The sequence below is a fragment of the Elephas maximus genome, chromosome 16 (genome assembly GCF_024166365.1).
Source record: "Elephas maximus indicus isolate mEleMax1 chromosome 16, mEleMax1 primary haplotype, whole genome shotgun sequence".
NCBI lineage: Eukaryota > Metazoa > Chordata > Mammalia > Proboscidea > Elephantidae > Elephas > Elephas maximus.
The window spans coordinates 43212175-43356353 of record NC_064834.1 but is presented as its reverse complement, the minus strand read 5'-3'; the positions used below and the strand labels follow the sequence as shown (position 1 = coordinate 43356353).

The following is a 144179-nucleotide window of genomic DNA, read 5'->3' as shown; positions in this document are numbered from 1 at the left end:
CTGCTCACAAGCTTTTAAGACCACAGATGCTACTCATCAAACTAGAATGTGGAACATAAACTTTACGTACTATATTACGCCAATTGACTGAGTTGTTCCACAAGACTGTAGTCAATCAACCAACCAATCCCAAGAGGTGTTTAATAAATATCCATGTTTGTGCCCCATGTGCTTTATTGTGTATATGAATATATATGGATTGAATACATCGAATGTATAGATTGCTTTGGGTAGTGTTGACATCGGAACTATATACCCATGAACAGGGAATATCTTTCCATTTATTTGGGTCTTCTTTCATTTCTTTTAGCAATATTTTATAATTTTCTGTGTATAAGTCTTTCTAACCTTCCTGTTTAAATTTATCCCTACGTACTTTATTTTTTTAGATGTTATTGTAGATGATAATGTTTCCTTAATTTCCTTTTCAGCTTACTTGTATGCATACATACACACGTGTCCATACTCCAATTCTTTAGTTGTTGTTGTACAGTTGTATACATCCTAGCATTTACCAAAAATGTCTTTTTTTCTGCATACTTCTTACTGATATAATTTACCTTGGTCAAGCTGTATACACTTCACCTACATTTGGTGTTACATTTCCCATCCCCAGAATAACAAGTGTCTACTATTTAGAGAGTGATCTTTTCCTACCCACCCCCACCTATCCCTGGTGGCCACAGTGAAGTTGGTTTCAGTTTGTATACTTGTTCTTCTCTTTTTAAAATAGTGAGATCATACAGTATTTGTTCTGTGAAGCAATTAACTTTTTTTTTATTAACTTTTATTGAGCTTCAAGTGAACGTTTACAAATCAAGTCAGACTGTCACATATAAATTTATATACACCTTACTCCGTACTCCCACTTGCTCTCCCCCTAATGAGTCAGCCCTTCCAGTCTCTCCTTTCATGACAATTTTGCCAGCTTCCAACTCTCTCTATCCTCCCATCCCCCCTCCAGACAGGAGATGCCAACACAGTCTCAAGTGACCACTTGATAACAATTAGCTCACTCTTCATCAGCATCTCTCACCTACCCACTGTCCAGTCCCTTTCATGTCTGCTGAGTTGTCTTCGGGAATGGTTCCTGTCCTGTGCCAACAGAAGGTTTGGGGACCATGACAGCCGGGATTCCTCTAGTCTCAGTCAGACCATTAAGTATGGTCTTTTTATGCGAATTTGGAGTCTGCATCCCACTGATCTCCTGCTCCCTCAGGGGTTCTCTGTTGCGCTCCCTGTCAGGGCAGTCATCGATTGTGGCCGGGCACCAACTAGTTCTTCTGGTCTCAGGATGATGTAGGTCTCTGGTTCATGTGGCCCTTTCTGTCTCTTGGGCTCTTAGTTATCGTGTGACCTTGGTGTTCTTCATTCTCCTTTGATCCAGGTGGGTTGAGACCAATTGATGAATCTTAGATGGCCGCTTGTTAGCATTTAAGACCCCAGATGCCACATTTCAAAGTGGGATGCAGAATGTTTTCATAATAGAATTATTTTGCCAATTGACTTAGAAGTCCCCTTAAACCATGGTCCCCAAACCCCCGCCTTTGCTCCGCTGACCTTTGAAGCATTCATTTTATCCCGGAAACTTCTTTGCTTTTGGTCCAGTCCAGTCCAGTTGAGCTGACCTTCCATGTATTGAGTGTTGTCCTTCCCTTCACCTAAAGCAGTTCTTATCTACTAATTAATCAGTAAAAAACCCTCTCCCACTCTCCTTCCCTCCCTCCCTCGTAACCACAGAAGTACGTGTTCTTCTCAGTTTATACTATTTCTCAAGATCTTATAATAGCGGTCTTATACAATATTTGTCCTTTTGCCTCTGACTAATTTCACTCAGCATAATGCCTTCCAGGTTCCTCCATGTTATGAAATGTTTCATAGATTCGTCACTGTCCTTTATCGATGCGTAGTATTCCATTGTGTGAATATACCACAATTTATTTAACCATTCATCCGTTGATGGACACCTTGGTTGCTTCCAGCTTTTTGTTTGTTCTGTGAAGCAATTAACTTTTGTCTTAACCTTGAGTCCTGCAACCTTGCTATAATTTTTCCAGGAATATGAGTTTCGGGAATTTTTTTTTTTTTTTGGTAAATTCTTAGGGATTTTCTGTATAGGCAATCATATTATCTATAAACAAAGTTTTATGTCTTTCTTCCCAATCTGTATACCTTTTGCTTCCTTCTCTTGTCTTATTGCACTGGCTAGAACTTGCAGTACAATGGTGAATAGGAATAGTGAGAGGGAATTTTTGCCTTGTTCTTGATATTAGGATAAAAGCTTCTAGTTTCTCATTATTAAATATGATATTAGTGGTAGCTGTTTGTTGAGTTGAAGAAGTTCTACTTTATACTGAGTTCGCTGAGAGGTTTCTTTTTTTTTTTTTGCATCATGTTTGGATTTGGTGTTGGATTTTGTCAAATGCTTTTTTTGCATCTGTTGATATAACCATATGATTTTTCTTCTTTAGCTTGTTGATGTGATGGATTACGTTAATTGATTTTTGAATGTTGAACCAGCCTTGCATAAAAATAGCTGGGATAAATCCCATTTGGTTGTGGTGTATAATTCTTTTTATAAATTGTTAGATTTGATGTGCTAATATTTTGTTAAGGATTTGTGCATCTATGTTCATGAGAGATAGTGGTCTCTAGTTTTCGTTTCTTTTAATGTCTTTATCTTGTTTTGGTATTATGGTAATGCTGACCCCATAGAATGAGTTAGGGAATATTCTCTCTGCTTCAGCATCTGAAAGAGATTGTAGAAAACTGGTGTCATTTGTCCCTTAAATATTTAGTAGAGTTCATCAGTTAAACCATCTGGGCCTGGTACTTTGCTTTGGAAGGTTATTAATTATTTCAATTTCTTTAATAGATAAGGTTCTATTCAGATTATCTGTTTCTTCTTGTGTGAGTTTTGGTAAACTGTGCCTTTCAAGGAATTGGTTCATTTCATCTAATTTATCAAACTTGTGGGCATAGAGTCATTTATAACATTATTTATTTATTTTGGCTTTAAAGAACAGAAATTTATTTTCTCAGTTACAGAGGCTAGAAGTCTAATTCAGGGTCTCTCCTAATTCCTGGTGTCTGCTGGCAATTGTTGGCATACCTTTGCTTGTAGATGATCATCACATCACATCTGTCTTCCCCTGTGTGTGTGTGTCTGTGTCTATTCTGATTTTTTCCCTTTTTTTTTAATTGTGGTGAAAACATGCTCACCAAAACATTCACCAGCACAACTGCAAAACCTTACACTTCGGTGATATCGATTACATTTTTTATGTTGTGCCATTATTGCTATTCTTTTCCAGAATATTCTACCACCATTAACATAAACTTCATGCCCCTCAAACAAAAACTCACCCCTTCCCGCTCCCTCCTTCTCCTGGTAACCATTAATAATCTTTGATTTCCATATATTTGCTTATTTCATGTAAGTGAGATCATACAGTGTTTGTCCTTTTGCAACTGACTTATTTTGCTCAGCATAATGTTTTCAAGGTTCATCCGTGTTGTGGTGTGCATTAGAACTTCATTTCTCTTTGTGGCTGCATAATAGTCCATTGTATGCATATACCACATTTTGTTTATCTGTTCACGTGTTGATGGACATTTCGGTTTTTTCCATCTTTTGGCTATTGGGAAAAGTGCTGCAGTGAACATTGGTGTGCAGGTCTCTGTTTGCATTCCTTCATTTCTTCTAAGTATATATGTAGGATTGGGTCATGTGGTAATTCTGTGTTCAAGTTTTTGAGGAACTTGGAAACTGTTTTCCACAATGGCTATCCTATTTTACATTCCTACCAGCAATGAATGAGGATTCCAGTTTCTCCACAACCTCACCAACAATTGTTTTCCGTTTTATTGATCACTGCCATTTGAATAGGGGTGAGGTGGTAGCTCATCGTGGTTTTGATTTGCATCTCCCAAATGGCGAAGGATGGCTATGAGTTGGAATCCACTCAACGGCAACGAGTTTTAATAGCTAATAGGGTCACTATGAGTCTGAATCAACTGGACAGCAATGGTTTTGGTTTTTTAGTGGCTAATGAAAGGAGCCCTGGTGGTGCAGTGGTTAAGCGTCAGATGCTACCCAAAAGGTCAGTGGTTCGAACCCACCAGCCACTCCACGGGAGAAAGATGTGGCGGTCTGCTTCCCTAAAGATTTACAACCTTGGAAATCTTATGGGGCAATTATACTCTCTTATAGAGTTGCTATGAGTCAGAATAGACTCAGTGGCACACAACAATCACAGCAACACAACAGTGGCTAGTGATGCTGAGCATCTTTTCATGTGCTTATTGACCATTTGAATATCGTCTTTGGTGAACTGTCCATGCAAGTCCTTTGCCCATTTTTTTGATTGGGTGGTTTGTCTTTTTGTTAAGCGGTAGGAATTTTATATATATATTTCTAATATTAGGCCCTTACCTGATATACAGTTCCCCAAAATTTTCTCCCAATCTGTAGGTTGTCTTTTCACTTTGTTGATAAGTCCTTTGATGTACAAAAGTATTTAGTTTTTATGAGGTGCCCCCTCTATTTTGTCTTCTGCTGCTCAAGCTTTTACTATCATATCTGATAATCTATCATTAAACAGTAGGTTCCACAGCCTCCCCCCTACATTTTCTTCTAAGAATTTCATGGTTTCAGTTTTTGCATTTAGGTCCTTGATCTATTTTGAACAGGTTTTTTTTGTATGGTGTGAGGCATGGATCCTGAGTCATTCTGCATGTGGCAATCCAATTTTCCCAGCACTGTTTATTGAAGAGACTCTTCCTTCACCATTGAAGGGACTTACACCCTTGTTCAGTTTTTCCCAGCATCAGTTATTGAAGAGATTCTTCCTTCCCTGTTGAATGGAGTTACATCCTTGTCCAAAATTAGTTGACCATAATGTATGGATTTATTTCTGGACTTTCAATTCTATTCCATTGGTCTTTATGAGTCATAATCGACTCCATGGCAATGGGTTTGTTTTTGGTTGGTCGCACAATGGTTAAAGCGTTTAGCTGCTAACCGAAGGTCAGCCATCCGAACCCACCAACGGCTCTGTGGGAGAAAAGACATGGCAGTCTGCTCCAGTAAAGATTACAGCCTAGAAAACCCATGTTCTACTCTGTCCTGTAGGGTCACTGTAAGCTGGAATCAACTTGACAGCACACAACAACATATGTCTATTATCATACTGGTACCAGACTCTTTTAAGTACTATAGCTTTGTAGTATGTTTTGAAATCAGGAAGTGTGAGTCCTCCTACTTTATTCTTCTTCAAGTTTGCTTTAGCTATTTGGGGTCCCTTGCTGTTCCATATAAATTTGAGGATTGACCTTTCCATTTCTGCAAAGAAGGTTGTTGGAATTTTATTGTGGATTACATTGACTCTGTAGATCTGCTTTGGGTAGCATTTACATCTTAACTATATTGACATTAAGCCTTCCAAACTGTGAACACGGAATATCCTTTCATTTATTTTGGTTTTCTTTTAGTAATATTTTATGATTTTCTGTGTACAAGTCTTTTTTCCAAAGTACTTTATTCTTTTAGATGCTATTGTAAATGGCAATGTTTTCTTAATTTCCTTTTCATTTTGCTCATCACTGATGTATAGAAACCCAACTGATTTTTGTGTGTTGATCTCGTACGCTATTTTGCTGAATTAATTTATTAGCTCTAATAGCTTTCATGTGGATTTTTTCGGGGGGGGGGATATTTTATATATAGAATCATGTCATTTGTTAAAAGGGAATTTTACTTCCTCTTTCCTGATTTGGATACCTTTTATTTATCTTTCTAGCCTAATTGCTCTGGCTAGGACTTCCAAAACAATGTTGAGTAGCAGTGGTGAGAGCGGCCATCTTTGTTTTGTTCCTGATCTTAGTAAGAGGGCTCTCACTCTGTCTCTATTGAGTATGGTGTTAGCTATGGGTCTTTATTATCCTTTTATTGTCTATGGGATCAGTAGTAATGGCCCCTCTTTCATTTCTGATATTAGTAATTAGTGCCTTCCCCCCCTCCCTTTTTTTTTTTTTTGGTTAGCTTGGCTAGAGGCTTATCAATTTCATTGATCTTTTCAAAGAACTAGCTTTTTTGTTGATTTTCTCTATTGATTTCCTGTTTTCAGTTTGATTTCTGCTCTAATTTTTATTATTTCTTCTGCTTGCTTAGGTTTATCTTGCTCGTCTTTCTCTAGTTTCCTAAGGTGAAAGCTGGTTGTTGTTAGTTGCCATTGAGTCAGTTTCAATTCATGGTAGCCTTATGTATAATAGAGCAAAACGTTGCCTGGTCCTGCGCCATTTTCATGATCATTATGTTTGAGTCCATTGTTGTGGCTATTGTGGTTGTGCCTTCCAACCTAGGGGGATCATCTTCTAGTAATTTATAAGACAATATATTTTTTTCTTTTTATTGTACTTTAGATGAAGATTTACACAGCAAATTATTTTCTCATTAAACAACTAGTACACATATCATTTTGTGACATTAGTTGCCAACCCCACGACATGTCAGCACTCCCCTTCATGACTTTGGGTTCCCCATTACCAGGTTTCCTGTCCTCTCCTGCCTTCTCATCATTGACCCTGGGCTGGTGTGCCCATTTAGTTTCCTTTTGTTTTATGGGCCTGTCTAATCGTTGGCTGAAGGGTAAACTTCAGGAGAGACTTCAGTACTGAGTTAAAAGGGTGTCTTGGGGGGCCATACTCTCAAGGTTTCTCCAGTCCCTGTCAGACCAGTAAGTCTGGTCTTTTTTTGTGTGAGTTAGACTTTTGTTCTACATTTTTCTCCAGCTGTGTCCAGGACCCTCTATTGTGATTCCTGTCAGATCATTTGGTGATGGTAGCTGGGCACCATCTAGCTGTACTGAACTCAGCCTGGCGGAGGCCATGGTAGTTGTGGTCTATTAGTCCTTTGGACTGATCTTTATCAGACAATACATTGTGGTGGTCTGTGAGGTTTTCATTAACTAGTTTTCAGAAGTAGATCACCAGGCCTTTCTTCTTAATCTTAGTCTGAAAGCTCTGCTGAAATCTTAGATTACTGGTTTTAGGTCTTTTTTTTTTTTTTTCCTAATACATGCATTCAGTGCTATACATTTCCCTCTGAGCACTGCTTTTGCTGCATCCCATGAATGTTGATAAGTTTTATTTTAATTTTTAGTTTAAAGTATTTTCTAATTTCTCTTAAGATTTCTTCTTTGACCTGTATGTCATTTACCGGTTGCCATCAAGTCAATTCTAACTTATAATGACCCTATGGGACAGAGTAGAACTGCTCCATGGGGTTTCTAAGGCTGCAAATCTTTACAGAAGCAGACTGTCAGATCTTTCTCTTGTGAAGTGGTTGGTGGGTTTGAAACACCAACCTTCTGGTTAGCCAAGTGCTTAACCACTTAGCCAAGTGCACCATCAGGGCGCCTATGTGTCAGATATTTGGGGATTCTCCAGCTATCTTTCTGTTACTGATTTTTAGTTTAATTCCACTGTGGTCTGAGAATATACTTGGTGTACAACTTCTATTCTTTAACTTTGTCGATGTGTGTTTTATGGCTCAAAGTGATCTATATTGGTGAATGTTCCATGTAAACATGCAAAGAATGTGTATTCTGCTGTTGGGTACTGTTCAGTTCAACTGTATCCCTACTGATTTTCTCTGCTGGCTCTGTCAATTACTCACAGATGTGTCGGGGAGGTCTCCAACTATAATAGTGGATTTGTCTACTTTTCCTTGCAGTTCTGTTAGTTTTTCCCTAGGTATTTTGGTGCTCTGTTAGGCACATACACATTAAGAATTGTTATGTCTTCTTGGAGAAGTGACCCCTTTATCATTATGTAATGACCCTTTTTATCCCTGATAATTTTCCCTGTTTTGAAGTCTGCTTAGTCTGAAATTAACATAGCTACTCGTTTTCTTTTATGTTTACACAGTGTTTCTCCATCTCTTTATTTTTAATCTGTTGACAATTATGGAGTGGGGGGGAGAGCGCAATACCACCCAGCAAGGATTAAAGTTTAAAGGTCTGGTTCCCTTACTTGGCCTTCTCTGATACTTCCCTAGCTCAGAGGGTTAGGGAGCCTCATCCAGCCTGGTGTTGGTGGAAATTCCAGCTGCCCACTTGGTCTCTGCTAATGCAGATGGGGACGGGCCCACGTTTTTTTTCTGTGGTATTTGCCTGGGGTAGAGTGGTTATCTGAGTTTTATGTTTTATTCAGCTGCCCCTTGCTTGATCCTCTGGCTGGAGAGAACAGGCTTTTATTGTTTTATAGGTGCTCGTGGACATTTCTGGTTGCCAGCATCTTTGTTCCAAGTCTGTTTTTTGGGATATATGAGGCAAAAAGAAAACTCTGTTCCTTGGGTCCCGAGGTCCCTAGCAATTCTGCCTTCTCTCTACCTTTCACAGTCTTTGTTTCTTTTATACGTAATGTTTAGTCTTACATGTCTACCCCACTTTCCCAGATGTAGAAATCAGTCTGATTTTTACTCGACATCATTATCATTTTAAAAAGCAAATGTGTGTGCGCACGTACGTGTGCATGCACACATATGTGCAAGCTTTAAAGACTTTCGTTGGATGGATATGTAGGGAAGGCAAGTCCACATCTGATTACCCTCTGTGATGTGTGCCTATATCAAACTGAAGAAGATTCTCAAACAAACAAAAAAAAAAGCAGGCTAGGAGATGGATTTTACACAGTCAGCTTGTGGCTTGGAGTTGCCATTCACCTTCAAAGAAACCAAAATTGAAAGTAAAATGAAAATCAGGGTCTTAGCAGCACTCATCTGCTGAGGTCTGGTGTTCTTCGGATCAGACATATTTGTCATCTGCAATGACTCCAGTTCTGCCCTGCCCTTTCATTAGCTTATTCTCCAGTTTAGGCAAAACAGAAGATGAAGGGTTGAAGGTGGGGCAGGAAGGGGATATCAGAGGTCAAGACTTGTCTCTAATAACCCCAAAAGAAGTCTCTCACTTAACTCACTACATTGTCTTGCAAACTATAAATAGTTAAGGGTAGGGACTGGGTCCTGTTCTTTTCCCCACAAAAAGCGCATAGCACATAATGGTTCAATAAACATTTCTTTAAAAAGAGAAAGAATATTTTCTGCATTTTAAATGTCAGAGTTGAAAGGTAAACTGGATATTATCCAGGGCATTGTTTCTCAAATTCTGTTCAAAAAGACCACCTGCATTAGAATCATTTGGAAGAGCTTTGCCAGTGCACTATAGAACTTCATAAATCAGCATCTCTGGGGCAGGTCCTGATTTTTCCTTCATTCTGAAAAGAGTATAAAATAAATGTACACCCATTGCCATCAAGTCGCTTCCAACTCATAGCGACCGTAGCTCAGTGATTTACCACAAAGCTAACACCTATATAATCATCACATAAGGCAAAAAAGAGAATATTGCCGGTCTGAGAAGCCGCGCCTTGTGCTCTCTTCCTCCCCGCCACCCAGCCCTCAGAGGTAACATTAGCCTGACTTCTATGGTAATCACTTTCTTGATTTGTTTTCTAACTTTGCTACTATACATGTGCTCCTGAACAGTTTCCTGCTTCATAAATGGAATCATAGTGTATGTACTCTTCTGTTTGGCATCTTTCATTCACTGTTGTTTGGGTGATTGACCTATGTTGTAGCATGTACCTGGAGTTGTTTCCATTCCATTCGTGATTACACCACAATTTATCTGTTTTAATGTTGATGGACCTCCCCCCTACCCCCGTTTGTGGGTACTATGATGTTTCTATGAACGTTCTTTTGCATGTTTTTTTCGTGCACATTTGCATCCATTTTTCTTGGGCATATACCTAGCAGTAGAATCGGAAAGTCATAGGGTATGCATGTGCAACTTGCTATTGTTCCACGTGCTCATCACTTTTTTTTTTAATTCATTGTAATTTTGGAGAAAACTTACATAGCAAATTAGGTTCTCATTTAACAATTTGTACACCTAGCATTTGGAAACCTTGGTGGCACAGTGGTTAAGAGCTATGGCTGCTAACCAAAAGGTCAGCAGTTTGTATCCACCAGGTGCTCCTTGGAAACCGTATGGGGTAGTTCTATTCTGTCCTGTAGGGTTGCCCTGAGTTGGAATCAACTCGACAGCAACAGGTTTTTTTTTTTACACATAGTATTTAGTGACACTGGTTACATCTTTCACATTGTGTCAGTATTCTTATTATTTCCATTTTGGTTATTTCTGTTAATCTAGCTTCCTCGTCCCCCTTACCTTCTCATCTTTGGTCTAGGGTAAATGTTGACCATTAGGTCTCATTTAGATGATTGTTTACAGGAGCACAGTACTCACAAGTGATATTATTTATTTTATGAGCCAGTCTGTCTTTTGGCTGATAGATGACCTCTAGAAGTGGGATATACATTTGCCTTCAGAAACACCTAATACATGTGCACCCGTATATTCATTTGTGCTTACCTGTACATACATAGGAAACCCTGGTGGCGTAGTAGTTAAGAGCTACGGCTGCTAACCAAAAGGTTGGCAGTTTAAATCCACCAGGTGGTCCTCGGAAACTCTGTGGGGCAGTTCTACTCTGTCCTATAGGGTGGCTATGAGTCGGAATTGACTCGACAGCAATGGGTTTTGGTTATACATACACAAGCATACATATCTACCTCTGTAACTACACACATTTTTTGGTTGTTATTACTCTTGTTGCAAAATTGTGAGTGTTGTGGCTTTTACCAAAATTATCCCTTATTCTTGTGTACTTCTTAGACCTGTTGCCGTTAAGTCAATTCCGTCTCATAGCAACCCTATAGGACAGAGTAGAACTGCCCCATAGAGTTTCCAAGGAGCACGTGGTGGATTCGAACTGCAGACCTTCTGATAAACAGACGTAGCTCTTAACCACTATGCCACCAGGGTTTCCTGTGTGTACTCCTTAGTGTTTTTTTTTTTTTTTTTACCTTGGTCAAGTGGTGCTGACTTCACCCTTACTCAGTATTGCCTTACCCATCACCAAAACTAACACATATCTAGTATCTAGAATCTCATTGCCTTTCTGGTGGGTGCATGTGGATTTTATTTGTGTTTTTTGTTTGCTTTGACTGTTGCTGTTGATTTTCATTTCCAAACAGAAACCTGAGATTGTTTAATTGCACTTTAAAAATCAAAGTATAGTACATGCCCCATCCCCTCTCCAAAGGTAAGCTATTTAGCCCTTCTGGTGTGTATGTAGTGGTATATCATTGTGGTATTACTTTTCACTTCTCTGATTTCTAATAAGGTTGAGATTTTTTTTTCTTTTGGAAACAATTTATTACCACTTCAGTATATGAAAAGATGAAAACTGAACTTATGGTGAAATACAAAGGCTTTCGCATACATGGAGGCAAAAGTAACTGAAATATAAGATTTACCCTTATTAGTAAATCCACCCTGTTTATTATTGCTTTGAATTTTATAGCTGTAATAACATTAAAGCAGCTTTTAATATTTTTTTAATTTGTTGTTGAGAATATACACAGCAAAACATGTACTACCACTGATCTCAAAGAAAAAGGTTTCAACATTTTATTACTGAAGTTTTTTTTTTTTTTTTGTAGATTCCCCTTTTCAGAGGAAGTAAGTTTTTAAAAGTGGGTGTACCATTTTATGCTCTGACCAGCAAAGTAGGAGGTCCAGTTGCTTCACGTTCTCAACAGTTGGTATTATCATCAGTCTTTCGCCACGCTGACTTCCAATTCTTCACTGCTAGTATATAGAAACACAATTTTTATTTTTTACCTTGTATCCCATGACCATGCTAAACTCACTTATTAATTCTAGTTTCTTTTTGTAGATTCTTTGGGATTTGCTACATACACAATCATGTGGTCTGTAAGTAGAGAGTTTTATTTCTTAAGTTCTAATCTGTATGTCTTTATTTTTTTCTTCCTTATTGCACTGTCTAGAACTTCCAGTACACTGTTGAATAGAAGTGCTGAAAGTAGATGCTGTGTATGGTTTTCTTTTTTTTTTTTTATTGTACTTTAGATGAAGGTTTACAGAACAAACTAGTTTCTCATTAAACAGCACACACATTGTTCTATGATATTGGTTAACAACCCCATGACATGTCAACACTCTTCCTTTTCAACCTTGGGCTCCCGATTAACCAGCATTCCTGTCCCCTCCTGCCTTCTAGTCCTTCCCCTGGACTGGTGTGCCCCTTTAGTCTCATTTTGTTTTATGGGCCTGTCTAATCTTTGGTTGAAGGATGAACCTCAGGAGTGACTACATTACTGAGCTGAAAGGGTGTCCAGGTGCCTTACTCTCAGGGTTTCTCTAGTCTCTGTCAAGCCAGCAAGTCTGGTCTTTCTCTTTGAGTTAAAGTTTTGTTCTACAGTTTTCTCCAGCTCTGTGCAGGACCCTCTATTGTGATCCCTGTCAGAACAGGCAGTGGTGGTAGCCAGGCACGATCTAGTTGTACTGGACTCAGTGTGGTGGAGGCCATGGTAGATGTGGTCCATTAGTGCTTTGGACTAATCTTTCCCTTGTGTCTTATTCATCTAGTTCTGCTATAACAGAAATACCACAAGTGGATGGCTTTAAGAAAGAGAAATTTATTTCCTCACAGTAAAGTAGGCTGAAAGTCCAAATTCAGGGCATCAGCTCCAGGGGAAGGCTCTCTCTGTCAGCCTTCTCATCAATGTTCCACCAGACTAAGAGCTTCTCTGTGCAGGGACCAGGGTCCAAAGGACATGCTCTGCTCCCGGCACTGCTTTCTTGGCGGTATGAGGTTGCCCTGTCTCTCTGCTCACTTCTTTCTTTTACGTATCAAGAGATTGCCTCAAGACACAATCCAATCTTGTAGATTGAGTCCTGCCTCACTAACACAACTGCCACCCACTTTCCCTCATTAACATCAGAGAGGCACGATTCACAACATATAGTAAAATTACACAATACCGGGAATCATGGCCCAGCCAAATTGATACACACATTTTTGGGGGGACATAATTCAATCCATGACATCTTGTATCTTTAGTTTTCTTCATTCTTCTGTGCTCCCGAAGGGGTGAGACCAGTGGGGTATCATAGATGGCCGCTCCCAGGCTTTTAAGACCCCAAACGCTACTAACCAAAGTAGAATGTAGAACATTTTCTTTATAAACTATGCTATGCCAATTTAGCTAGATGTTCCCCAAGACCATGGTCCCCACTGTTCTCAGTCCAGCAATATGGTCCCTCAGGTAATTTGGATATGTCTATGGAGCTTCTATAACCTTGCCTTGTACAAGTTGTGCTGCCTTCCCCGGTATTGTGCACTGTCTTACCCTTCACCAAAGTTACAACTTATCTATTTTCTATTTAGTGTTTTTCCATCCCTACCCCCCTCTTCCTTTTCATGAGTTTTTACAGTAGTGGTCTTATATAATATTTGTCCTTTTGTGATTGACTGATTTTACTCAGCATAATGCCCTCCAGATTCATCCATGTTATGAGATGCTTCACAGATTCATCATTCTTTATTTTTGTGTAATACTCCATTGTGTATATGTACCACAGTTTATCCATTCATCTGTTGTTTCCATCTTTTTGCTATTGTGAACAATGCTGCAATGGAAATGGGTGAGCATATGTCTGTTAGTGTGATGACTCTTACTTCTCTAGGGTATATTCCTAGGAGTAGGTTTGCTGGATCATATGGTATTTCTATTTCTAGTTTTCTAAGGAAGTGCCATTTCCTTTTCCAAAATGGTTGTACCATTCTGCATTCCCACCAGCAGTGCATAAGAGTTCCGATCTCCCCACAGCCTCTCCGACATTTATTATTTCCTATTTTTTTGATTCGTGCCAGTAATGCTGGGATGAGATGATACCTCATTGAGGTTTTGATTTGCATTTCTCTAACGGCTAGTGATCCCAAGCATTTCCTCATGTGCCCATTGGCCACTTGAATGTCTTCTTTGGTGAAGTGTCTGTTCATTTCCTTTGCCCATTTTTTAATTGGATTGTCTTTTTGTTGTAGAGGTGTTGGATTTTCTTATAGATTTTAGAGATTAGACCTTTATCTGATTTGTAATAGCCAATTTTTTTTTCCCAGTCCGTAGGTTCTCTTTTTACTCTTTTGATGAGCATAAGTGTTTAATTTTTAGAAGATCCCAGTTACCTAGTTTATCTTCTGGAGTTTGTGTGTTGTTGGTTGTGGTTTGTATCTTGTTAATGCCATGTATTAGGGCCTCTAGCGTTGGTCCTATTTTTTCTTCTATGAACTTTATAGTTTTTGGCTTTATATCTAGGTTTTTGATCCATTTTGAATTAGTTTTTGTGTATGGTGTGAGGTATGGGTCCTGTTTCTTTTTTCTGCAGATGGACATCCAATTTTGCCAGCACCATTTGTTAGAAAGACTCTTTTCCCCATTTGATGGACTCTGGGCCCTTATAGAAGATCAGGTGACCATAGGTGGATGGATTTACATCTGGGTTCTCAATTTTGTTCCATTGGTCAATGTATCTGTTGTTGTACCAGTACCAGGCTGTTCTGACTACTGTAACTGTATGGCAGGTTCTGAGGTCAGGTAGTGCAAGTCCTCCTACTTCATTCTTCTCCTTCAGTAGTGCTTTACTTATCCAGGGCTTCTTCCCTTTCCATATAAAGTTAATGGGAAGTTTTTCCATCTCTCTAAAGAATGTTGGTATTTGGATCGGGATTACATTGTATTTGTAAATCGCTTTGGGTAGAACTGTCATTTTCACAATGTTTAGTCTACCTATCCACGAGGATGGTATGTTTTTCCATTTATGTGGATCTCGTCTAGTTTCTTACAGTAGTGTTTTGTAGTTTTCTTTGTATAGGTCCTTTACACCCCTGGTTAGATTTATTCCTAAGTATTTTATTTTTTTAGGGGCTATTATAAATGGTATTGTTTTCCTGATTTCCTTTTCATCATTCTCTTTATTGGTGTATAGGAATCCAACTGATTATTGTATGTTGATTTTGTATCCTGCTGCTCTGCTGAATCTATTAGTTCCAGTAGTTTTCTCATGGAGTCTTTTGGGTTTTCTATATATAGTATCATATCATCTGCAAATAGGGACAGTTTACTTCAAAACCAATTTAGATGCCCTTTATTTCTTTTTCTTGCCTTATTGCTCTAGGTAGGACTTCCAGCACAATGTTAAATGGGAGTGGTGATAAAGGGCATCCTTGTCCTGTTCCTGTTCTCAAGGGGAATGGTTTCAGCCTCTCTCTGTTAAGAATGATGTTGGCTATTGGTTTTGCATAGATGCCCTTTATTATGTTGAGAAATTCCCTTCTATACCTATTTTATTCAGCGTTTTTATCAGGAATGGGTGTTGGACTTTGTCGAATGCTTTTCCTGCGTCGATTCAGATGATCATGTGATTCTTTCCTTTTCTTTATGTGGTGGATTGATTTTGTAATGCTGAACCATCCTTGCATACCAGGTATGAATCCTACTTGGTGGTGGTGTATTATTTTTTTGATATGATGCTGAATTCTATTGAGTAGAATTTTGTTGGGAATTTTTGCATCTATATGCATGAGGAATATTGGTCTGTAATTTTCTTTTTTTGTGGTGTCTTTGCCTGGTTTCGGTATCAGGGATATGCTGGCTTCACAGAATGAATTCGGAAGTATTGTGTCTTTTTCTATGTTCTGAAATAGTTTGAGTAGTACTGGCATAAGCTCTTCTCTGAATGTTTGGTAGAATTCTCTAGTGAAGCCCTCTGGGCCAGGGCTTTTTTTGTTGGGAGGTTTTTTTTTTTTTTTAAATTACCTTTTCAATCTCTTCTCGTTACGGGTCTGTTCAGATTTTCAACATCATTTTGTGTTACTTTGGGTAGGTATTGTGTTTCTAGAAATGTGTCCATTTCTTCTAGGTTTCAAAATTGTTGGAGTATAGTTTTTCATAACACTGTTATGACCCTTTTTTATTTCAGTTGGGTCTGTTGTAATGTCCCCCATTTCATTTCTTACTTGGGTTATTTGCATCCTCTCGTGTTTCTCTTTTGTCAGTTTGGCCTGTGGTTTGTCAATTTTGTTGATCCTTTCAAAGAATCAACTTTTGGTTTTGTTGAGTCTATTGTTTTTCTATTCTCTATTTCATTTATTTCTGCTCTGATCTTCATTATTTCCTGTCTTCTGGTCACTGTGGGCTTCTTTTGCTGTTGTCCTTCTATTTGTTCAAGTTGTGTAGCTTCTATTTGTTCAAGTTGATGTGTGCATCTATTCCTATAAATTGACCTCTGAGGACTGCCTATGCTGTGTGCCAAAGGTTTCGGCACGATGTGTTTTCATTCTCATTTGGTTCTAGGAATTTTTTATTCCACCTCTGATTTCTTCTATTACCCAGTAGTTTTTAAGCAGGGTATTATTCAGTTTCCATGTAATTGGTTTTTTTCCTCCTTCTTTTCCTGTTGTTAATTTCTACCTTGATGGCTTTGTGGTCAGAGAAGATACGTTTGTATTATCTCAATGTTTTGGATTTTGTCGAGGGTTGCTCTGTGGCCTCAGATGTAGTCTACTCTGGAAAACATTCCAGATGTGTTGGAAAATAATGTGTACTTTGCCACCGTTGGGTGGAGTAGTATTCTATATATGTCTATGAGGTCAAGTTGGTTGATTGTGCCCTTTAGCTCTTCTGTATCTTTGTTGAGTTTTTTTCTAGATGTTCTGTCCTTTACTGAGAGTGATGTGTTGAAGTCTCCTACTATTATTGTGGGGCTGGCAACTTCTCTTTTCAGTGCTGTTAAGAGTTTATGTATTTTGGAGCCCTGTCATTGGGTGCACAGATGTTTATTATGGTTATATCTACATGGTGGATTGTCCCTTTAATCATAATATAGTGCCCTTCTTTGTCTTTTATGGTGGATTTTGTTTTAAAGTCTATTTTATCTGAGATTAGTATTGCCACTCCTACTATTTTTTGCTGGTTATTTGCCTAATTCCCCCCCCACCCCATCCTTTGAATTTTAATAAATGTACATCTTTGTTTCTAAGGTGTGTCTCTGGTAGACAGCATATTGATAGATCTGGTTTTTTAGTTCATGGGTGCATTTAGGCCTTTTTATCCATCTGTCACTCTCTCTTTATGGGTGTATTTAGGCCATTTACATTCAGTTTAATTATTGAGAGGTGTGAGATTATTGCTGTCATTTTGTAGTACTTTTTTCATGGTGCTGAGACTTTCTTTGTTCCTCTTACTCTCCTGTGCTTAATTCCTTTTGTTTGTGGATTTCTATTGTTTTGTAGATTTTGTTTTGATTGAGACTTTATGTTTTTCTTCTCTCATTTGATGAGAAGGTTTAAGTTTCTTTGTGGTTATCTTGAAATTTACCCTTATCTTCCTAGGTTCATACCAGCCTATTATTACTTGGTATTGCCTTGCTTTCCTCTCCATTAGAAAGTTCTATACGTACACCCCTTCAGGTGTCTGTCAGGTTGCCGTGCTGTGGGGGCTTGCGTGTTGCTGTGATGCTGGAAGCTGTGCCACTGGTATTGAGATATCAGCAGGGTCACCCATGGAGGACAGGTTTCAGCTGAGCTTCTAGACTAAGACAGACTAGGAAGAAGGACCCAGCAATCTACTTCTGAAAAGAATTAACCAGGAAAACCTTATGAATAGCAGCGAAACACTGCCTGATATAGTGCTGGAAGATGAACGCCCCCAGGTTGGAAGGCATTCAAAAGACGACTGGGGAAGAGCTGCCTCCTCAAAGTAGAGTCAACCTTAATGATGTGCATGGAGTAAAGCTTTCCAGACCTTCATTTGCTGATGTGGTATGACTCAAAATGAGAAGAAACAGCTGCAAACATCCATTAATAATCAGAACCTGGAATGTACGAGGTATGAATCTAGGAAAATTGGAAATCATCAAAAATGAAATTGAACATATAAATATCGATATCCTAGGCATCAGTGAGCTAAAATGGACGTATTGGCCATTTTGAATTGGACAAGCATATAGCCGGGAATGACAGCTTGAAGAGGAATGGTGTTGCATCTGTCATCAAAAAGAACATTTCAAGATCTATGCTGAAGTACAGCACTGTCAGTGATAGGTTAATATCCATACACCTACAAGGAAGACCAGTTGATGTGGCTAGTATTCAAATTTATGCACCAACCACTAAGGCCAAAGATGAAGAAATCGAAGATTTTTATTAGCTTCTGCAGTCTAAAATTGATCAAACATGCAGTCAGGATGCACTGATAATTACTGGTGATTGGAATGTGTAAGTTGGAAACAAGGAAGAAGGATCGGTAGTTGGAAAATATGGCCTTGGTAACAGAAACAATGCTGGAGATCGAATGACAGAATTTTGCAAGACCAACGACTTCTTCATTGCAAATACCTTTTTTCACCAACATAAACGGCGACTCTACACATGGACCTCGCCTGATGGAACATACTGGAATCAAATCAACTACATCTGTGGAAAGAGAAGATGGAAAAGCTCAACATTATCAGTCAGAACAAGGCCAGCTGTAGAACAGACCATCAGTTGCTCACATGTAAGTTCAAGCTGAAACTGAAGAAAATCAGAGCAATTCCACGAGAGCCAAAATACAACCTTAAGTATATCCCACCTGGATTTAGAGATCACCTCAAGAACAGATTTGACTCGCTGAACACTGATGACCAAAAACCAGATGAGTTGTGGACTGACATCAAGTATATCATACATGAAGAAAGCAAGAGGTCATTGAAAAGATAGGAAAGAAAAGACCAAGAAGGAAAGATGTCAGAGGAGACTCTGAAACTTACTATCGAACACTGAGCAGCTAAAGCAAAAGGAAGAAATGACAAAATAAAAGAACTGAACAGAAGATTTCAAAGGGCAGCTTGAGAAGACAAAATCAAGTATTATAATGACATGTGCAAAGAGCTGGAGATAGAAAAAACAAAAGGGAAGAACACGCTTGGCGTTTCTCAAGCTGAAAGAATTGAAGAAACAATTCAAGCCTCGAGTTGCAATAGTGAAGAATTCCATAGAGAAAATATTAAATGATGTAGGACGCATCAAAAGAAGATGGAAGGAATACACAAGAGTCATTATACCAAAAAGATTTAGTTGACGTTCAACCATTTCAACCATGAGGTAGCATATGATCAGGAACCGATGGTACTGAAGGAAGAAGACCAAGCTGCAATGAGGGCATCGGCGAAAAAACAAGGCTCCAGGAATTGACAGAATATCAATTGAGATGTTTCAACAAACCAGTGCAGCACTGGAGTGCTCACTTTTCTATGCCAAGAAATATGGAAGGCAGCTTCCTGCCCAACTGGAAGAGATCCATATTTATGTCTATTCCCAAGAAACGTGATCCAACTGGATATGGAAATTATAGAATATTATTAATATCACACATAAGCAAAATTTTGCTGAAGATCATTCAAAAGCAGCTGCAGCAGTATATCGACAGGGAACTGCCAAAAATTCAGGCCAGATTTGGAAGAGGACATGGAACCAGGGATATCGTTGCTGATGTCAGATGGATCCTGGCTGAAAGCAGAGAATACCAGAAGGATGTTTACCTGTGTTTTATTGACTATGCAAAGGCATTCGACTGTGTGGATCATAATAAATTATGGATGACATTGAGAAGACTGGGAATTCCACACTTAATTGTGCTCATGAGGAACCTTTACCTAGGTCGAGAGGCAGTTGTTTGGACAGAACGAGGGGATACTGACTGGTTTAATGCCCGGAAAGGTGTGTGTCAGGGTTGTATCCTTTCACCATACCTATTTAATCTGTATGCTGAGGAAATAATCCAAAAAGTTGGGCTATATGAAGAATGGGGCATCAGAATTGGAGGAAGTCTCATTAACAACCTGTGTTATGCAAATGACACAACCTTGCTTGCTGAAAGTGAAGAGGACTTGAAGCACTTACTGATGAAGATCAAAGACACCACAGCCTTCAGTATGGATTGCACCTCAACATAAAACAAAAATCCTCACAATTGGACCAATTAACGTGATCGCCATAAACGGAGAAAAGATTGAAGTTGTCAAGGATTTCATTTTATTTGGATCCACAATCAACACCTATGGAAGCGGCAGTCAAGAAATCAAAAGACGCATTGCATTGGGCAAATCTGCTGCAAAGGACCTCTTTAAAGTGTTGAAAAGCAAGGATGTCACCATGAAGACTAAGGTGCGCCTAACCCAAGCCATGGTATTTTCAATCACATCATATGCATGTGAAAGCTGCACAATGAATAAGGAAGACCGAAGAAAAATTGACACCTTTGAATTGTGGTGTTGGTGAAGAATATTTAATATACCATGGACTGCCAAAAGAACAAACAAATCTGTCCTGGAAGAAGTACAACCAGAATGCTCCTTAGAAGCAAGGATGGCAAGACTGTGTCTTATATACTTTGGACATGTTGTCAGGAGGAATCAGTCCCTGGAGAAGGACATCATGCTTAGCAGAGTACAGGGTCAGTGGAAAAGAGGAAGACCCTCGACAAGGTGGATTGACACAGTGGCTGTAACAATGCGCTCAAGCATAACGATAGCTGTAAAGATGGCTCTGGACCAGGCAATGTTTTGTTCTGTTGTGCATAGGGTTGCTGTGAGTCAGAACTGACTTGATGGCACATAACAACAATGACAACATATCTACACTGTTTATTCCCTCTCTTATTGTTCTGATGTTGTTGTCATTTACAGATTAACCTCTCTGATTCCCTGTTGTAATTCTTTTGGTTTTGGATAGTCCTTGAGGGTTCATTTCCTAGGCTGTTATCTGGCTGGTACAATCTTGCATCCTAGATTCAGACTGTGGACTCCTTTAATAATACTTGTAAGTTTGGTTTGGTTTTTACATATTCCCTTAATTTGTGTTTATCTGGAAATGTCCTAATTTCACCATCATATGTGAACAAGAGTTTTGCAGGATATATTTTTCTTGGTTGGCAATTTTTTTCTTTGAAGGTTTTATATATGTCACCCCATTGCCTTCTTGCCTGCATGGTTTCTGCCAAATAATCAGAGCTTAGTCTTATTGTTTCTCCTCTCTGTGTGACTTTTTGTTTTTTGTTTTTGAGCTGCTCTCCGGATTTTTTGTCTTCAGTTTTAGCGAGTGTGATTATGATATGCCTTGGTGATTTTCTTTTGGGGTCTATCCTATATGGGGTTTGCTGAGCTTCTTGGATGGTCAGCTTTCCATCTTTCATGATATTAGGGAAGTTTTCTGTCAGCAATTCTTCTATGATCTTCTCTGTGTTTTCTGTTTTCTCCCTGTTCTGGAACTCTGATCACTTGCAAATTTTTGCTTTTGATTGTATCCCACATAATTCTCAGGGTCTCTTCATTTTTCTTCTGTCTTTCTGATTTTTCCTCAGACGGAGTTGTAGCCAAGTGTTTGTCTTCAATTTCTCTGATCCTGTCTTCCATCATTTCAAACCTGCTCCTCAGCCCTTCTATGACACGGTCCATTTCTGAAATCTTGTTTATCTTTTGGATTTCTAATTGTTGTTTTTGTATGATTTCTAGTTGTGAATTTATTTTGGTATATTGCACCTGTATTATTTTCCAGAATTCTTCCATTTTTTGTCTGTATTTTCCATGAGTTTTTCTGCCTTTTCCATGAATTTGTCTATTTTTCCCTCATTTTTGCCTGCTTTTTACTTCAACTGTTAGATAGCTCTGAATATTTTAGATCTGAATTCCCTGCCAGGTAGTTCTAGTGCCTTTTCTTCTACTGTAAAGTCATCTTGTGTTTTCTTTTGGACGCTTACTGGAACCATCCTCTCCTGGTTTTTGCTTTTTTTTTTTTTTTTTATATATAAGTCTTTATATTGTCTGCTGTCTTCAGGACAACCAGCAGTTATCTTCTTCGTTTATTGATTGTAGATCTGTTTGTTTTGTCCTGCTTTATTGTTTTATTTGGTTATGTCTGAGCAGGCGGGCTGTGTGTTCTTTGTTGTTTGCTCATCTGTAGTCACGATACTTTTTACCTCTTTGTTCAATGGGCAGGGCCAGTTGCTCAGCTATGGTGCAGCAGAGCAGGTCCACCTGAAGGGGAGGGGCTGGGATGGGTTGTTTGTGGCATGTACTAGGGCTGACAGGAGAGGCAGGGAATCAGTGCTGGGCAGGTTTCAGTAGGCTGTGCCTGTGTTGCTTGGGGTGTGATGTTCAGCACATGGTGCAGGTAGGCAGGAAGGAAGGGGGAGGTTGCGATGTGTGGAGCTAATATGGGTATGGGAAAGAGGAGAGAGAAACAGGAGCCAAAAACAAACAAAAAGTGTGCTAAGGGAGCTTGCCATTGGAGTGGAGAGATGAGAACCGAGAAACAGAGAAAAAAAAGGAAAAGAAAGAATAGGGGAAAAAGAAAAGAACTAGATAAAAATTTGGAAAAATAAGTCCCCAGGAGTCCCACCGATGTGGCTGCAAAAACTGGGGAAGGGGCTCCCAGGCTGCAGTACAGCCTGGCTGGAGGGGGTACAGATGTCACACAGCACGAGGTATTCAGAAGACAGGAAAAGAAGCTAAATACAGAGAGATGAAAACCGAGAAATGAAGGAAAAAAGAGAAAAAGAAAAATGTCCCCAGGGATCCCACCAACGTGGCTTCGCAGACTAGGGAGTGGCTTCTAAGCCGTGCAATTCAGCCCAACTAGAAGTGGCTCCCAAGCCGTAAAAAGAAAACAAACAAAAAACCCCACAGGGATCCCACCAGCGAGGTCAGGGGAGTGGTTACTCAGTAAAGCAGAACTTCACAGCCTTTCAAGAGGAAGCAAAGATAGCACGTGGAGCCAGGTGTTTGAGAGAAAGGAGGGGAAGCTAGTGGGAGGCACATAAGAAACCAAAAGAAATGGAATAAAAACATTGGCAACAGAGAAATGGCACTCAGGGAGCCGGCCAGTGTTGGCGGGGTGAATCCAAATGGCCCGGGGCTGAAGCAGTTGCCTCTCAGTCAAGAACTGCGGCTGGTGGGGAGCAGAAGAGGTCGGGAAGAAGGGTGGAGGTTAGGAAAGCATGTATCACTGATTACTGGGTGATCTGTCTCCTGCTGGGGACTTCACGAAGCTGCTCTCCCGTACTCCCTCTGCTGATCTCCAATGTGGGCAGGACAAATCTAAGCAGCACGGATGCTGCACTTCCTGGCTGGCCGAGCCACCACTGCCAGCCAGGAAGTGTAGACATAGACCAGTGGGGAAGAGGATGGGGGAGGTGGGAAAGCATGTATTGCTGATTACCAGGTGCTCTGTCTCCTGCTGGGAGCTCCGTGAAGCTGCTTTCCCATGCTCCCTGTCCGCCATCTCTGACAGGAGTCGAAGATGGCGAATTCATGCTGCATTAGCTGATAGGGGACCTCTGTGTGTTATCTCTCCTCGCTCTCTATTCTCTCAGTTTCTTATTCCATTCGGTGCTTGGCTTAGCTCTTTGATACTTCAGGTTCCAGGATTGTTTGTCTGTTTTACTTAGTTTTTCAGGTCTTTGCTGTGGAGGAGAGCATGGTGCTTCTTTGGCACCATGTTGGCTGGAAGTGATTTTAATTTCTGGAAATCTGTTTGGATGTGCATTATTGCTCAGCATATAGCCAGTATTGGTAAAAGTTCCATGTGAACCTCCAAAGGAATATATTCTATAGTTGGGTAGAATGTTATATATATGTTAATTAGGTCAAATTTGTTAATTGTACTATTAAAATCTTCTACATCCTATTACATTTTTCTTCTGGTCTGCTTCTACCGAGAGGTGTGTTAAAATCTCCCACTATGATTAGTGGGCTTGTTTTATAGCTCCTTATAATTTTGTCCATTTTTGCTTTACGTATTTTGAAGTGTACATCAATTTAGAGTTATCTTTCTAACTGAATCTCTTATTATGACATACTCTCTATCATTAGTAATACCTTTTGTCTTGAAAGCTATTTTTTCTGAAATTAATGTAACTATACCAGTTGTTGACTTTGATATCGTACTCTCTCATAGGACTTTGAGCTTCTCTCATTGTATTTAGTAGGAGTTGCTCAGTAAATATTTGTCACTTAAATTTTTATTTTTTTAATTTGTAATATGCATCAAAGTATATAACATACACATAAAAATTAAAAAATAAATAACACCCACATATCCACCCCTACCAGCGTAAGAAGCATAAGAGATAGACCACTGCTTTGATCTGAAACCTCTTGGTGTGCTCATCTCAGTTCACCGTTCTCTGGCATCTTGCTAACCATGCTTCTGAAATGTATGAATTGTTCCCTTGCTTTTATGATGGTGTTTGTATATCCCTAGACAATGCTTTTTGTCTACTCGTGATCTTTATCTAAATGGACTCAAACCATATGTTTTATCCTTTTTTCACTATTGTTTGAGAGATTCATCCATTTTTGATTAACTTACTCATTGATTTGTTTCAATGTTGTATAGTATTCCATAACAGAAATACACCCCAGGAGATTTCATTAGGTCCCACAGCTTAAAAGACTGTCTTCCAAATTTATAATTTCCATCTTGACCCTTTCTCTAGAGCTTCAGACTCTTATATCACCTGCCTACTCAACACCTCAAATTTAGCATAACCAAAAGAGAATTCTTGATTTCCTACCTTCCAACCCCCGAAATTTGTTCCTTGTTCAATATTCCACATCTCTCCCCATGACACCATTCACTCAGCTGTACAAGAACCAAAACCAAGATGGAAACAAATTTGGCTTTGTTGTTGTTGTTGTTAGGTGCGGTCGAGTTGGTTCTGACTCATAGCGACCCCATGCACAACAGAATGAAACACCGCCCAGTCTTGCACCATCCTTACAATTGTTGTTATGCTTGAGCCCATTGTTGCCAGCTCTGTGTCAATCCACCTTGTTGAGGGTCTTCCTCTTTTCCACTGACCCTGTACACTGCCAAGCATGATGTCCTTCTCCAGGGACTGATCCCTCCTGACAACATGTCCAAAGTATGTAAGACGCAGTCTCGCCATCCTTGTCTCTAAGGAGCATTCTGGCCACACTTCTTCCAAGACAGATTTGTTCGTTCTTTTGGCGGTCCACGGTATATTCAATATTCTTCATCAACACCACAATTCAAAGGTGTCAGCTCTTCTTTGGTCTTCCTTATTCATTGTGCAGCTTTCACATGCATAAGATGTGATTGAAAATACCATGGCCTGGGTCGGGCGCACCTTAGTCTTCAGGGCGACATCTTTGCTCTTCAACACTTTGAAGAGGTCCTTTGCAGCAGATTTGCCCAATGCAATGCGTCTTTTGATTTCTTGACTGCTGCTTCCATGGCTGTTGATTGTGGGTCCAGGTAAAATGAAATCCTTGACAACTTCGATCTTTTCTCCGTTTATCGTGATGTTGCTCATTGGTCCAGTTGTGAGGATTTTTGTTTTCTTTATGTTGAGGTGTAATCCATACTGAAGGCTGTGGTCTTTGATCTTCATTAGTGCTTCAAGTCCGCTTCACTTTCAGCAAGCAAGGTTGTGTCATCTGCATAACACAGGTTGTTAATGAGTCTTCTTCCAATCCTGATGCCCTGTTCTTCTTCATATAGTCCAGCTTCTCGGATTACTTGTTCAGCATACAGATTAAATAGGTATGGTGAAAGAATACAACCCTGACACACACCTTTCCTGACTTTAAACCAATCAGTATCCCCTTGTTCTGTCTGAACAACTGCCTCTTGATCTATGTAAAGGTTGCTCATGAGCACAATTGTTCTGGAATTCCCACTCTTCGCAGTGTTATCCATAGTTTGTTATGATCCACACAGTCAAATTTGGCTTTATGTTGATGTATATCAAGGACAGCAGACTGACTTGACTGGGTAAGTATGCTTGAATATGACAAGAGACAAAGTCAGAGAAATAAAGAGAGACCAGAACTTGTAGGATTTGTAGACCATGGTGAGGAGTTCAGATTTGATCAGTGTGTGATAGGAAGCTACCGGAGAATTTGGAAACAGGAAAACCAATTAGAAGACAGTAGTCTAGGAAAGTCATGATGTGGTGGGAATTATAGTTGAGATGGAGAGAGGTGGACAGATTTGGAATGTTTTGGAGCTAGAGAGGTAGAACTTGTTGATGGATTGGATACAGAGGTATGTAAAAAACAGTCAAAAGTAACTTGTCTTTTCTCCCATGACCTCCTTTTTCCTTCTGAACCTCCTATTAAGTATATATTAGATTTTCTATTTTCCATGATTTTCACCTGCTCTTTCATATTTTCTGTCAATTCATCGTTCTGTATCCCATTGTGGTTGATTTTGTAAGATCCAGCTTAGCGTTCACAAAATTTGTCTAATCTGAAGTGATAACCATCAAGTTTTTAATTCCGAGAACTATTTTACAAATTTACCTAACTTTATAGCCTTTTTTTTCCTATTTTTATATCCAATTATTTTAAACGTAACTTATTTTATGACCTCTCAAATTATTAGTAGTTTTGAGATAGCTTATTCTCCTCTTTGCATCCGTTTACTCTTCTTGGTGGCTCATTTCCTCTTACAGATTGTTTTGTTGCTTTGTTTTATGAGCTTAGTTTTTACGGTGGATTTTTCCCTCTCTGGTAATCCCTATGAGACTCTGTCTGAAACTGTGCCTATAGGGCAGTTTTGTTATTTCCTTCTGTTGTAATCTCAGAGTTGATTATTTTTTAATTTGTGGTTCCTATAGTACACGTTTCTAGAGTATACACTTAGTATAAACCCAGATTGTAAACTAATCTGGGGTGCAGGCCTGGAATTCTAATTTCTTATAGATGGTTTTCTGGGTCCACGGGCAGTTTTTCTAGTTCCTTTAGAATACATAAGCTTTTTTTTTTTTTTTACATTTTTTTCTTAGTAATATTTGATACTGGTTACATTTTTCACAATGTGTCATCATTCTCATTTATTCCACTCTGTTTGTACCATTTCTAGCGCTCTAGTTTCCCTGCCCCCTTACCTTCTCTTCTTTGCTTTAATTTTTGACTATTTGGTCTCAAACAGATTTTTTAAAGGAGCCCATTACTCACAGGTGATATTCTTTACGAACCAGTCTGTTATTTAGGTAAAAAGTATCTCAGGATGATAATCTTGGGAGTCCTCTAGTCTTCACTGGTCCAATAACTCTGGACTTTTTAAGAATTTGAGTTCTGTGCCACATCGTTCTCCCATTCTATCAGGAATCATCTATTGTGGCCCTGATCAGAATGGTCAGTAGTGGTAGCTGGGCACCATCTAAATCTTTTGTCTCAGGGTAGATGAGGCCATGGTTTGAGTCGACTATTGGTCCTGTAGGCTATTTTCTTCACTGAGCCTTTGGTTTCCTTCTTTCTCTTTTGTTCTGCATAGGTAGACTGACAGGTATAGTTTAGGTGGCTGCTCTCAATCTTTTAAGACCCCAGACACTACTCACCACACTGGGATATAAAACATGTACTTTATCAACTGTATTATGCCAATTAACTGAGGATTTTTGTCCTCACAAAACTATGGTCCTAAGCCTTCAAACCCAGAAAACCAATCTTCCGAGGTGTTTGCTTATGTCTAAGAAGTATCTATAACCATGTCCACTATGTGGTTTATTATATATGGACATATATGCAAGCACACACATACCTGTATGTATATATGCCTATAGATACATCTATCTGTGCATGCATATATACTCACATATTCACACACACACACGTACCCACATATTCATAGTTTTTGGTTGTTGATGTTATTGCAGAGTTATGTCATATCGTTTACCAAAAATGTCCTTTTCTCTTGTGCACTTCTTAGTGACATCATTTACTTTGGTCAAGCTGTGTGCACTTCACCCACACTCGATGCTTCCCTTCCCATCACCAAAAATAACAAATGTCTATTATCTTGAAGTGCTTCCCCCTCTCCCATCACCATTCCTCCATCCTTGGTAACCACCAATTGAGCACTGGTCTCTGTATATGTATCTAGTCTTGTGTTCTTATAAAAGTGCAGTCAGACATTTATCCTTTTGTGATTGACTTATTTCACTCAGCATAATGTTCTCCAGATTCATCCACATTGTTTTGAGGACTCATCGTTATTGTTGCATACGTTGCATGCATGTATGTACGTTTCTTTATCCATTCATCTGTTGATGGGCACTTAGGTTGTTTCCATTTTTTTTGCTATTGTGAGTACTGCTGCAATGAACATAGGTGTGCATCTGTCTGTTCATGTCTCTTATTAGATGTCAGGGGTATACACCTAGGGATGGGATTGCTGGGTATTTCTAGCTTTTTGAGGAAGTGCCACACCATTTTCCATAGTGGTTATACTATTTTACAATCCCATCAGCGGTGGATAAGGGTTCCAATCTCCACACATCCTCGCCAGCATTTGTTGTTTTCTGTTTATCAGTGCCATTTTTGCAGAGGTGAGTGTGTATCTGATTGTAGTTTCGATTTGCCTCACTCTAATGGCTAATGATTGTTGCCGCTTGAATGTCCTCTTTGGTGAAGTGTCCTTTGCCCATTTTTAAATTGGATTGTCTTTTTGTTGTACCTGATCTCTTTGGGGCTTTATAGATAGGACTAAGTTGTAGTTCATCTTCTCCTGTAGGCCTGAAGCCATGTCTCTCTGTCCCTACGTGCACATTAGGATCAACTCCTATATTCCTCAGCAGAACTCTCATTGGTCTAAGTGAATTTATCTTAGGGACTCTTTCTTGTGGCAGGAAGCCATTTTTATCTTCTTAGAGATGGAGGCTGACACTACATGTGTGAATGGCAGACATCTTCTAGTAACTGCCATAACTCAAGTTTTTATTTTATTGATTCACATTGAGTACTCTGGCACTTGGTAACAGATGTTCCTACAATCAATTTAACTTTAGAGTCCACAAATGCCAGCATATCTTCTGGGAAATTGAGATGGTCTGTATTTAACCAGGAGGTGGAAGACTGCATTGGAATTAAATATTTGGAGCAGACAAATACATGATGGAATGCTTGTTACTTTTCTATGATTTCTATATGCTCTTATAGTTCCCCCACTTTTGCCTTGAAGTGGTTACATTCTCCACAGCTTCACTGGAGAATTCACTTTGGAGTAAGTTCATATAAGCCATTCAGAAGGTATACCAGTTCAACTAGTCTCAACATCAAAGAGTTTCAACTATATTACCAGATATAACAAGTTCTTGTTGAAAGACATTTTTTTGAGAAGTGTATGCGGAGATATATACACACACACACACACACCAAACCTGTTGCCATTGATTCTGACTCATGGAGACTATGAGAAACCCAAATTTTAATATTTCTTTAGTGCTAAAAACTTAATTTCCTGTAGGGAAGCAATAATAGGCTCTGATATAATCTCAATCTGTAATTCTGCAATTATTTTTAAATTATTTAAAGTTTTCTATAATAAATTTTTTTTAAAGGGAGAGCATATACAATGAATCACTATAACCATTAACCAGCTGAAAATATTTATCAACATTCTATTATACTTGTTTATTCTCCAGTCAAACGTCTTTATTTTGTGGATGCAGTCACATTTTTAAACATATCTTTAATATCATTCATCACTCAGTTCAATTTTCCCCATGTATCCATTATTTTTAAACTGTACTGCTATGACCTTAAATGAGTCACTTAACTGAGTATACTTCTTACCTGTGTACATGTTTTTCTTTATTTGGAAATTTAGAATATGATTTAATTTTTCAAAGTTCACAAGGTTATTTTTTAATTATAGTCACACTAAGTTGTCCTCTCATCCTGAGCCCTGTTTTCCTCTATGAGGAACCACTATTACTGTTTTCTTGTTTGTCTAGAAATAGTTTACTAAACACACCCATACATTTTCGGATGAAATTCTTTTAAAATTTATACTTCCTAAATATCCGACTTCCAGCTCTTTATCTAATCTTACGAATCGGTGGGGGGCGGGGGGGGGGCACCTTAGCCTTTTTACAGTATGAATTCTCTGCCCGCTTCTCTCTCTTTAATGACATATTGTTCCTTAAATATTCTTATAGCTACTTCACATACATACAGTAGATACTGTACTCCTACCAACTGGTCTACATAGAGTACTGACAAGAATTGGGGATTATGGCAACTTACTATCCCAAATGTAGAGAATTTTCCTAGAAAAAAACCGCAAAGTTTTGGCAGCCACAGAAGATAAGACAACCAGTGTCTCTTTGGTCATTAGAAAACGATAATTATACATCTGACAAGCACCCTCCCCCAATCTAAAGTCTGTCTTATATTGAAGATCAAGGGAAAACAACTACAGTACATTAATGATTAGGAAATGTCAATTACTGTGAGCTATGCTATAAATAACTGGCTTGTGAAAATAATAAATGGTTAATAAAAAAACATTCAACTTAGCTCAGGTATCTAATGCTGTGTACAATGGATCCCAGAAAAAAAAAAAAACCAAGTGCACTGGCTCAGGTATCTAATGCTGTATACAATGGCTACTCTACACAAAGTCAAGAATTTCCATTTGGTTTTCTATAATTTGAATATAAACCCTAAACAGTGAAGAAATAACCATTTAATTAGTAAGAAAAAAGTGATAAACCTCAGAACCTTTGTATCAGAACTAATTCTAATCTTTTGCTTTTTCTAGTGACCATTTCCTACAAATAACACACAGTTGCATATACTTTACAGTTTCAATTTGATATTTTATTCTTTTATGGAATGCTAGGTTTAATGTTACAGTATGGTTGTCAAAGTACTGAAATATGACAAATGTCTGTGTCATCTAAATGCTGGAGAACAATATAACTTTAATGATTTTAAACGACATATTTTACAGCTGAGGTCTGACGGTTTTTAAACTGATGCCTGTGTATATGGCCAGCCACAAACCTTGGGGATGTTTATTAATGAATCTGTATGTGTGTGTGTATATATATATATATATACACATATATATATATACACACACGTACACACAACACATACACACACACACACACACAAATATAGCCCATATATGTGTGTACACAGGCAATGTATTAATTTATGAGTGTTATGAGTGTGAAATTTATAAAATATATACATACATATACTCACCCTCACCATTGAGCTCACTTTTCTAACACTAGTTAATCAGCTTCATGCCCAATTATTATTGCTGCCCAGAATAACTACATGATTTTAGTGCCAATACTAGGCACCTTTCTGGATGTGGGATAGGTACATCTGTGCATATGTGTATTTATGTATGTTTGTGTATAAGGGAATTATTTTTCCCTTTTATGCTTCAGTCATGCATTACTACAATAAACAGTCTTCAGCATAGGTTTTAGAATTCTAAACAGTGTAAAATCTACTTCTGGAAAACTGCATATGTTCATAGTTACAAAAAATATATTATATATATATATAAGACTGAAACCTATTGAATACATACGTTCTTTGAATTTGGCTATATCCTAGCCTTTAGATAAATTAAAAAAACACCCTCTTAATAGGATGTTATGGTAGCCTTAAATAGACCATTACCTGTATTTAGAATAGCTGATATCATATTTTAAAAGTTGACAAAATGATGTAAAGATTTGAAAAACACTGTGCATTAAATATATAAAGGTTTTCACCACGTACTTGGTTCAATTCATTGTCTAACATTCTGTCATGTTCCAAGACTGACCAATAATTTCTTAAAATTATGGCTCATTAAGGCTTTTATACAAAAAAAAAGCCCTCTTTTTAATCAGTTATAAAAACAAGTTCCATTTAAAATAAAAAAATGTACATGAACACTAAAGTACTCATGGATATTATCCTGTACAAAGTCACTATGTAAAGATAGGAGGCTTGTTCCCAGTAAGAACACCTCCTGGTAGCACATGTAAACCTGGTTTGGTTCCTCTGCTCTGCAGCTATTCAGCATGTAAAATTTAAACCATTTCACATTAACATTTCAATTTAATACAGTGCAAATATTTGAGAATAACTTGTTCCCCCCAGTGAAACAAGTGCCAGCGTATGCTGAATATTCTTCAGATCTATTTACACATTGAGCTAAAAGTTCGCCATAAACTTTGAAATTTGCTGAATATCAGCAGAAATGTAACTGAACTAGCAGCAATTGCATTTACAATATTTGATAGTTACTTGAGAGAATGCATAAAATTTTCCAGGCTGTACTCTGAATCGTATTGCTCTTGATCCCAAAGATCACTCAGGTTTTCGAGAATTGATTTCATACTTGCTTTTCCAGAAGCAGAGGCGTCAGCTTTTTCTGCTTTACCATCCTTAAGGAAGATTGAAAAGAGAAAATGAAAGGTTCTTAACTTCAAAAATTATATCTTCTTTTAAAATACCACACTTGCCTTTAACACTGTGCTTACTGAGTGAGAAGTTCATGGTCTCACAGGATAGCCCATTCTCTTTCCCACAGCTCTAAAATTTACTGTTTTTAGTTTTTTATTTGGAAAGAATTTCAAAATTATAAGAACATAAAAACACTACAAACTTGTTAATTCCGTCACATTTGCTTTGCTGTTCTCTTTCTCATGCAGCCTTTCTTCCCCTAGATTATACTTCCCTAGTTCTTTCAACCTTACCTTATATGACATGATTGAACTCTGGCTATCTTTTGGGGGCTAACTCATTTGTCAAGTGTGTAAGATGTGGCACCCAGACACATATTCCTAATGTGGTTTAGTACATACAGAGTACAACAGAACCAATTAAAATTTATAGCTAATTTAATTTCACTATCTAAGGCAAATTTCTCACCATAATTTACACTGAATGTGGAGTTGATTTTCTAAACCTATGCAGGGCTTTACATCCAACCCTATAATAGTTTTACATTTTAGATTGATATTTCCAGCTGGTGCATGCTTTTGATTATGGCTTGTTGTTGGAAGACATCTGCGATAACAACGGCTAGCTACAGGGAAAAAGGCCTGGTGCTCTACCTCTGGAAATCAGCCAACAAAAACCCTATGGATCACACCGGTCCAATCCACAACCGATTATGGGGATGGCACTGAACCGGGCAGCATTTTGTTCTGTTATGCACGAGGTCACCATGAGCGGGGGCTCACTTGATAGCAGCTAACAACAACAAAAACAACTAGTGCTTACATATATTATTTCATTTTATCCTCATAATCATGTAGTAAAATAGGCATTGTTAGCTTCACAAGGGCTTTGATGCTCAGAGAAGTTATTTTGCCTGAAGTCACCAGTTTATATGAGGCAGGGCCACAAACCCCGACCCAGTTCTATCAGTAGTCCTTTAGCAGGAGAAGACTAAGACACCTTGGAGTAAGAAACTGAAGATACTTCAAACATCCCCTAGTATCCTCAAGATTTTTATCTGGGCACCAAAAATTCCCTCAAAGGGATATTTAGATGGTATTAAAGTAAATACTTTTTGCTGCTCCCTTGAACAATTTTACTAAGGCGAACGAGGATATCTGTGAACTCATTAAAGACACAACAAATTGTACAAATTCTTTACCTTATCGAGAGTAAACAGATCAAGAAGTTGATCCGTCCCCATACTCTGCAAACTAGAATTCTCTTGGCTAATAACGGTATTCGCTATGTTCATCTTGAATTTCTGCAAACCCATTATTTTCTCTTCCAACGTTCCTCTGGTTATCAATCGGTACACATTAACCACACGTTTCTGAATGAGAAAAACAGTTAAGCTACTGTAGCACAAATGAATTGGTATGTTTTGATGCTTAGTCAGAGGACATGCATACTCATACTAAATACATACTACTACCTAATTAAGGTTAGATTTTATTTATTTATCTGGCCTCATAGGGGAGTCCTGGTGGTGCAGTGGTTAAGAGCTACGGCTGCTAACCAAAAGGTCTGCAGTTTGAATCCACCAGTCACTTCTTGGAAACCCTATACGGCAGTTCTACTCTGTTCTACAGGGTCGCTATGAGTCAGAATTGACTCAATAGCAACAGGGGTTTGGTTTTTTTTTTTGGTTTGTCCCATAAACTCAAAATGTTTGCAGAGAATCACAGAATATTAGAGATGGACTCTGTTTCAGGTTTTCTTAACCCAAGCACTTCATTTAATGCTTCATGAGGAAGTGGTACCTTGATCAAGGCCATAACACTTGTTAACATCAGATCAGGGACTTGAACCAAGGCTCCCTGACTTTTTTTAGCAGTATTCTTCCCAGTGCAGAGGTTAACACCTGTGAGGCTGAATCTTACCTGTCCAATACGATGGGCCCGGTCCATGGCTTGTAGATCTCGCATGGGATTCCAGTCGTGCTCCACAAATACCACTGTGTCAGCACCTGTTAAGTTAAGCCCCAGGCCACCAACGTGAGTTGTAAGTAAGAGGACGTCTATGGATGGATCGTTGTTAAACCTGAGTATAGATATTAAAAAGTAAAGTTAATACATTTCTTTCTAAGGCTCCTATAACGTAAACTGAGCTGTTTAATAAAAATTAAAGTGCACAAATGAGAACAGTGCTTTAAAAATCCATGAGTAGGCATTTCTGTGACCATTTCAGATGGAAATATCCTTTTTTAATATACCTAACATCTTCACTGGCGCCCTGGTGGCACAGTGGTTAAGAGCTCAGGCTGGTAACCAAAAGACCCGCAGTTCGAGTCCACCAGCCACCCCTCTGACACCGTGTGGGGCAGTTCTACTCTGTCTATAGGGTCACTATGAGTTGGAATCAACTCGACAGCAACGGGTTTGGTACTGATTTTTCAAAATCTTCACTAGTGGAGAGAATGTGTTTTAAAACTTGTCAGAAATTTCATGAACAGAAATAATAAAGACAACTGGGGTATATTTTAGGATATGAGACAAAGACTAAATTGCAAAAATATAATAATAATTATAGTTACGACAAAACCCAACTATGAACCTTTAAAGTATGGAGACAGAAAGTGAGGTTGGGAAACAGACTAGATCATTCAGAAAAGGTAGAAGATGAAGGTGTTGAGCGTTGCTACTATTGTACTAGTCATAAAGGTGTTGATAAGGGATATCCAGTAGCTTCCAGCAGGTAGGAAAACTAATATTATTATAAACATTAATAATACCCGTAACCATTGCCATTGAGACGATTTCAACTTATAGTGACCCCATAGATCAGAGCAGAACTGCCCCATAAGGTTTCCAAGGAGCAGCTGGTAGATCAGAACTGCTGACTTTTTGGTCAGCAGCTGTAGCTCTTAACCACTGTGCCACCAGAGCTCCATAATCATCAATAATAGCAGCTATTATTTATTACATTCTTACTATGAGTGCATTATCTTATTTAATTGGTACAACAGCTCTATGAGGGTATTATCATCATCCTTATTTAAGAGAGACTGAGGCTATGTGGATGATAAACCAGACTAAGAGAACACTGCTTAAATAGTAGAGTCAGAAATCAAACCTGGGTCTGTCTGCCTCCAAAGTCCCTTCGTGTGTCTCCAACTGTACAGTGGATAAAAACCTCCTATCGATGCTTGTTAAAAATGCCCACTCTTGAAGTCAGCAGGTCTAGCATGGAACCTAAGAATCTGCATTTTAAAAAAAACCAGTTCCGCAGATTTCTAAAGAGGGTGCAGACCACATCTGAACACTGCACAACTGATTCTGCTTCCTAGCTGGGTCAGTTTCCAACTTGGTCCCTGAACAGGAATCAGGAGAAAGATTTTAGCCAAGCCGTTTCTTACTTTCTCCAATTCCAAAAAAAAAAAGGTAAGGGGAAAAGTAGTTATCTCTATTGTTTACTGATACCTTAAGTTTCTTTCACGTCCTTTAGATTACTTTCCTAATATGGTTATGCCTGCCTAATATGATTACACTTTTTCACTTACTAAACAACTATATTTCTGTAGTTCTATATTTAAAAATGGATTATGTTAGGCTGAATTATATAAAAAAAAGAATTTGCAAGTATCTTATTTAGAGGTAGAAAATATTTTTTCTTTTTATTGTGCTTTAAGTGAAAGTTTACAAATCAAGTCAGTCTCTCATACAAAAACATATAGACACCTTGCTATGTACTCCTAGCTGCTCTTCCCCTAATGAGATAGCACACTCCTCCTCTCCACCCTGTATTCCCTGTGTCCGTTCAACCAGCTCCTGTCCCCCCTCTGGCTTCTCATCTCGCCTCCAGACAGGAGCTGCCCACATAGTCTCATGTGTCTACTTTAGCTAAGAAGTTCACTCCTCACCAGTATCATTTTGTCTTATAGTCCAGTCCAATCCCTGTCTGAAGAGCTGACTTCAGGAATGGTTCCAGTCTTGGGCTGACAAATGGACTGGGGACCGTGACCTCCGGGGTCCCTCTAGTCTCAGTCAGACCATTAAGTCTGGTCCTTTTATGACAATTTGAGATCTGCATTGCACGGTTCTTCTGCTCCATGGGGATTTTCTGTTGTGTTCCCCATCAGGGCAGTCATCAGTAGTAGCCAGGCACCATCTAGTTCTTCTGGTCTCAAGCTGATGTAGTCTCTGATATATGTGGCCCTTTCTGTCTCTTGGGCTCATCTTTACCTTATGCCTTTGGTGTTTTTCATTTTCCTTTGCTCTATATAGGTTGAGACCAATTGATGCATCTTAGATGGCTGCTTGGTAGCATTTAAGACCCCAGACACCACTCACCAAAGTGGGATGCTGAATGTTTTCTTAATAATTTTGTTATGCCAATTGACTTAGATGTCCCCTGAAACCATGTTCCCCAAACCCCCGTCCCTGCTACTCTGAAGTAGAAAATATTTTGAGGCAAATTTCTATGTAAGTAATAATACATGTACTATAGCTTGATTTAGAACAGAATTTTAGAAGCCACTTACCGTGAAACAATGGAATGCCGCTGACCAGGAGGTATGCTGCCATCTAATCTCAAATAAGTGACAGAGGGCAAGTGAGGTTTAAGGAGATCATGTTCTACTATATCAAGCATGCTTTTAAGCTGACAGAAGATCAGTATCCTGTGCTGGGCCACAACAGACTCTGTGCCACCCTCTGAAGTACTGCCATTTCCCAAGCCACAATCCAACAGCAACTTGAAGGAAAACAGCAATTGTTACAAAGATGCAGTAAAAGCAGACAACCAATCTCACTGTGACAAATATTTTTCTCTGTGGTGAGAACAGGTTAAATTTACCTATTATGTGGAAACCAGATTAGCATTTTTGCCTGCAAAGCTTAGTGGCCCTTAAAATTTGCTGGTCATCTCTTCAGAAGGCTATCTAACAAGGCTTTCTCCCCTTTCCTCAATTCCTTGAGGCTCTCTAGAGGAATAGGTGCTCGATGAATGTTTGCTGAAAGTGATGACAATGAAGACAGCCCAGGCAAAGTAGTTCGTAAAAGGTTGGAGCACCTAAATTTGGCAAGGATCCAAAATACAAAAAAGAAAGAGAACCAAAGCATCTAGCTAGATCTGGCTACCTGACGAAAGAGCTTACTACTGAAGACCAAGATCTTAAATGGCAGGAACCACACTGCTACAGATCTTTTGTATTTCTTGCTACATAAGTACAAGTGTCTGGCAAGTAAAATGAATAAATGAGTAAATAAAATCCAAGAAAATGTTTATTTAGATCAGTTTGGGAAACTAGTGTACAAATAGTACCTTCATATCTAGAATCTTAGATACTGAACTCTGCTCAAAATGTAAGATCTTTCTCCCCTCTGCTAATGAGGCTACTTAGAAAGCTGAAATCTCAGACGAGAAAGATACCAAAAGGCCAAGCAGGCAAACTCCAAATTCAGTCTACAACTCTCAGGGTATTGTGCAGAAAAGTTACCATAGCAGGACTGAGCATGTTGTCCTTAGAAAGGCCTGAACGCGAGGGTGGCCATTTACTTAAATCTGGGAATTTGGATTTCAGGAGTGAGCCTACCATTTCCTAATTGATAAGGGAGGTTTACTGTGCCAAAACTATTTGTACAAACAGTATGATTTATGCTGATATGTGCTTTCCTTCTGGGAGTCTGGAATTTTGTTATGTGCTAGGCAGAGGGTGCCTACGTGACCAGCCCCCAATCAAACCTTGGACACTGAGTCTCTAATGAGCTTCCCTGGTAGACAACACCTCACACATGTTGTCACAATTTGACACCGGACTAGAGGAATTGAGTGTGTCCTACGTGATTCCACTGGGAGAGGACTCTTGGAAGCTTGCACCTGGTTTCCTTTGGATTTTGCTTGTACTCTTTCACAGTAATAAGTCATAACCATGTGTATGACTGACTGTATGTTGGGTCCTGTTAGCCCTCCTAGAGAATCAGGAAACCTGGGGTGCCCCTGGGGACTCTCTGATATAGGTATCCTTTACAGTGACCACTCTGTTTCTGGGTGAACACTTACAGTGGCAGAGGTCCTTCTTTATATTCTGAAACAGCTCAAACATACCTCTTTGTTGTCCATCTGGAACAACAAAGAGCAAAGTTTCTCTTTTCCACCTATCAGCCCATAAAATTCAAATTTTTACTAGAGTACCCTAGGCTTTTTTCCCCCTCCTCCTAGATAGTTGAGTAAGGCATATGGTGTAAAAGAGAGCTACTCTCCAAAGGGAATAAAGAAATCTGATCATGTAATTATCCCCAACTCCCCCCACCCACCCCCGCCCCAAATCTGTAATCAGATTACTATCCAAACTAGGTGGTTTGTATTTTTTTTTTTAAAGTCTCACCTAGGGTATCTCTGGAGAGTATGACTGAATTAAGTCCCCACTCTGTTGTACCCAATATAATGAATATGATATCAGTGGGACATTCTGCATGGGTTCTATAGAAAGGGAGTTTTAGAGAATGAGAATTTATTAGAACGTCTGTGTATGCACTCAATTTTCTCAATCCCATCAGTAGCAAGATCACAAACCTTGAAGAAAATCAGTCATTAGGATCATCCAACTATGACTTATTCTCCAAATTCATACGTACCAATTTTCCTAATACAATGTACTTTCAGTGTAGCTATCCTACTGGGTATGTGCACAGATCATCTGACATGAGTATTCCTGTGTGCCAGTAGAACTAACATTCTGGTTTTCCTCATAATCTCTTATAACCTGAGTCTGCTCTGAGAGACTAATGAACTCCAGTTATCCTGACAAATCTAGTTTGGAGCCATGAAAAGCTGATCACTAGATTCTATAAAATAGTTACCTAGGCCACCTTATACGGGTATCTAAGAGGCCAGCAGCCCCCACAGATACCGTTTATATTTTATCTTGCCCTAACTTCAGCGTAAGAAGTCCCTGGGTGGTCCAACGGTTAAATACTTGACTACTAGCCAAAAGGTTGGCTGTTCAAACCCACCCAGAGGCACCTGGAAGACAGGCCTGGCGATCTGTATCCACAAGGTCACAGCCTTGAAAACCCTATGGAGCAGTTCTGCCCTGCACACGTGGAGTCACCACGAGTCATAATCAACCTGACGACAACCAAGAGCAACAACTTCAGCATTACCCCAGATTTTTCAATCACCTCTCACGTGAAATGGCTTCTATATCTTTTGCCATTCTGATCTTCACTTAGTATACCCAGAACTATCAATGATACTAAAAAACTGACCTGACAAAGAATACAGTGAAAACTATGGTGTCCTCATGTGGCCGTTCCACTATTATAAATCCCACTCACGGTCACATAGCTTTATTTATTGGCAATTAATTCATACAGTAGGCTTATAGTGAACTTGCCCTCCAGTCAAACTCAACTTTCCCTCACATGAAATATGTACCTAAATGTTTTCTCTTCAAGGAGCCTTGGTGGTGCAGTGGTTAAAACCACAGGCTGCTAACTGAAAGGTTGGCTGTTCGAACCCACCAGCCGCTCTGTGGGAGAAAGATGCGGCAGACTGCTTCTGTAAAGATTTCAGCCTTGAAAGAAAACGTTATGGAGCAGTTCTACTCTGTCCTATGGAGTTGCTCTGAGTCGGAATTGATGGCAATGGGTTTTTTATGAGTTTCTTTTAAAAATGACTCTGCTTATTTCCATTAAATTTGACCTTGGGTTTCAGTTCATCATTCAAGCCTCCTGAAATTTTTGAATTCTCACTCTGGCAATATTAGACACTTCTTGTTTAACTATTACTTGCTGACAAACAGGTTTCTATATTTCTAGGGGCAAATTTTTAGAAAACAAGTAAAACTTCTCCCCTACTTCAGAGAATAGACAAAGAATTTTATCTCTCAAGACAGAGCCTTCGCTCTGAAAGGCTGAAAGAACTGAGAAAACAGAATAGAAGGCTGCTACTAGAAAAGCCCTCCCTGAGAACAGCCAGAAGCAAGCAGACCTCTTTTAAACTGCAGAGTTCCTAAATACCACCAGACGCTACAGAGTAACAATGAGCACCCTAAAATGAGAGTACAGTTTCAGTACTAACTACTGGAAAAAAGTAATTTGCAAAAAGATAAACTCTAAAAATAAATTAAAGCTTATAGTATAATTAAAAGGTGGGTGAAATTTAATTTTTATTTGAAAATAGATCTAATTAACTGATTCCTTGACTAGGTATACATTATAGCTTTATTTAATGTATTAGCTATGTTAAGAAAATCATTAAAATTTTATATATACACCTATAGCAAAGAAAACGTGGTCAAATAAGAAACTCATTCCGAATATAATCCAATCTAAAGGTAATAGTCATTCTCTAATTTTTTGGTGAAAGTTTATGTTTAGTGATTACTAGGGATGCATAACAGGATATCATATATGTCAGATGTACCATTATATAACATTGTCTATACTGAACTGTGCCAAGTCTAAAATCTTCATTAGTTATTCTCAATGTACTTTAAGCTAGAATGACTACTGAAAGCTTAAGCAATTACTAAAGTTCAGTAAGATATTAATTTTTAAAACTAGTTAGAACTAAATGATTATTACTGCTAATATTTTGGTTCTTGAAATTAGCTTAATTTAACCTTTTGAAATTTTAGAATTTTTTAATTCCATTTTAAAAAGCTATACCGAAAATTTAACAAACCAATTTAAAAAGTAAAATAATTGGTGAAACACACTGGTAATCTTTTGGAAAAGCAAATTTACCTAGTGTTACCTATCAAGAACGTGCAACACACATCTGACACCTAAAAGATACACTTACTTGTTTCAAAGCTGAGAGTTTAGGGGCATGCTGAATATCATGAAGAGAAGAATTCTGAGCTGCCAGTTTTTCAGTAGTGCTCTTGAACTCTGGATGTTGAGGTGTTAAGACTAACGCTGGATGGTTGCACAGTTTACGTAAGTACTGTAATGCCTTTAAAAGGGAAAAAAGTATATACAAGTCCACTTCACATACCACAAATACTCTTATCTCTGTAGCTTTTCCTATGCTATTCCATTTTCCCCCCTCTTATTTGGCAAACTTGTATCCATTAGGAACCAGAACAAATGTCACATGTGTGATGCCTTCACTAACGTCCCTCTGTGCTTCTTGAGCAGTTTGTATATATTTCTATGATGGCATTTATTATTTATATAAATTGTATTGTTTATGTCTGTCTCTCCCACTAGACAATGAGTTTCTTTCTCACGGCAGAAAGCATCATATTCCCCGAAGACCTTATAAATCTGCAAATCTCTCTCTACACAATATTCTACTTCAGTAGGGCTAGGGAGGGAGCTAGGGGATTGTACCAAGGGGTTGTATTTGAGAAGCAGATCCCCACAGGTCTCTTCCTTCTTTTCTCTGATTTAGCCATACTCTTTTTCTCCCTTTTACTTGGTTCATGATTTGGATCTTTTCCTTGGCACAAAGTTTTGTATTACTAAACTCCACTGATAATGCTCAAAAGACTGCTGCCGACCACTACAGCAAAAACAGTGGGAGGATGTAAGTCTTCACAACCACACTTTCCCTTTTATTTTTAAAAATGCCACAGTTTTTAATTTTATTAGTAGTAAGCAGGTTTTGGAAGTTTTCTCTTGTGGACTATTTCAAGAGGGAAGGAAAAAAATGAGTTGATACTTCCTCTTTTTCATTTGCTGTTCCTTCAAGTACATAGGTATGATCCTGTCTCAGGGCTTCTCTATTTTTTGTATCCTCTGCCTGGAATCCCTTCCTCCGATATCCGCATACCTTGGTGCTCTCCTTTAGATCTTTGCTCAGATGTCACCTTCTCAGTGAGGCTTCCACGACACCTTAAAACCACAACCTACCTCCACCTCTATACCACAAAACCTCCTTTCTCTGTTTATTTTCTCTTACATAATATGTATCTTATTATTTTTCACCTCCACAGGGGAAGGAATCTGTTTTGTTCACTGCTTTAATTAGCCCCAGGGCTTGGAAAAATTACTGCTATGTGCTAAGTGCTCCAGTGTTTTTTGAATGAAAAGCAAAAGATTATTCTAAAACTTTTCTTTTTGTGTAATATACAAACACACATTGCATCGTATAAATGTAATTTTAATATACAAGGTCAACTAACAGCCATTCTAAACAACTTGCAAAGCTGTTTACTTTCTGTACTTTTAAGTATTTTTAAGGATGTAGTTGCCGTGAGTCGCAGTCGACTCAACAGCAACTAACAACATACGCAAATTGAAAAAATTTTTAAATAAACTCGTATTTCAGCGTTCCATGTAAACAAATATTATTCTTCAACAATATTTAAAAAGCAGACTATATATAAAGCATACCTGGAACACATGGCCTGTAGCCTTAAGCTTTGGTTTTTCAGTTTCTTCAGAAAGTGCAGCTGAAGAAACTGTTTCCTCGACATCGCACTTGGCGCGAGACTTAGCGAAATCTTCATAGAGCTGAACCTGTGAAATTGTCCCATAAAAGCAGTAAGTGTATTTTCTTTTATAAATAATATCTTATTGTGTTTTAGGTGAACGTTTACACAGCAAATCAGGTTACCATTTAATAATTTTTATGCACATTGTTCCCTGACATTGGTTACAGTTTTCACACGGTGCCAGCATTCTCATTATTTCCATTCTGTTTGTTCTGTTTCTATTGATCTAGCCTCCCTTCCCCTCCTTTTCTTCTCATCTTTGCTTTTGGGTAATGACTGTTTGGTTTCATATAGTTGATTCCTTAAGGATGCACATTACTCATGGGTGATACTGTTTATTTCCTAAAGCAATCTATTATTTGCAGTAGATTTTCAGTTGTTCAAATCACTAGCTAGCAAAGGTCAATAAGAGTAATTTAAATCAGTTCCCATTAACGGGAATAAATTATGATACATATACTTCACTACTGATGTTACAGATTATCAACTGCTTCTTGGTAAATCCCTTTAAAATTACATTTGGAAAACATGTATAATGCATTAAGTTTAGCTGCTAAGATATCAAATAATCCTAGATCCAATTTTCCACTCTGCTCAGGAAGAAAAAATATATTATCAATAAAAGAGAGCCTAAGCCCTTACAAGCAAATGAGAAAATCTTTTTTAACTGAAATTATATGGCCAAGACCCTGTAAGAACTTTCCAAGAGACCTTTATCTTAAAAGAATGTTACACTGCCAGTTTAAATAGCAACTCATGCCAAGTTTGAAGGACTGCTTTGGGGTCTTGGTTTCTGCCTTGTACATGCTAAAATAACGTGAAAGAAGAATATCTAGAGAGCTAAAGAATGGAAATCAGAAAATAAAAAGCTGTAAATGTAAGCAATGCCAAAAATTCACTGCCCTCCCCAGCTCCCTTCATCCAGTCTACTTAAATGTTTTATGCCTGTGTTATGTAACACCATCACCAGTATATCATCAGATTTTTTTAATATAGCACCTTTTCTTTATTGTACTTACTTTAAAAAGTATTAATCTCATTACTTCTAAAACATTCCTTTCAATAAGAATTAATCCAATTTTTACAAAAGAAGGAATAGAGGCCCAGAGAAATGGCAATACAGATCACTGAACTCTCAGCAAGCATCTGGACTAGTACCCTGCCCATAATATTAAAATAGATTGATACTCACTAACTAGAGATAAACCAAACATTCAAACAGAAAATTCTGACTGGTAGGGTATGTCTTACTAAAACAAGGGACAGTTTCCATTTATGTGCTTAGAAAAGTACAACACAAAGAAAGACACATAATGAATTCCTTTGATAATGATCTCTATGCATAAAATCAGAACTGTGCAGAAGCCAAATTTTATTTTGAACATTCAGTCAGTGCAATAATACTTTAGAAGGGGTGAGGTCTCACTGACCTAGGTTTGAAACTCAGCCCTTTATTAGATGTACGACCCTGGGCAAGTTACTTAACTTTTCTGAGCTTCAACTTTTCTTATTTGCAAAATTGGAGATTAACAATACCTTATATTATTATTATGAGGGTGATATGACATTAATAGGCACATATTTGGCCCTCAGAAACCCTGGTGGCGTACTGGTTAAGTGCTACGGCTGCTAACCAAAGGGTCGGCAGTTCGAATCCGCCAGGTGCTCCTTGGAAACTCTGTGGGGCAGTTCTACTCTGTCCCATAGGGTCACTATGAGTCGGAATCGACTCGATGGCGCTGGGTTTTTTTTATTTGGCCCTTAAAACACAGGTTTATTTCCTCATCAATTATACCCTTTCAAATTTTTCAATTAGCTAGATATAAAAAGGAAGGAACTATGATACAGGATTTCATTTTAATGCTATATTCAAACGCACCTATCTAAATCCATTTAGGTCCTCCTTCTAAAGTCTAGGGAAGTAGAAGCTAGATTAGAGTGATAAAGCTAAAGTCTAAGCCCCTTTACATTTGTTGCCAACCAGTATTACACCACTTGGAGCCCTGGTGGTTAAGATCAGCAGTTGGAATCCACCAGCCACTCCTTGGAAACCCCATGGGGCAGTTCTACTCTGTCCTATAGGGTCGCTGAGAGCAGTAGTCAACGGCAACAGGTTTGAGTTGTTTTTATTAGACTACTTATATGAAACATTCTGCTGACAAACATACCACTAACAACCAAAATCACCATATTCCTAACCTGGAGAGGACTGAGAGTACAATAATAGTCTTGAATAATTTTGGGTGGAAGATCCTGCAAAACATCTTCTTTCATTCTTCTCAAAAGAAATGGCAGGACTTGGCGGTGAAGTGCATCCATTGCAAGAACACCTATTAAAAACAAAAGAAAATGGCTTCGAAAAAGTTACAAATAAACTATATGCACCTACACAGGATTTACAGTTATATCTCTTTGTCTTAGTTATCTAGTGCTGCTGTAACTGAAACCCCAGAAGCGGATGGCTTTAACAAAGAGAAGTCTTATTTCCTCACCGTAAAGTAGGCTAAAAGTCCAAATTCAGGGCGTCAGCTCCAAGGGAAGGCTTTCTCTGTCAGCCTTCTCATCAGTCTTCCCCTAGTCTAGGAGCTTCTCTGAGCAGGAGCCCCAGGCCCAAAGGACACACTCTGCTCCCAGCACTGCTTTCTTGGTGGCATGAGGTCCCCCTGTCTCTCTGCTCACTTCTTTTATATCTCGAGAGATTGCCTCAAGACACAATCCAGTCTTACAGATTGAGTCCTGCCTCATTAACACAACTGCCGCCCATCCCCCCTCATTAACTTCATAGAGGCAGGCTTTTACAACCTATAGGAAAATCACCCAATACCAGGAATCATGGCCTAGCCAAATTGATACACATTTTCACGGTGACATAATTCAATCCATGACACTCTTTCATACCTGCTTCTTGTTCTCGACTGGAGCTTCGAGCATCCCTACTTGCTAATATAGGTTTACCATATCGAGCAGCAAACTGGCGTTCAGTACCCAAAAATCCTGGCATGAGGAAATCAAATAATGACCACAGCTCCAAAACATTGTTCTGATTATAAAAAAAGAACATCAGTTATTTTCTTTTGTACTGGGGTTATCTCCTTACACTTAAAAAAACAGAACATTAATGAAAGCCTCTCATGATGATATTGGTTATCACCACATTTTTAGGTATATGCTATAAGTCTACATGTTAATGTCTAAAATTCAGGTCAGTATCCTTGGAAAAAAGTCTATTTGGGGGAAATTCTCAAGTCCCCTCCACCAGAATAAGCCTTGCTCCATAGTGTTTATACCCTACTACTGGCATCTATTGAATTCCTATCTGGTACAGTTAATGAGCTCGGCTGCTAACCAAAAGTCGTTGGAGATTCAAGTCCATCCAGAGGCACCGAAGAAGAAAGGCCTGGCTGTCTCCTTCCAAAAAATGAGATATTGAAAAACCTATGGAGCACAGTTCCGCTCTGACACACACAGGATCACAATGAGTTGGAAATGACCAGATGGAAACTGGTTTTTGGTTACTGACAGCTATGAAGTAGTAAACAGAAGAGCATACAGATGAATAAAGTTTCTGATTATATATATATTTCTGACACTCTAATAGTGAGATTTAAGGAATCTGACCAACATCACCACTTGTTCAAGAAAAGAAAACCTAATAGAGTGTGGTTATAGGTCAAGTCTACCCAGTGTTTACAGACCACGAGGCAAAGGCGCAAGTGCTTTCCAATTCTATGGTTAAAGTTTCATTTAAAAAAAAAAAAAACAAGGCTTTTTCATTTTGGAGGCTTTCCCAACACAGGTCTAAATCATCAAGCACTGCATCCACTCCTCGGCCTCCCCTAGAAGCCCTCCTCAGGCTCTGGCTCACCATGCTGGGCTGCCCTCCCGTACGGACACCCTTCTAATCTCACTCAGGCTCTGTCCCCCTACCCAGGCCGCCATGGCTCCGCAGTGAAGAAACCTCACCTTACAGTAAGTTTTAGAACTAAACTGTTCAGGTAGGGAAAGGGGGAAAAAATAGGGCATTTAAATAAAATATATATATATATATATTTTTTTAAATTTTTTAGTCAAGTGAAAGTAATTTTTTTTTTTTTAATGTACTTTTTCTTACGTTTGTTAAATTTAGAAAGGCTTGTAATTAAGTTTCCCTCATGGCTATTAAAATCCACAGTGTTCGCTTAATGGACAAAACTCTAATATTAAAATAGTTCATCACCAACAATAAATTTAAAAGAAAAATAACCATCAATTCTCAGAGCTGGAAGGAAGCTTAGTGGTAACTTGCTGTGTACCCTCTCACTAACAGAATGATTAAGGGTGTCTTCCCACTGGAGTTGCTATCCAGGCTAGGTGTGAACATTTCCAGCCAAATTCTGGTTCCTTTGGAGCACAAGAGAATTTCTCAAAAGTATTTCAGACACTGACATAAACCATCTCCTTCTGCTTCCTTTTCCAAGATCAACTTCTACCATCGCTTCCCTTCATCTCCTGACATCAGGTATTCACACCTTTACATGTATGATAATTCACCTCTGAACCAGCTTGAGCTTTTCAATACTAGATCAGATTGTGGTTTGATAGTACGGAAGGGGAATGGCCAGTGCAGAACAGAGTCTGAGTAATCTCTCCCATACTTCGGGCACAAAAATTTATTTACTTAGCCTAAAAGCATACTTTAAGTATGACTTTTAGGACCTGGTTTGGTTCAGATACTGCTACACACCAAATGAACCATTATAAAAAAGAAAAGATAATTACTAGAAAATTATTATCCCACCTATAAGCTAAGAAGAACTGTCAAATACCAAATACTCTCCCCACACAGCAAATATAGAACGCAGGAAAAACAATAAATAATTACTTGGATTGGTGTTCCAGAGAGAATAATCCTGTAATTAGCTGTCAGCTGTTTTACTGCTTTTGACAATTTTGTTTTCCCATTTTTGATGACATGGCCCTCATCAAGAATGCAGTAGTTAAATTTAATATTTCTAAAGGAGAATAAAGAGAAAATTTCAGCATCTTTTACTGTGTATCAGGAAAGATATAAAAATATTAAGCATCTTTAAATTTGATACTATGTCTTTCTAAAGAAAAATTTTAATTCTTACCTAAAGAAATCTATGTCATTCCTCACAACATCATATGAAGCCACAATCAGATTGTGCCTTTTTACTTGATGCTGTAACCTTTATTTAAAAATAAGTAAAATGAAAAAGTGGAAACACACACAGTTTGTAACACAGACAATTTCAAAGGGAAGCTACAGCTACCCATCATATAAGGTGCTTTCAATTTGCCCGCTAAGCCCAACATTCCCTTCTGCTTACTCTATTAACTACGGCCCTGCTACCTGAAGGCGATTCTTTTTGATGACTTGGCCCTGTTGCCCTAGTTCAGTCTGAATAGAAAACAGATGGGCACTTGACTCAAAATGTGGTATCTTTATTTGCCAACATCTCTTCCTTGAGGGCACTATTCCCTCACCACTCCATTATATCCTGCAGGGGCGGGGGGGGGGTCTTATCGATCACATGCTTCCATAATCACCAAAGAGATGAGGCATTTCAACCAGGTTGAGCCATTTACAATATTTTATCCCCCGACCACAAAGGCTGGTTTCGGTGCATGACCATCTCTTGTACTGATACTAGATACCCTAGTATTGACACATAATAGGGGAGAGGAGATCTTCTGTCAATTAAAGTTGCTAAGAAAGAAGGAAGCGGGCCTAGGACTACCGTGATTATCTCTAAAGTTCAGCAAAGTCACATAGAACAAGTTATGCAGAGGAGAGCAAGTAAGAGTAGCTATGTGTGAAGCAAGAATCCATCCATGAAATTACCAATTAAATGAGTTAATATATTTCCTGTTTGCCTAAGTTTGAGTTGAGTTTCTATCACTCACTACAGCTAACTGCTTAAGAATGCAAGCTTTTGAGCTGCCTGGGTTCAAATCCACACTCTGCCCACTTAAATAGCAGAGTGATTTTTGACCAAAGCCCCATGTCTTAGACTCTCATCTGTAAAATGGGAACAATAATAGTACTTGCACCTCATAAGGTTATCGTGAGAATATACAGCACACAATTTTACGTAAATTTAAAAGTACTTGCAGTAGTGCCTGGGCAGTAAGTGCTCGATATATGTTAAATCATTTGCCACTGAGCTGATCCCAACTCATGGCGATCCCATGTATGTCAGAGCAGAACTGTGTTCCATAGGGTTTTCAATGGCTGATTTTTTGGAAGTAGATAGCCAGGTCTTTCTTCCAAGGTGACTCTAGGTGGACTCAAGCTGCCAAACTTTCAGTTAGCAGCCAAGTGTGTTCACCATTTGCACTACCGAGGGACTCCCAAGAGATGTTAGCTAGTATTAATACAGAAAGGCAGCAAATCCATGGACTAGTCAGCAACCTATGACTATCTAAGCTTTAAAAGATAAAATGAAATCAATGAGCTTCAACTTTTAAAATTTTGTATTTGGGAACATAAGAAATGTACCAGTTCATAGGGAGGGAGCAAAGCTTGTTATGCTACAGGGGCAGCCAGACTCGCCACTGTGGACCAAAAGCAGCTGACTTTAGGAGAGAAGAAAGAAAACGGAAAGAGCAAGGGGCAGGGCAAAGGGAAACTCTTAGGGAAGTGGGTAGAGAATGAGAATAGAAGCACTGAGAGAAGCAGAGATGATCGCATGGCTCCCAAAAAGGAGATTCAGAATGTCTCTGTTTCCTGATGGTTTTCCATCTCTAATACTTAGGAAGCCCAACTGATTGTATAATGGCTACAGCCCTTAAATTCTGATGAGCCTCACTGCTTATAACTTTACAATGTATACCCACCTTTCTTAAATAATTTTAGTAAGTTTCTATGTCTTTTAACTCAAAAAAGCTACCTAGAACCTCCATTTCATTTTTTATAAATTTTATTTTATCAAACTACTTAAAACGAGATTAAAAAAGTTTTTGGTTGTATGGCTCTTACCTTATTCTTTCAGTGGGAGGTCCCGTATAGTGCAATGGATTTAGATATTCTCTGGAGCAAAATTTACCTACTTCATCCACCCAATGACCTGTTAATGTTGGTGGGCAAACTACCAAGGAAGGAAGTGGCATACATTCTGCCAATTTTGATCTTGCATATTCCTGGGCCCTTTGCAAGAGCAAAATACAATAAATTACCAGCTTGTTAACATTTTTCAGAATCTGAAAGCCTTATTTTTAAACATTTTAAACTACCTGTGACAATGATCTCCTGCTAAGATGCAAATGGACTGTAAAGTTTTCCCTAAACCCATGTCATCACACAGAATTCCATGAAGTTTGTACTTATTAAGAAATGCTAACCAGTTCACACCATCCTGTAAAGTTGGGGAGAGAAAAATTATAAATGTGAACAGATCATAAAATATTTTTTTCTCATAAAAAACGTGCACAGACCAAAAATATGTACTTTTACAGGCAAAGAGATAAAAATGGGAGTAAGACATTAAACACAAGATTTTACTAACTGAATTTGAAAGCACTTCAAGGTAAACTTGAAAAGTTACTAATCATAAGTATAAAACTTTACCTGCTGATATTTTCTGAGTTCAGCATTGATTGGTACTGGAATTTTATAATTTTCTAATTTTTTCCCATCTAACAATTGCTCCAAAAAGTGACGTTCCTTGGCTTTCAATTGGATTAATTCTTCTGACATGTTTGGAGGGTCTGGAATGCCTGCCTAAAATGATTTTTTTAAAATGTATTAAAACTATTTACTGACAATTTTCTCAGCCTGAGATATACCAAATCATTTCAAGTCTTATCAAAATATAAATGCAGAGAAAGAAGTAACTCAGAAATAGTATAAAGACCTGAATACAAACAAGCAGAACTTAAAAGAATCTGACAGGTGTCAAAGGCACTATAAAGAGACTACTAAGTAAAAACATTTACGGTATTTTAAAGAACCCCGCTACAATTTAATTTTTCCACACAATGCATTATTTGACAAAGAGGTGAATAAAGCTGTATAGTTTATTTCAAACTAAATGCTGTTACTGGAGCTTCTCAGTTTAAGTTTTATGATGTCCAATGTAATCTGCAGACCCCTGGAGGTCCCCCAAGACCTTTTCAAAGGGTCCTTGAGGTCAAAACTATTTCCTAATAAAAAACTAAGAAATCATTTGCTTTTTTCACTGTGTTGACATTTACAATGATGGTGCAAAAGTAATGGTGGGCAAAACTGCTGATGCCTCGGCAAGAGTCAAATGACATCAAAATGTACTAGTAGTTACCGTATTCCTCATAGACATGCACTAGCATTAAAAAAAAGAAAAAAAAAAGCCGGTTTTACCTATGAATATTCTTGATGAAGCAGTAAAAATGATTAATTTCACAAACCTAAGTACACATCTTTTTAACGCTGTGTGATAAAGCACTTCTGCTGCATGTCTAAGTACAATGTCATGAAGAAAAGCACTTGTGAGACTGTTTAAATTGTCAGCTGAACTAGCCATTTTTTATGAAACAAAATTTTACTTGAAAGAACTAATTATGGTTATTCCAACTTAGGTAACTGGCTGACATCTTCTCAAAAATGAACAAAGTGAAACCTGTCACTTAAGGAAAACAACTGACATAACTTACTACCAATGATAAAATTCAAGCTTTCAAGATTTAAAAAAAAAAAAATTTAAGCTTGACAGTTTCCTAATACTTAAAAAGAATTTTCAGCTGGGGATATTAATGAATATGATTTATATTGTGTAACAAAATGTGTCAACCTTTGAAAAATCTACAGAACTTAGTGAACTAGTATTTTCCAAATGGCCAAGGCATATGTTACAAAACACCTATGTTACAAAACCCATTCAAAAGTGCAAGATAAACCAGTGAATAATAATGTAACAGAGTAAGTGAAGTTCACTGGTAGGATTTTAGATTCTACATTGCAAAAAGAATTTGACAGACTTCCTCTTTTCTAGTTTTGGTGTGCTATCACATGAATATCCACACTTATTTAAAAAGGCTGTTATAAGAATCCTTTTTTCAACTACGTATCACTGTGAGGCTGGACTGTAAAATGATGTATTACAACAGACTTACCCTTTTGCACTTTAAAGTCTTTGTCTACTAATTCTGTTATCTGTGTCATTTCAGAGCCTTTTTCTACTGACTGATTTTTCTCCTGGTCATTGGACATATTTTCTTGTCTGGTCATTTTCTGGCTGGATGCCAAACATAATAAATTTTACATTGTTGGGTGCTAGAATTTTTTGTATTCCTTTAAATATCTGGGGACTTTTCTCCTGGGGTGCTCATTTTTTCTTTTTTCTGGAGTCAGATTGACCCTTCCAAGGTTTGCTTATAAAGTTTTGTTAAGGCGGGTTCAGATTAGCCTCTAGTCAAGGGCTAATGTGAACAACAGGACTGCGGCAATCAAGGGGCCCCGGTGGTGCAGTGGTTAAGTGCCTGGCTGCTAACCAAGAGGTTGGCAGTTGGAACCCACCAGCTGCTCTGAAGGAGAATGATGTGGCAGTCTGCTTCTGTAAAGATTACAGCCTTGAAAACCCCATGGCAGTTCTACTCTGTCCTACAGAGTCGGTGAGTCGGAACTGACTCAACAGCAACAGGGTTGGTTTGGTTTCGGTAAAGTTCAAAATCTCTTTTCTTTACCAATTTATTATCAAGTACTGTCATCCTCCCTTAAAAAATAGGCTCCTGAACGCCTATTGTTGCCACTGTAGTTTAGACCCTTTATCACCTCACAGTGTCACTGGGCTGTTTTGGGGTCCTTCCAGTTCTAATGCATGTTCAAACAGTTAACACACTAAAATTTAAATATTTAAAAAAAAAAAGAAAAACTTTATAACCATTACCAAATCAAGAAAAATAAACCTGCTGTCACCCCCAGAAGACCCCGTAATGTTTCTTCCCAATCACAAACCACTCTCCTCTCGCGAAGAGGTAATTACTTCTTTGTTTCTTTATGTCTTTATCACCTAGATATGCATCCTGGTTACTTCTGCCTAGTTTTGAACTTAATAAAAATTGAACTCTATATTAAAGATTCATTGATATTGTTTTATGTGTCCATAGTTCGTTCATCTTTATTGCACAATCCACAATTTATGTATCTATTCTACTGATGAACATCTGACTGGTTCTCAGTTTTAGACTATTAGAAATAAAGCTACAGTAACTATTCCTGAATATGTATCCTAGCATACCTGTATGAATTTCTCTAGGGTATACACTTAGAAGTGGATTTGCTAGGTCATGAGGATGGGTATCTTCAACTTTACTAGATAAAATCAAGCTGTTTTTCCAAAGAAACTATTCAATTTATACTCATACTTTGCTGGTAGGAATGTAACAGCACAGCTACCTTGGAAAAGCAGTTTGACAGTTTCTTAAAAAGTTAAACATAAATGTTACTCAATGACCCAGCAATCCCACTCCTAAATATCTACCCAAATGAAAGAAAAACATGTATCCACACAAAGACTTCTAAGTGCATGTTCATTATAGCATTATTCACAACAGCCAGAAGATGGTAACAATCCAAATGTCCATTGATTGGTGAATGGAGAAACAAAATGTGGTACCTTCATACAACAGAATACTATTCAGCAGTTAAAAAAAAAAAAAAAGTACTGACATATGCTACAAAATGGAAATATCTACTTATTTCCTCAATTACATAAATCCCATCAAAATATTATAAGCAGCTTAGTGGCAGGATCCTGGCTCTTCTTTACTTCAAGCCACTTATTTCCTACATTGGCCTCATATATTATTTCTGCCCCATGAATATACTCGAAATGCTCCAACTTCAGCCTCTGGTCTTAATATTCCACTGCCACACAGACTTCACTTGCTTTTTACAGTTTCCATTACCACCTTTACTCTAAAATTTACCTTTCATATAACCTTCAGCCCAGAACCTTTACCTAGATATTATCAGGGAACCTTAAAAAAAATTCTAATATTTATTCTATTTTTAGAAGAGCATCAATGAATTATTCTTTTAGGAACCATAGTGTCTGATTTCTTTTTTTTATTTAAATAAAAAGCTGTCACAAAGGGTTATATTAAAAAAAGTACATATATAGCTAAAAAAGTGTAAGAATCTCAATGCTTATAATGTAAACATTTTCAAAATAATGCTTTTTTTTTTAACTCAACATGTTTTTTCAAAAGGATTACAATTATTACAAATGAACTTACAGAAAACATGAAGTTCATCAACGAGGTGCCGTCACTTACCTCAAGCGGCATGAGTCTAATTAGTGTTGCAAAGCATTGTGTAGCCATGAATCTTACACTGTCTGTCTGATCACTCATTCTTCCCAATACAGGCACAACTAAAAGGACAATATATGGAACAATACCAACATCCAGTTGTTCCATTACACCTGAGACAGTGATTAAGGAAATTTCCAAATGGTTGTGATACAGACGTCTTCTCAAATGAATTGATACACCAGGATTGTAACTTCCAAAACAGGTTCCTCATTTTCTTGTCTGTATTATGAGGGAGCAGATTGACTGTTCCTCCAGGTCTACATGATTCGATTATAAGAGCATTTATCTATACATTGTTACTCCTTTGTAAACATTATATAACTTTTTCATAATTAAGAATGTAATGTTTTTCATCTGGGGAAGGATGGAGGAAGCCTTACCAATAAGACTTTTTTCACAGAGAAATTCCAATGCCAAAATAAAGTGAGTCATATTGTAAGCAAGGAAACACTCAGTGTCACTCAAAAACTAATTTCAAATTTCCCACCAGGACCTGACAATCACAAAGTGGACATTGTGGGCCAAGTCCTCCTGAAATCTTCTCCATTTTGAACCACAAAGTTTCTGCTGCTTTTATCTTTATCCACCTTTTGTGTTCTTAGAAACTGTCTTTCAAAATACTTGGAGTTAAAGAATATCAGTGCCTGCCATACCCTTGGAAAAGGGGGTACCTGTATATTTCTAATTATCTGGTACTTTTGGTCATTTTCCCACAAGACAATGAACAAACTTTGGAAACATAATATATTTATAATATAGATACCACCTACATAGTACCTAATTAATGTTAATAAAACACTGATTATAAACTAATAGTGAGGCATTGGTGGTTCTGTGGTAGAATTCTCACCTTCCAAGTGGGAGACCGAGGCTTGATTCCTAGCTAATGTACCTTATGCACAGCCACATTGTTAGTGGAGGCTTGCATGCTGCTATGATGCTGAACAGGTTTCAGTAGGGCTTCCAGACTAAGATGAAGTAGGAAGAAAGGCCTGGCTATCTACTTGCAAAAATCAGCCCATGAAAACCCTATGGATCACAATGATCCAATCTGTAACTCATCATAGGGATGGTGCAGGACCAGGCAGTGTTTCTTTTCGCTGAGTATAGGTTGTCGTAAGTTGGGAGCTGACTTGATGACAGTTAACAATAACAGTTCGGTTTATAATATACAATTCATAAAAAACATAAAATTATTTTTGTCCATTAAAAAGATCTCGAATAGTAATTGTATAAAACTTTTCATAATAAAATTTTATAAAAATTAAAAGATTTTTTTTGGGGGGGGGAACAAGGCAGGTTATCTGTATGCTTGCATAACTAAAATCTATTTTAACCATTCTTAAGTAAAATTAATATACTTTCCCAATAGTTTGTCAGAATAAAGGAGGATACAGGCAAGTGCTTCTATTGCACCCTCTTGTTTGATATTGTCATCAATTGCTCCCAGCCAAGGAAGAACTTTCTCCAAAAAGATATTCATTGTTTCCATGGTAGCTATTTTGCTCATGACGCCCACACAACGAGCAGCCATGTGCCTCACTGCAGTGCTGGGATACTGAAGGCACATATAAAGATGAGGCAAATGCTGTACCAACTAAAAACAAAAAGTGGAAAGCAATTAGAATACTCATTAGGCAATCTACTGTTTAAAATGAAACTATAATAGCTCATAATCAGAGAGGTTCTCAATATTCTAAGTGACTCTGAATCCTTGAGTATCTCCAATTACCTCGAACAATTACTGTCAAAATATCCTTAATAGAAAATTAACCTAAATCCAAACTAAGGTACCATAACTCTTTTAAAAAGAAAAGATAGGAAACTATAGAACTTCTCCCCTGTTTAACAGCCTCGCTTGGAACACTCAGTTCTTTCCAAAATTAACAGGGAACGCACCACAAGGCATTTGTAAGATGTTCCTACTGAGGCTGGAAAAATGGTACCACACAATACCAGTCCCCTCCAAATTTGGTACCATTGGCTTAGGCTTCGGTACACACTTTTTATTAAGCGGGTTGAGTGTTCCTGGTTTTGTTCTAGGTACCATACTTTGGTAGATATTTTAATTTCCTGGCCTACCAAAGGTGTTATACCATGACATATCCCATTATTAAACATCTATTGCATGGAACACGAGGATAACTGTTGGTGAGAGCCAGGTATGTGCTTAACAGTCAGGCTAGCCTTACAGTTCAGCTGAATGCTTGTTGCTGACCATGGAGGGTAACAGGATACGGATGGATTTTGCACCTTTTTCACTAGTGATAAATCAGCAAAATTTTAACAAGTAAGGGGACATGCTTTATTTACCACATAAACAGAGTAACTTAATTCCTCTCTATTTTCTTCTAGATTCTCCTTTTATGTTAGATACAAATAGAGATTTGGAGCTAGGAACCTTTACAATGCCATAAATTGCTGAAAGCTTCCAGCTGTATGGAAATACTACTACCACTCTCTGGAAAAATCAGATCATTAATTCTATAATCTATTTCCCCCACTCACTCTGTCCTAACTCTTTTGTAAGAAATATTCTGAGTCAAAAACCACAAACTAGTGTTCTGTTCTCTGCCACTGACTCATCTTGGGCAGGTGACTTTCCTCTACCTTATACTTATCTTGAAAAGAGGTTTATTACCTGTGCTCTCCCTTTCTTGGTGCTGTATTGTTAATATGGTCAGGATGATAAAAACAAAGAGTGCAAATTCTTCCCTGTTCACCCCTGGCTCCTGCGTCATCAGAGCCTTGTTCCTACTGCCCCATATTCTGAGATCCCAGAGTGGGTTGTCTATCATTCATGCGACCAGCTCTGCCTCAAAGCCCACAAAGAGCTGTGCTGTAAAGGAGGGATCTAGTTACCCCATGTAAGGGAACAATGCCATTACTAGGGACGACAGCAAAGTTGCATTTGTCAAGTCTTAGGGTTTTTAATACGAACACCTGTCTTGTCGGAAGAACTGCTACACTTGTGTGAGTTAGTTACCAAGGGATGAAGCTCGGAATCCATTGAAGTTGCTGCTGTTTCGAAAACCTGCAGAGAATTCACCAGTTCTTGGGCAGGGCCATCTCCCTTTTCCAGGAGGGACTTTCCATCTATGAAAATACATTGTTTTAAGTCCATATCCCCTTGCAAATAACGTTTCAAGGTCTAGAGCCTACAAAAATTTTCAGCACCTTTCCACCTAGTGTGAGAGAAGTCTATTTTGCTTTTTAATGTAAAATTAAGTGCCATGCCATTAATTTAAGTGCTGGGGTAGTTTAACAATCCATTTCAAATACTACTAAGTATGTAATAGAAAAAATAAAAAACAAAAAGGATATAGAATGACATGAAAATAAATCAAAATAAATGTTTTTACCAACCTTCCATCTTAAAACTTACCAGTCTCGTCTGGGATAAATAAGTATAGGCTTTTTTTTTTTTTTTTAACTTTGCTTTAGGTGAAAGTTTACAGAGCATATTAGTTTCTCATTAAACAATACACATACTGTTTTGTGACACTGATTGCCAACCATGCAACGTGTCAATTCTCTGCCCTTCTCGACCTTGGGTTCCCCATTTCCATACGTCCAGCTTTCCCGCCTTCTCGTCCTTGCCCCTGGGCTGGTATACACATTTAGTCTCATATAAGTGGTTGAACTACGTGGGTTACTGTTTGTTTTATATGCCTGTCTAATTTTTGGCTGAAGGGTGAACTTCAGGAGTGATTTCAGTACTGAGTTAAAAGGGTGTCCAGGGGCCATACTCTTGGGGTTTCTCCAGTCTCTGTCAGACCAGTAAGTCTGGTCTTTTTTTTGTGAGTTTGAATTTTGTTCTATATTTTTCCCAGCTCTGTCCAGGACTCTCTACTGTGATCCCTGTGGGTATAGGCATTTTTATTTTATATATACTTAGTTTACATAAACTTAAAAAAAAAAAAAAAAAGACTCAGAAAAATATGTACATACCAAAATTATTTATGTCAATTGTATTCCTCAATGGGCCAACCATAGCCTCCCAGAGATGTGGCAACTTCACTGCCATTTCATTACCAAAATGCTTCACTATAGTTGTCAGGGCAAATTCAGCTCCTCTCCGTTGTACTAGATAAGGCTTCTGAGCCTAGAATTAAATTAAATGTTAGTTAAAGGCAGTATTTCAGAAAAAAACATAATGTATTTGAAATTTTATCAAGAGAATTAAAAATTCACCATCTAAGAATTCATACTATTACGATTATCCATTTTAGCAATTATTAGATATATTTATCACGACTATAAACATTTCTCAATAATTAAATTTAAACAGGCATAAAACTCCCGTCTAGGTATTTTTGGCCAAAGTAAAAGACCTTTTTAGGTTCTGGGGCAAGAAATAGAAAGATATGTGCTTACTGACAGAGAGAGATCTAAGTGACAAGTTTTTTTCTTCTCTCTATCCCAAAGACACCAGCTAGAGAGAAGGTAGGGAGATAAAATGGTGTCTTATTTCTCTTCACTTAAGGGATAGAATAAGAGCATCTGCTCAAGATAGCCCCAGTCAATAATTTCTTATTCAGCAGTAATCACAATCCATAAAACTATCCCAAAAGGAAGAGATACATATATATTTTTTAAATACTTCTTAAGTGGGAGAAAAAGTATGCAAACCATAGATGTATAAATATCAAAATCACAGTAAAATTTTGATTAAAATTATTATGTGGAGTTATAGTCAGTGGAAAAGCCTTTATTGACAGAATGTTTTAAAAGAAATACAAATAATAAAGATTTTGATTAAAAAAGAAACTTAATAGGCCTACATTTTATTAAAATGTATTAAACACAGGTCTTTTAGCATTACCTGCTTACTGCTAAATTCAGGTAAGTTCCTATGCCTTTCAACCAAGACAGCTAACTAGAGCTTTCATTTCACTCTTAATAATAAGATTTTAAGATTTTCAAAACCAAACACTTTTTAGATCACTGATTAGTATTCATCTTTAAAGAAGACTGTACTATCACACAAGAACAAGTATACCAATCAATGGAAAAGAACAGAAAGCTAGACTAGACCCTCACATACGTGAAGCACGATATACAACAGAGGTGCTATGAAAAATCGAGAGGTGGGGGAAAGAATTGAATATGTGATAATCGGCTAACTGGCTGTTGATGTAGAAAAGTAAGTTTAAATCCCTAATACCACAAATTTAATAAATTTCAGGTTGCTTAAAAGTCAGGTGGGTAACAATTATTCAACATTTGTAAACTTATCCTCTGATTATCAAGAGGAACTCCTGACACTGACAGGACTGGGAAACGTTAGCCTTCATTGTTATTTAACACCCTCTCTGCTAACTTTTTTTTTTTTTTTTTTGTCTGCTAACTTACATACCCACTATCAACAGAGTTTCTTGTCTAGGAAGATAAAAATGTTAAGCTGGTAAAAATTACGAAAGGCATGGGTAATCTGAAGAAGTTCAGTTTTTCTGGATTATGTTGCTGGAGTGCTCTAAAAGGTTATTAATCCCAGTCCTACCACTTAAAAATGTAAATATACAATTCTAGAATCTGGCATAACAACTTCAGCTCTCAATCTTTGGGACAGATATTTGTTTAAAAACCAGAGTATTTAAAAGAAAAAAAAAAAAGAGAGTATTTACCTCATCAAGTTCAACAAGGATATTTCCACTACTTCCTGCAGGAAGATCTGCTATTTGAGCTTTGACTGCTTTGGGGGTAGGACCTCGCCTACTTGTGATAGCAAAAGCAGCTTTCTGATGCCTATAGAGTGTAATTATACCTCTGTGCTTGGTGACAGTATGGTGCATTCCATCTTTTTCTGAGCTGGAGCCTAATAAGAAAAAAGCTAAATAACTTTCTTTGTATCATAATATAGGTGACCAAATGCTTCCCACTCCAAAAGAGACAACATATTTTAAGACTGTCATTTAATCCTCAATTTTTATAGCACAATGACATTTTCTTTAGATAATGAAATGGTAACAGAACAGTCTATGATGCTTAAGTTAAATGTTTTGATAACTGTACAGAATCATACCCAATATAATCAAAGTTGTAGAATCACGTTATCAAGGAGAAACATCACATGTAAGAATAACTGTGCCTGTTATATTTCATTTAAAGTATATTCATTTTAAAAAAATGAATGGTTTTGCCTAGGCATAACAAGAAACAGTAAGAAGTATTTCATCGGAAAAAATTCACCCACTGGAAAATATTTGCCTCACACAGCATTGACCAAAAACCAAAACCACTGCCGTCAAGTCGATTCTGACTCATAGCGACCCTATAGAACTGCCCCAGAGAGTTTCCAAGGAGCGTCTGGAGGATTCGAACTGCCAATGTCTTGGTCAGCAGCCGTAGCACTTGACCACTATGCCACCAGGGTTTCCCACACAGCATTAGAAGGGAAAAATTACCTATTACATTTTTATGATGTTAACATTCAAAATGTCTTTTTCTTCCAGATTTTTCACATTTTTCTCAAGATATATATTGTGCCAAAGTTGTAAATCCATTACATGTTTTCAATAATTTGCTTTTCCACAGTCTTATTACAAAATGAATCATACAGGATTGAGAATATAGAAAAACACTGGTTCTTAGACCAGGCTACACACAGAAGTTCTTGTTTTCCATATAAATTCTCCAGATGAAAATGGAGAAGCTGGTTAAGTATTATTTGCTAAAGGTAATGGAGTTCACTTACCTCATAATGCATGCACTGAATTTTGTAAAGCAGAGGTTTTATAGGAAGAGCTTTTCATTAATAACATTTGATACAATAAAGTTTTCTAGTCCTAGTTAACGTAAATCCTTTAACGATGGTTTTGAAGGAGAAGGTGAGGATGAACACCTGTCTCACAGATTTCAGTCATCTTAGAAATCAGGTCTCTGATAGTTTAAGGGGGTGTGATTTGATCAGCAGTGTGTTCAAATTCATGGAACAAGAAGTTTTGTTATGCCCAAACTTTTTTTCCCCCCCTCAGAATGGGAAACAGCTCTAACATGAACTGGATCTGTGCTTAAACTATCCCTATAAATAAAGGAAAACAAATTTAAATGGTTAATTCTTTCTCCACCCCAAATGAAGGTTTAGATACGTACCTTTAGAATTCTCCTGGCCACTTTGTGTTGGTACTGGACATGTGACACAAGGTGTTAGATATGGGTCCACACAAAGTGAACTACAGAGGTTTTTAATAATCTTTGAATTGGGACAGGGTGTCCTTGTTGTACACTGCTGAAGTAGTTTAGCTATGCACTGAGCTGCATAGTTTTGCACTAATGTATTTTCTTCTTTTTTAATCGTTTCCATTAATGGTTTTATGACAGGATTTAATTTATCCGGAAGTTGCTGCAAGCTCACAACTGCACATGCTGCAAAAGTATGCACTCTCAGCTGCAACAACTGCCACTCCTGGTTGGTCTCTGTAACAGTCATTTGGACCTGCTGTCGTTTACTATCTAACTGCTGTAACACTTGAGGATTTAAGTCAAAAGATGATGTGACTTCATTAAAAACTGTAGTGACCTATTAAAAAAAGGAAATTAAAAATCATTAATTACATCAACTCCAAGTAGACTGTAAATTTCTAAAGAACAGACAGGAAGCTTTTCTGTTTTGATTGCAAGATCCACAATATCTAGTATGGTTATAACATTCAGTTAGGTTATACCAATGTCTCAAACCTCTTAACTAAACTTTTCTTAATCTCATTTAATTTAGCATTAACATGATACTCTTCAAGAAAGAAATTCTCTTGAGAAGAACAAAATTATCTATCTGTTCAATGTATCTAATGAGTTTGAAAATCACACTCAATGCCCACATAGCACTTTGGTGAACTGAGAATGCTATAAGCAAATATAAACTGTTAATTATGGAATATCAAAATTTACAAACTTCCTTTGAGAAAAAGATTCTCCCCAACTCAAAAACTTCTGGGTAGCTAAACCCCCAAAAAAACCCAGTGCCTAGCTGCTGGTTAAGTGTTGCTAACTGTATTATTTCATTCTCTCTTTGACCTCCCTTCTGGTGGAAATGAAAAAGCAAAGGTGGGGGGAGGGAGGATACAACAGTCATTAACTCTTTAGTCACCAAGAGCAGCCTAAGGTTTCAAGACTATTGCATCAGATCATTTTACAAGCTCCATTAAAAGGCAGTTCAATCCATCTTTTTAAGTAGCTTTGCTGTTGTTGTTAGGTGCCATCGAGTTGGTTCCGGACTCATAGTGACCCTATGCACAACAGAATGGTATTATTCATATACAAATTATCCATTTAAAATGGACAAATCAATGGTTATTTTGCCCAGAGTTGTATAGCTATCACAAAAAGAAAACCCATACCCATTAGCAATCACCCATCATTTCCTCAACCCCCACCCCCACCCAGCCCTAAGCTACATTTATGTACTTCCAGTCTTCATAGATTTAACTAATCTAGACATTTCACATGAATGGAATCATTCAGTATGTGATCTTTTATGACTAGCTTCCTTCATTTAGCGTAATGCTTTCAAAGCTCATCCATATTGTAGCAAGTATTAGTACTTCATTCCTTTCTACTTCTGAATAATACTCCACTGTATGAATATATCACATTTTATTTATGCATCAGTTGATGGATATGACGTTTAGGTTGTTTCCATTGGTTAGCTATTATGAATAATGCTGCTATGACATCTGTGTACAAGTTTTTACTTATCTGTTTTTTAAATTACCATTTAAAGACTGTGTAATGACCTACATAACAAAATAGTCTTGTTTGATAGGTAACTATAAACATAAAGAGGCTCCATAAATAGATCCTGTCTGATTAATACTGGTCAGAAAAGCCTGTAATAATGGAGTAGTACAGTTTTTTTTTAACAGACCGCCTAATTTTTAAGACTTAGAAATTATCAATTCTATTATTAACAACACTGATCAAAAACAAAATAGGCTCAAAAATAAGATCTTCTCTGATCATTATAAAATACCAAAGTCTTTAAGTTATTATCTGCTCGACCTTGTTGATCTGCTCACCATTAAGGAAAAAGATCACAAACCACTTCTAGCTTATACTTTGTTTCTGTCTGCTCTATATATTTGAGTTCTGCACCAGATTTATTTGAAACAAGGTTTCACTGCTAAGTCTGAAAACATCGTCCTGTATGACACATTATGCTTCTGTCAATTTTCAAAGAGTTCAGGCAACTGAGAAAAAGCTACCTCAAAGTAATTCACTCAACAAATACTTATTGAGCACTATCAAAAGATGAGTATGCTCAAAAGCTTAATACATTCAAAAAATGCAGAGATTAATGTGGAAGATAGATGTCTAATAAAACAATTAAGACAATGCAACATAACTGAAGCTAAGTGCCAGGTGCTGTGCTAGTACGTAAGGGCTGCATTACTCTTCTCAGGGGAAGAGATTAGCAGAGGCTGGCCAGAGGAGGTTGTGCTGGGTTTTTAAAGAATGGATAAGTCGAGGGTGGTAGGGATACCTCGGTAAGCAGACAAAGTGAAATAGGCAGTGGAAAGCAGGGCACTGGCACTGTCCAAGGAATCGAAAACAGTTTATCATGGCCTGAGCACAGGCTGCAGATGGAGGAGCGTAAAGTGATGAACTTAGGATGAGGGTAGTTTGAGAGCAGGGAATTCCTGGCAAAGGAAACAGGAACTCAGGCACAGAAGTGAAAGAGTGCAGTATATTTCTGCAAAAGAACAGCTAACTGGTTAGAGTGGAGGAAGTTCGAGAAATAAAGCAAAGAGAAGAGATAGCGAATTTAGAAAAAGTGTTGGAAGTAAGAAAAAAAAACAGTGAGAAAGGAAGAAGATTTTAAGCAGGGGAAGGATGTAGCTGGAGTGGCACTAAAAGACCACTACTAGTCTGGCACAGCATGCAGGATGAAACAGATCAAAGACTGCCTGGAGCTTCAGAGATGAATCAGGCAACGGAAACAGAAAGATAACTACATGAGGCTTTTTCAAAGGAAAAGTTGACCAGATTTGTGACTGTGGATAAAAGGAGCATTTTTCTGTTCAAATACAAAATAATCCAGTTTTGGTTGTGTTGAGTTTGAAGTGATAGTGAGATATTCAAGTAGAATGCCTAATAGATAATAGATAGAAGAATATAAAAGATCAAAAGGATACAGTATAGCAATAGGTAAGAACTAAAAAGTGAGAATGACGAAAGAGAGAACAATACATCTCAGAGAAATATCCAAATTTTGGCAGGAAAGTAGTGGTTCAGTGAAGTACAAAGGGCAGTGGTACCTAGCCAAGGTACCTTTTAAAAACTCTCTTCCCTCAGTACTCTCTCCCAGAGATTCCGGTATTAATGCTCTTCTATCCCAGATCAATGGCACTGGGTGTACTGGGATCCCAGGTCAGTAAACCCTGGTGGTGCAGTGGTTAAGAGCTAAGGCTGCTAACCAAAAGGTCGGCAGTTCAAATTCACCAGGTACTCCTTGGAAACCCTATAGGGCAGTTCTACTCTGACCTATATGGTTGATATGTGTCAGAATTGACTCAACAGCAAAGGGTTTGGGTTTTTGTTTTTTTTTTTTTTGGTATCCCAGGTCAAAACTACTGGATTAATAAAGTTGATGAAACAGAACAGCAGAGCTTCACTGAGGGGTAAGGAGTTTGGACAAGAAAAGCTTAAGGAAAGAGCCATTTAATGAGCTTAAAAAAGAAAAGTTCCCAGAAATAACAGGAAAGGACTCTAGACCATAAAGAAATTTTGAAAGATTTAATTCCAGCCAGGGAAAAAAAGGGGTAGGGTGGGGGGGCAGAAAAGTAACTTTATAAAACTGTGAACTCAGAAAAAATAGCAGCAACTGTAGACTTCTATTATAGGTGAGAACAAAAAAATTTCAACTATATTATTTTTCAATTAGAAAGAGGGATAAGAAATGAAGATTGGAATTTTACTAGAACCAACCCAATTTAAGTGGCTCAGTTTCTGATCCTACTAAATCAGGAAGAAATGACTTACACTACTGAACCTCAAGGGCTTACTACGTACAAAACTGCAGCAATCAAGACATTAGTGCTAACATAAGGAGAGACAAAAAGATTGAACACAACAGAGACCCCAGATATAGACCCACACTTATATTGTCGACTGATTTTTGACAAAGGTGCCAAAGCAATACAATGGGGAAAGGAAAGTCCTTTCAATAAATGTTAGAGAAACTGAGTATCTACATGAAAAACAAAATGTGTAATGACCTATATAACAAAACTAGTCTTGTTTGATCGGTAACTACAAACATAAAGAGCCTTCACAAATAGATCCAGTCTGATTAATATTGGTCAGAAAAGCCTGTAACAATGGACTAATAAAGTTTGTCTTTTTTTTTATGGACTGCCTAATTTTTAAAACTTAGAGTAACTTTTACTTCACACTATACACAAAAACTAATTTAAAATGGATAAATCTAAAAATAAAGTCTAAAACTACAAAGATTTAGAAGAAAACATGTGAATGATTTCCCAACTTGGGGTTAAACAAAAGTTCCTTTAACAGGTCACAGAACACAATAGCCATAAAAGAAAGCAACTGATAAATCAAACTCTTACAACTCAATAAAAAGACAAACAACCTAATTTAAGAAAATATTTGAACAGATACTTCAGAAAGGAAGATGTAAAAATGACAAGGTATGAAAAAGTGTTCAACATTACTAGTCATCAGTAAATGCAAATTACACCACAAAGATACTATGACATACCCAGCAGAGTAGTTAACATTAGAAGGCTAATACCACCAAATGTTGATAATGATGTGGGGCAACCAGAATTCTCACATACTGTCCCTCAGAGGGTAAAATGATACAACCACTTTGGGAAAGGGCCTGTCGTTTTTTATAAAAATAAACATACGACCTAGTAACCCACTGCTATTTATATACCTCAGAGAAATGAAAACACATCTCTACTAAAAGACTTGTACCAACATTTTTATAGCAGCTTTATTCATAATAACCAACAACTGGAAACAGTCCAAGTATCCCCCATCAAGAGAATGGCTTAGACTAATCGTGGTATAGTCATACAATGGAGTAAAGCTTAGCAAAAAAAAAAAAAGAATGAAGGGAAAAATTAGATACCACTACACACCTATTGGAGCCCTGGTGGCACAGCAGTTAAAAGCTATGGCTGCAAACCAAAAGGTTGGCAGTTCAAATCCATCAGCTGCTCCTTGGAAACTTTATGGGGCAGTTCTATTCTGTCCTATAGGGTTGTTACAAGTCGGAATCAACCTCAAGGCAACAGGTTTTGTTTTTCTTGACACACCTATTAGAATGGCTAAAATCCAAAACACTGACAACATGAAATGCTAGTGAGGATATGGAGCAACAGGAACGCCCTTTCATTGCTGCTGGGAATGCAAAATGATACAGCTACTTTGGAAGAGTAGGGCAGTTTCTTACAAAGCTAAACACAGACTTATCATATGATACAGCAATTGTGCTCCTCATTATTTACCCAAATGAAAACATATCCACATAAAAACCTGCACACGAATGTTCAAAGCAGCTTTATTCATAATTGCCAAAATCTGGACACAACCAAGATGTTCTTCAACAGATGAATGGATAAATGAACTGTGGCATACTGATAAAGTGGAGTATTATTCAGCAATAAGAAGTGAGCTATCAAGTCAAGAATACTTGGTGGAATCTTAAATGCATATTGTTAAGTGAAAGAAGCAACTCTGAAAAACCTACATACTGTATGATTCCATGGAAACCCTGGTAGCATAGTGGTTAAGAGCTTCGGCTGCTAACCAAAAGGTCAGCGGTTCGAATCTACCAGGCGCTCCTTGGAAACTGTATGGGGCAGTTCTACTCTGTCCTATAGGGTTGCTATGAGTTGGAATTGACTGGACGGCAACAAGTTTGGGTTTGGGTTCGGGTATGATTCCAACTATAGGACATTCTGGAAAAGGCAAAACGGTAGACAATGAAAACATCAGTAGCCGCCAGGTTTTCAGGAGGAGGTGGAGAGGGATGAACAGGTAAAGCACAGAGCATGGTTACGATAGTAAAACTATATGATACTGTAATGATGGACACATGATATGTATTTGCCAAAACCCACAGGAGTATAAAGCACAAAAAGTGAATCCTAATGTAGACAATGGATTTCAATTAGTAATAAAGGTGTTATAACTGCTTCATCAATTATAACAAATGTACCACAGAAATGCAAGATGTCAGTAACAGGAGAAAGAGTAGGAATACATCGCAACTCTGTGTTTTCTGTAAACCTCAAACTGCTCTAAAAAATAAAGTCTCTAAAAACTAAAAATTCGAAGCTCACTCTTCAAAGATTAGACAAGTCTATAAAACAAAAAATAATACACGTGAGGAATGTGCTTCTCAGTTCAATCAGATACAGGAGACCAAATGGGCAGCTCCTGTCTGGAGGCACAATGAGAAGGCAGGAAGGGACAAGAACGGGTTGAATGGACACAGGGAACCTGGGGTGGAAAGAGAGAGCGTGCTGTCACATTGGGGATTGCAACTAATGTCACAAAACAATATGTGTAAAAATTTTTGAATGAGAAATCAACTTGAGCTGTAAGCTTCCACCTAAAGCACAATAAAAAATAAGAGAAAAAAATTAAAAATTCAGTTCCTCAGTTAAAAAATTGATACTTACAACATTCATGAATCGCAAAAACATCATGCTGAAAAAAATCCTTCACCAAAGAACACATTGTATATGACTCCATATCTATGAAATTCTAGAACAGACAAAACTATTCGATGGTGAAGAAAAATCAGAACAATGGTTATGTGGGGGCAAGGAGAAGCAAGAACTGACTGGGAAAGGGTGACGGTAATGCCTGGTATCTCGATAGGGTTTGGGTTTCACAGATGGATGCAACTGTCAAAACTCATCAAATGGTCCACTCAACATCTGTACAGTTCACACTATATAAATTTTACCTCAAGAAAGAATAAAAAGAAATAACGAACTCTAGTTAATAATATATGTGTTGAAGTATACTAATTCTGCAACTTAGAAATGCATCAAAAAATGAGATGGGCTGATGGTTGGATAAGAGGTAGACATATGAATATATACGTAATAAAGCAGGAAACCCTGGTGGCGTAGTGGGTAAGTGCTACGGCTGCTAACCGAGAGGTCAGCAGTTTGAATCTGCCAGGTACTCCTTGGAAACTCTATGGGGCAGTTCTCTGTCCTATAGGGTCGCTATGAGTTGGAATCAACTCAATGGCAGCGGGTTTGGTTTTTGGTTTGTAATAAAGCAAATTTACTAAAATGTTAACTGCAGAATCTAGCTGGTGGATATGTGAGTGTTCACTGTGTATTTCTTTCACTTTTTCTATACATTTGAATGTTTTCATTATAAACTGTTGGAGGGGAATACTCTGGAACTTGCAGAAGCAGTTTTTCCAATGAAAAGATGTTGAACAGCTTTTCCCAATAAAGGTTCGTTGGCAATGTCAGATTTTGAAATAAAAAAACTTCCTATTACGGATTGAATGGCATCCCCCAAAAGCCTGTGTTAACTTGGCTAGACCATGATTTCCAGTATTGTGTGACTGTCTACCATTTTGTCATCTGATGTGATTTTCCTATACGTTATAAACCCTAACCTTTGTGGTGTTAATGAGGCAGGGTTAGAGGCAGTTATGTTAATGAGGCAGTACTCAATCTACAGGATTAGGTTGTATCTTGAGTCCATCTCTTTTGAGATATAAAAGAGAGAAGCAAGCAGAGAGACATGGGGGATCTCGTACCACCAAGAATGAAGAACCAGAAGAGGAGTGTGTCCTTTGGTCCCAGGGTCCCTGTGCTGAGAAGATTCTAGACCAGAGGAAGATTGATGACGAGAACTTTCCCCCAGAGCTGACAGAGACAGAAAGCCCTCCCCCGGAGCCAGTACCCTGAATTACGATTTTTAGCCTCTGAGATTGTGAGAGAATAAATTTCTCTTTGTTAAAGCCAATCACTTGTGGTATTTCTGTTATTGCAGCACTAGATAAGGAAGACATTTCCCCATTCTCTTATTTTAAGAAAAGTTAATACAATTAAAAGTAACCTTTCTGAAGGACAGGGAAGACAGGCTACCAAGCCATAAAAAGACTCAACAAATTAGTGTGTTTTTCTGGTAAACATGACAGGACAAACTTGTAATCTTTATTTCATGCTCTCTCTAAAATTTTAAAAGTTACCTCTTTACTCACCAGGTCATTAGCTTGATCTATTGTAAAAACACTGTGGTTTACTCTATTACCAACTTCAATATGAGCATCAGCTAATGATGAAATAAGCTGTTTACATTCATTCTGCATTCGTGTGAATGGAACGGCAATTTCATCATAATATAAATGTTCTGAAAGGATATCAAGTAAACGTGGCTGCACAGCTAGGGTAACAGCTTTACACTCCTAAAATATAACAGACAACAAATATTCAGGGAATGTAATACAGAAACGCAGTTTTACAGATGCATAGATCTTTAGTTGCAGACTACCACGTTCTAAATTCCTATTGATCTTGAATTTGTCTGTTATCTCCCAGAACAACATCGTTAGTTGCACAAAAATAAAAAGTATTACACCCAAGCGACTCTAATATTTCAATATGAATGACCACGGAACATGCACATGGAACTATTATAATTCCATTCAATTTTCTACCTAATTATTCTCACTTTACTCAAACAATTTATTCACGGTTTACATACAGACCATAGATTTACGAGTACATAACTGTAAAAAGAAATCAGCCAGAAAAGAATACTCGGCATGCACTAAAACTATTATTTAAAAACTCATTATCAGATTTCTTTACAGTTGAGCCCATAGCTTCACATGCCATACTGTAGAAATGGATATATAATGTAAAAGCTACTTACCTGCCCCCAAATTTAACTAACCCTTCCCTCTCTCTCTGGTTGTTGCCTGCCCCAACCAGAGGGGGAATGGCCTCAGTGGTGAGCCATGAGGGGTTCTGTGGGATCTGGGTGACCAGCCTGGGCTTCACAGAGTAAGTCCAGAGAAGCTCTGTGAGGGTCCAGAAACCGAACTGTCAACACTTGCTGCTGAGTCTGAGAGGCACAAAAACACAGCATCACTGCCTCTCCAGCACACCGAATCCTGCCTAAAAACAGATGAGCCTTGCTTCTTTCCAGAGGCAAAGCTGGGGTCTCAGTTGCAACACAGCATGGCTCAATTACTTTTAGACACAGCTTTGACAAACTGCTAAGAGGCAGTAACAGGCAACTCTCACAGCAAGTGCAGACAGTTAAATTTCCAGAATTCCAGCCAATGGAATAAACAAAGCCTGCAGGAAGTTTCTCTGATTTACAAAAGCAAGTTTTATACAAAATTAAACATCTTAACTAGAAGTTAAAAGCTAAAGAGGCTGCAAGGGAATGGCTTATTTGGAAACATGATTTTGATTTAAATTGGAAGTTTTATTTTTCCTGTGACCAAAAATTCTGCCCTTGCTACTACCCACAGAAATGAATCTCTAGTACTCCAAGTCTCTTTTGCAGTTTTCAGTGATATCTGAGGAAGACTGCCTCCACACATACATGTGTTTCTAATAGGGACTTTTTGCTTAACAGCCTGTAGGATAAAAAACAAGTATTAAGTATGGGTACAACTAGAAGTCTCAGTTACGAGTGTGAGGATTTTATGAAAAAAGTCTAGGATTAAAGGTAAATGGGAGAAAAAGAATGTTCCAATATAATTTGGAACACTTTTCTATAGCTGTTAGCTTTTTATACACAGAAAATTTTCATTTTTCTGTTGCAAAAGATAATGTAAATAATCCTAACAGCTAGTGGAAATCAGTTTACTTAATTTATCCTATTTACTTTTGGGGCAAAATCTTACCTTTTGTAAAGCAGCCCATTCACAGATTACCAAAGCAACACTAATCCTCTGTAAGGCAGACTTGGAGTTCAAATGGAACAGTAGCAACTGACCAAGGGATTCAGCTGGTTTAATTTCTTGGGTTACCATATTTACACCTGGATCACAAATACAGCAACAAAGTGCTCCTAATAACCTAAGAGGGAGAGAAAAGGAGTTGCTATAAAAATTATCTGAAGTAAAATATGCCCCATCGAAGCCATAATGTTTTCCAAAGAAGATGTAACAATTATCTTCATAAAAAGATAAAATTATATTTTAAAACTTAAAAACATTAAGCAAGATGGCACAGCAGGCACCTCCAAGTTCCCATCTCCCCATGGAAACATCAAAAAACAAGCGGAAGCTGCCAGAAACAACTCTGTCAGAACCCTAGAATACTGTCAAAGGTTTATAGCAACCAAGCAAATGCTGAATCAAGAAAAAGGCAACTTAAAAACCATAGTAAAGCTCTGTGACTTTTCTACTTGCTTGTGCCCCCGCCCCACTCCTTGGTTTGACAGCGATCTTGAGGACGGCAGCCTGAGTTCGCAGTGTGGGACACTGTCCCCTGGTTCTGGAGGGAACAGGAAAGACTTTATTTGCAAATTATTGTGTTTGTTTGTTCTAACCTGTCTGGAGGCTACCCCAAGGACTGATGCAAGGTATGTTTCTATGTTTTGTCCATCTTGGAACTCACTCAGGGTAGACGAACAGCCTGGGCACTGCTCAAGAACACCGTAATGCCAATGAGCAACCAGAAGCTGCCTAGGGCAAACGAATAAGGTTGAGACATATAACAGACCAAAGAGGGTCTGAGAAATCAGAGTATCTAAAAGCATCTGGGTATAGGGGAGAATTTAGAAAGCCATGCCATATCCAGGACGAGATGTATGTTCAGAAATGGCCTGAGAAAACCTTAAGCTTTCACCTCGGGCTGATCTCTAGACGCAATGTAAGCCTGGCTAAATGTTGAAGGAGCACCCCAGCACAGAGCCAATCTGCAAAGACTGAGAGAGGTGTTTTTTGTTGTTGTTATTTAGTTTATTTGTCTTTGTCTTGTTTCAGCTACTGGTGTTCAAGGAAATCTCCGTCAAAACACTAGCTGAACACAAGCTAAAGAAACAGAGACTTCATTGACCACAAATGACAAGTAATATAGTCTTTGCAAAAATAGTTTGGAAAAGTCACTAAACCAATGGACTACTATAGCCTTCAACCATAAAAAAAGAAAGAACATATCCTGGGGAAGAAGGAAATTTAATTTCCAGAGCTATGACGTAATATTCAAATGTCCCGTTTTCAACAAAAAAATAACAAGGCATATAAAGGAACAGAAAAGAATGGCCCATTAAAAGGAACAAAGTAACAGAAACCATTCCTGAAGCCTAAACACTGGACTTCCAAAGACTTTCAAACAACAGTCTTAAATGTATGAAAAGAGCTAAAGGAAAATGATACATGAACAAAATGAGGATCAATAAAGGAACATAAAAAGGAACCAAACAAATTCTGCAGCTGAAAAGTACATGAGCAACAAAAGAAAAAATAGATAAATTGGACTTCATCAAAATTAAACTCTTTTGTGCATCAAAGGACATTATCAAGAAAGTGAAGGCAACCTACAGAACGGAAGGAAATATTTGGAAATTATATATCTGGTAAGAGTTTAATATCTAGAAATAAAGAACTTCTACATCTCAACTCAACAACAAAAAGACAAACAACCCAATCAAAAAATGAGCAAAGGACCTGAACGAACATTTCTCTTAAGTCATACAAATGGACGATAGGCACATGAAAAGATGCTCAACATTAAAACAAGTTAACCAGAAATATCGTATTACCCAGCAATTCCACTCCTGGGCAAATACCCAAAAAACTTGAAAGCAGGAACTCAAACAAATACTTGTACACCAAAGTTCATCGCAGCATTATTCACAAAAGTCAAAAGATGGAAACAACCCAAGTGTTCATCAACAAATGCATGGATAAACAAAACTTGGTTTATGTATACAATGAAATATTCAGCCATAAAAAAGAATGAAGTTCTGATACATGCAACAACACAGATGAATCTTAAAAATTATGCTAAGTGAAATAAGCCAGACACAAAAGGACAGATAGTGTATGATTCTACTTATATGAAATATCTACAGCAGGCAAATATATAGAGACAGAAAGTAGATTAGAAGTTACCAGGGGCTGGGGGCAGGGAATGGGGGAGTTACTACTTTCTGTTTGGAGTGATGAAAAAGTTTTAGAAATAGTGGTGATGGTTGCACAATACTGTGTAGTGCAATTAATGCCACTGAAATGTACACTTAAAAATGGTTAAAATGGCCAATTTTTATATGTATTTTACCACAATAAAATTAAAAAATAAAAACAAAAGTTTTTTTAATTAAAAATGTTTTCTTACTCTTTGATTCTTCTTCCGTAATATGATAAAGGTAGGACTGACAGACACATCACAGGAATCACTTGGTTAAGTGACCTTTGAGGGCCAGGTTTGTGAATTTATGACTACCTGGCACTTGGTGTATACTCACTTGGCTGCCATCATTCTGGCCCGCATAACCACAAAATCCCTGGTGGCTGGGTCTTCCATGACAGTGTCTGCACCTGCAATATACTCTTGAAGTACTTCTTTACTCTGGCTTTGGCCTTGGCGCACCTTACCACCGGTTTTTTCCTAAAGGGAAAGAGGAAAAACAAAAAACCCAGTAATTAAAGATTAATCACTAAAAAAGGCAAGACTAAAAATACTACCATTTGTTACAATTCTAGTAAAATACAGTTCTTTTCACAAAATTTTAATGGATAAAAATTACTATGCATTTTGTGAAGGTTCTAATAAAATAACAACTTCTTCTTACTTATGTTAAATAAAATGACACTTATAATAAAGGCATACACAGTCATTATATGGTTAGCATATTAATAATTATGAGCTGAACATATAAATACATTATGTCCCTTTAATCATACCTTGGTTCTAGCTTTTACTTCTAGCAACATATTTAAATCAATAGGTAAATGAGAAGGCTGCATCATTAAGCAAAGCCAAGCACCCATCCATGGACAAGCAGCTGCTACAATGTACTGTACTGAAGCCTTGCTCAACAGTTCCATCCAAACCTACAGAGAAAAAAGGGAAACATGAAAACGCAATTTTTCTAATAAGTGGTAATAAAACCTAATACTTACTGTCTTGGTCATCTAGTGCTGCTATAACAGAAATACCACAAGTGGATGGCTTTAACAAAGAAAATTTATTTCCTCACAGTAAAGCAGGCTAAAAGTCCAAATTCAGGGCATCGGCTCCAGGGGAAGGCTTTCTCTCTCTGTTGGCTCTGGAGAAAGGTCCTTGTCCTTAATCTTTCCCTGGTCTAGGAGCTTCTCAGGCGCAGGGACCCTGTGTCTAAAGGACGCACTCTGCTCCTGGTGCTGCTTTCTTAGTGGTATGAGGGCCCCAATTCTCTGCTTGTTTCCCTTTATCTCGAGAGATAAAAGGTGGTGCACGTCACACCCCAGGGGAACTCCCTCTACCGTGGATCAGGGAGGTGACCTGATTGAGGGCGGTGTTACAACCCACTTTAAACCTCTCAACATAAAATTATAATCACAAAACGGAGGACAACCATACAATACTGGGAATCATGGCCCAACCAAGTTGATACACACATTTTTGGGGGGACATAATTCAATCCACGACACTTACTTTTAAAAAATACTTAATTTTAAAAAAGTAGGAAATAGCACAGAGATTAATTTTAAAATTCAATGTAGAGACTTATTTTCAAATACCGTAATTTTTGATAGGCATATTTACTAAAAAAAAAAAAAGAACTAAAAATACAAAAAGTATCCTTCAATATTTTACGAAAACCATTTAAAATGAAATATGGCGTTTCAAATAATATGGCGTTTCAAATCTCAGTAAGTCACTGAAATCCTCTGCATATATCATAAAGCTCAATATAAAAGCTGTCCTATATTCAACACACATTTCAAAATAAAACAGCTCCTGATACGTATCCTCTGCTAAATAAATTCAGAGGTAGAAATATCCTGGTATAAATTAAGAACAGTACAAGTCTTTATTCACAATCTTACTCCTCCGTGAGGTAACTTTCCTCCTGCCAAATATTAAATGGACTATGGCCGGCATGTAGAAGTAACACTATTGTTAATCCAAGTTTGTTAACAATGAGTCACCTCAGAGGCCAACAATTCAACACTAACTTAACAGATTCTAAAGATACAACTTTGCCATTTTTCCATAAATGCCATTAAATATGTCAAATGGCTCTTTCTTTAAAGATTCCAACACATCATGGCCAACCTTGCTAAGTAAAGGAAAAAAAGTACAAGTCTAAACTATGACAATCAGACTCCATATATCACCAATAGATAGTTTGCAGGATCAATAAGCATACTGATAAATAGCAAAATAAGCGACAAAGAACAGCAGTTTCCATTTTTTTTTGTATTGAGGCTATCAGAAAGTACTTAAAACATTTTCCTCGTAGATCACATAGTAAAAGGAGAAAGAAATATGGCAAATCAGGACTGAAATATTACATTCCATAAGAACCGTTTTTCTCATCTCATCTTGGATGGTTTCTAATTTGTTAAAACTCCTGATCAACAGTATAACAATTACGAAAATCATCTTTTAAAAATCTACAAAGTTACTGGGAAAAGGAGTACAGATAGGCATCTTTATTGTGTACCTTGTGAATGAGGTCCAGAATTTCCTGGCTGCTTTCTAAAACACAAAACTGAAAAATGTGTCGCAGCATATCAGGCAGGATGGGTATGAGCCAACACGAAGAGGTCTGAAAACAAAAACAGAATCAAAGCTATAGCATATCATTTTAGGGTATCAGCTTACATGAAGAGGTGTTAATTAAATAATACAGGTATTACCATGAAAAAGTTACACAACTATCAAAAAGATCAACTGATGGTAAAATTTTATAAGATTTTGGAGCAACAAGTACCATATTTATTATTCCAGTGGTTTGGAGAAATTAAATAGTATGTAATCTGTGAGGAACAGGAGAAAGTCGGACTATGATTAACAACACTGAATTTTTGCCTCAAGTAAGTTGAAACCATCATTCATAAGGAACAAAACTCTAACCAGTAGTATATCCTTGGTTACACCATATATCACTGCTTTTTGTCAAGAAAATCTGACAAATGATCAGATTACTGCTTCTGTGCTGGATGATTAGAGCTTGAACTCTGTGTGCTCACCAGTAATACAAGTAACTAACTATAAAATGACATCCAACCTAGAAGATTCTACTTTGAATTCACTACAAAATTAAAGCAAAGATTCTTAATCTACTTTGGGTCAGGGACCCTTTGAAAATCTGATGAAAGCTATGAACACTCTTAGAAAAACACATACATATACACAAATTTAGGTACAAAATTTTCCTGCCAGTTTCAGGGTTTCAGGGATTTCCTTAATCCCAGGTTAAGAACCTGTCTTAGTGATTTTTCAGTAATTCAAGAGCTAGCCAAATAAAGCAACCAAATAGTACTTAACTAAATATCTACCATGTGCCCAGGATGCTCTGAACAAGGAATCCCACATGCTGCCTATTACTGTTCATATAATTACAAATTCACTGAATAGGACTGACCAACATAAAAATTCCCGTAACTACTAGCTCATAGCACCTGAACTCCCACCATGATTTTTTTAAGCAAAAAATATAGTATCTGGAAGGGGATACAGAGAAATTTGAAATTTTTAACTGAAATGATGAAAGCCAGAAGCTTTAGGGATAATGCACGGGTTAGAAAACCTAAAAAAGCCCACTGCCATGGAGTCGATTCCGACTCATAGCGACCCTACAGGACAGAGCAGAACTGCCCCATAGAGTTTCTAAGGAGCGCCTGGTGAATTCGAACTGCCGACCTTTTGGTTAGCAGCCATAGTAGCACTTAAACACTACACCACCAGGGTTTCCACAGGTTAGAAAGTTACCTATAATTCTTTTTTTAATTGTGCTTTAAGCAGAGTTGCCAATTCAAGTCAGTTTCTCATACAAAAACTTATACACACATTGTTACATGTTAACATTACTAATAAAGACACAGAAATTTAGCAATTTAATTTCACAGATGCCATGGTAGGCGACAGTGAAGTATAATGGAAATAAGATTCATAAGTAACTATAATAACTATGTGCATGCCTGCATATATCCTCATAATGGGATAAATTTTAAGAATAAGGACATCTTCCCTATAAAGTCATCTGGTTTTATAAGGCAAAACAAAAAAATTACTAACGATAATCACAAGGACATTGAACAGAGCCAACAGTTTTTATGAGGTAGTGATATGATGAGCTACAGCCAAGTCTGGCCTCACCAAATGACTCTGGAATTGAGAGGAATAGCTTGAAAAGTTAGAAACTGAAACCAGAACACAGCTACTGGTAATTCAGAGATGAGGTTCATTTTTTCACTTTGTACTTAAGATGACTTCATATTTGGAAGTACAAAAGCTAACTCGGTTAACACTTAATGCATTGTTTCCAGGTATAAATTTAGTTAAAATTTTAAGTCAGCCAAAACTGGGTCTGAATCCGAGCTGAGCCACTTCCTCTGACTGAGCTGTAGAACTATGTGAGCTTGAGAAAGTTTCTTAATCTTTGATCATTAGTTCTCTCATCTGCAAAATAAGAATGGCAATAGCCACCTCATATACAGTGGTTGGCACCGTACCTGGTATAAAGTGAGCCTTAACAGCTCAGATTGTTATCACAATTAAATATCATTTCTATATCCCAGAAAATGAAATTTCCAAGCCATTAGGAGAGAATTCCCAGAACGGGAAGTGCTAATTATTACTCTTACTACCTATACTATTATTTATATTTGTATAGCTTTCGCATTTGCAAAGCATTTTCACATATATGTTATCTCATTTGACCCTTAACTTTGAGAAAGGCTGGGTAGGGGTTATCACCAGAGAAGGTTAAATAAACTTTGCCAAGGTCATAAAGTTTATAAATGGTAGTGCTGAGGTCAGAACCCAGGTCCTCTGTCTAGTTGAGGGATCTTTTCATATCATTGAAGAGGTAACAATGCTAATAAAACTCTAGTAGATTGCTCTTTACATTATGATTTCTTCCATAAAAGAATGCTGACTAATCAGCAGTACCAGGGAGGCATCAAAAGACAAGCAAGCAGGGCAGAAAAAGAAAGGCAAGTTAGAGCAGATTTTATCGCCACAAGTCTATCATCTCTCATCCAAATTCCCTGAGGCTAGATGTGTTTCAGAACTCAAAGTTTTTCAAAATTTTAGAACAGTAATAAGGCTGTATACACGTAACGCTCCCAACAGAGTCTGAGGCAACACCTGAATAAATTACATTAATATTTCTGCAGCAAAATGTGAACAGGCACATTAAGTAGGATAAAAAACAAAAAAAAAAAACAAAAAACCAAAACCCAGGGCCGTCGAGTCAATTCCGACTCATAGTGACCCTATAGTCAGAATTGGCTCAACAGCGACCCTATAGTCGGAATCGACTCAACAGCACTGGGTTTTGATTTTTTTTTTTTGGTTTTCATCCTACTTAACGTGCCTGTTCACATTTTGCTGCAGAAATATTAATGTAATTTATTCAAGTGTTACCTCAGGCCCTGTTGGGAGTATTAAGTGTATACAGTCTTATTACTGTTCTAAAATTTTGAAAAATTTTGAGTTCTGAAACACATCTGGCCTCAGGGAATTTAGATAAGGAGTATAAATAGCCACTCTTCAGACTGGCCAGGTTTTGCCACCATATGGTCATTTTTATAAGTTGACCCAACTTAAAAAAATGTTTGGATTTCAAAATCATAGGTAAGGGATCACGGACCTGTATTACAAGAATGCTATAGTTATGAATCAGTCAATAAGTAACCAGCAGATGAAGAGGAATACAATAATAGATAAATGAATCAGATGTGATTACACCCGGAATACAGGGATAAACTTGGGAAGTTTTGACTCTAGGGTAGATATTAGGAAATAGTAGAGGATACGGTTGACAAGAAGCCCTGGTGGCACAGTGGTTAAAGCAACTGACTGTTAACCAAAAGGTTGATGGTTTGAAACTACCAGAGGCTCTGTGGGAGAAAAATGTGGCAGTTTGCTTTCATAGAGATTTACAGCCTTGGAAACCTTACGGGTCACTACGAATTGGAATCAACTCGATGGCAGTGGGCTTTGGGTTTGAATGTTGACAAGGACCAGATAATAGAAAACCAAGAAAGAGGAATTTAATTCTAATGTAGTAGGTAACGATAAATTACTATTTGTGAGTAACTGAGGCTATGATCCCTAAAATTGTCCTGAGACTTCAATTCCTTCCTTTTAGAAATATTATGACTGCGTAGCACTAAAGATACTAAGCCTGATTCCAAACTTTAAGAAACGAACTAAGAAAAAGAAGATATTAGTTTTAATAAACATATAGAAGGAAAAATGTAGGTGAGTTAAAAAACAGCTTTTTTAAAGCGATTACAAACCTTTTTTTTTTTATTATTATTATTACAAAAGCTTGAAGCAAGTAAGACAAAATCATAACAAATGCCAATAATGGATAGTGGGAACATGAATGTTGTTTTATAATTTCCTGTTCTTTTCTGTTTTGTAAAAATTTCCAAAGAAGGAAACAAGTGATGGTAAGAAAAACCTTCTAATAGAGTTTGGCTTAATATTATTATTTGAAAAGACAGAATGAAAGAACAAACAAAAGTAGTAAGGTTAAATGTAGGCCAAAAGCAGGGGTCAGCACAGTGACAGAGCACAAAGCAATTATGTAGCAACATTAAATTTTATTACTTTCAGTAAAGTGATACCCTGAAGAAAAGGCTAGATAAAAACAATGGGAAGTTTCATTAATGATGCTACTTAAAAAGTTAAAAAGGAAAAGATATTAGAGACACAGATAATCAACACAAAAGAAGAGATAAAGGAAAGACGATAAGCATTAAAGCTCAAAAATTAAAGGAATAATGAATGTATTAGAATAACTGAAAGGAAAATATGGAAGGAGGAAAATTGTATTTAAAAGTCTAAAGGCAGTGGACTGGAAATGCTCTTTTGTTCGAAAACATATTTTGTATACTTGCCTAATTTGAAACTGACATATTACTCAGAAAAGATGTTTTTGAAAGCACATATAGAAGGTACCCAGATATATTAAAAACCAAGTAAAAAAAAAAAAAAAGTACTAGGTATTAAATAGGGAGAGGTAAGGGAAAATTAGTTTTTTGTTTTAATCTCATTACCCTAATACTCCTGACCTTTCAGCACTTACTCTACCCTTCAATACTTCTTGGTATCTCTCATGCTCTGGTGTCATTATTTATCGCTTTGCAGAGTTTATTAAACTTACTTTGTACCAGTCTTATCACACTCACACTATAAACTTTCCCAAGGTAAGAATCATGTTTTATTGCTTGGTTTTGTTTTTTTTAACACAACACCCAGAACTTCACGCTAATTTATTTAGCAAATATGAGGGCCTAATCATAAGTGGTGGCTAACATGTCACAAATTACATACAAAGTCAATAGAGTTCTGATATAAGAGATGATAAAGGGTCACCATCACCAATTCTTCTTATATACGCTAATGCCAAAACCTTCACTCATGAGCCACTAAAGGCAAATTCAAAAGACAAAGAATCTCTGTAATGAAAATCAACATTACAGAACACAGAGAGCCATGTAATTTTAATAGCCAGTATCAACAATCAATGAAGAGCTAAAAATATATAGAAGGGGAACTGGAACAATCTTGGGATCTTATCTGAACTGTAAAAAAAACCTGGCATGGCATAGAGGCGGCAGCAGCGGCGGGACAGAGGTTGAGGGGATGCCGGCCTGGTCAGGCCTCAGTGCAGCCTACACACTTCGCTTACCAGCTCCTGCCTCCTGCCCTGTGCACGGCTATGGCAGAACCCTCACCCACCTGACACCCAGTGCCCCTCACTGAGTCAGAGGTATGCTTTCTCACCACCCAGGACCTATGGGCAAGACACTGTCAGAGAGCAGTCCAGGTTCTGGTGCCGAGCTGGAACAGAACCAGTTGCTGCCGAAGAGGTTGGATTAGGAGGGCAACACGCACAACAGGTGCTACGAAGAACTGGAATATCTACTCTGCCATTGACCACTCAGCTTTCACTTTTCTGTAAAGCTTGTAAAAGTGGCCAAGAACATTCATCTCCTCAGAAGCTGAGGGGAATGACTTAAGCAGGAAGACACCAGATCTTTTATTTTGTATAAAAGGCAGTGTTGTTACTCTTGTGTTTCAATGTACTACACTATTCATTGTGCAGGAGTTATAATATGATATCATAGACAGTTTACTTATAAATTTTCCCACTGCATGATTTCTAGATGTAGTTTAAAGTAATTTAGGGAAAGCTAAAAAAAAAAAAAAAAAATTTTTTTTTTTAAAGGTTAAAGGTAGGTACATATGCAAGAGAGTAAATATTCATTCTAGATCCTTATTAAATTACAACATCCTAAGCTTCATAGAAAAAGTGACTCTGTCCCATAACTTTCTATTAGCCAGGCTATCTAGATCCTACTACCACTACCTGTAACTACTACCCTGGGCTTGATGGGGGGATCATCCTCACCACAGTGTTCTGGAACATAATGACAGTAATACAGTGATTCTAAACCTTTGAGAGACTAATGCTGAATTACAGTGATAGAGAACAAGATAGCAGTGAGCCTGTGGTTTGGATGGACTTAGTTCTTAACTGACTCCTAGTAACCCTGTCTAACTGTCTAATTCACTGAAGTTTCTGATGGGTATTACTGTTACTAATAATCATATCTAGGACTTGAAAATATTGAAGGAACAGTACCTATTGCGTTAACTTGGTCAATATGCTATTTTTAATAATCCAGAGTCATTTTCTCTTATTTTTTTGTCTGTATATGGACTAGAACCACTATCTTTTTTATAGATGTACCTTGTTTTATATAAAAATAGGATAATTTTCTCCCTGAATCTTTGATGATGATGTTAGAATCCTGAGCAATGCAAGAGACTGTAATTCTCTGCTGCATGGAGTCCACGGCCCTAGAACATCTGGGCTTTTCCCTAAGTGTACCTTGTCTATACTGACGTCTCTGACCATTTACTCATTAACGGTTCTTCAATCCAGGCAAAGTCCTCCTTCCAGATCATTTACGTTCAGGACTGGGAAGCAGTCTATTTAACATTTTCATCTGGAGAAACTGTTTATAATCACATCTATCTCCTTCAAAAACAAGTCTCCATTCTCAGACAGGGTTGGTTATATAATACCAAAATTTAAAATAAAGTTTATTAACTCGAAGTTTTCTATCTACTTGGGTGGATACTGGAAATCTCAAAGTACTTTATTAGGTTAGAGAAAAGTTATTTTCCCCTTATAGAAACCATGTTGCCATTTTTCTAAGGCAATTTATCTTAAAAATTTAAACCTTATAGGTATGTTTGTAAGGTTAATCAATGCAATTAATTTAGTGTTGTGTTTTTTTTTCTTCAGATTTCTTTATTGACAAGTTCTTATGGTTTTCTTGGTACTGCTGGAATTACCTTTCTTAGTTCGTCTTATTCCCCCCTACCAACTGTGTAGAAGTGATCATCTACAACAGTTTCTGGATTTTGACATACTGACCCTTTAAAGCACAGAGTGCTAATAATTAGTATTAAGAAACTTTTGAGGTCTATCTCAACTTTGATATATATCTTTTGAATTTTGTGTTGGGATGTCTGCCAGAAGGCAGGGAACGTATCAGATTGAAGATACTCTATCTAGCCTTTTCTGTTACCAGTGGTTACCTAAGCAAAAACTTTACACTGGATCCAGCCAGGCTTATTTCACAGTTGGGTTCATGGCTAAGAACAAAAAATGGGATCTACAGCCGTGTGCGATAAGTTTTCTTTGAGAGTTTCTCAGGGAGTTTGAAATGTGAGGGGCACTGTTGGTTTTGCAGTGGCTGGGAATACTACCAGCATTAATAGTTGGGATCCAAGGATGCTCTATGCCCTAAAATGTGTGGAACAGTCCTGCACAGTAATGTTTTCTCCATCCTCAAAGGCTGGTAGCAGTATGACTGAGAAACCCTAGGGATGTGGCATTTAACTTTATGCCAAAAACATTCATATCAGGAAACACTGGTGTTATTTATGAATTAAACTTATACGGTACCAAAAAATTTTTAAACAAGGGGAGAAGGCATCAAATAATAAGACTAACAAAAGCAAGAAATTACAATTGATAGTCAGAAAGAGAAAAAACTAGGAAAAAGCAACTTGGCGGGGCCAAGATGGCGGACTAGGTAGACGCTACCTCGGATCCCTCTTGAAACAAAGACTCGGAAAAACAAGTGAATCGATCAAGTACATAACAATCTACGAACCCTGAACAACGAACACAGATTCAGAGATGGAAAACGAACAAATACGGGGAAGCAGCGATTGTTTACGGAGCCTGGAGCCAGCGTCCCAGTCAGGTAACCTTTGGCGCCCGATTTAGGGCAGAGCCCAGGGGAACTGATGGCGCAAACAAGGGGCCCAGCCCTACCCCCCAAACTCACCCCGGGAGGGGGCCCAGCCGGTTCGCGCGGGCTGCGTGGCGATGCAGCCGGTGGGAGAAGTCCCCGGGAGGCAGTGACTGGTATTGGAGCTGGGAGAGCAGCATCCCAGCCAGGGAACCGTCCCGCCGGGAATTTGACTAGGCGCTGGCACGGCACAAGCACGGAGAGCTGCTCCACTCCCCTGAACTAACCCGGGAGGGGGCCCAGCAGGTCCGCGAGGGCGGCGCGGCGAATCGGCTGGTGGGACGAGAAGTCCCCGGGAGGCAGCGACTGATTTTGGAGCCAGGAGTAAAGCATCCCAGCAGGGGAACCTTCACGCTAGGACTTAGACTGGCAGCGGGTGGCTTCAGAGGGCCAGACCCCCAGGGGCAATCTCCACACAGCCAGCACACACAGGCAACACGCCCCGTGGAAATCTCAGATATAATAGTCATTCCAAGCAAGACAAGCAACTCTGGCTATATTCTGAGGTGCTACTCTCCTATCTCCCTGATCCCTCCCCCACCCTTCCCAGGCGGCTTCATTAACATTAGAATTGCCTGAGCCAGAGGGAGAACAGCTCCGGCTCCGCGGCGGCTTTGCTCCCCCCCCCTTTTTTTCTTTTGGTCTTTTTCTAACCCACTCTTTCGGCCTGAGAGAAGGAACAAAAAAAAAAAAAACCCAGGGACCAAAAATCCACCCCTAATTGGACTAAAAACACAGAACCAGCTACAGCCAAGCATATATGATCCAAATCTCAGACTTTCATCCTTACAGGGAACAAGGTGGCGGTTATAATCCAAAGGCAATTCTGATAGGGATCTGACTGCATTTTTTCTTTAGCGGATTTTCTGGAAAAACTAGTTTCCCAGTGATGGCTCGGAGACAACAATCCATATCAAACCACTTAAAGAAGCAGACCATGACAGCTTCTCCAACCCCCCAAACAAAAGAATCAAAACCTTTCCCAAATGAAGATACAATCCTGGAATTATCAGACACAGAATATAAAAAACTAATTTACAGAATGCTTCAAGACATCACAAACGAAATAAGGCAAATGGCAGAAAAAGCCAAGGAACACACTGATAAAACTGTTGAAGAACTCAAAAAGATTATTCAAGAACATAGTGGAAAAATTAATACGTTGCAAGAATCCAGAAAGAGACAGCATGTAGAAATCCAAAAGATTAACAATAAAATTACAGAATTAGACAACGCACTAGGAAGTCAGAGGAGCAGACTCAAGCAATTAGAATGCAGACTGGGACATCTGGAGGACCAGGGAATCAACACCAACATAGCTGAAAAAAAAATCAGATAAAAGAATTAAAAAAAATGAAGAAAGCCTAAGAATCATGTGGGACTCTATCAAGAAGGATAACTTGCGTGTGATTGGAGTCCCAGAACAGGGAGGGAAGACAGAAAACATAGAGAAAATAGTTGAAGAACTCCTCACAGAAAACTTCCCTGACATCATGAAAGACGAAAAGATATCTATCCAAGATGCTCATCGAACCCCATTTAAGATTGATCCAAAAAGAAAAACACCAAGACATATTATCATCAAACTCGCCAAAACCAAAGATAAACAGAAAATTTTAAAAGCAGCCAGGGAGAAAAGAAAGGTTTCCTTCAAGGGAGAATCAATAAGAATAAGTTCAGACTACTCAGCAGAAACCATGCAGGCAAGAAGGGAATGGGACGACATATACACAGCACTGAAGGAGAAAAACTGCCAGCCAAGGATCATATATCCAGCAAAACTCTCTCTGAAATATGAAGGCGAGATTAAGATATTTACAGATAAACACAAGTTTAGAGAATTTGCAAAAACCAAACCAAAGCTACAAGAAATACTAAAGGATATTGTTTGGGCAGAAAACCAATAATATCAGATACCAGCACAACACAAGGTCACAAAACAGAACATCCTGATATCAACTCAAATAGGGAAATCACAAAAACAAATTAAGATTAATTAAAAAAAAAAAATACTCATAACAGGGAATCACGGAAGTCAATATGTAAAAGATCACAATAATCAAAAAGAGGGACTAAATACAGGAGGCATAGAACTGCCACATGGAGAGTGATACAAGGCGATATAGAACAATACAAGTTAGGTTTCTACTTAGAAAAATAGGGGTAAATAATAAGGTAACCACAAAGAGGTATAACAACTCCATAACTCAAGATAAAAGCCCCAAAAAACGTAACGACTCAACAAACATAAAGTCAAACACTACGAAAATGAGGATCTCACAATTTAATAAGAAAAACGTCTCAGCACAAAAAAGTATGTGGAAAAATGAAATTGTCAACAACACACATAAAAAGGCATCAAAATGACAACACTAAACACTTATTTATCTATAATTACGCTGAATGTAAATGGAATAATGCACCACTTAAGAGACAGAGAGTCTCGGACTGGATAAAGAAACACGATCCGTCTATATGCTGCCTACAAGAGACACACCATAGACTTAGAGACACAAACAAACTGAAACTCAAAGGATGGAAAAAAATATATCAAGCAAACAATAAGCAAAAAAGAAGAGTAGCAGCAATATTAATTTCTGACAAAATAGACTTTAGACTTAAATCCACCACAAAGGATAAAGAAGGACACTATATAATGATAAAAGGGACAATTGATCAGGAAGAGATAACCATATTAAATATTTATGCACCCAATGACAGGGCTGCAAGATACATAAATCAAATTTTAACAGAATTGAAAAGTGAGATAGACACCTCCACAATTATAGTAGGAGACTTCAACACACCACTTTCGGAGAAGGACAGGACATCCAGTAAGAAGCTCAAGAGAGACACGGAAGACCTAATTACAATAATCAACCAACTTGACCTCATTGACTTATACAGAACTCTCCACCCAACTGGGGCAAAGTATACTTTTTTTGTCTAGCACACATGGAACATTCTCTAGAATAGACCACATATTAGGTCATAAAACAAACCTTTGCAGAGTCCAAAACATCGAAATATTACAAAGCATCTTCTCAGACCACAAGGCAATAAAACTAGAAATCAATAACAGAAAAACTAGGGAAAAGAAATCAAATACTTGGAAACTGAACAATACCCTACTCAAAAAAGACTGGGTTATAGAAGACATTAAGGAGGGAATAAGGAAATTCACAGAATGCAACGAGAATGAAAATACTTCCTATCAAAACCTCTGGGACACAGCAAAAGCAGCACTCAGAGGCCAATTTATATCGATAAATGCACACATACAAAAAGAAGAAAGAGCCAAAAGCAGAGAACTGTCCCTACAACTTGAACAAATAGAAAGTGAGCAACGGAAGAATCCATCAGGCACCAGAAGAAAACAAATAATAAAAATTAGAGCTGAACTAAATGAATTAGAGAACAGAAAAACAATTGAAAGAATTAACAAAGTCAAAAGCTGGTTCTTTGAAAAAATTAACAAAATTGATAAACCACTGGCCAGACTGACTAAAGAAATACAGGAAAGGAAACAAATAACCCGAATAAGAAACAAAAAGGACCACATCACAACAGACCCAACTGAAATTAAAAGAATCATATCAGATTATTACGAAAAATTGTACTCTAACAAATTTGCAAACCTAGAAGAAATGGATGAATTCTTGGAAAAACACTACCTACCTAAACTAACACATTCAGAAGTAGAACAACTAAATAGACCCATAACAAAAAAAGAGATTGAAACGGTAATCAAAAAACTCCCTACAAAAAAAAGCCCTGGCCCGGACGGCTTCACTGCAGAGTTCTACCAAACTTTCAGAGAAGAGTTAACACCACTACTACTGAAGGTATTTCAAAGCATAGAAAAGGAGGGAATACTACCCAACTCATTCTATGAAGCCACCATCTCCCTGATACCAAAACCAGGTAAAGACATTACAAAAAAAGAAAATTACAGACCTATATCCCTCATGAACATAGATGCAAAAATCCTCAACAAAATTCTAGCCAATAGAATTCAACAACATATCAAAAAAATAATTCACCACAATCAAGTGGGATTTATACCAGTTATGCAAGGCTGGTTTAATATCAGAAAAACCAGTAATGTAATCCATCACATAAATAAAACAAAAGACAAAAAACACGTGATCTTATCAATTGATGCAGAAAAGGCATTTGACAAAGTCCAACACCCATTTATGATAAAAACTCTTACCAAAATAGGAATTGAAGGAAAATTCCTCAACATAATAAAGGGCATCTATGCAAAGCCAACAGCCAACATCACTCTAAATGGAGAGAACCTGAAAGCATTTCCCTTGAGAACGGGAACCAGACAAGGATGCCCTTTATCACCGCTCTTATTCAACATCGTGCTAGAAGTCCTAGCCAGGGCAACTAGGCTAGACAAAGAAATAAAAGGTATCCGGATTGGCAAGGAGGAAGTAAAATTATCCCTATTTGCAGATGACATGATCTTATACACAGAAAACCCTAAGGAATCCTCAAGAAAACTACTGAAACTAATAGAAGAGTTTGGCAGAGTCTCAGGTTATAAAATAAACATACAAAAATCACTTGGATTCCTCTACATCAACAAAAAGAACACCGAAGAGGAAATAACCAAATCAATACCATTCACAGTAGCCACCAAGAATATAAAATACTTAGGAATAAATCTTACCAAGGATGTAAAAGACCTATACAAAGAAAACTACAAAGCTCTACTACAAGAAATTCAAAAGGACATACTTAAGTGGAAAAACATACCTTGCTCATGGATAGGAAGACTTAACATAGTAAAAATGTCTATTCTACCAAAAGCGATCTATACATATAATGCACTTCGGATCCAAATTCCAATGTCATTTTTCAAGGTGATAGAGAAACAAATCACCAATTTCATATGGAAGGGAAAGAAGCCTCGGATAAGCAAAGCATTACTGAAAAAGAAGAAGAAAGTGGGAGGCCTCACTCTACCTGGTTTCAGAAGCTATTATACAGCCACAGTAGTCAAAACAGCCTGGTACTGGTACAACAACAGGCACATAGACCAATGGAACAGAATTGAGAACCCAGATATAAATCCATCCACGTATGAGCAGCTGATATTTGACAAAGGACCAGTGTCAGTTAATTGGTGAAAAGATAGTCTTTTTAACAAATGGTGCTGGCATAACTGGATATCCATTTGCAAAAAAAATGACACAGGATCCATACCTCACACCATGCACAAAAACTAACTCCAAGTGGATCAAAGACCTAAACATAAAGACTAAAACGATAAAGATCATGGAAGAAAAAATAGGGACAACTCACAAGGCATAAACAGAATAGAAAACATTACCAAAAATGACGAAGAGAAACCCGATAACTGGGAGCTCCTAAAAATCAAACACCTATGCTCATCTAAAAAAAAAAGACTTCACCAAAAGAGTAAAAAGACCACCTACAGACTGGGAAAGAATTTTCAGCTATGACATCTCCGACCAGCGCCTGATCTCTAAAATCTACATGATTCTGTCAAAACTCAACCACAAAAAGACAAACAACCCAATCAAGAAGTGGGCAAAGGATATGAACACACATTTCACTAAAGAAGATATTCAGGCAGCCAACAGATACATGAGAAAATGCTCTCGATCATTAGCCATTAGAGAAATGCAAATTAAAACTAAGATGAGATTCCATCTCACTCCAACAAGGCTGGCATTAATCCAAAAAACACAAAACAATAAATGTTGGAGAGGCTGCGGAGAGATTGGAACTCTTATACACTGCTGGTGGGAATGTAAAATGGTACAACCACTTTGGAAATCTATCTGGCGTTATCTTAAACAGTTAGAAATAGAACTACCATACAACCCAGAAATCCCACTCCTCGGAACATACCCTAGAGATACAAGAGCCTTCACACAAACAGATATATGCACACCCATGTTTATTGCAGCTCTGTTTACAATAGCAAAAAGTTGGAAGCAACCAAGGTGTCCATCAACGGATGAATGGGTAAATAAACTGTGGTATATTCACACAATGGAATACTGCGCATCGATAAAGAACAGTGACGAATCTGTGAAACATTTCATAACATGGAGGAACCTGGAAGGCATTATGCTGAGCGAAATTAGAGGCAAAAGGACAAATATTGTATAAGACCACTATTATAAGATTTTGAGAAATAGTATAAACTGAGAAGAACACATACTTTTGTGGTTACAAGGGGGGGAGGGAGGGAGGGAGAGGGTTTTTTATTAATTAGTAGATAAGAACTGCTTTAGGTGAAGGGAAAGACAACACTCAATACATGGAAGGTCAGCTCAATTGGACTGGAGCAAAAGCAAAGAAGTTTCCGGGATAAAATGAATGCTTCAAACGTCAGCGGAGCAAGGGCAGGGGTTTGGGGACCATGGTTTAAGGGGACTTCTAAGTCAACTGGCAAAATAATTGTTATGAAAACATTCTGCATCGCACTTTGAAATGTGGCGTCTGGGGTCTTAAATGCTAACAACCGGCCATCTAAGATTCATCAATTGGTCTCAACTCACCTGGAGCAAAGGAGAATGAAGAACACCAAGGTCACACGAGAACTAAGAGCCCAAGAGACAGAAAGGGCCACATGAACCAGAGACCTACATCATCCTGAGACCAGAGGAACTAGTTGGTGCCCGGCCACAATCGACGACTGCCCTGACAGGGAGCACAACAGAGAACCCCTGAGGGAGCAGGAGATCAGTGGGATGCAGACCCCAAATTCTCATAAAAAGACCATACTTAATGGTCTGATTGAGACTAGAGGAATCCCAGCGGCCATGCTCCCCAGAGCTTCTGTTGGCACAGGACAGGAACCATCCCCGAAGACAACTCATCAGACATGAAAGGGACTGGACAGTGGGGTAGGAGAGAGATGCTGATGAAGAGTGAGCTAATTATATCAGGTGGACACTTGAGATTGTGTTGGCATCTCCTGTCTGGAGGGGGGATGGGAGGATAGAGAGAGTGGGAAGCTGGCAAAATTGTCACGAAAAGAGAGACTGGAAGGGCTGACTCATTAGGGGGAGAGCAAGTGGGAGTACGGAGTAAGATGTATGTAAACTTATATGTGACAGACTGACTTGATTTGTAAACGTTCACTTGAAGCTCAATAAAAGTTAATAAAAAAAATAAATAAACTCTGTAATTTAAAAGAGAAAAAAAAAGCAATTGAAAAAGAACAGTTCAATCACTGGAGAACAGTGACTTATATATTTCAATATTCCCACAGTGTATCATAACGAGCACAGTATAAAAACTACTGACCAACAAATAATATTAGTAACTGGGCAAAAAACATTAACTTATAATTTAATATACTTTAAGATGATGATTAGACATGTCAATCATTTAAATGGTTAACTGCCTGGTACCAAAAAGTATGTTTAAATATTCTGGATAATTAATTTATATACGAACACCTTATTTCCCAATAATGTCAAATAAAGTTGATATTAATATATAAACAATAAAAAGCCACAAAAGTTAAAAAGAGCCTGTTGGTTTAATCACCTTACAAGGAACGGAAGCGCTTAAAAGAACAATGTGAAGGGAAGAAATCTGGTAAGTTCATGAGGCCCATCTAAAGTGAATTTAAGAATATACACATCAAAAACATTTAGGCAAAAATAAAAAAAGTAAAACAAAAATGAAATAAAAATTTAGAACAGCCATGCCAGTTTCATCAGATCAGCTCATGCCTAATCAACTGAGAATTATAAAACAGACCTTATAGATTTTTCTCAGAGAAGATTCTGATTAGACAAAACCAAAAGGATAATGCAAAACCAGATTTACAGATGGTGACTTACAGAAGTTCAACACAATACCATGCTGCAGATTAAAGCAAGTCTGCGTGGAATTTCCCTAATTCACACTGAAATGCGTGGTTAGTGAACACACAAAAACATTTATGCATCCCATAATCTACTGTCTAAATAATTCAACTACTGCTTTTTAAAGATAATTGACCAAAACTGCAGTACCTATGCATAACAGCACACTAGAAGAATGGGTTCCTCACTAGTATCCCCCCAACTCTAGGTATTCTGTTTGACTATCAGGTTATGTTAAATAAAGGAATGTGAAGCTTTTTATAGGCAGAATAAAGACTCTAGCTCATCACAGGCTCCATTCACACACTGATATTACCTAAAAAAATCTCTGTAAGCATTTCAGTGTGTGCCCCTGAAGTAAACTATTCTTGAAAATACCATGCTCTCAAGATTGAGTAATCCTTAAGATTACTCAAGTGCCTGCGAATTTCACTGTCAGTCTGTAGGAGTTATACTGCAGAGCTTCAAGTGTAGCGTCTAACCTGGGATGACTTCTGTCAACCACCTTATTATCAACCATTCAAAGTAAAAACTGAATAACAGGTCCCCAGCAGGAAAGGACTATTTATTCAAACATTCATTCAACAAGTATTTATTGAGGGGCTCCTATGTGCTAAGCACTATTCTAGGTATTAGAAATATAACCTAGAACAAAACATCAAAATATTTCTGCCCTCATGGTGATTATATTATCGTGTGACTACATGATCACCATACTTCTACTAGGTGTGTCATTTTCCTGATCTCTGGATATGTAGCAAGTGTAAACTGGTGGTCACATTTATTTTATAAAATTAAATTATATAAATTTCAAGATTGTTATATATAGTTACTAGTTCTTACCTGGTCCTGTGTTGATAATAACGTAAACAGAGTTTCCAATGCTGCTCTTCGAACTGATGATATAGTGTGATGCAAAAAAGGCCAGACACGTGGAACTAAAACTGTGAGTGACTGCTGAATACTAATAAAGAAAATACAAATTAATCTTACTCATTCTCACTTGAAACTCCATTAGTACATTATCTTATATCATTCCCATTTGGACCTCATGATGTCGACATCAAGTATCTTTTTTGATGAATAAATTCCTAAAAGATAATATAATTTTCATATGAACATTCACTTAATACACTCATTCAAAACTACTGTTATATCACCTGAAAAGCCAGGGCAAACATGGTCATAAACAAGGGTAGAAATACTAACTTTAGGGTTCTTCTATGGCATGAGTACCGTGTATTACTTTTATCAAGTTAGAGCTTTCCAAAATAACTGTCCATACTCCCAACCTGTTCTTAAACAAACAAACAAACAAAAAAAACCAAATCCACTGCCGTCGAGTTGATTACGACTCATACCAACCCTACAGGACAAAGTAGATCCGCCCCTTAAGAGTTTCCAAGGAGCACCTCCTGGATTCGAACTGCCAACCTTTTGGTTAGCAGCTGTAGCACTTGACAACTATACCACCAGGGTTTCCAACCTGTTCTTACTCAGTGAAAATGGGACACGAACCCTAGCTGGCAGTCAGCCCAGGAGATCAGCATTGCTAATCCTTATTCCATTCCCATAGCTAACCTCAATGGATAACCACTAATGTGAGTAACTTCCATCCCCTTTTAGAGCAGGGCTTAGAACCAGTTACTTCTGGTTCCAACTCCTGCTGATAATTTTCATTTCTAACAAGTTTACTGCTGAAAATCTGCATTTCCATCTCAGACACACTGAATTAGAACCTACATTTTAACAAGCTCCCCAGGTGATTCTTATGTATAACTTCCTGGGAACCTGTTAAAATGCAAATTCTCAGCAGAGGTTTCAATCAGAACCAGTTTGAAGCCCTGTTTTGGAGCCTTCTCTGCCACATATCAAAAGGGCAAGAAGTGGTATGATGGTAGCTTTGAAATTTGCTATCCTGGTTTAGCATTATCAACTTCAGAAAACTCAAATTTCCTCCCTTTCACAGGTCAGATTTTCAATGCGGAAACAAGGAAAGCCAAGTCTAGGCTAACTTGGATCATAGGATTCCTGTCACATCTATGAAGCATTTATAAAAAAAAAAAAAATTTATAAAAGTTACCTGGAATTATGAAAAGATTCGTAAGTACTATTTGAAGTATACACCTCTGCAGAAAAAGGCACGGACAAATAAGAATGTGCTAATGTAAATAACTACTTACTGTTCTTCTGTGGTTCCTCTCAGGAAGTCTATCTTTTCCCACTAGTTTCATTACTTGCAGGTTTGTATAAATATCATTTCTTATACTTATCTACATGTTTAGTAAATTTACTTATAAAATTGTAATTTGAATACGTGCACACACAGACATCAAACAGACTCAAAGTACATAAAAGCATTATAACAAGTTCTTGTCAACAGTGTAACTGTTCATGCCCCAAATAGCATGCTGCATTTCTTCTTACATAAGCCGAAAAGTATCCACCAAATACCACAACATAGGAAGAAAATTTTCTAATAAGACAATTTTGGGGGAAAAAATGATCAAAAGCTACAGCATTTCACATTGAATTAACGCAATTTTCACTACAATCTTTCATTTTCTTACATTAACTAGCTTTTCTGACACCATGTACTTGATAAAAAAAAAAGTTAAATCCTTTATTTAGTGCAGGTAGCAACAAACTAAGACCTGCAGGCCAAATCCAGCCACCCCTGTTTTTGTAAATAAAGTTTCATTGGAACACAGTCATGTTCATTCCTTTACGTATTATCTGTGGCAGCTTTCATGTTACAACAGTAGAGGTGAGTAGTTCTGACACTCTATGGCAAAGGCCAAAAAATACTATCTAGGCCTTTACAGAAAACATATGCCAACCCCTGATATAGGATCGTTAAAAACCCTGCATTTTGCAGTTGGAGAAGGGCTTTCACATATATTAACTCATTCAATCCCTACAATTTTCATTACTAATGGAAACATCTGAAAACTAGGAAACTCCACAGATATGTACTACCACTTTAGTTTTTCTCTTGTTTTTACACGCAACTGTTTTGCTATCCCAACTTGTAGACTATGCTACCAGTCTAAATTTAGCATTAAAGTACTACCGGCAGGCCAGTATTATTTGAGACATTCTCTACATTTTTCATACATCTATAGTTTTCACCGGAAACAGACTCACTCAGTCAGAAATCACCTATAATCATATGAATATGTGCTGAAGATCTCACTAGGCTAAGATCAGCAATTAATTTTCTCACCTGTGAATTTCTAAAAGTTGCAGAAGAATTTTTTCTTCTGTATCTCCTAGGATACTATTAATATAAATAATAATATTCAGAAGCCACTCCAAAAGATAGAGAATACATTGATTAGCTGAGCTTCTCTTCAAATATCAAAATAGGAAAAGAGGTGATACTTTAAATTTTTGGTATATATTTTTGGCTTTGCCAGAACTTTGCCTTTGGATACTATATCACATTACTGTGTATTCTCTTCCTGATGTAATTACGGAAATCAAGTACAAGAGTTGCAGAAATAAACATCACGAAGAAAAAGCTTACAGAGGAGCAAGTTTTGGAAAACATAAAGTTCACAGTCAATTATAATCCTGTTAACAAAGTGTCACTAAATAAGGCCAAAATTCTATATTCTGGGACTGGAGCTGGAAATAATATACAGTGATTGCATTTCTAAAGTAAACTATTATAGGATGAATAAGAAGAAGAATTACATAACTGAAGTAACCCAAGGAACATGGCTTTTTAAAGCTCTAGCCCCAAATATGCAGGTGGCCAGAAAGCAAAGAAAAGGCATCCTGAAAATAGTGGTCTTTGGCATCCCAAGGAAACCCTGGTGGTATAGTGGTTAAGAGCCACAGCTGCTAAGCAAAAGGTTGGCAGTTCAAATCTACCAGGCACTCCTTGGAGACCCAATGGGGCAGTTCTACTCTGTCCTACAGGGTCACTATGAGTCAGAATCAACTCAGTGGCAACAGGTTTGGTTTTTGGTTGGCATCCCAAACTTGTAATACTGTTCTTAAAAGTACTACAATATAATTTTTTTAGGCGTAATTATCTGGAAATGTTATGTAAAGGTTTTTTTCTTTATTCTACTAAGTAGAAATAATTACCTGCATTGTTGGACCTGAGGATAAGTTAACAAGGATGAAAGAAGGGTCATAATACTATTTGTTGAAGCTGTCAGATCATCTAGTTCCAGAAGAGCATCCCATAATGTATTTATAATGAAGGGTACCTATAAGATCAGTTACCAAGAAAACAATTATCAATTTTATAAATACAAAATATTCATTAGCCTTGCCAAATTGCACGCCAGGGGCCGTTGCTGATTCAGTGACATGCACAATCCCAAAGACCCCCGACAGTGCCAGTTCTGCGCAAAATTAAGGAGGAGGTAGTATTTGTCTCTAACAACTCTCTACCCCTCTTTTTAGTGCTGTTCAACTCTATCTACTCTGATGCTTCCTTTGCTAACCAGGCTCATAGGGAATTCAGAAAATAAAATAGCCAATGCTCTATTCTGTGTAAAAATCCAACTTTGAAAACTATACAGTATAGAAACACAAGATATGGTCCTCTATGTAAAGCAATTTTAATGCATTTAAAATGGCACTAGCCATCATGAAAAGAAATTTAGTTTTTAAGCTTTTAAAATATTTGTACTTCCAAATACATATATTGTTTTTGATAATACAAAGGAAATTCAGTCAGACCTTAAAAAGGCACTTCAGAAAATGAGGCCAGACTAAGAAACCGAAAGCTAGAACCAAATTCTTAACAAACAAAAATCCTGTATGTCTAAAAACCAGGAGTGAAATAAAGGAGAAACGGCTGCTTTCTTCTCAGCGAAGTTCCCTATATATTCCATACACGAAGGGGAAGTAGATTACTGCAATTCTTTCCCAGGACAATGTATAATTGAGACTGCATGCGTCAGAGGGATGTCTGTCACAAGAAAATTTAGGATGAAGGAGAAAAAGGAGCTCATTGTTTTTCCTAATACTCTATACCCCAAATATAAACAAGCTGTATAGGAAGAAAATGCAAAAATATTTACTTTACCTTTTGTGTCTGAAGATAGACAAGACTTTCTACCACAGGCACTAACGATGCTGCCGCAACAGCTCTGACATCATCATCAAGGTCCTGGAGTCCTTCTATTATTCTAGTTAAAACTTTAGGCAATAAAGTATTAATTACATCCTGTAAAACAGTACATCAAAATAGATTAATTTCCTGTTGTACAATTACTGTGCTTAAATATTCTTACCAAACTTTCTATATATGAAAGCATAAAATCCAATATTTGTGCAAAATGAATCACATAAACAGAAAAATAATATCAATATGTAACTATTCTCATCTTTAAAAGTCTACACGGGTATTGAGTGCTATGTAAGCGCAAGTGAATGGTATTATTAAATGTAACCTAAAACACCAAAACATGTTTTCTCGGTAAGAATACAAAAAGCAACTAGAATGCTCTGTGTAAATACATACACAGTAAATATATAACATACATAGTGCTAGAAACTTAGCTTCCATTTCTCATTCTTTTTCAAAGTCACTGGCAACCAAAGAGGGTATGAGAGGAGAGAAGGGAAAGCCATTCCTTCCTGCTTCTCATTATTCCAATCTCCTCTTTCTGCATTCCCCGTAACACAGGAAATCCCAAGAGGTTACTCCTGTGATCAAATACTAGGAGTTTCACTGAAAATTGGTCTTGTTATGAAATAAAGACAGCTTTTCAAAAACCAGTAAGGCACTTACCACTTGCATGTAATTCAACAGTTCTCTACAAAGGCTTGCAGGAGACAGAGAAAAGATGGGTGCATTTATGCAGGAAGGAGGGTTGTCAAGGAGAGAAGGGGCTGATGAGTCAGGTGAAACAAGGAAGGAAGAAGGGGGGAAATGAGTTGGAGAGAGAGCTCAAGCATATGAGCAGAATCAGTAGATAAGGTTTTGTTGTTGGCAGTTTAAAAAAAAAGAGAGAGAGAAAGGCAACTTTAGAAACCTTCAAAAGGCCTATGAGCTTGCCTTTATGAATAGGAAAGAAGATTGCAGGAATGGCTAGACCAATCCCTAAGGCCCTGACAGGGTGCTGGCCCAGTCTGGGAAGTAGTCAGGGGACTTAACTAATAAAAGGTCCTGTTCTCTACCTCCACATTCCTTTTATTTTCACACATCTTCTTTGTCCTCAACACACACATTCTTCTAGCACCATTATCTCTAGGTCAAATCAGCTGCTCAGGACAGTGGAAGTCTCTCATTCTAAAACCAACTGTATGGTGGGAGTTACAGATTGAACTGTGTCCCCCCAAAATATGTGCTGGAGTCCTAGTTCCCATATCTGTGGATGTAATCTCACCTGGGAATTCGGTCGTCTTTGTTATGTTAACGAGGTCATATCAGTATAGTGGGTGCCCTGGTGGCACAGTGGTTAAGAGTTCAGACTGCTAACTAAAAGAACTGCAGTTCGAATCCACCAGTCGCTCCTTGGAAGCCATACACGGCAGTTCTACTCTGTCCTATAGGGTCGCTATGAGTCGGAACCGACTCGACAACAACGTATTTGTTTTTTGCGGTTATCAGTATAGTATGTTGTCGATACCAATTGCTTTTGAGATATAAAAGGGCAGATCAGGCACAGAAGCATGCAAACACATATGGGAGAAGACAGATGCCAAAGCACATGAAGATCGCCAAGGAACCAGGAACAGAAGCTGAAAAGAGACAAAGACCTTCCCCTAAAGCCAACAGAGAAAGAAAGCCTTTCCCCTAGAGCTAGTGCCATGAGTTCAGACTTCTAGCCTTCTAAACTGTGAGAGGAGCCCTGGTGGCACAGTGGTTAAGAGCTACATCTGCTAACCAAAATGTTGGCAGATCGAATCCACCAGTCACTCCTTGGAAACCCTGTGGGGGCAGTTTTACTCTGCTCTATAGGGTCCTAATGAGTCAGAATCGACTTGATGGTAATAGAGCCCTGGACAGGATACTGTGAGAAAAAAAAACTGCTGTTCATTAAAGCCACTCACGTGTGGTATTTCTGTTACAGCAGCACTAGACAACTAAGACAGTGGGCAAGTACAGATAAGGGGAGAGATGTTTTACTGACATTTCACACTGGGATTCCGAGCTAATTTTTCCACAAAAACAATGTTATGCATGTAGCTAAATTATATTGTACTAATGTACAATGATACATTATGTATACACTTCAGATACGTTACAAATGAAGTAGGCTTTTGTGGATCAATCTAGTAACCTAAATCCCAACCATAAGATGAGAAACAGCATGTCAAAGTTCTCAGTATCCTACTAAACAAGCATAAGGGCTTATAAATAGATTATGTACATATGCATGTATTTTATCCTGGATGAAGTGTAACAATACAAAAAAACACTCGACTAGAAGACACACTATCTAACTTCTAGTTCTGGTTCTAACTCTAACAAGTCTTGTGATCTTTAGCAAAGCATCTAACTTTTCAGAACTTGTTTGCCTATATAAAAATGGTAATACTACCTGCATTTGCTTCTTAGAAGACTTGCTATAAAGGATCAAATAAGAAAACATTAACAGTTAACATGCAAAAGTACATGACCATATAGATTGCCTGTTTATGCACTTACTGTAAGTATGTATCCTGCATCACTCAGCAGAATATCTTGTAGCACTCAGAGTATTTAATATTTAAATGAGTTAGAACAGTTAAGCCAAGTAATGATAGGCTCTGAATTAACCGCAGCCATGGATTAAAGGGGGAAAATGATCCTTGACTTTAAAGAGTAAACAACGTACTTCACCATCTTATGATTTATACTTAAATTCTTATTTAATACCACCTATCTCTAAGAAACTGCCTCAAGAAGCCAAATCTTAAGGACCAGCTTATCTGTAGCACTAAGAATCGGGGGTCACTTCAGATAGCCAAAATTAATGAAAATAAAAGAACAGGGGAAAAAAACCTTCCCACAAATGCTTCAGAAATGGAAGTGTCTACCTGACGAACTGCCAAAGCATATTTTATTCCCAGCAGACCACCATGTCTAACTTCCCATTGTTCTTGTGTAAGTAATTTAAGCAGCACATCGACAGTCTTATGAACTCCCGTTTCATTCATGTGTTTCAACACCACACCTAATGTTTGAGCACAAGTTTCACGAACTGGAGCCACAACCTATAGAAGAGAAGGGAAGAAAACTTACATTTGCAAACAAATTTATTTTGTACAATCTGAAATTTGACTGGGCAAAGCCTCCCTTAGGTGATACTTACTTCATCTGAAACAAAGTCTCCAAATCTGTCTAATGCAAAAACACAAAGCAGTCTAATAACCAAATCTTCCAACCACTCTTGATGCTGCTGAATCATCTGTTAAAATATAATCATTTTTCATAACAAAGATCACACTTTGTACTGAGGGAGGAGGAGAGAAATGGGGACACCTTAGATCCCCCCTAAAAAATTGTAGGACAGATTATTTTAGCTGTAAAAACAGAATAGTCCCAATTAATATCCTTAATATTAACCATATCCTCTTTAATGATAAATCTGATTCAGATATACCAAATCAAAATTCTTAAGATTCATGAATTTTATTGTTATTGTACTCTAAGAGAAATTAAGAAACTACTTAAGGTTGCTATTGTATTTGTTACTTATCAACTTGCTTCCCTATTTACCAGTTGTCTCTCCATGCCACATCAATCATGCTCCTCACTGACCTCTCAACTATCCTCTTATCTCATCATATTCATCTCACTCTACTTTTTAATCCATTATATCCTGCTCAAATACCCTTGCCTCCACATACTGTTTTTCCACTCTGTTCCTAAACATCTTTGCCCTTAATTCATTCTTCCTCTGTCCATAGACTTCTTATCTTTACTTTTTTCTCTCTTACTCACCTTTCCACATTTCTTCCTCTTAGTTACCTCTCATTCCTACTTCATGACACATACTCTCTTTGGCTTCCTTATTTTGGAAAAAGAGGCCAACTACTGAAACCTGGTAATAATTGTTGCTTTAAAACACTCACCTCTTCTAAAGTGCTGTCTCCCATTTTACCACCACTTTTCCCATGAGCTTTAAGGATTTCCCTAAGTCCAGTGCCTGCACCATGTCGAACCTAAAAGTGCAAGCACCAAGAAGCCAGTGTTAGGTGTTAAATGCTTAAGAAACTGAGTTTAACTTTCCTCCAATATGAAAAAAGGATATCGTATTTTTAAGAAATTAGAATAAACTAAAGAGTACTTTATAAGAATGTGCTTTTCTTCTACCGTGCAAGAAGAGGAAACCCTGGTGGCATAGTGGTTAAGTGCTACAGCTGCTAACCAAAAGGTCGGCAGTTCGAATCCGCCAAGCGCTCCTCGGGAATTCTACGGGGCAGTCCTAGTCTGTCCTATAGGGTCGCTATGAGTTGGAATTGACTCGATGGCAGTGGGTGGTTTTGATCCAAGAAGAAATACATATGTTAATTTCAAAACTTCTTTTGGTTATGTGGAATTTTTAAAAATAGTAAGAAAACAGCTATTCTAAAATCCTTCTGAGATAAATCTACATTGCTGTTACTACTTTATTCTCTACCTTTCATTCAGCCTTACCCATGGCAAGGGAGGAAAAGGAATGTAGAACATATATTGTTCTCCATTGCCTCCAACACCAATATTTTAGAAATAGATGCATCAAAACTAAGCCCCAAAGTTCCTAGTTGTAACCACCAAAGGAAGGCAATCCAAACAAAATATATCTTGTGATCAATGCTTCGCTGTAGTTCTAGGATAAACTGCCTTCCTTAGATAGATTGAGGATATTTTCTGCAGCACCATCTAGAAGGGAGGAAAACAGGCCAGTAACCCTGCACTCACCTATTCAAGACCCAGTTTGAGATAAGACTTGAATAGCTTTAAATAGAAGAACATCAAGGAATGGAAAGGCTGTGAAAAAGCATTCCAAAGCAGTTTTAAATTACCCAGAGCCCAACAGAAGGGGGACAAAATAGCTTTAGATCATCAACCCCCAACTTAAATGGAAGGTGCTTCACTTTCATCTCTTTTACATATTGGGACTTGTTCAAGATTCCTTTGAAGAAATTATTTCTGAGGTTAAAAAGATGGTTTGAAAACTACTGCTCTTGATCAATAAAAACTGTCTACTTCCAAAGGAAATGAAGGCAATTTCTACCAACTGGGGGAAATATGCCAACCTAGAGACTTTTAGATTATAGCTAAACAAATGAAAAAAAAATTAACAATTCACTAAACAAATACAATAAAAAGGATATGAAAGGTGAAAATTAGTCTAAAATTTTCTGCATAGAAAGTCAATGGTACCAAGTGCCCTGACAAGTGAATACTGAAATGGACAAGGGGAAAATAAAGTAGACAAAGTAGATTGTTCTTGACATTGTTCCCTTCATTGGCACAAAAAATAGAGCTGAGAGAAACTGTAATGAAGAAATCTTACCTCCCAGGAAGGATTAAAAAGGTCATTACAAAGTTCTTCACAAAAGCTTTCCAAAGGCCATTCATTTGTCTGAATAAGAAAAACAGAATTACTACCAGTCCAAAAGGTCTATTTTATGCTAATAATTTAACAAACTGTTTATATATAGGTCTAGTAATAGTTATTGTTGCTGTTAGTTGCCATCAAGTCGATTTCAACCCATGGCGACCCCATTTGTTACAGAGCAGAACTATTCCATAGATTTTCCTGGCTGTGGGATCCACTAGGTGGCCCAAACAGTTAAGTGCCTGACTACTAGCTGAAAGGCCATCAGTTCAAACCCACCTTGAGGCATGTTGGAAGACAGGCCCGGCAATCTGCTTCCAAAAGGTCACAGCCTTGAAAACCCTGTGGTGCAGTGCTACTTTGTACACATGGGTCATCATGCGTCAAAATCGACTTGATGGTAACTAACAACAAAAAAATCTTAATGGAAGGAGATCACCAGCCTTTTCTTCTGTAGTACCACTGAGTGGTTTCAAACTGCCAACCTTCCGGCTAGCAGTCGAGTGCAAACCATCTGCACTACCTAGGTATCTTCCAGTAATAGTAGTCAGGCTTTAAAATTTTTTAACTAAGTAAAAATACATATAAGATTTTTACTAACAAAATTTCTCAATTGCAAGATTACTAAATACTATCTATCGAAATGTTAGAAAAAAACACAATTACGATGGACACTTCAGGGCATTTGAACAGTACCTCCTCAATTAAGGAAGAGTTGTCTGAAATATTATCAATCAAGACTTTGGAATCATTTGCAGACTGATTAATAACAACATTTGCTATTTTCCGTCTCTTTTCTTCTGGCTCCCCGTCAGTGCTATCATTGCTACAAAAGAAAAGTCATCCTTTAAAAAGTGAACAAAAGATAAATGTGAACCACAATGAATGTAAGAGAATCTATCATTTGAACAAATGTTTAACCACATTCTTGCTTACACGGTTTACTTAAAATTTCATGTACCGAATATTTAAGATTACCGGCTTAAATTTTTTTCAACAAAAAATATTCTACTACTTTTGCTGTCAAATACAAAATAGGTTAGCAAATTCTCGCTTTCAAATGGGATCTTAAATTTAACAATGCTTGTTTTTTCTCCCTTGTTAAAAGCAGCTCCCCTTTTTATTTTAAACTCCATTAGTCCAACAACCTACATACAACTGACCCAGCTTAACACTAACTTTTTATTAAGGTTTTGGTACCCTAGAGAAAATGTACCGAGTAATACAGTATAGTCTCACTAATTCTTGAGAAATACGGAAATAAGACAATTGGTCAATGAAAACTGTGTACAGAAAATCCGAGGAAATGTTCTGACTTTAAATAGACCAAAAGGGGAGATAGGAGGGTAGAGAGGGTTAGAAACTGGCAAAATTGTCACGAAAGGAGAGACTGGAAGGGCTGACTCATTAGGGAGAGAGTAAGTGGGAGTATGGAGTAAGGTGTATATAAGCTTATATGTGACAGACTGACTTGATTTGTAAACGTTCACTTAAAGCTCAATAAAAATTATTAAAAAAAAAAAAAAGACCAAAAATATCAAGGCTAGCCTAATAGCAAAATATTACAAAGGTGGGGACAAGCAAAACTACCTTTATTCAGTATTAGCAAGAAAGAACAATTAGCAAACTTTCAGTCAAATACAGTATTATTTTCTATAAATATCCCCCCGCCACTCCGTATCAATTGTGTATTTGACCAATTATTTTTCCTATAAGATGACGAAAGAAATCTGAGCCTCCCTAACCTCATGCCCTATTACTCTTCCCCTAATTCTCTATTACCTAGCCATACTTATCAGTCATCTTACTGTCCTTGAGCTTGGTAGGCATGTTTCCACCTCCAGGCACTTGCCCTTGCTACTCCCTCTGTTTGGAACACTCTTTTCCCAGGTATCTAGCATCCTTATTTGTTTCAGGTCTTTACTCAAAAGTCACTTCTGTGAAGCCCCCTGCTTATCATTCTATCTAAAATTTCAAACCTTCTCCCCATAAGACATTTCATATGTTCTTTCCTTGCTTTATTTTCTTTTTCCTTAGCCCTTATCATTACCATATTATACATTTTACTAACTTATCTTGTTTCTCATCTATCTTTCCCTCTATAATGTAAGCTCCTAAAAAGCAGGAATTTTTCTCTATTTTATTCACTACCGTATCCCCAGGGCCTAAAACAGTGCCTGACACATAAAAGGCATTCAATAAATGTTTGTTTATGGAAGGAAAGACTCATGATTCCTGAAAAATAAGGTCTCATATTTCCAATATTTCATATTTTTGGAAAAAATACTTGCATGAATAAAAGCCAGCAGAAACACTTACTAGGTTACTATATGATTCTAAAGAGCTGTTAATTTAAAAAGCCCTTGTAGTTAAAAAGCTCAATAGAGTTTACGCTCTTTAAAAACACTTAACCCCCAAGTAAAAATTTCTACCAAGTAGATGTATATTTTTATTTATCCTCTTTTGTGCCTTGCTTTTAAATAAACATCCAATCATTTTTTAGCTTTATCTGAATGCAAAGTAAAACATTTTGTCATCTGCAGCAAAATCCTATTTTCATAGGTTTCCTAGTGTTTAATTTGTCATTTATGCAAATATTTCTTCAATACCATTAAAGACTCTGATTTAATACATGGGAGTGGGGCCCACAAATATGGTTTGTTTTTTTAAATAATTTTTATTGTGCTTTAAGTGAAAGTTTACGAATCAAGTCAGTCTGTCGCATATAAGCTTATATACACCTTACTACATACTCCCATTTACTCTCCTAATGAGTCAGCCTGCTCCCTCCTTTCGTGACCGTTTTGCCAGTTTCTAACCCTCTCTACCCATCTCCCCTCCAGACAGGAGATGCCAACACAGTCTCAAGTGTCCACCTGATACAAGTAGCTCACTCTTCATCAGCATCTCTCTCCAACCCATTGTCCAGTCCCTTCCATGTCTGATGAGTTATCTTCAGGAATGGTTCCCGTCCTGGGCCAACAGAAGGTTTCGGGACCATGACCACCGGGATTCTTCTAGTCTCAGTCAGACCATTAAGTCTGGTCTTTTTATGAGAATTTGGGGTCTGCATCCCACTGTTCTCCTGCTCCCTCAGGGGTTCTCTGTTGTGCTCCCTGTCAGGGCAGTCATTGGTTGTGGCCGGGCACCACCTAGTTCTTCTGGTCTCAGGATGATGTAGGTCTCTAGTTCATGTGCCCTTTTCTGTCTCTTGGGCTCATAGTTATCTTGTGACCTTGGTGTTCTTCATTCTCCTTTGATCCAGGTGGGCTGAGACCAATTAATGCACCTTAGACGCTGCTTGTTAGCATTTAAGACCCCAGACGCCACACTTCAAAGTGGGATGCAGAATGTTTTCATAATAGAATTTATTTTGCCAATTGACTTAGAAGTCCCCTTAAGCCATAGTCCCCAAATCCGCACCCTTGCTCCGCTGACCTTCGAAGCATTCAGTTTATCCCGGAAACTTCTTTGCTTTTGGTCCAGTCCAGTTGAGCTGACCTTCCATGTATTGAATATTATCCTTCCCTTCACCTAGGTTTTTTTTCACCTAAAGTAGTTCTTATCTACTAATCAGTAAATAACCCTCTCCCACCCTCCCTCCCTCCCCCTTCTCATAACCACAAAAGAATGTGTTCTTCTCAGTTTGTACTATTTCTCAAGATCTTATAATAGTGGTCTTATACAATATTTGTCCTTTTGCCTCTGACTAATTTCACTCAGCATAATGCCTTCCAGGTTCCTCCATGTTATGAAATGTTTCACAGATTGGTCACTGTTCTTTATCAATGTGTGGTATTCCATTGTGTGAATATACCATAATTTCAAATACGGTGTTTTAAAAAGCTCTCAAAGTGCTTCTAAAGCAAGTAATTTTGAACCACTCTTTGATAAACACTGCTCCAAGCCATGCACAGATCTTACTTTTACTTATTTATTTTATCCACATAATTCTTTCCTACAATAGAAGGTAAGCAAGCCTGGGTTATTACCTGTTATGCGGTATAGCACATGGCCTACAGAATAGGTGACACAACACTATGACAACGGCTTTCACTGTCCTAAGGCAGTGTTCTTAACTTGAGGCTCCAGACCACCTTTCTGAATTCACTCCCTACTATTCTCCCTTCTCTCCACTCATTCCACCCATATTGCCCTTCCTTCTGTTTCTTGAACATTCCATGATTAAGGCATTTGCACGTTTCCTCTGAGTTACTCTCCCCTTTGAAGATCTTCAGCCCTCATTTTGAGCTGATAATAAGAAAAAAAAATTTACATATACGGATTTTTCTGAGGAAGCGGTTCTAGTCCATAGAGATAGCAAATAAGTTTCCCTAACGATTGAGCAAGACAATCTAAATGGTACACCACAACTAAAAACAATGTCAGCAAAATGTTTTTTATAAATTAAAGCAGACACAGATTTAAGCGACACAACATTACTCTTTTAAATGAATAAGCAGAAAAAGATTGCTACCTCTTCTCATTAGTCTCCACTGTATCCCTGGATCTCTGTTTTGCAAATAACTTGGCCATTCTTTTAGCTTTGTTCTTTTGTCTATTGCTCATTCCTGCTCGAAATTCTGAGTCAATCAATTCAGCTGCCTGGAGAGTCTAAAAGAATAAAAAAATACTGAGTTTGAACTTCCAAAGTTAAAATAAGTATTCATGGTCTCAGCCTCAGAAGATGACTAAGGTTATAAATTTCATGATCCTAACCCAGAGGAGGCTTTCAGGAGGTGAAACTTCAAAATAACCACAGTATCACTGAAAGTTACAAGAATAAAGAATGAAAGAAACTGGTGGTGATCATCATCTGTTGAAAAAAAATTTTTTTAATTACAGCCATAAGTGATTGTTCCAGAATCCTGTAGTCACGGCCTATACACCTTGTTGTTCTCAACCAGGCCTACTCCTTTCACTCTCTTTTCCATTCATGTGAGACACTACAAAGACTGTGGCTGTGTGATAAGAAAAGGTTTTTTGCCCAAGCCTAAAAATCTTTTCTGTACCTCACTGTAAGGTTCAACTAAAATTTATACCTCTACAATCAATTACAGTCACTGGTGTGGATGCCCTGCTACAAACCTGGTCCAGGAACCTCTAGCATTTTATACATGGCAGTGCAGCTGAGATGAGCCTATGACAACTACTAATGTTAAAAAAATTCCCTCTCAAAGGTCCATAACATACAAGGCCAACCCAGCCTACGTCTTACAAACCCCCACTGGCTACTGCCCATTGCATCTATCCAACTATCCTGATGCTCCAAGCTCACTTTCTCTAATACACCTGCTCTTTCATTTTCTCGCATGTCCCACACTGTGATCACATTACTGCATTTTTCAGTTCTCTTATTTTTTTCTATTTTCCTCTTTATTTTTTTACTTATATCTTATTCTTCTTCCCTTTTTACCTCATATCCTTCCACTCCTTCCTGGCTGCCATTATATTTTCTGCCTCTTTGTATTCTCTCCCTTTTTCCCCTCACGTATCTGCTATTTATTTCCTATATGCTAAAGTTATGCATCATCACACACACTCCCAGTCCTAAAAAGTATCCTTTACAAAACCCACTGGTTTAGAAGACAACTAGTAAGAAGACAAATAGGACCATTCTCCACTTAAGCAAAGGTAAAGGCCAAGGGAATGAGAAGAGCAGGAATTCTTAATGGGATCCATGGGCCCCTAAAAGGATTGCAGGACAAGAGTGAAGAGTACCGAATCACTTGAAATGCAATACTTCACTTGTATGTGCATTTTTTCTGAGGAGAGACTGACAGCTTTTATTAGAACTTCAAAAAAGTCTGTGGCATAAAGAAAAAGTTAAGAGGCACAGGAAAATCCACTGGGATTAGAAAATTATCAAAAGGAGGAAAAAGGAGTAAAATTACGAAGTAGCCATACAGTAAAATAGCATAAAGCCGTCAAAAAGAATGTGATCAATCTGTACATGCTCACGTATTAAGCTGTATTAGGCAGGAAAAGGTGAACCTGGCTTAAAAGGATGCACACAGACTTGTGCATACACAGAAAATTTCAGGAAGGATTCAATTTAAAAAGGGTCCCAGTGGGGACATGTGTGTCCATTGATTACTAGGAACAAATTTATTACTATTTCATATTGTATACCCTTTTATATTTGAAATTTTTTAAAATCATGCTTACTACTTTCTCAATTAAAATAAAAGAATAGGTCTAAAGATTTGTAGTACCATCATATCTGACTTATAATAGCCCTTACTATTGCCCACTCTCCCAAGAATTTACTTTTTTTTCCTTTACCAATGAACAAAGGAAAGAGCAATTAGTCCACCTAGCATCTCTCAATACCAGTGGCTCCTAAAGGGTTCACCACAGTTTTTATTTAACAGCCCAGTGTTCATGAAGTAGGTTAAACTTCTGTTTCTGTAGAATCCGTCACCAAAAATCCAATTTACAATGGCATTTAATTATGGTAGCACAAATCAGCAACAAGCAGAATTAAGCACAGCGTTAAAAAAATAAAAAAAAACTTGCAATTGCATAAGCAAAATCAAGCAAGCCCCTGTATTATTACTTGCAATCAAACAACCAAAAGTTTTACCTACAGGTTGTTTGTTCACAAGGGCTGCTGCAGTTGGGGTGTAATCCAAATCTTCATCATTGAACAGTTCTTCCGTACTCATTCCAATTGCTTCTCCCATATTAAGGCCAAGTTTCTTCTGTAATAGTTTCCGTTGGCGTGCTATCCTTTCTTTAGTATCCACTTCACCTTTAGATAGAAAAAAAATACATTTTACATTTCCTCCATATCAGCAGCTAAGAATTTTCTAATATATTCAAATCCGTTTCCAGTACAAAAAAAAAAAGCAAACTATTAAAACACTACTCTTGCCAATTAAAAACCACACTCATAACTCCTGAGCATGTCAGAAACTATATTACCTACTCATGATTCAAAAACAGTATTCTAGTTACCAAAACATTCTAGGAATTTTCATTGTGATCCCCCCCACTACTAATTATGCAGCATCTTGAAATTCTGAGTCAATTCAGTGATAAGATTCATTTCCATGCAAATAAATCACTCTTGTTTTACAGCTACACCATGTACACACTCTGAAAGAAGATCTAACTAGGCTAAAAAACAAAATTTACATATTTGGCAGAAAAAGATCTCAACAAAATGAATGTTTATTCCAAGTGTAGCCTTTATGTATTCTGAAATGGGATACTACACGGTTTAAAATCAGGTAGGGTATGCATCAGGGCTGTATCCTTTCACCACGCTTCGTCAATCTGTAGGCTGAGGTGCAAATAATCTGAGAGGCTGGACTATATGAAGAAGAATGTGGCATCAGGATTGGAGAAAGACTCATTAACAACCTGCAATATGCAGATGACACAACCTTGCCTGCTGAAAGCGAAGGACTTGAAGCACTTACTTCTGATGAAGATCAAAGACTACAGCCTTCAGTATGGATTACACCCCAACACAAAGAAAACAGAAATCTTCACAACTGAACCAATAAGCAACATCACGATACACGGAAAAAGGATTTCATTTTACTTGGATCACAACCAATGCCCATGGAAGCAGCAGCTGAGAAATCAAATGATGTACTGCATCGGGCAAATCGGCTGCAAAAGACCTCTTTAAAGTGTTAAAAAAGCAAACATGTCACCTCGAGGAATAAGGTGTGCCTGACCCAAGCCACGGTATTTTCAATCACCTCATATGCATGCAAAAGCTGGACAATGAATAAGGAAGACTGAAGAAGAATTAATGCATTTGTATCATGGTACTGAGGAAGAATACTGAATACACCATGGACTGCTAGAAGAATGAACAAGTCTGTCTCGGAAGGAGTAAAGCCACAATGCTCCTTAAAAGGGAAGATAGCGAGACTTCGTCTTATGTACTTTGTACATGTTACCAAGAGGGACCAGTCACTGGAGAAGGACATCATGCTTGGTAAAGCAGAAGGTCAGCGAAAAAGAGGACGGCCCTCAATGAGATGGAGTGACACAGTGGCTGCAACAAAGGGCTTAAACATAGCAACAACTGTGAGGATGGCGCAGGATCAGGCAGTGTTTCATTCCGTTGTACACAGGGGCGCTATGAGTTAGAAGTGACTCAATGGCACCGAACAACAACAATGTATTAAAATATACCTGTAAATTTATATGGGATGTTTCCAGCCCCCCAAAACAAACAAAGATCAGATTTATAGAGATACTGATGATAAAAGGCAATAATAATAAAAGCCAAAGAAAGAAAGAAAAAGAGGTATTCAACTTGTCAGAATTGACTTAAAGGAGTTGTCAGAACAGAACCCCGTGGTAAGTCGGGGACTACCTGTACTTTTCCACTCACCTCACATCCATAAAAACAATAACAGATACAGGTATCTAAGATATGATCCTCGGAACAGAAAAAGGTCATTAGGTAAAACTAAGGAAATCTCAATAAAGTGTGGACTTCTGGTTAATGATAATAACCAGTATTCTTCATTAACTGTTTCAAATGTATCATACTAATGTAAGATAATAATAGGGGAGATGGGTGTGGAGTGTGTAAGAACTCTCCGGATAATCTCGATTTTTCTATAAATCTGTAAGTGCTCTAAAAAAAAAAAATTTTTTTTTTTTTAAAGAGATGTAATCAAAATACTGAAACATACAAAGAATTCCTGGAAACTAAAACCGATGACATCAGATTGACAAGAACAGAGCAAACAAAAGCCCAAACACACACACATACTTACAGAAGAACAGAGTAGAAATCCTGTAAAGTCAAAGTGAACAAACAGAAAAAAGGGGCCCTGGACCACAATCACAGGGAGCCCTGGCAGTGCAGTGGTTAAAGCACTCAGCTGCAAATCAAAAGGTCAGCAGTTCAAACCCACCAGCTGCTCCACAGGAGAAAGGTGTGGCAGTCTACTTCTGTAAAGATTTACAGCCTTGGAAACCCAATGGGGCAGTTCTACTCTGTCCTACAGGGTTACTTTGAGTTGGAACTGACTCAAAGGCAGTGGGTTTGGGTTTTGTTTTTTTCTGGACTAAAATCATCAGTCTAAAATTTAAATATATAATAGCAAACTAGTTAAGACTAACCCTCTTCCCCACTCCTGTTTATACTGAGCAATGGTATTTGTTTTCAAGCCAATATATCAGAGCTATACTCTAAGGAACATGCGGTACCTGCCAATGGAGAGTCCCTAGAATGCGTATAGAGGCCAAGAGAGAAGCAATGCAAAGCTTAAAGTCACCTAGAACTTCATCAAAGACACAGAAGAGAACAAAAAGGGCACAGACTGCTCTATCAATGAGGGAAAAAACATTAGGCATCCAAATGTGATGCCTGCTAATTCATAGGCCCAATACAGTTACACAGAGCCCAAAACTGGTCCTCCCGTTCCAGGAAAGTCATATTGGGGAAAACAACCTAAGCAACTGCAAAGTAAAGTCAGACCAGCACCCATACTAATCATACACATGTCATTCATAAATACGAGGAGACAAACACAGATCAGGAGACATTTAAGGAAAACCTGATAACATGGTTTTAAATGAGCACTACTCAGAATACTATGACTTATCAGCACCAAAAACTGAGTTACCAAGAAATTGGAGTTTCCAAACCTGGTTATATATCAGAGTCACCTGTGGAATTTTTTGTTTCAAATACAATTTCCTAGAGCACTTCACATCTATTAAATCAGAATATCTAAAATAAAATCTGAACACAAATTTTTAAAAGTGGTACGGGTGACACCGTCTTTTACTTGTGGATAAGGGCCAAAGATCTCTGATAATGTTCATGGGTACACTAGTAGGATAGTTAAGATTAGTAAAATTATAGTTTAGACATAACTTTTTTTCCAAACTGGACAGTTTTTGGAAAAAGTTCTACCTCCCTGATTAGAAAAACTAGTCCTTTTCTGGAACTTAACTAGTCCTTTTAATTATCTCCAAAAATAAACTTTATCTTCCAATAGAGGCCATATTAAGCAAAAAGAAATGGGTATTTGACATTTTTTAAAGATGAACAAATTGAAAATTGAGTCAAGATTAACTTAACTAGCTATGCTTTGGATAATGATTAATTTAATTAGCAACCAAACAAAACACCGTTCTGTTTTGGTTCTTAGTCAAAAAGGCAATTTATTTACTTACAAAAATTCATTAAAAACATCAAGGTTTTTTCCACTCAAGGCATCAATCTTGAATGGCCAAAACATTTATTTTATATCCAGATAGATTCTGTAAGTTTAAAGATAATGGGACAGTTATCTACCCAAGTTTTGTTTTGTTTTATTTTTAGTTTTTGCTTTGGTCACCAGCATGAGTAGATCCAACTATAAACGCTTGTAGCAAAAAGAAAACAATCACATAGCCTCTCAAATTTCCATAATTATGAAAACATTACCAATTTGTATTATTTCTGGATTTTAAAATCTATTAAACTGAGGCTCTTGGGTAACACATTTTTTAATTTCTACATGATAAAAAACTATTGCTGAAATATATAAAATACATACTCACTTAGGGGAACAAAATACTGATATGGTAGCTTTAGATCAAGTACTCTGGTTACTTTTCCCATCCATAGCCTCTCTGAATGGCCCCTACCCCATAAATTAAGTGAATTTACATTTAATGACATCTCTTAGACTATGCATGACTACTACACAGCATACCAAGTGACAAATTAGCTTAAAAACACACACACATATTTCAGACTTTCTCCTGTAGGACTATTACATACCTGATTTTTCATCTTGGACTTCAAATTCTGCGCCAGCAGACCCCAAAAGCGATGCCCCATGTTGTAACAATCTACATATATCAAATCTGTCAAAATTCAATCGATCTGCAGTAGATGAATCTTCCATAGAACTTTCTGAAGTAGGTTCTAGATGAGGTTTAAAAATATTTAATTTGACCACATAACCAAAGTGTGGAATAAAAGAAAATAGCATATTAATACGTGTGATCAAAAAAATCCAAATCCGTTACCATCGAGTCAATTCCGACTCATAGCAACCCTGTAGGACAAAGTAGAACTGCCCCATAGAGTTTCCAAGGAGCGCCTGATGGATTCGAACTGCCAATCTTTTGGTTAGCAGCCGTAGCACTTTACCACTAGACCACCAGGGTTTCCAATACAACTGATACGCAGATAATATTTTAAGAAAAGTAAAAGTTGGGGGAAGTAGAAGAGTTATTGTGGATTTATTTATAGTTAGCTCTTAGTTATCTGTAAATGAACTATTAGGTTGATGGCTCCCGTTCCATAAGCCATCAGAGTATTAGTGGGCATATGTGTAGCTGTTTCTGAATACAAAAGCACAATGTTATATGAAAAAATGCACTCTCATTTTGAAATATATATATATATCATGCTGTCTTTAAAAAATTTACTTACTGTTAAATCAGTTTTAAAATATCAAGGAAACAGCATGTTAAACTGTTAAATTAAAACACAAAAATATTCACTGAATTTATTAATAAAGCTAATAAGCATCATCCCTGCCTACACCTGAAGAATATTTAGGACACAAACCAACTACTCACCATTAGGACCCACTTCCCATAATATTAGCAAATTATTATCTCCTGGTAAATTGCTAAAATTATATATCCATCTGAGGCCTAAAAAATATCTATAAAGTGGTCTGTATCCCTCCCCAGAAAGGTTATATATTTATATATATATAATTTATTATTTACATTATATATATATGAAAGTAAATAAAATTGTTCACTTACTTATTAGTTTCTATAGCTGGCATTTGCACCTAATGTATCTATAAACCACAACATAATTACTTAACTTAAAGAGAACTGTTAGGAACATTGTAAGATTTTTAGAGATGATGAGAAACCTCACTATAAATCTTTATGCTAACGTATGAATAACTTAAAAAGAATCTGAGTTCTAGTGTCTCTATTTACTTAAATAAGTAGGGATACCATGCTAGAAAAAAAGCTCTTTTCTAAAATGAGTTATAACTTCTTGTCATATATTTCACCTAATGAGAAGATAGCACAATCACTGAAAATATTAAAATAACCTGCTGCCGTCGAGTCGATTCCAACTCATAGCGACCCTACAGGACAGAGTAGAACTTCCCCATAGAGTTTCCAAGAAGCACCTGGTGGATTCGAACTGAAAATATTAGGTGTCATCAAATAAAAAGCAAAAATTTGAGGCAAGCCAAATAAGACATGAAAAAAGTGGTATTTATCAAAGTAACCTGCAAGGGAAACTCCAGCTGCAACGTATTAGATTTTCACTTAATTAAAACGTACATTTTGAAACTTTCCAAAAGCATATAATTCATTTTTAAGTGTCGTTACAGGCAGTGAGAAAATATTTTTTTTCCAATATAAGACATCTAAAGGGCACATAAAAAAACTAAAGACTTACACCTCCAAATATACATATATACTGTGCTTAGATTTAGAAAATAATTTCACTATTTTACTCTCTCAGCAACAAGAAAAAATAAACTGTTTCAAATAATTACACTATATGGCTTTAATTCCTTTTTTAAGGACACAAATTCCTTGATGAAAGTAATAATCACCATAACCAAGCACACTAGAATTAATTTTTTTAAAGAAATACATGAAAACACTAGTTGACTCATTAGTTTTTTAAAAGTACAGTGAAAGCCATCTTATTCAATGTAATTTCCAGATAAGGCTGCACCTAAGAGCATGAAAATTAAGTCACTGAATTAAAATTAAAGTTATATAAAATACATATCATAGTTAATTCTACAGTTATGTTTTTCTGCAAACTATTTTTCCACTTAAAGCACCTTGTTTGATTCTTGGCACGGGATTCCACTCAGGTACATTTTTCACTATAGCTTCAACAGCTTGTCCTGCTGCAATCCGGGTATCCCAATTTGTACTCCTTAGATATATCAACACCTTAAAAATTATAAAATAGTTATGTATCAAAAACTATTTCTTGGTCAATGTAGCCAGAATAGAGAAATACAAATCTACTTGTTAGTAATTTATAATTTAGTAGCTATCCAAATATATATAAAATATCATGGTACTATTAAAATCATGTAAAAAATTCTATCATTCACAGGAAATATTACTACTACCTTCTAAAAGAGAAGCAGGAACTTTTAAGAAAAAAATGCATAAGTTCACTTAAAAAACAACGTAGCTATTTAACAGTCTAAATGGCAAGGTACACATTATTCATTAAGTCCCATTACTTTACACAGAGAATAAAAGTTTTTTTGTTTTCTTTTGGGCTGTCCTTGGTTGCCCTGAAGTTGTTCCGACTCATGGCAACCCCATATGTGCAGAGTAGAGTTACTGCATTGGGTTTTCAAGGCTGTGACCTTTCAGAAGCTGATTGTCAGGCCTATCTTACAAAGTGCATCTGGGTAGGTTCTAGCTGCCAAACTTTCAGTGAGCACCTACCTGAGTGTGTAACCATCTGCGCCACCCATGGAACCTAAGAGCTTGGCTGCTAACCAAAAGTCTGGCAGTCCAAACCCACCAGCGGCTCCTTGGAAACCCTATGGGGGAGTTCTACTGCGTGCTACAGGGTTACTGAGTCGGAATCAACTTGACAGCAATGAGTTTTGTTGTTGTTGTTAGGTGCTGTTGAGTCAGTTCTGACTCACCACAACCCTGTGTACAACAGAACGATACACTGCCCAGCCCTCACCATCCTCACAATTAGTTGCTATGTTTGAGCTCACTGTTGCACCCACTGTGTCAATCCATCTTGTTGAGGGGGTCTTCTTCTCTTTAACTGACCCTCTACTTTACCAAGCATGATGTCTTTCCCCAGGGACTGGTTCCTCCTGGTAACATGTCCAAAGTACATGAGACAGAGTCTTCCCATTCTAACTTCTAAGGATCATTCTGCCTATGCATCCAAAACAGATTTGTTCATTCTTCTAGCAGTCCACGGTGTATTCAATATTCTTCACCAACAAAATAATTCAAAGGCATCAGTTCTTCTTTGGTCTTCCTTATTCATTGTCCAGCTTGTGCATGCATATGAGATGACTGAAAATACTATGGCTTGGGTCAGGTGTACCTTAGTCCTCAAAGTGACATGTTTGCTTTTTAACACTTAAAAAGGTCTTTTGCGGCAGATTTGCCCAATGCAATACGTTGCTTGATTTCCTGACTGCTGCTTCCATAGGTGTTGACTGTGGATCCAAGTTAAATGAAATCCATGACAACTTCAATCTTTTCTCCACTTATCATAATGTTGCTCATTGGTCCAGTTGTGAGAATTTTTGTTTACGTTAAGGTGTAATCCATATTGAAGGCTGTAGTCTTTGATCTTCATCACTAAGTGCTTCAAGTTATCTTCACTTTCAGCAAGCAAGGCTGTGTCACCTGCATATCACAGGTTGTTAACGAGTCTTCCTCCAATCCTGATGCCATGTTCTTCTTCGTATACTCCAGCTCCTCAGATTATTTGCTCAGTATACAGACTGAATAAGTATGATGAAAGGATACACCCCGATACACACCCTTCCAGATTTTAGACAACACAGTTACCCCCTTGTTGTGTTCAAATGACTGCCTCTTGATCTATGCACAGGTTCTGCATGAGCACAATTAAGTGTTCTGGAATTCACATTCTTCACAGTGTTACCTATAGTTTGTTATGATCCACACAGTTGAATGCCTTTGCACAGTCAACAAAACACAGGTAAACATTTTTGTGATATTCTCTGCTTTTAGCCAACATCCATCTGACATCAACAATGATATCCCTCATTCTACGTCCTCTTCTGAATCTGGCTTGAATTTCTGGCAGTTCCCTGTCGATGTACTGCAACAACCATTTCTGACTTATCTTCAGGGTAATTTTACTTGCATGTGATATTGTTCAATAATTTCCTTTCTTTTGGAACGATCACAAATGTGAATCTCTCCCAGTCGGCTGGCCCGGTCGCTGTCTTCCAAATTTCTTGACACAGACAAATGAGTACCTCCAGTGCTACATCCATTTGTTGAACATCTCAGCTGATGTTCTGTCAATTACTGGAGCCTTATTTTTCACCAATGCCTTCAATACAGCTTGGACTTCTTCCTTCAATACCACCAGTTCTTGATCATGTGCCACCTCCTGAAATGGATGAACGACAACTGATTCTTTTCAGTACAGTGACTGTGTATTCCACCTTCTTTTGATGCTTCCTGCATTGTTCAATATTTTCCCCATAGAATCCTTCAATATTGAAACTCAAGTCTTGAATTTTTTCTTCAGTTCTTTCAGCTTAATTTAATCCTGAGAATGTTCTCTTTTGGTTTTATAACTCCAAGTGCTTGCACAATTCACGATAACGCTTTACTTTGTCTTCGTGCGCCACCCTTCGAAATCTTCTGTTCAGCTCTTTTACTTCAGCATTTCTTTCATTCACTTTAGCTACTCTACGTTCCAAAGCAAGTTTCACAGTCTCTTCTGACATCTATTTTGGACTTTTCTTTCTTTCCTGTCTTTTTAATAAGCTTCTGCTTTCTTCATGTATAATGCCCTTGATGTCATCCGCATAATTTTTCTAGTATTCATTTATTAGTGTTCTGTGTCAAATCTATTCTTGAGATGGTCTTCAAATTCAGGTGTGATATACTCAAGGTCATACTTTGGCTCTCATGGACTTATTCTAATCGTCCTCAGCTTCAACTTAAACTTGCATATGAGCAACTGATGATCTGTGCTGCACTCAGCCCCTGGCCTTGTTCTAACTGATGATATTGAGCTTCTCCATCATCTCTTTCCACAGATGTATCTGATTTGATGGTTTGTGTATTTCATCTGGGAGCTCCACATGTATAGTTGCCATTTATGTCGTTGAAAAAAGGTATTTGCAATGAATAAGTCGTTGGTCTTATAAAACTGTATTATGGGATCCCCAGCATTGCTTCTATCACCAGGGCCACATTTTCCAACTACCGATCCTTCTTCTTTGTTTCCAACTTTCACATTGCAACCACCAGTAATTATCAATGCGTCTTGTTTGCATGTTTGATCAATTTCACATTGCAGAAGTTGGTAAAAATCTTCAATTCTTCATCTTTGGTATTAGTGGTTGGTATGCAAATTTGAATAATGGTCATATTAACTGGTCTTCCTTGTAGGCATATGGATATTCTATCACTGACAGTGTGAGCAATTAAAATTGAGTAAAAAAAAATTTTAAATCTGTGACAAACAAAAAAATAAGAAACAGCGAAATTTTTAAAAAATGGGGAAATACTAAGTTATTTAATGGAATTTAGAGATTATAAACTGTCCCTAAAATAATTCTACCTTTACTTCTATGTTCCTATTCAAGGATAAGTCTCTACAATTATGTTTTTTTAAAAAACAATGCTTACTTTAGATAAGAGATTATTTAGCTCATGAGGATGAAGCTTCACCACTTCTCCAAGTTGCTGTGCAGCAGCTTTTCTTGTAACTGGAGTAGTGCCAGTATCCAGCAAGATAAAAAGACGATCAAGCCTATGAAACAACAAAAACATAATGGTTATTCTAAGATGTGTTTCCTCATGTGTGTAAGTTTGAGCCGATAAATACATTGAGCATCTATGAACAATGACCTCTGCTAAGCCTGCAAAAGATAGCTCATTTCTTCTCTCAAAGAACTTATTATAGGAGAAAGAAGGCTAGGCAAGTGCACGACGATTATAATATAGGGTTCAATAAGGTATATGTCATAAAGGTGTACAAACTGCTTTAAGCAGTGTTAAAGAAGGGAGCAAATACTATATTCCCAACTGTGTAATACGGAAAAGGCTTCATAAAAGAAATGGTGTATGAGATGGACCTTAATGGTAGAATAAGATTTCAATACTGAGAGAGATAAGGTAGTAAAAAGGAAAGGGGAGAAACACCTGAAAGGGAATAAAAAGGGCACAGCAAAAAGAAAAGGGAGAGTATATTTAGGGAATAGTGAATAACACAGCTTGGCTAGAATTCAGAGTATACTTAAAGGAACAGTGGGAGACAAAACTGCAGAATTAGCTGGAACCCTATTGTGGAGACCTTCAATTACACAGTACAACCACAAAGGTTGTGATGATTAACATTATGTGTTAACTTGGCTAGACTATGATTTTCAGTGGTTTGGCAGATATTAGACTGGCTGCTCTTCCATAATTTAAAATAATGTAATCACCTTCCATTATGTGATCTGATATGATCAACCCATCAGTTGAAAAGGGAATTTCTCTGGGAGTGTGGCCTGCCTCCATATATAAGTGGATGTTTTGGCAAAGCTGCCTCTCTCGTTGCTCCCTTCACAGTGGAATGAAATTTGAAATTAAGAAGAGAAAACTGGAAAATACACAAATATGTGGAAATTAAAGAACATGCTACTAAACAACCAATGGGTCAAGAAAGAAATCAAGAAAGACTTTGGAAAATACTTAAAATTGAATGAAAATGAAAGCACAACGTACCAAAACTTATGAGATGCAGCAAAGGCAGTGCTCAGAAGGAAATTCATAGAAGTAAGCATTTACAAAGGAGCCCTTGGTGGTGCAATGGTTAAGCACTCGGCTGCTAACCAAAAAGCTGGCAGTTCAAACCCACCAGCCGCTTTGCAGGAGAAAAGACCTGGCAATCTGCTCCCATAAAGATTACAGCCTAGGAAACTCTATAAGGCAGTTCTACTCTGTCCTATGGGGTTGCCATGAGTTGGAACCTAATCGACAGCACAAGACAATAAGCACCTACATTAAAAAAGAAGTACTAAAACCATTAACATACCTCTACAACTTGAGGAACTAGAAATAGAAAACTAGGCCTAAAGCTACCAGTAGGAAGGAATAAAAGCCACAAGCCTCTAGCTAAACTGACAAGGAAGAAAAGATGCAAATATCTAAAGTCAGAAATAAAAATGAGGACACTACAACAACCCGACAGAAATTTTAAAAAAAAGTCGTAAAAGAATACTATTAAACAACTGTTATACCAATAATTTAGATAACCTAGATGAAATGGACAAATTCCTAGAAACACAAACTTCCTATGAGTCTTACTTCCGTTAGACTTAATAGAAGACCTTAACAAATCTCTAACAAGTAAACAGATCCAATCAGTAATAAAAAAAACAAACCAAATAAGAAAAATCCTGAACAAGATGGCTGCACTGAGGAATTCTACCAAACATGTAAAGGAGTGCTCTAATCATTCTTAAACTATTCCAAAAAGTAAGAGGATGAAACACTTCCTAACTCCTTCTATGAAGTTAGCATTACTTTGATACTAAAGCCAGACAAAGACACAAGAAAACATCAGATAAATATCCCTTATAAATACAGATGGAAAGATCCTTAACTAGATACTAGCAAACCAAATCCAAATACACATTAAATGGATAAGACACCATGATCAACTAGGACTTATCCCAGGAATGCAAGCATGGTTCAACATTAGAAAATGAATCAATGTCATACAGGCAGTCCCCAGGTTATGAACATTCAACTTACCACCTGCAGCTATGAACTAGCCTTCGTAAAACCTATTATATTAAAAATTCAAGGCACATACAATGGTTTGTAATAACAAATGGGCACTACTTTGCAATGTGCATCAAATTATTACTACTGTATTATTATGTTAAAGATGTTTTAGTGAATCTGGAAGTGTTTAATGTTTTTTACGTATAGAAAAATACAGTGTATACTATAGCAGTCTCCCCTTATCCGTGGTTTTGCTTTCCATGGTTTCAGTTACCCACATTCAACCATAGTCCAAAAATGTTAAATGAGTAGCATGATGAAATTTCACGCCTTCCTGCTTTGCCCGGCCTCGGAACCACATTCACTTAACTTTTATTACAACATATTATAATTGTTACATATCATTAGTTACTGTTAATCTCTTAATGTGCCTAATTTATATATTAAACTTTATAATAAGTATGTATGTATAAGACAAAACACAGCATATATAGGGTTTGGTACTATCTGAAGTTTCAGGCATCCACGGAGTCTTGAAACGTATCCCCTGCGGATAAGGAGGGATTATGTGTACCTACTAAGACAAACATTTGACTAACTGATGTTAGATACTAACTGTACCTAATTATTGCAACTCATGTACAAATTCAACTTAAAGACAGACTTAGGAACAGAACTGCCTGTACAACATGAATAAAGGTAAAGAACCACATGATCATCTCAATCGACGCAGAGAAGATATTTGACAAAATCCAATACCCTTTCATGAGAAAAATACTCAACAACCTAGAAAGAGAAGGAAAATTCCTCAATATGATAAAGGGCATTTATGAAAAACCCACAGCTAACATCATACTCAACGGAGAAACGATGAGTGCTTTCCCCTTAAGAACAAGGTAAGAATGTTCACTCTCACTACTGCTATTCAATGTTGTACTGGAAGTTCTGGCCAGAGCAATTAGGTGGAAAAAAAAAGAGAGAAAGGGAAGGAGGGAGGAAGGAAAAAAGAAAGAAATACAAGGTAACCAAATCAAGAAGTAAAACTATCCCTTTTTGTAAATAAAATGACATACAGAGAAGACCCTCCAAGGAATCCACAATAAGTAAGTTCAGAAAAGTGACAGGATACAAAGTCAACCCACCAACATCAGTCAAGTTTTTATACATCAGCAATAAGCAATCTGGGGAAGAAAAAAAAAAAAAAGGACACAAACCCATTTACAATAGCATCTAAACCTGTTGGTGTCTAGTCGATTCCAACTCACAGCGGTTCTTAGGACAAAGTAGAACTGCCCCACTGGGTATCCTAGCCTGTAATCTTTAGTGGTGCAGATCACCAGGTCTTTTCTACCACAGAGCAGCTGGTGGATGTGAACTGCTGACCTTCTAATTAGCAGCCAAGCACTTTAACCATCTCCTGCAGGCAGCCTTACGATAGCATTTAAAAGAATTAAAATACCTGGGAATAAACAAAGAAAATGAAAGGCTTATACATGGAAAACTATAAAACACGACTGAAAGAAATTAAAGATGGCTTAAATAAATGGAAGGATATTCCATGTGCACAGATCAGAAGACTCAGTATTGTTAAAATGTCAATACTTCTGCCATGAAGCCAGAGAAACTAGATGGTGCCTGGCTACCATTACTGAACATTTTGATCAAAGATTCTATAGAATAACACTGATCAAAAGGAAGGAAATGGAAAACAGAATTTCAAATTCTCATGGACTCCAGACTTTATGGAGCCACAGTGGCTGAATGAACCCCTGAAACTATTGTCTTAAGATAATCTTTAAACCTTAAACCAAAAATACCCCCTAAACTCTTCTTAAAACGAAACAATAATTTAGCTTAACTAGTAAAAAATGTCTGCCTTGAGCGTTATGCTCTTTTAAGATCTATCTATAAGAGATCAAATTAACAACAGCAACTCAAAAGATCAGATAGGAACCTAGGGGACAGTGAATTTATGCTAAATGGGGGAGGAAGAACTCAGAAAAGGAAGGTGAGAATGGTTGCACAACTCAATGTAATCAATATCATTGAACTGCACATGTAGAAACTGTTGAATCACTGTATATTTTGCTGTGTATATTCTCAACAACCAAAACAACAAAATAAAAAATTTTAAGAAAATGTCAATACTACCCAAAGCAATCTATACGTTTGACACAAACTCCATCAAAATTCCAACAGCCTTCTTTACAGAAATGGAAAAGCCAACCCTCAAATTTACATGGATCTGCAAGGGTCCCAAAGAGCCAAATCAATCTTGAAAAAGAACAAAGTAGGAGGACTCACACTTTCTGATCTCGAAACAGTACAAAGCTAAGTGACTAAAACAGTCTGGTACTGGTATAATGACAGACATATAGACCAACAGAACAGAATCAAGAGTCCAGGAATAAATCTATACATCTATATGCAACTGATTTTTGACAAGGACGCTGAGGCCACCTAATGGGGAAAGAACAGTTTCTTTAATAAATGGCTCTGAGACACCTGGATTTCCACAAACAAAAGAATGAAACTGGACCCATACCTCACACCGCATATAAAAAACTAACTCAAAATGGATCAAAGACCTCTATGTAAGAACTATAAACATAAAACTCTTAGAAGAAAACAGGGGTAAAGCTTTAGAACCTAGTTTTAACAACAGATTCTTAGATATGACACTGAAAGCACAAGCAGTAACAAAAGACAAAACAAATAAGTAGGGCATCAAAATTTAAACATTCTGATATCAAAGGGCTTTATCAAAAAGTGAAAAGTCAACCTACAGACTGGTAAAAACTTTTTGTGAATCACATACCTGATAAGGGTTTAATATTCAAAATATTTAAAGAACTCTTACAGCTTAATTACAAAAAGACAAACAACCCAATCAAAAAATGGGACTTGAACAGACATTTCATCAAAGAAGAAATACAAACAGCCAACAAGCACATGAAAAGATGTTCAACATTATTAGTCATCGTTGTTGTGTGCCACTGATTCTGACTCATAGCAACCCTATATGACAGAACAGAACTGCCCCATAGAGTTTACTAGATTGTAATCTTTACAAAAGCAGATCACCAGATCTCTTGTCCAGTGGAGCTGCTGGTGGGTTTGAACCCACAGCCTTGTGGTTAGCAGTCTAGTACTTAACCATTGCTCCACCAGGGCTCCTTTCATTAGTCATTACCTGTTGCCATCAAGTCAATTCTGACTCATAGCAACCCTACAGGACAGAGCAGAACTGCCCCAAAGGGCTTCCAAGGAGCGGCTGGTGGATTCGAACTGCTGACCTTTTGGTTAGCAGCCGAGCTCTTAACCACTGCGCAACCAGGGCTCCTGCACTAACTAAAAAAAAAAAAAAACCTGTTGCCATCAAGTCAATTCCAACTCATAGTGACCCTCCCTCTAGGACAGAGTAGAACTGCCCCATAGAGTTTCCAGGGAGTGGCTGGTGGATTCGAACCACTGACCTTTTGGTTAGCAGCTGAGCTGTTAACCACAGCCACCAGGGCTCCGATTTGAAGTCAGGAGACCCTTGAAAGACCACCTTCTGTTATTCATTTAAGTGCAACGGCTGCTAACCAGAAGGTTGGCAGTTTGAATCCACCAGGTGCTTCCTGGAAACTCTATGGGCAGTTCTACGGTGTCCTATAGGGTAGCTATGAATAGGAGTCGACCCGACAGCAGTGGATTTGGTTTTGGTTGGTTTTCTGTTATTCATTAGAAGACTTAGAGAAGCTCACTTAACTTTATTTAACCTCTTATTTAGGAGGGTAAAACTAAATAAACTAGCCACATTTTACAGCTTTACATCATTGTGGAGTTTTGTTTTTGTATTTTTCCCCCTCATATAACATAAAAAAAAGCTCACTTAACTTTATTTAACCTCTTATTTAGGAGGGTAAAACTAAATAAACTAGCCACATTTTACAGCTTTACATCATTGTGGAGTTTTGTTTTTGTATTTTTCCCCCTCATATAACATAATGTTTGTTAAAACTTTGACTTGCTTGATGCAAAGTTTCAGAAAATGCTCCTCTGGGAAGACTTTAACTATTTCATAATTTCTTTTTCCATGATGGAGTTTCTGCTTATTGTGCATACTAGTTATGAAACGAACACTCTAAGGAAGGGACAATACTAACCAGCTAAAATCTTTTACCTTCTTCTCTTTCAGACTACTATAGAGATTATTTTCCTCTTCTGAAATCCATATGAATTCTCATCTTGAACAACTATTTCAGTATTACTATGCTTTGTTTTGTGCCATCCCTTGAACTAAATTGACTCTTACGTTAAACTGTCACATGAAGTCTTATGCTCCTCGCTAGATTTCACTTCCTTCAATAAACCTTTTCATCCTCCACTATATTTGCACCAGGTGGCTCAGCAGCACAGTTAACCACCTGACTACTAGCAAGAAGGTTGGTGGCTTGAACCCATCCAGAGCACCTCAGAAGACAGGCCTGGTGATGTGCTTCCGAAAGGTCAGCCTTGGAAACCCTATGGAGCAATTGACTCTACACACGTGGGGTCACCATGAGTTAGAATCAACTTGGCAGCTAAAAACACCACATTGCACAGGAGTCCCTAGATGGTAAAAACAGTTCATGTGCTCAGCCACTGAAAACTCTATGGAGAACAGTTCTACTCTGACATTCACGGGGTCGCCACCATCAATCAGAATCATTTCAATGGTAACTGGTTTTTAATCTGCAGAATATTTGAATATTTATTAAGTAGTTTGTACTTGTGGTAATTAAAATTATAGATTAGAAAAGTCAGAGTTTCTTGGGGACAAGTTTAAGGACCAATTATAAGCAAAGTGTGCCATGCATTTACAAGTTTTTCTTGCTTCCTTTGAGAAACATCTTTAATCTATAATAGCAATATTACACAAAAACAAATTATAACAGAATTGATACTAAGATAATGTTTCAACAAATGAAAGTAACATAGTAGTACTCCAGCATTCTGAACAAAGCAGTTCTGCCTGACCCCAAACAAGCTTAAAGAGTGATACAGTACACATTTTAGTCCTTCAATAATTTGTACCCTTTCCTAAATGTTCCTTTTAGTCCCCTGCCATTAGGTTAGACTTCTCTCTAACCTAATGCTGATCTTGTCCCACAGCCACACAGTTCCTCTTGCCTCTCCTTTCTGCAGAGCCTTTTATCCCAATGCCACATCATGTCACCTCTGCTCCACTGTCAGTCAACTGTTCTGAGGAGAGCAGATCAGCTCACTCTCTCATCCAATTCCAGGCCTGTTTATCCTCACCACCTTCTGCCTTGGTGGCAGCTATACCTGCCTCCCTAAAAAGAGGAATGGGGACACAAGAATACTTTTCTGATCCTCTTGATTCAAAGCCCCTTTTTGAGTTTTCCATTCCTGTCCCCAGGACAACACATTAGACACTATGCAAAAGGAGAAACAAAGGGATGAGCAGGCCAGGATCTAACAAGAGAGCAGTCTGACATGTTACCCCAGGGCAGCCTACTAAAAGGCAAGCAGGTAAGCATCCAGGGCCAGGCCACAATGGAAAAGGGCTGGTATAGTGAACTGGTGGAGGAGAGAAACGTGACATGAAACAGGGTCAGTATTATGTTGGAGGGTAGACAAGGTCCTTGGTGAGGAAGGGGTCTGAAGGAAACTATATGGTCAGAAGAGAAACAAAGTTAAAAGAAGGGCTGACTGAAGGAACACAGTGTTTACCACACAATACTTCTTTTGACTAAACTTGCTCTTGCAGAAAAGCTAGCAAAGGAAAAGGCCATTCTTCATTCTCTGAAGGACAGACAGATGGGGCAGAAGGAAGTTAACAGATGTCAAGCTGAATGAAAGGTATCACAGACTATACAAGAATAATTTCAATAAAACATAAAGCATTATATTTTGACAATATCCACTGGTTATAAATCTACTGATGATAAAAACAAACCTATTCCATCTTCAATCTGGACTTCAATTTAGAGAGGTAACTACATAAGACATAACTCATGTTTATTTTATCAACCTGTAATATCAGGCAATAGCTCTAAAGACTGCCTGGAAAAGGCAAAGAGTACATAAATATTTGTAGAGTACATAAATGTTTGTAGAGGCTATGCTGGCGGTCAAAACCTAATCTTCCCTCCAGTGGTTTACATTATGATAATTCATAATTGTAAAAATATGAAAAGAAACTGAAAGAAATCATATACATTTTGAACTATGAAACATCCTAGATCACTGTTTCATAACTAATAAGCAAGTACATGTTGCATTTCAACTCCTAGGCCATCTGGACGGATCTGAAAAAAAAAGGAGGCAGTATAAAGACACAAATTTTTCAGTGTACTTCCAGTCTCACTGATGTTCTCAGAGTAAATTTAATTTCTCTGAAAAACTGTTAATAGTCAACTGACAATAGCTCAGAAGGATGACTCCGTAATTTTAACTAAAAGAGAATGATCAATTGAGTTTGTCCATTTTGTTACCCATTTTTTACATTTAGTGAAAGAGACTGTTATTTGAATTTTTACTCTTTTTGTGTTACTCAGGAAATAAGAGAATGGATATTTGGTAAGAACACTGCATTAATTCTCACATACAGTCATTAAGGAAAAAAGTTATGGTCAAAAGAAAAAACTTAGTAAATTCTCTAGACTAGCGTTTTACAACGTATACCTTCTAGTTCCTATTGTAATTTGAAACTATGTAATAAGCACGTTGTTTTAAATAAGAAAATAGATTAAGATGCCACACAGAACACTAAGAATCAACATGAAGATGTGAAACCACACCAAAACCAGGTGGCAAGACCAGGTGCATGCTTCAAAAGTTACATTTTCCCCAAAACCCAAACCCATTACTATCTAGTGGATTCCAACTCATGGCAACCCTATAGGACAGGGTGGATCTGCCCCATAAGGTTTCCAAGGCTATAAATCTTTATGGAAGCAAACTGCCACGTATTTCTCCTAAGCTGGTGGGTTGAGTGCCTAGCCCCTTGTACCACCAGGGTTCCTTAAATTTCCCCCACTAGAACACAAATTCCATGACAATGGGGGCTCCACTTTTGTGCACCGCTGAATCCAGCACCTATAACATAGATCACATTCAGTAAATACTTGCTAAATGAACGCTGACTGGTGAAAAAGTATAACCAAGCCATGTTATTTGCTTTAAAAGGACAATTTTTTCTATCTTCCATCCATGGTCCAACAACCTATAGCTTCTTGTATAACTTTATCTTAAAGACAAAACATGCTAGTCCGGGTTCTTTAGCAGAAATATCTGTGGTTTTGAAACTTCATATGAAACTGTATACTTTAAAATTGTTAAAATGGTGAATTTTATGGTATGTGTATTTTACCACAGTTAAAAATAAAGATTAAAAACGTCATACAAGTAATTTGAGGGAAAAACCAGAGACAGGGAAGAATTTACCATAAGGACTGAATCGGAAAAGCTTTTTATAATGCTCCTCTACCTTTCCTATAGGGTCACCATGAGTCAGAATCGACTCGACAGCAATGGGTTTTTTCTACCTTTCCTGGTTTTATGATCCCTAAATCTTTTTTTCTGGAGACTAAGGTGCGCCTGACCCAAGCCATGGTATTTTCAATCGCATCATATGCATGCGAAAGCTGGACAATGAATAAGGAAGATGGAAAAAGAATTGACGCTTTTAAATGGTGGTGCTGGTGAAGAATACGGAATATACCACGGGCTGCCAAAAGAATGAACAATTCTGTCTTGCAATAAGTACAACCAGGACGCTCCTTAGAAGCAAGGATGGCAAGATTGCATCTTACATACTTTGGACATGTCAGGAGGGATCAGTCCCTGGAGAAGGACATCATGCTAGGTAAAACAGAGGGTCAGTGGAAAAAAGGAAGGCCCTCAACAAGATGGCTTGACAAGTGGCTGCAACAACAGGCTCAAGCATAACAACAATTGTGAGCATGGCACAGGACCGGGGAGCGATTCGTTCTGTGGTACACAGGGTTGCTATGAGTCGGAACCGACTCAATCGCACCTAATATCATCAACCAACCAATTTTTTTAACTTTCAAATATTTTAGTAACTAATAATGGCACAAATGGTTAAGTGCTTGACGACTAGCTGAGAGGTCCTTGGTTCAACCTCACCCTGAGGTGTCTTGGAACACAGGCCTGACGAAGTGCTTCCAAAAGGTCAAAGCCTTGAAACCTCTATGGGAAGCGGCTCTACTCCACACACATGGGGTTGCCACTAGTCAGAATTCACTAGACAGCAACTAACAACGATAACAACCTGTCAACTTTATAATATAATTCAAATTGACAGTAAGGAGGAATCACCCAGCAAATATAAGAAACCTGTGCTGTCCTATAGGTAATTAAAATCAGGTTGGTTTTTTTTTTTTTTTTTTTACATTTTCCACATGAAGAAACTTCCTTTTATTTGGCAGAATAAAAGCAAACCAAACCCATTGCTGTCTAGTCGATTCCCCCTCACAGCCACCCTACGGGCCTGTTAAAGTAATGTTTTGGGGAAGTATCAACAGTGCAGAGAGAGAATTAACAAAATTCTTAAAGTTCTGATCACATGTAGCAACTGTTACTTCCATAAGAGGGTGTGTTGTTTTTTTCTGAATCCTTTCTGAGCAACTGCATGGTTTTCAGATGCTGACAAAGACATCTCTCACAAGCCTAAGTTATGGCTTCTAAAACAGTCAAATCTTAAGTATTGTCTAGAAAATTTCCACACCCGTGTGTCAGTTTGTAATACTATGGTGGCTTTATGTGTTGCTATGATGCTAGAAGGTATGCCACTGGTATTTCAAATAACCATGGTGGGCAGGTTTCAGTGGAGCTTCCAGGTTAAGACTAGAACGAAAGGCCTGGCTTTCAAAAATTAGCCAATGAAAACCCTAGGAATCACAATGGATCTGATCAAGTGCTGGATGTTGAGCCTCCTAGGTTGGAAGGCATTCAAAATATGAAGTGGCCACAACAATGGACTTGAGCATACCAATAATCATGAGGACGGCGCAGGACCAGGCAAGGTTTCATTCTATCATACGTGGGGTTGCCATGAGCTGGAGTCAACTTGACGGCAATTAACAACAACAAATTTTAGACAGGAGCTTTACATAGATCAATGAGAAAAAAAGCTCTCTAAATCATATTTTTGAAATTTTCTCTATAGCATACAATCAAGGAAAAACTATATTCATATTAGTTAGCCAATACAAAACTGACAACTCAATTAGCTGCAGCATCAACAGGCAAGTGTATTAAAAACAATCTTAAAACAACAGGCCTGTATTAGGCTTGGAACTGAACAGAGTCAGTCACAGATTTGCCATTTTCTATAATTAGCATAAGATGTAACAGCCCCTCTAAGGCTGCCTTTACTGTTGGTGGTCCAACCCCAACTAGGTGACAGATAACACTGAGAAAGGCTCATAAAACAAAATAATGGTATTCAAAGATTTAACAATTATAATCTCAACTGTTCACAACTAACTGAACTGAAAGCCTGTTGTTGTGTGCCACTGAGTCAATTCCGACTCAGAGCGACCCAATATGAGAGTAGAACTGGCCCATAGGGTTTCCTAGGCTGTAATCTTTATGGAAGCAGAATGCCACATCTTTCTCATGCAGAGCCACCAGTGGGTTCGAACTTTCAACCTTTCAGTTAGCAGCCAAGAGCTCAACCACTGTGCGACCAGGACTTCGTGACAGCCTGTAATATGTACTAACGTGTCTTTTTTTGTTGAACTTAGTTTTGTGGGAGCAGGTCAAGTAGCTAGTAAGTGAGCTTAGCTGACTTCCCAGCATCCACATTTTAAGGGCAACATACTTTTCTACTCCTGCATGTGCATGCAGTCTCTCTTATTAAGAGTCTAAAGGAGTTGTACATTTTTTCAATGATATTTTACAAAGAATATCAAATGCTATGATTCTAACTTCAATTTTAGAGTGACAAAGTTATTTAGAAGATTTAGTTCATCCACAAATCAAGAGTTAACTACATTTCAGAATCTGCCACGTTCTTAAAATTTAGAGTAAAACCCAACCTTTATAAATTCTCTAAGTGAGGTCTAAAACATGGGATCACACAAAATGCAGGGTAATAAATTTTTTTTTTTAATACACATCATAAAAGGTCATGTTATCAGAGAATTGTACTATATTATGAACTTAAAAAATGGTTCTATACTTTTCTTGGCCTATACTCAAAGCTATAGTGAAAAGTTTTTCTTCTTGAGAAAAAACTAGCTAAGCTCAGAAGCACTCACTGAAGAACACTGGAAATATTCTACTGTATAAACTATGGTAAATCACAACAGGTACTACAGCAAGTAGCAAAATCACTCACTCACTCCTTTTTAAAAAAAAGTACTGAGCACCTAACCAGGATGCAGGCACTCTGCTGGAGATAGATCAAAGACACATTTCCTTCTCTTACACAGTTTATGTTAATCCAGCAGGGGAGATAAACAATTACAGAATCAAGTACAAAATGCGATAAATACTATGATTGACAGGAGTACACAGTGGTGCAAGTAGTTTATATAAAAACCAGAGAAGGCTTCCCAAAGTGACATACATGCTTAGACCCAAAACCCAAATTAGCCACTCTTGAGATGGGGGAAAGAATTGTTGTAGGTGTAAAGGTTGGGAAAACACAGATTCAGTAAGGGTGGAGTGTGTGTGTTACAGACTATCTGACACAAAATGAAGCTAAAAAGGTAAAGCAGGAATCAGATCACAAAGAGCCTGGTAAGATACATTAAGAAATTTGGACTTTATCCTAAGGCAATAGGAAGCAACTAAAGCGTTTTAGGAAAACCTAGCGGCATAGTGGTTAAGTGCTACGGCTGCTAACCAAAGGGTCAGCAGTTAGAATCCACCAGGCGCTCCCTGGAAACTCTATGGGCCAGTTCTACTCTATCCTATCGCGTCGCTATGAGTCGAAATGGGCTCGAAAGCGCTGAGTTTGGTTTTTTTTGGTTAAAGAGTTTTATGCAGAGAAGTGATCACACTAAAATATGCATATTAGAGAGCTCATTCTGGCCGAAGTGAAGAATAAATTGAAAAGGGGCGGGAAGAGCTGAGAGGCTGCTACTGCAAGTGTCTGGACTAGAGACGATGGTAGCCAGGAGTAAGATTGTAGTAATTGGTATGGAAAGACAAAATACGGACTGGAGAAAGATTTTAGAAGTAGAATAGACAGTACTGGATTTGGTGACTGACTGGATGGGGAGAGAGGCAAGAGAGAGGAGTCAAAAACTATTCCCAGGGTTCTGGACTTGGCAATTGTGGAAAAGACAATACCAATTTACTATTTTCCTTGTGTTAGAAAAGTTTACTAGGTCCTAAAAATATTCGTTTGTTTCCAGTTATGCACATTGATATAAATGCAAAAATATTTTAGATTTGATTTTGCTAAATATGATTTTTATCTCCTGAACTCTGTACTCATTTTACATAAAATAGTATCGAAATGAGTCAGTATTCCACAGACTTATATCACCATCAGAGAAAGTTCAGATAAGCTTATGTGTATGGAGTGTATTGAAAAGGTCAGCTTAAAATGAAAGTTAGCCATCCAAAGTGAAATCTGTAGATGAAAAAGTCAAGAACTACTTTTGCAAAAACATGGAAGATGTCTCAAGTGTTTTCCTTGAACCTACTATATTACCAAACTAAGCACAGGAGTAGCTCTCTCACAAGAACATGCCAGTCTTTTTTTCAACATGCCATTTAATAGAATTTTGACAAAGTGAATAAGCATCTACAGAACAAGAGCACTATCCTTTGAAACCCAATGTTCAGAACAGAAGACAGTAGCGTTCAAAATTCTATCATTCATTTAGAAATATTAGGTGTCCTATGGGGAATACAGGGTGCAGAGGCGGAGTATGCTGTCACTAGGGGTGAGCAGCTAGGAGACACAGCAAGGTGTGCATAAGTTTTTGTATGAGAGACTGATGTGATTTGTAAACTTTCACTTAAAGCGCAAAAAAAAAAATATATTAGGTGTCCTAAACTTCTACAAATAGATCATCATTTGCCAAGACAGAGTAGAACTGCCCCATAGGGCTTCCAAGACTAAACCTTTACAGAAGCAGAGCAGCTGGTGGGTTGAACTGCCGACTTTTTGGTTTGCAACAGAGCACTTTAACCACTGCGTCACTAGGACTCCTCTAAAGCAGGTTAGGCTCTTTTCAAATACCTTCATTTTGTCTCTGTTAAAACTATATCCAATACTGTGAAAATACGCAGTCTGCTCTAAGAAAGGAATTTCAAGAGCTATTTATTCCTTAAACATTGTATCTTCTAATAAATCTCATACTAAATTTATGTATCAATGTATTTATAACATATTTATGTATTTATATGAGGTAACAAGTTAAAAAGTACATCTTTCTGTATTTCCAAAAATTGAAAACACCACTTGTATACTCTCAGGCAGTTTTATACATCACAAAATAAGAGTTGCTTCACATGTGAATGGACTTAATTGATCTATGAAATAAAAATTAAATGCCCCATACTGCAGGTACCTAGCAACCCCCTTCACCCAACCCCCATGGGCTTCTCCCGCACACTATTTCATCAGTTATCTAGGGGTTTTGTGAAGGATGGGTTATCCTTTCCCTTGCAAAACTGATAAAGCTTGAGCACATAATGCACTCAAAGGAGTTTAATTATGAAAAATGAATAAAAACTTTTTGTTTTCTGAGCTAACACTTTTTCCTTTAGTGTGTGTTGTAATCCATTGCTGTTGAGTCCATTCTGACTCACAGCAATCCTACTACACACAGTAAAGCTGGCCCATAGAGTTTCCAAGGCTGCAATCTTTATGAAGCAGATTGCTGAATCTTTCTCCCATGGAGTGGCTGGTGGGTTCCAAGCACCAACCTGTCGGTTAGCAGCCAAGCACTTAACCACTGCACCACCAGGACTCCTTCGTATGTGGCAGAAGGACACGATTCTCATAAAAACTTACCTCATCAATTCTAAGGAACTTGGTGGGTCCTTCTGATCCCTGTCACTGAGGAACTATTCCCTACATACACGTACATACGTACAGTCACCAAAACGAAACCTCTGACAAAATGTTTTTTTCCACTTTTTCAGCCATTCTATTTTTTTTTTTTATTATCTAGGAGGGAAGAACTTTCTTCCTATAGCTATACATTGAAAACTTGTCTTGGTTTTTCTATAATTTTCCTAGACTTGCCTGTTCACAGGCAATATTTTAAAATAACTTAAGACTTGTAATCTTTCTCTCAAGCCTTAGCTCAATAAAATGGTGCTAACACAAGAAATTCAAGATTACAATGCTGGAGACTGAAAGTTTACTGCCAAACAAAAGGAAGAATTACACTGTAATGTAATAAACAAAAAAGGTCTCAGGAAAGAACATATCCCTTAAGCTATAAATTTTTCAAAGAGTAATATAACTAGAAGGCCAGTTGATAACAGTCATTCAAGTTTTCCCTATTTCGACATTCAGTACCCAAGTTTTCTCGTGAAATACAAGATAGGAATTATCCTTAGTATACCGAGAAAGATAAGAGACTCACTCTCCTAGAACTGAAAGAAGGAAGGGAAACCAGAAGAGAAAACAACGTGGGTAATAAGAGAAACTAACTCTAACGTGCCAAAGGGTCTATTAAAAAAGACAGACATTCTTGAGCCGATTTACGAGGAGTAACCCGAGGCCAAACCCCCGCAGACCAAGAGGCGAACTCCGAAGTCTGAGGAACGAGGCGTCCGAGCCCAGTGACAATGGGAACCGCTCCCTTCTAGGAGTGGGGGTGCAGAGAGTAGACCGTGCCTCGCCCGGGCTGCCTTCCCGTCAGCTCGTCAGGAGCCGGAAAACCCACCTGGAGACCGCCATGTCCGGGCGCCGGCGGTTCGGGGCTCCCCGCGAGATACGCGACGCGCCGCTGAGGCGCTAGTTTCCAGAGAGCAGAGCGGCGCAGGCCCAGGCCGCGGAGCACAGGGGAGCGGCCGGTGAGGCGGAGGGCGTCCCAACTCGGGCCTTCGGGCATCTGCTCGGCCGCCTACCCGCGCTCGTCCCCGCCAGAGCCGGGGAACTGTGGCCCGAGACAGCGACGGAGGCAGTCCTCCGGCCCACACGACTTCAAACCGGGTGCCCCCAGCTCCGCTCTTTGCTGACGCAGGCGTCAGCACGCCGGCCTGAGCGTCAGCGCGCCGGAAGTGACATCAGCGCGCCGCCAGAGGCTCCGCTCAGTCAGTACGCGAACGGAGCTCGAGCAAGTTTTTCCTAGCGGACCGTGCAGGAAAAAAAGCCCTGTGTGCTCATCTGGAGAGGACCACTAGGCTTGCAACAAAGCAGGGACGAGAAGTAAGGGTTCCCCTTATCTCCGAAGAAGGAAAAAGGCGATTTAGCCAAGGTTCTGGAAGTTCAAAACCTTGGTCTCTAATTCCGCACTGCCTTGAGCCTCTTCACACCAGGCTGCCTCTAGAGAAAGCAGGACTGAAAGGACTTCGTTTAACGTGCTTTAGTCCAGGTGGCGATGCCAGTGGGAGGGGTGAAATCAACATGTGCAACGGCACTTATAAAATGTTTGCCTGTTTTCCAGAAATTCTGGCAGTGGGCCGCAGGTGGAGGTATTGGAGGGAAGCTTCTGCCAACAACTTTGTCAAGTTTGACTTGTTAAAAATTATGTTGTTCGTACCATGATTTTCTCAAGTCAGCGGGATTTGAAAACTCACCCACTCCCCCCCCCCCCGCCCCGCCACTTATCTTTCTGTTGAAACCCTGGTGGCTTAGTGGTTAAGTGCTACGGCTGCTAACCAAAAGGTAAGCTGTTCAAGTCCACCAGGCGCTCCTTGGAAACTCTATGGGGCAGTTCTACAGTATCTTATAGGGTCGCAATGAGTCGGAATCGACTACACGGCAGTGAGTTTGATTTTTTGAGTTTTGGATCTGTCTATTCAGTCGTTTAAATTATTAGTCTTTAAACATTTTTCTGCCCCTAGGTTTTTATGATAGTGGTCAAAGTAACATTTCTCCAGCTTCAATCCAGTGCGTTCTATAGGCCAGCAAAGGATTAATCTTTAAAAAACACTGCTTTTATCATGTCACTCCTTTGCTGATAAAACATGTCCATTGGCTTCTCATTACCTGAAGAGGCTATGTCTCATCCTCTGAGTCTGTTTTCTCATCTATAAAATGGAATTAGTCTGATGAGAAGTCCCGTGGAAGGTTGTTGTGAGAATAAATCGAGGTCATGTATCCGGAAGAACTTGAGTTTTGTAAACTGTAAAGTAGTGTATAAATATAAGGAGAAAGACACTAAAGTACCTACTACGTCCTAGGCATTTGGTATGCATTATCTGTATATATATATATATATTTTTTTTATCTCATATAGCTTGTAGGCCAACCTTGTAAAGTAGCTTTAATCTTCACTTTATAGGTGAGTAAGCTTAGAAAGGTTAAGCAATTTACCCAGGATCCAAGCTAGCAATATTCACTGTTCACTGGTTCAACAAATACTTAGTTGGCACCTCTTCTATGTCAGACACTGCTAGGTGCTGTTTATACCAGGGCCTTGAACCAGTTGGTTCAGGTTTGAACCCCTGCTAAGAATTTGTATTTCCACTGCAGATGTACTGAATCAGATGCTACAGTTTAACAAGATTCCTCTGGTGATTCTTATGTATAATAAGTTTTGAGAACCACTGCTCTACTGGTGGTTCTTAGTGTTGGTCCCTAACCAGAAGTATTAGCATCCCCTGGGAACTTGTTAGAAATGCAAATTCTCAGCAGGGGTTTGAACCAGAACTACTGTACTAGTATACTAATACTAGTATAAGCTTTATACTAGTACTAGACAAAATCTGATTACGCTGATGTTTGAGTATCTTGTTAAAGATAACTGAACAATTGATGTCTCCCTCCCTGCCGGGCTTCCCCAGTTAATCTCCCACAGTTCAAACAAACAAGCAGGTTCTATTTACGGGGTGTGGACTGCCTTCATTTATCCAGCCAAAATTAAGCATTTTTTTTGTTTTGTTTTTTTATCACAAGGTAAACTCTGTACTAGAGATTGGGACTTCAGACGGGATCAGAAGAGACAAAGTGCCTTCTCTGGTTCAGTTTACATACTAATGGAAGGAAAAAGAAAGTAAACATAAAATAGGTGTTTAAGTGCTATGTAAAATAGAATGATGGGATGGAGAGAGTGATTAGGGACCTACCCTAGCTTAGGCAATCAGTGAAAAACTGAGGAGGTGATTAAGCTGAGCTCTCAATGACAAAAGGGAGTCATCTGTGTAGATCTGGGAGCCTCCCAGGTAAGGAATACAGCTAGCACAAAGGCCTAAGAGAAAGCTGCTGTTCTGGGAGACAATATGGAAGAGGCTGAAAGGAGCCAATGTAAGGACTTTGGATTTTATTCTAGATGCAGTAGAAATCATAGGGGGGTTTTAAGCATGGGCATAAAATTATCTAATTTACACTTTTAAAATACTACTTTTTTATATCTGAGGTAATTAGAGATATCATTTTAAATGGCATTTAGAAAAGAGGAAAAGATTAGTATTATAGATTTGTAAGTGATAGTGTAAAAATCAAATATATAGATGTTGGACTGACCTATTTTGAAATTCTGTCTCATAGCACTTAAGAGCTGTGTGTCCAGGTGAGTTGTATAACGTCTCTAAGCTTCAATTTCTTCATCTGAGAAATGGCGATATTAATAGTGCCTCAAAGAGTTGTATAGAGACAATCATATAAAATTTTTAACCAAGTTACTGGCACAATAAGCACCCAAAATATTTTTAACCACATCTATTATTCTTTTTAACTATGTGTCCTTGAACAAGTTGACATACACGTCACAATTTCCTCAGCTGTGAAATGAGGATAATAATAGTACTGGTTTCAACACTTATCTGAAACCCCTACCAGATGTTTTTCTGAATTTAGATTTTTTTCAGATTTTGAAAAGTAATCTAATGCCTATACCAGCAGCTACTATGGAAACACCCTATAATCAAATACATTTATAGTTCTGCAGCAAAATATATAAGTAGTCATACTAAGAGGAATAATAGACTATATACATAGCCACATATCAGTTCAGGCCAAGTTCCTCCCCACCCCCCAATTTTTTTTATTTTGTTGTGGTTGTTGAGAATATACACAGCAAAACATAGTTTTTTCTGTGTATAGCTTTTTTACGTGTACAATTTAGTGACATTGATTACATCATTTGAGTTGTGCAACCACTCTCACCCTCCTTTTTCTGAGTTGTTCCTCCCTCATTAACATAAGTTCACTGCCCCCTAAGGTTCCTTTCTAACCTTTTGAGTTGTTGTCAATTTGATCCCATATAGATAGTTCTTAAAAGAGCATAATGCTCAAGGTAGGCCTTTTTGACTAGTTAAGCTAAATTATTGTTTGGTTTTAAGAAGACTTCAGAGGGTATTTTTGGTTTCAGGTTTAAAGATTATCTCAGGGTGATAGTTTCAGGAGTTCATCTACCCTCCATGGCTCCAGAAAGTCTTGCCATCCTCACTTTCAGGGAGCGCTCTGGCTGTACTTCTTCCAAGACAGATTTGCATATTCTTCTGGCAGTCCATGGTATGTTCAGTATTCTTCGTGAACACCATAATTCAAAGGCATCAATTCTTTGGTCTTCCTCATTCATTGTCCAGCCTTTGCATACATACAAGGTGATTGAAAATATGGCTTGGATCAGTCGCACCTTAGTCCTCAAAGTGACATCTTTGCTTTTTAACGCTTTAAAGAGGCCTTTGCAGCATATTTGCCCAATGCAGTGTATCATTTGATTTCTTGACTGCTGTTTATATGGGCATTGATGGTGGATCCAAGTAAAGTGAAATCCTTGACAATTTCAATTTTTTCTCTGTTTATCAAAATGTTGCTTATTCGTCGAGTTGTGAAGATTTTTATTCTCAAAAAAAAAATTTTTTTTTTTTTTTATGTTGAGGTGTAATTCATACTGAAGACTGTAGTCTTTGATCTTCATCAGTAAGTGCTTCAAGTCCACTTCACTTTCAGCAAGCAAGGTTGTGTCATCGGCATAACACAGGTTGTTAATGAGTCTTACTCTAATCCTGATGCCCCATTCTTCATATAGTCCAGCTTCTCGGATTATTTGGTCAACATACAGGTTGAATAAGTATGATGAATACCTTTACTGATTTTAAACCATGTAGTATGTCTTTGTTCTTATTCTGTGTACAGGGTCTACGTGAGCACAATTAGGTGTTCTGGAACTCCCGTTCTTTGCAATGTTATCCATAATTTGCTATGATTCTTAGTTCTCATTCGCCTCAACATCTTGAAATTCTCACTTTCCCTGACTTTCCAGGTTTGCAGTTGGAATAAGTAGAGCAACAATAACCTTGGAAAGTCACGGGAAGTGAGAATTTCAAAAGGCTAAAGGGAATGAGAACCAACATTGGTTTGGATAATTTGTACCCCCCTGAAAGTAAATGTGGGCCTTTTTGGAACTGCTGGCTGTTTGGGAAAAATGGAAGATGAGAAAACAGACGTGGCATATGTACCATCTTAGAATTTAATTCCCATCTAAACCATCAACAAGTATGAAAATAAAGGCAAGACATAAAAGGTCTTGATGTTTTTAGCTGCCATGCATCTTCTTTTAGGAAACTACTAAAATGAAGGAATAGGGCAAGAATGAAGAAGATATAGAAATGGGGTTATATAACAGAGAAAAGTAGAGAAAGACTTCTTGAGACAATGGCAGTGCAGTAAGCATAAAGAACAATCCAGATTGGAGTAAGGGACAAAGAGACCTAAAAGGAAAAAGAAACTGGTTTCTATGTGTATGACCAATAGAACGTGGGGGAAGAATTAATAATAGGTACATAGACAATTAAGAAAAAACAAAGTGATTATTAACTTTAGGACAATCAACAGTTGTGCAGGAAGGGAATGTAGTTACACTGCACCCTGTGACTCCACTGAGAGGAATACTTACATATCAGAATAATGTAAACTCCAAATGTTAATTTAAATAATGTGAAACTATTAGTTTGGGAGGATTGTGAAATGTGTGTGCATGGGGTCATATAAGAAAGGCAAATATTCATTGACCATAATAGGAGTCAATTGATATTGTCTCAATAGAAAATAAAATTTAATTCATTATAAACATATTGTTTAGAAGTTTTGACATAAATACCCAAAGAAACATCTAGAAAAGTTGAAAATGGCTGCCTCTGGGAAATTGAAATACAGTAGTAACTAAGCCAGACAGAGTAAATGCTGTTGTGAACAATATAAAACCCATTGCTATCAAGCTGATTCTGACTCATAGTGACCCTAAAGGACACAGTAGAGCTGCCCCATAGAGTTTCCAAGGAGTGCCTGGTGGATTTGAACTGCTGACCTTTTGGTTAGCAGCCATAGCACTTAACCACTACGCCAACAAGTTTCTGTGGACAATATAAAAAACCGAAACTCTATTATGTAAACATCCTGCATCACACTTTGAAGTGTGGCGTCTGGGGTCTTAAATGCTAACAAGTGGCCGTCTAAGATGCATCAATTGGTCTCAACCCACCTGGATCAAAGGAGAAGGATGAACACCAAGGTCACACGATAACTATGAGCCCAAGAGACAAAAGGGCCACATGAACTAGAGACATATCATCCTGAGACCAGAAGAACTAGATGGTGCCCGGCCACAACCGATGACTGCCCTGACAGTGAGCACAACAGAGAACCCCTGAAGGAGCAGGAGAACAGTGGGATGCAGACCCCAAATTCTCATAAAAAGACCAGACTTAATGGTCTGACTGAGACTAGAAGAATCCCGGCGGTCATGGTCCTCAAACCTTCTGTTGGCCCAGGACAGGAACCATTCCCGAAGACTACTCATCAGACATGGAAGGGACTGGACAATGGGCTGGAGAGAGATGCTGACGAAGAGTGAGCTACTTGTATCAGGTGGACACTTGAAACTGTATTGGCATCTCCTGTCTAGAGGGGAGATAGGAGGGTAGAGAGGGTTAGAAACTGGCAAAAGGGTCACAAAAGGAGAGACTGGAGGAAGGGAGTGGGCTGACTCATTAGGGGGAGAGTGAATGGGAGTGTGTAGTAAGATTTATATATATGTGACAGACTGACTTGATTTGTAAACTTTCACTTAAAGCACAATAAAAATTATTTAAAAAAAAAAAAAAAGTGCTGTCGAGTTGATTCCGACTCATAGCAACCCTACAGTGACCCTATATCGGAGGATATTATTTGGTGGGAATTATGCACAATAAGTGAGCAATTATATAAAACAGCGTGAGACGTATTATGAGAGAAGTACAAGATGTAAAATGGAACACTTGAGGAAGGCTTTTCTGTTTTATTGAATTCTGTGCTAAACTAGTCTTTGCCAGGGAATTATTTGTTTACATACTTTATGCTGAAAAGCTTCATTAAAAGGATCTGTCTCTGTTCAGTGTCTTGACTGTGGTGGATACACAAACCCACACAGGTGATAAAATTGTATAGAACCAAATACACACACAGAGGGAAGTACATGTAAAACTGGAGAGATCTGAATAAGATCGATGGACTGTATCAATGTCAATATCCTAGTTGTGATATTTTACCTACACTTTTACAAAATGTTACTGTTGGGGGAAACCAGGTAAAGTGTACAAGGGATCTCCCTGTATTATTTCTTACAACTGCATATGAATCTACAATTACCTCAATAAAAAATTTTTCAACTAAAAAAAATGGTGAAAGGAAGAACTATTGAACAAAGAAGGTTGGACAATTTGTTCTCCAGATGGAAGGAAAAATCAGATCCCTTCTTCGTACCATATGCCAAAATAAATCTTTTATGGACCAAAGATCTGAAAATGAAAACCAAAACTCTAAAACTATTAGGAGACTATCTTGAAGAATATTTTGACCTTGGGGTAGGAAAGGATTTCTTAATGCACAAATAGTACTTACTACTGAGTAAAAACTAGATAAACTTGAACCCACTGAACTGTAAAACTTCTATATGGCAAAAGGAAAATATCCAGGGGCAGGGAAGGAAGACTGGCTTTCTATGCCTGTCCTTTAAGAACAAGGAAGAACTTTTCCAGAAGCCAAGAGCAAACGTCTCAAAGTGTGTAGGATTAGGTCACATCCAATGGGAATGAAATTATCCTTAGACCACAGAGGAGATGAGAGTGGAATCAGCTTCCCCTGAAGCACAAGGATACACTGAGAGAGATGGAAAGTGGGCTGTTTCACCTGCTGGCATCACACATGCAAGAAGAACAAGAAGGAAGGGGTACTGACCACCTCAAGAAGGCAAAAATCTTCCCACCAGTTCTTACAAGATTTGTACTTACATCTCATTGGCCAGAATTGTATCACATGGCCACTATAACTGCAGGAATTCTGGGAAGCTCATGGAGTGATACCTGCACTAACTTTATACTTCTCGTATGATCAAAGGTATTTACATATAAATGTAAAAATATGGATTATCCGATTAAATTATTTACACTTTCAGATCAAAATTATGAGAGCTGCAGTTACAGATATTGTTGTCTTAGGCCAAACACAAAAATAAATTTTAAATGGGTTAACAGGGTAAACATTTTAAAAATAAATAAATGCATATGTATTGAATTTATGTACAAAATCTCTGATGATATCTGGGATGGATGAGAACTATTCCTTCTTTCTGTAGGAAAGTGGGAGAAGGGCAATTGTGAAAAGAGGTGGAAAAGGAGAACCAGGGTAGTACGTCAACCATAGGCTCACTCTGAGGCCTAGGGTTGACATAACCTATATAGGCCCATATACACATGGAGGCAGAGAATCTAGAAATTGATTTCCTAAAAACAATTCACACCTGTACATTTCTTGAAAAGTTTTTGGGTATCCCCAAGGGTACATGTCCCCAGTTTAAAGACTACTGCTCTAGAGAAATACTCATGTATACAAGATCTCTACAAGGGTGTTCACTGCAGCAGTATTCATCATACAGAAAATTTGGAAATAACCTAAATGTCCAGCAGCAGAGTAATAGATAAATAAAAAGTAGTATAGTCATATGATGGGACACCAAATGACAGTAGTTAAAGTGAATAAACTAGATCTACATATGCCAATAAGGATGAAGCTTGAAAATGGAGAAAAATGGGATTTGAGTTGGCTGATGAAAATAAAAGTTATCTTTTATTTTTCTGAAAAAATTATGGAACACAGATATAACACCATATTAATATATGTTAATTCTGGGTGTTAGGAATACAGTTATGTTTATTTTTGTTTTTTTCTATTTTTCCAACATCTTCTTATGAAATTTTCCAAAAAATATGGAAAATGTTAAAGAACGATGTAGTAAACACCCATATACCTATCACCTGGATCTACAATCAAAATTTTACCATATTTGTTCATTTGCTTTATCACATATCACAATGCTGAAGATCACTCAAAAACAGCTGCAGCAGTATATCAACAGGGAACTGCCAGAAATGCAGGCCAGATTCAGAAGAGGACGTGGAACCAGGGATATCATTGCTCATGTCAGCTGGACCTTGGCTGAAATCAGAGAATACCAGAAGGATGTTTACCTGTGTTTTATTGACTATGCAAAAGCATTCAGCTGTGTGGATAATAACAAATTATGGATAACATTACAAAGAATGGGAATTCCAGAACACTTAATTGTGCTCATGAGGAACCTGTACATAGATCAAGAGGCAGTTGTTTGGACAAAACAAGGGGATACTGATTGGTTTAAAGTCAGGAAAGGTGTGCGTCAGTGTTTTATCCTTTCACCATACCCATTCAATGTGTATGCAGAGCAAATAACCTGAGAAGCTGGACTTTATGAAGAAGAATAGGGCATCAGGTTTGGTGGAAGACTCATTAACAACCTGTGTTATGCAGATGACACAACCATGCTTGCTGAAAGTGAAGAGGATTTGAAGCACTTACTGATGAAGATCAAAAACCACAGCCTTCAGTATGGATTATACTTCAAAACATAAAGAAAACAAAAATCCTCACAACTGAACCAATAAGCAACATCATGATAAATGAAGAAGAGATTGAAGTTGTCAAGGATTTCATTTTACTTGGATCCACAATCAACACCCATAGAAGCTGCAGTTAAGAAATCAAAAGACACATTGTATTGGGCAAATCTGCTACAAAAGACCTCTTTAAAGTGCTAAAAAGCAAAGATGTCACCCTGAAGACTAAGATATGCTGACCCAAGCCATGGTATTTTCAATAACATATGCATGTGAAAGCTGGACAATGAATAAAGAAGACGGAAGAAGAATTGACGCCTTTGAATTGTGGTGTTGGAGAAGAGTATTTAATATACCATGGATTGCCAAAAGAACAAACAAATCTGTCATGGAAGAAGCACAACCAGAATGTTCCTTAGAAGCAAGGATGGCGAGACTACGTTTTACGTACTTTGGACGTGTTGTCAGGAGAGATCAGTCTTCAGAGAAGAACATCATGCTTGGTGAAGTACAGGGTCAATGAAAAAGAGGAAGACTCAATAAGATAGATTGACACAGCGGCTGCAACAATGGGCTCAAGCATAACAATGATTGTGGGCATGCTGCAGGACCAGGCAGTGTTTCGTTCTCTCGTACCTAGGGTCACGATGAGTCAGAATGGACTCGGTGGCACCTAAGGACAACAACATATCTTTTATTCATCTCCCTCTGTTCATATACATCCATCTTATTTTTTATGCAGTTCAGAGTAAGTTGCAGACATCGCCATGGATATCATTAACCTAGGTTCAACATTTGTTTAGAGGGTTTTTTTTCGGGGGGGAGGTAAAATTTGCATGCAATGAAGTACACATATTTTAGGTGTAACTCAAACCCTTACTAAGATATAGAATATTACCATAGTCCCTAGAAAGTTTCTTTAGACCCCTTTCTGGT

At 37.9% G+C, this 144179-nt stretch overlaps 1 protein-coding gene across 1 annotated transcript; it reads right to left on the bottom strand.

The window, feature by feature from the left end:
- Window positions 1–29445: 29445 nt before the first annotated feature.
- Window positions 29446–134577, bottom strand: BTAF1 (B-TFIID TATA-box binding protein associated factor 1). The gene is made up of 38 exons (XM_049855711.1): window positions 134111–134577; window positions 118143–118266; window positions 114587–114701; window positions 112525–112671; window positions 108362–108525; window positions 106249–106385; window positions 102468–102597; window positions 101727–101795; window positions 100300–100389; window positions 99537–99632; window positions 99262–99438; window positions 96320–96460; window positions 95368–95492; window positions 92113–92233; window positions 75550–75654; window positions 73802–73951; window positions 73363–73505; window positions 70793–70967; window positions 69134–69337; window positions 61018–61444; window positions 59550–59740; window positions 57874–58027; window positions 56909–57018; window positions 55318–55519; window positions 53884–54032; window positions 50201–50353; window positions 49867–49988; window positions 49613–49780; window positions 47742–47819; window positions 47492–47621; window positions 45529–45670; window positions 44830–44960; window positions 42530–42655; window positions 40992–41144; window positions 36724–36935; window positions 34124–34283; window positions 33403–33573; window positions 29446–32182 (listed from the first exon to the last, which is right to left on the bottom strand). The coding sequence occupies exons 1-38, from the start codon at window positions 134122–134124 to the stop codon at window positions 32039–32041; spliced, it is 5550 nt and encodes a 1849-aa protein (XP_049711668.1). The 5' UTR covers window positions 134125–134577; the 3' UTR covers window positions 29446–32038.
- Between the last annotated feature and the right edge of the window lie 9602 nt (window positions 134578–144179).

Bases quoted from the DNA above. Each gene is read 5' to 3' on its own strand.
- BTAF1 (XM_049855711.1), bottom strand. The intron at 112,672-114,586 runs GTGCTTTAAGTG...AACCTCATCTAG, and splicing joins CGTGCCAAGAATCAAACAAG to AACCTACTTCAGAAAGTTCT. The intron at 99,439-99,536 runs GTAAGTATCACC...TCTCTTCTATAG, and splicing joins GAGACTTTGTTTCAGATGAA to GTTGTGGCTCCAGTTCGTGA.